This window comes from Miniopterus schreibersii (assembly GCF_964146895.1).
Source record: "Miniopterus schreibersii genome assembly, chromosome: 5".
Lineage (NCBI taxonomy): Eukaryota > Metazoa > Chordata > Mammalia > Chiroptera > Miniopteridae > Miniopterus > Miniopterus schreibersii.
Genome location: NC_138106.1, coordinates 8,420,577 through 8,559,273, shown reverse-complemented (window position 1 = coordinate 8,559,273; position 138,697 = coordinate 8,420,577). Strand labels below are relative to the sequence as shown.

General features: G+C 54.8%; 4 protein-coding genes across 18 annotated transcripts; 2 read left to right on the top strand and 2 right to left on the bottom strand.

The window, feature by feature from the left end:
• Positions 1–1,040: 1,040 nt before the first annotated feature.
• LOC308558046 (reduced folate transporter-like) lies at positions 1,041–17,140 on the top strand. Of its 7 annotated transcripts, none has more exons than XM_081139114.1 (7): positions 2,165–2,272; positions 5,513–5,773; positions 8,947–9,718; positions 9,805–9,997; positions 12,411–12,552; positions 15,065–15,163; positions 16,621–17,140. In XM_081139114.1, exons 2-7 carry the CDS (start codon positions 5,561–5,563, stop codon positions 16,849–16,851), a joined length of 1,650 nt encoding a protein of 549 aa, XP_080995240.1. In that variant the 5' UTR covers positions 2,165–2,272; positions 5,513–5,560; the 3' UTR covers positions 16,852–17,140. The 7 variants fall into 7 exon arrangements, with proteins under 7 accessions (XP_080995241.1, XP_080995240.1, XP_080995245.1 ...); XM_081139119.1 differs by lacking the exon at positions 15,065–15,163 and adding an exon at positions 14,542–14,603; XM_081139118.1 differs by lacking the exon at positions 16,621–17,140 and adding an exon at positions 14,542–14,603 and having other exon boundaries at positions 14,915–15,739.
• Positions 17,141–19,749: 2,609 nt separating this feature from the next.
• LOC308558043 (collagen alpha-1(XVIII) chain-like) lies at positions 19,750–44,286 on the bottom strand. Of its 6 annotated transcripts, XM_081139106.1 has the most exons (17): positions 43,942–44,087; positions 38,705–38,941; positions 30,588–30,653; positions 29,845–30,014; positions 29,422–29,510; positions 28,969–29,011; positions 28,662–28,724; positions 26,166–26,209; positions 25,769–25,891; positions 24,993–25,146; positions 24,835–24,908; positions 24,101–24,229; positions 23,573–23,608; positions 22,058–22,303; positions 21,348–21,545; positions 20,910–21,025; positions 19,750–20,162 (listed from the first exon to the last, which is right to left on the bottom strand). In XM_081139106.1, the coding sequence occupies exons 5-17, from the start codon at positions 29,479–29,481 to the stop codon at positions 19,952–19,954; spliced, it is 1,497 nt and encodes a 498-aa protein (XP_080995232.1). In that variant the 5' UTR covers positions 29,482–29,510; positions 29,845–30,014; positions 30,588–30,653; positions 38,705–38,941; positions 43,942–44,087; the 3' UTR covers positions 19,750–19,951. The 6 variants fall into 6 exon arrangements, with proteins under 6 accessions (XP_080995232.1, XP_080995233.1, XP_080995235.1 ...); XM_081139107.1 differs by lacking the exon at positions 29,845–30,014; XM_081139109.1 differs by lacking the exons at positions 29,422–29,510; positions 29,845–30,014.
• Positions 43,343–57,342, top strand: LOC308558045 (reduced folate transporter-like). 2 transcript variants are annotated; one of them, XM_081139112.1, is made up of 5 exons: positions 43,343–43,435; positions 49,140–49,911; positions 49,998–50,190; positions 52,604–52,745; positions 56,823–57,342. In XM_081139112.1, exons 2-5 carry the CDS (start codon positions 49,203–49,205, stop codon positions 57,051–57,053), a joined length of 1,275 nt encoding a protein of 424 aa, XP_080995238.1. In that variant the 5' UTR covers positions 43,343–43,435; positions 49,140–49,202; the 3' UTR covers positions 57,054–57,342. The 2 variants fall into 2 exon arrangements, with proteins under 2 accessions (XP_080995238.1, XP_080995239.1); XM_081139113.1 differs by lacking the exon at positions 56,823–57,342 and adding an exon at positions 55,267–55,905.
• Positions 57,343–59,944: 2,602 nt separating this feature from the next.
• On the bottom strand, positions 59,945–136,280 carry LOC308558042 (collagen alpha-1(XVIII) chain-like). 3 transcript variants are annotated; one of them, XM_081139103.1, is made up of 43 exons: positions 136,164–136,280; positions 135,961–136,055; positions 102,498–103,019; positions 93,955–94,499; positions 88,158–88,244; positions 87,227–87,286; positions 85,889–86,018; positions 83,704–83,780; positions 83,197–83,316; positions 82,814–82,840; positions 81,466–81,528; positions 81,272–81,358; positions 80,856–80,909; positions 80,554–80,712; positions 79,669–79,731; positions 78,709–78,735; positions 77,955–78,086; positions 77,344–77,406; positions 76,287–76,313; positions 75,361–75,396; positions 74,755–74,826; positions 74,393–74,428; positions 74,129–74,218; positions 73,515–73,544; positions 73,399–73,425; positions 73,042–73,104; positions 72,604–72,678; positions 71,584–71,610; positions 71,338–71,391; positions 70,878–70,952; positions 69,786–69,854; positions 69,168–69,210; positions 68,861–68,923; positions 66,365–66,408; positions 65,968–66,090; positions 65,192–65,345; positions 65,034–65,107; positions 64,300–64,428; positions 63,770–63,805; positions 62,255–62,500; positions 61,545–61,742; positions 61,107–61,222; positions 59,945–60,358 (listed from the first exon to the last, which is right to left on the bottom strand). In XM_081139103.1, the coding sequence occupies exons 1-43, from the start codon at positions 136,172–136,174 to the stop codon at positions 60,148–60,150; spliced, it is 4,440 nt and encodes a 1,479-aa protein (XP_080995229.1). In that variant the 5' UTR covers positions 136,175–136,280; the 3' UTR covers positions 59,945–60,147. The 3 variants fall into 3 exon arrangements, with proteins under 3 accessions (XP_080995229.1, XP_080995230.1, XP_080995228.1); XM_081139104.1 differs by lacking the exon at positions 102,498–103,019 and having other exon boundaries at positions 136,164–136,267; XM_081139102.1 differs by lacking the exons at positions 135,961–136,055; positions 136,164–136,280 and having other exon boundaries at positions 102,498–103,190.
• Between the last annotated feature and the right edge of the window lie 2,417 nt (positions 136,281–138,697).

Below are 138,697 nucleotides of genomic sequence, written 5' to 3'. Positions count from 1 at the left end.
TGAGGTCTGGGACCTGTGCCGATTGGCCAGATTATAGCAATCACATAACTGCGAGCTGTGCGTGACATTTGAGTTTTTCCTCCAGGGCCCCTCTAGAATAGCTGGTGGCCAGGCCAGCGGGCCCCTCTTCCCTCCGGCTGCCCTCCCTGCACCTGTCCTACAGCCGCGGGCTACCTACTGAGTAGTGCAGCCTGGGACCTGCAGCTGCTTCTCTCCCAAGTAACTTTCTTTGCTGAGAGATGGGGAGGGGTGTGGATAACCCTGGGCCACATCTGGGCACCCCACCCCCACCCCCTTCCCCTCTGGTCCCTCAGCTTCCTATTGCTCTGCACAGAGGCTGACTGGTTCATGCTCAGTCCTGAGGGGGCAGTGAGGGAATGCAGGGAAGCACCAGTTGGGCTGAGTGGGGGGCTTGCTGTTTGTGGCCCCAAGAGCAGGTGTCTGTGCCTGGCTGAAGTCCGGAGGCAGCCACCAAACCAAATGGGGGTCAGAGTGAACTGCACACGCTGCTGCTGCAAAGGGGGAGAACTCACCAAACCCCAATAATCCTGTCCTGTCTGGCACAATGACCAGTGTCTCTGGCTTAAGCTTGGGGGTAAGCCAGGAATGGAAAGTTTTAAAATGAGCCTAAAAGAAAAAAGCACATGAACTTCTTGCTCAGGATGGCAGGTGGGGCAGGGCCGCGGCAGGGGTCAGGGGGCCGGCATTCTCCAAGTGCTGGACACAGCTGGGGTGGACAAGGGGAGGGCCTCCCTCCAGATGGGTAGGAGATGGCTCCAGGACGTCCACAAGTTGTGACCAGGGCACCATGTGGGTAGGCGTGAGGGGGCTCAGGAGTGGACGTAGTGAGGGGTGGCCCAGTAAGGACTATGGCCAGAGGGATGGGGGGTGTGGGGGTGGTCCAGTGGAGGCTGAAGCCCAGGTGGGGGGCATTACCGGACAGGGTCTGCCTGGAGCAGGTCTGCCTCAAGCAGGCCTGTAGTGTGTGGGTCCTTGACTTCATATAGGAAAGATTTCGCAACACAAGTCCAGATGGGTTTGAGAATATATTTATTAATGCTGGGGACAAAGAAATAAATAAAGCAATTAGGGTAGAAGAAACAACAAAGAGCCTAGGCGGGGCTCCTGTTAGCTCACCGGGAAGTGAAGGTCACAGTGATAGAAGTGAGCCTAGGCGGAGCTGCTTTAGCTCACTGGGAATCAGAGAAAATGGGGTCTTGGAGACAGGATCAGGGGATAAGCCCAGGTCGAGCTGATGCTGCCCACCGCTCCCCGGGCTGCAAGTCTCATGGGGACTCTTAGAAATTAAGAAGAAATAAAGAGTTCACGCCCAGGAAGGGGCATGGACATGCTCTAGAGAGAGCCTGCATTGAGTCTTTGTCCTGAGGGCTTTTTATCCATTTTTTTTTCCTCTACAGGCAAGAATCTTAGGGGAGGGTTTCAGTAGAATATTCATCAGCTTTCCAGGTGCATTTTTAAATATGCTGATGCATTAAACTGAGTGTATAAGGGAGTCTTGAATAATTCTTTGGTCTGTTTTACTTTTATCTTAAGTCTGGCTGGCTTTAATGGGGTTTTTGTTATCTGTTCCCCAACTTCATCTGTCCTTGAGTTGAGCTGGCACAAATGGCATTAATTGGGTCTTTGTTCTCTATTTTCCCAGGCCAGGGTCATTTAAGCTATGTATTCTCTTGTTAGGGATGTTTTCAAGCATCCTTGGTTAGAGAAGATAAGGTCTTGCAGCCACAAGCTGCCCCAACTGTTTGGCCTTGTTTGATTTTCTTGTTTCAGTTTCCCCATTCCACTTGCCCACGGATTTTCCTAGCTTCTTTCTATCTTCTTGCAGGGGGATGAGGTGGGGGTGATCCAGCAGACTCCCAGAGGGGTCTAGGGAAGCGGAGTTCCAGTGGGGGCTGCAGCCCGTGGCAAGGCCGGGCCCCCCATTGGGAGCTCAGGCCTGCTCCAGGAGGGTACCATGTGGCCCGGGGAGGTGACAGGGGCAGGCCAGGTGGGAACTGGGACCGGAGACAAGCATGGCATGCTTGTGTGGCCCAGCTACTTAACTGCTCTAGGTCCTGGATCCCTAACTTGGGCAGGGGGGAGGGAGGGAGGGAGACGGCGAGGCCACGTGTGCAGTGTCTGCTTATTTCCCAGCAGCGCCACCGCCCGCCGCGGGGCATTTGGGCGCTGCAGACGCTCTCCCCCACTCCCTTCCCGCCTGAGCACCTTGTTGATCAGATCGGGATCCCCGGCCCTGCTGCCGAGGGCCCAGGTAATCGATCAGCGACCAGCGGGGCCCGAGATGTAGGGACGCGGGTCAGGGATTGGCCAGGGGCACGGTCCCCTGTCTCAGGGGTGAATGCAGGGGCCCGCGTTCTCGGTCTGAGGGATGAATGCACAGGATGCAGGCCTGCAGTGCAGGGTAAAAGTAGGTGGCACGCGATTCGGTTTCCGGGGTGAAAGCAGAGGGATGCAGGCCGGAGACGCGGGGATCCTAGTGAGGCGCGGGTCGGGGCTGCGGGTGCCTGGGGGTCCTTGAAGTTAATGCAGCTGGGGGCATGGGGGGTCTCAGAGGTGAATGCAGGGGGCGCAGGCCAGGGCCTGTGTGCAGGGCGCCCTGGGCGCACGGTGACCCGGACGCGTCCCCTCCAGCTGTGACTGTGGGCCCCACGCGCTGCACCCACCTCTGCCGCTGCCCGCGTGGGGGCCCTGTGTTAGCCCACGTGGGGCCCTGTGTTAGCCCGCCCCCCGCCTGCTGCCGCACGTCTGCCGGGTGCTCGCAGCGCAGACGCTCTGAACCCCTGTGGCGCGGTGGGCTTACCTCCGGTCACCTCCCCACCGGGTCCGGTGCTGTGAGCGCCGCTCGGAGCCTCCGCTGGCTCCCCGGGCTCAGGGTTCCTCCTTGCGACTGAGGACGAGCTGTGTTGGGTTACAGCTCGGCCTGTTGCGCGCGCCACTCTGACCTGGGGCGGAGCCTGTTCTAGCCATCTCCCGCCAGGGCCCTGCCCCTACCCCCTATTGTTCTTTTGCGCCTGGAGCTCTGAGGCTTGCCCTGGAGAAAAGCCAGCCTAGTAGCCCAGGTGCACACTGTGTGGTCATGCAGCAGGGTGCCGGCCCCAGCCTGCTGGTCTCAGGATTCAGGTTAGAATGTGAGCCGGTTCAGAAATCCAGCATGCATCTAAAGGAAGCTATTTTCCAGGCTGCCCAAAGTGCAGGAGGAATAAAGTTCATGAAGCTGCGTTTTGGGCACTGTGCCAAGAAGTGACCAGGTGCCCCTTGCCCCTAAGGAAACTGGAAGGCCCCCTGCAACCCAGATTGAATCTGCAGAACCAGGAACCTCTGGCCCAACAGAATTGCCTCTCTCTGTAGGTCTGTCTGGGAGCCTTGCACCCACGCCCCAAGGGTGCAGTCAGCCTACCGTCTCTGTTGCACTGCATCCCTCTGCCTTTTGCCCTCTCGCGTTGGCATTGCTAATTGCTCTTTCAGAGGGTGCCTTGGTGGATTTAATAGCCCCAAATACTACAGTTATCTGTGTTGGGCAAAGGTGACCAACACCTCCAGGGTGTTTTAAACTTGTGAGTTGGGTGTCTATAGCAGTGGTGGTCAGTGGATTTAATTTTACTCATTGGAGTACAGAATTCTGTCATGTGACCTGGGGGAGGGGGTTGAACTGAGAGGTGCCCTGGAGCTGGAATGGAGTCCCTGGTGGTATATATACCCCGAGGTGGGTCACTCTGCCTGTGGAACACCCTGTGACCTGGGGCTGCCTTCTCCATTGAAGGGGCCAAGACCCTCCCAGCTGTTCGTGCAAGCTCCAGCGGGACTGGAAAAGCATGGCCTGTGTGCTCTTTCCTGGGTGCTGGGGGAGGGGACTAAGTTCAAGCTCCCCTGCCTGGCTGATTGTTTCATTGGCCCCTTGAAATGGTTGGGAGGGGGCTCTCCCAGGACCCTGTAACTCCCAGGCCACTGTTGCCCCCATCGCCCCTTCCCTTTGAAATTCTCTGTAATTCTGGAAGCTGCCCCTTGCCTATGCCCTGCCTTTCCTTGTGGCCCCACAAACCCACCAGGCCCAGCTTCTTGAAGTGTCTCACTACCCTCCCCCCACCTCATTTTCCCTGAGTCAGGAAATAAGCACTGGGGCTTAGATGGCAAAGGAATCTCAGTCATCTGACCACAGTTGCCTTTGCTGAGGCTTTAGGCCTTCACAGAGTAATCAGAGATCTGGTGAGAGGTCTCTGTCTGCCCTTGGTGGCACCTAGGGGTCTCTGTGGTCACCTGGTTTTCCAGGGCCTCATCCAGGGAAGAGTGTGGAGACACTTCCTGCTTAGATGGTCTCTGAGCAGCATGCTGGCCGAGCCCACGGGGAACAAGTGCCCAGAACCTGGTGGCTTTTCCAGTGCACCAGGTCCTACATCTTGAGAACTTTTTGTGTCCACTGCTTGGGGATTGGAGGAGATTTCTCCCCAAATGCAGACCCTCTATAGTCACCTTCCCAGAACCGGTTGGGCAGTAAGGGGCACAGAGCTGTCCCAACTATCTCAGCTCAGCACCCCCCTACACCCCCAAGGCTTCCTCACGCCTCCGGAGCCACGGAACAGGTGGCCACTTACTCATTCTCACGGTGTCTGCTTGGCCTGGGCACCCTTCTTGGCCTGACAGTTTTCATGGTAGCTCTCTTTTTGACTCTCACTTCAAAGTGAAGTTTGTCTGAGTGCCTTAATGGAAAACTATCATGTAGCATATAGAGAAGTAGCAATAAAAATAAACAACAGATAACTCTGTATTCAGATAACTAGACATGACTATCTGCCTATCTAGCTATAAAGGGCACTTGGTGGACATAGGAATGGTGCCGTCACTCCTGACCAAATTGAGGTGCCACCCAAAGTGCCCCTGGGCGAGACCAGCCTCCCTCAGCTCATGTTGGTCTGGAGCTCTGTCTGTCCCCTGTGGCGCCTTCCCTTCAGATTGTACTCCTCTCTGGCTCCTGCTTCTCCCTTTGCCTCCCTACCTGCTCTGGGCTTTATCTCCAAACCCCATCTGCCCAGTCTTGTGCATGGAGTCCTCCCAGAGGCCAGTGGGACAGCGAGAGCAGGCTGTCCCTGAGACCTCTCCTGGGGATGGACTTGTGCCCAGCCCAGCAGCCACAGCCACCTGCTGTGAGCACTTGACATGAGTGGTGTGTTTGGGAAACTGGATTTTAAATTGCACTTACTTTTAGTTAACATTTAAGGATCCCCATAAGGCTAGTTGTTACCATATGGGACCAGGAAGCCCCGAAGGCTCCCTGGAAGGGGTGATAGCTCCGTCTGGGTGGATGTGGCATCCAGATGAGCCCCATCCAGATTGAGAGCATGGGGCTGGGGACTATGGGCTCCTCTCCCCAACTCCATGTGGATGTGGGACCCTGACTTAGTGAGAAGGGGAAGGCAGCCCTTCATCCAAGTTCTGGGGAGGATGGGAAGTGCCTGCGGGCTGCTGAGTTGCCCTGACTCTCTGTTCTTCCCTCCAGGGGCAGCATCACCTTCTGTCCCTCTAGGGCCGTGTGGGCCCAGGCAGCATGGCACACTCTGGCCAGTTGGTGAAGAAGCCGGTGTCCCTGGAACCCCAGCCAGAGCCCGGGCTGGAGTCTGGACCAGGCCACAAGCTTCAGTCCTGGCAATTGCTGGTGTGCTACCTCTGCTTCTATGGCTTCATGGCCCAGATACGGCCTGGGGAGAGCTTCATCACCCCCTACCTCCTGGGCCCTGACAAGGACTTCACGCGGAAACAGGCATGTGGGCTTGGTGCGGGCAGGACGGGCCTGTGGACACGGGGGATAGTGGGCAGGGGTGCCGCCTGGACGGGGAAGCAGCTGAGGCTGTTGAGGTTAGGCGGCCATGTGGTATCCTGGATCCTGTTCCCAGTCCCTTAGGGAGCACTAAGGAGCCTGACTCTCACTTATTAACCAGGCCAGTTAAAGAGTGACAGTGGCCGCAGAGGGGGTGCGAGGCTGCTGCGGATCTGAGGGAGGCGTGCAGGGGGCGAGAGTATGCCCACCTGCCTGGCACCTGCTTCCAGGAGACTCAGCAGCTCTTTGCCTAAAGAGATGACTGAAGGAATTTTCCTTTACGCAGCCAGGACAGAGGATCTTGCTGAAATCTGACTAGTAAGCTTACACCGGAGTTGAGTCGTGGTGGTAGGAGGATGAGGCAGGACGGGCTCCAGCCCTAGTGCTTTCCTTCTCCAGCCTTTGCTATTTCCTTCTCCATAAAATAAAACAAAGAAACTCAGAGGCTGTTGGTTGATGAAGCACATAGTCAAGGTGCCCTTCTGAGCTCTGCTCACCACCCCCTCGTCCACTTGAGGACCCCCGGAGCTGGTGCCGGTAAGAGCTGGTCCCAGGCTGCTCACCTCCGTTCCCCCAGCCTCCTCTGCCCTTTCCATGTGGCCACTGGCCTCTGCACCCATGTCACCGTAGCTGGACCCTCCTGGGTCCCACTGTGCCCTTGATTTTTTCAAAAAGCCCCTGCCTCTCCCTGGCCTGGAACTCTACCCTTACCCCTTTCACATTTTCATGTGAAAATGAGGCCTATCCCCTCTAAGTAGCCACCTTGGAAAGATGGAAATGGACACATGCTAGCTCACATGAAATCACAGCCCTGCCTATCTGTCACTGTGTCTAATCCCATGGCCAGTGCTGACTCCTGGAGCTGGTTACTTCCCAGGTGAGGCTGGGTAGTAGGGCTGGGGCCTATGGGGCTGTCTCCTGTACCCCCCAGACCCTCTGGGACTCCTCTGAGTAACCAGTCCCTCACTCACTGGTCATCCGGAGGGCCCGCCTTCCTTAGAACATTGATCAGATCTTAAAGAGGGAGCCATCGCCTGCTGTGATTACAGGGATCATGTATACAGAGCTCTACTAATAGAACAGGAAAAATCTCTATAGCAAAAAATTATATGTCCCATTCACCTGCCCTCTCAGTTTGCATATTAACCGATTATATAGTAGATTTCAGAAATTAAGCTATTCCACCAAGCTTGTATGTCATCAGAGGGGCGACAGGCTGTTGTCTGGGAAGTACATGTGAGCCAGGCCTGCTGGGCCTGGCTTGGGAGAGTTACCCACATGCGTCAGAGACTGTCTTACCAAAGGCGCACCCTAGGGGATTAAACCACAGAGCTGCCCAGTGCCTCTGCTCTCAGTTTGTCACCCTTGAGGCACAATGCTGCAGTTTCCTGGGCACTGATACCTGCTCCCTCTGCCCGTGGCTACAGCTTCCAGTTTCCCTCTTGCCCCTGTTGATGGCTGCTAGCTTTGATTCAATTGCTATGGAGTATTTCATGGCTGTCCCTGTGCCGTGCCTCCCTCCCTTTCCTATGGGCTGTCTGCTTCTGCCTTGGAGGATCCTCAGCCCTTTCTTGTAGGTCACATCTTTTTACCTGATGGCTGGTGCCTTTCCTGTGCTTATGGTGTCCTTTTATGCTTTAGCTTCCAGTGTTTGTGCAGCTAGGTTTTCTCTCGCTATGCTGTAAGCATTGCCTTACATGCCCTCCTCCCTGATGTACGCAGCCTTCAGTTCCTCAGTATCTGAGTTGTCAGGGTCAAGTCCTGTAGCCCGCTCTCAAGGGGACCCCCTGCAAAAACCATTCATAGGGCAGTTTTTCCTGACTCATGGCCAACACTCAGAGTCCTCAACTGGGTCCCTGCCCTGTCCCTGCCCTCTGGTCAGGGGGACTCAGCTCCTGTATCCAGGTGCTGACAGGTATCAGCTTTTGATGCCTCCCCTCTTGGATTTCAGTTTACCTGTGGCCTGGCCCTGCCCCCACCATCCCACTAGTCCTCAGAATCCACCATCCCCTATCCTGGTGCCCTGTCTCTCCTGCCAGCCACACAGCCCTGGCTTCCACCCCCAGCTTGTCCTGGCTGCCTTGGGGCTCCAGCCTAGCCCCCCTGTTTCAGAGAAGCCACTGCCCTCAAGCCCTCTGGATTCATATCTGGGCACAGTGCCTGAGCCCTGCCTGTCCCAGGTTGTCCAAACACTAATTTGCTGGGAATGCATCTGGGAGACACTGGGCTCAGGCCAGTAGGAGGCTGACTTCTTGCTGGTTCTGGGTCTCTTGACAGACACCATCTGCCCCAGGGACTTTGTGCTCTCCCAGGCCCATGGCCCCTTGGTGAACGATGTCCTCTGCAGGAGAGGGGGTGAGGGGAGAGAAGAGGGGAAAGACCAGCAGGTCCTCTTCTCTGACCCCACCCCACCCTTGGGTTCTGACAGCAAGCTGCTACCCCAGGCTGAGCAAGTCTTCTGCCAATAGGTCTCATCAGGAGGGACTGTTTGATGTTCCCAGAATTTTCCATAAACACATCTACATCCCTGTAGCTGGGCTGTGATGACTCTCAATGACCAAGCACAAGTTATTCAGCTTCCCCCAGGGTACTGACTTGCACCACTAATATCCAGGAATGTCCTAGGGGGCCTTCATTGCTCAAGTGTTTTGGGGACCACAGCCTTGGGGGTCAGCCTTGGCTTCCCATGGGCATGTGGGTTCAGGAGGCTGCCAGGCAGGGAGCTTTGATCAGAGTCTCCTGACAGCCTCCCTCTGAGCTCCTGGAGGCTTGTCAGTGTGTGTGTCCAGCGCAACGGACTTGGATGCGCTGCTCCAGCTGGCTTGTCAGCAGCACATTTGGGTGGGCAGATGCCAGGGCTGTGGGTAAACCAGCTGAAGTGAATGGGTCCAACCAGCCTCCCACCGGGCCCTGCGTGCTGACTGGGGCTCTACTCCAGCCCTTGGTTTCCATCTGTAAAGTGGGGCCTCGGAGCCTGTAGGCCTCTCGGGGCCGAGGGCCACCTGTGCTGGTGTTAGACAGTTATGCTTATGGTGTGGTTCTGGTGGGGGGCTACCAAAGGGCCTCAGTGGCTGTGTTGCCGAGCTGCGTGGAGTGACGAACCTGCTGTCGCACAGGTCACCAATGAGATCACGCCGGTGCTGTCCTACTCTTACCTGGCGGTGCTGATACCCATCTTCATGCTGACAGACTACCTGCGTTACAAGCCGGTGCTGCTCCTGCAGAGCCTGAGCTATATCTGTGTGTGGCTGCTGCTGCTGTTTGGCTGCTCCGTGCTGCACATGCAGTTCATGGAGTTCTTCTACAGCCTCACCATGGCCGCCCGCATAGCCTACTCCTCCTACATCTTCTCCCTCGTGCGCCCCACGCACTACCAGCGCATGGCCAGCTACTCGAGGGCCGCGGTGCTGCTGGGCGTCTTCACCAGCTCCGTGCTGGGCCAGCTGCTCGTCACCGTGGGCATGGTCTCCTTCACCACGCTCAACTACATCTCGCTGGCCTTCCTCACCTTCAGCCTGGTCCTCACGATGTTCCTGAAGCGCCCCAAGCGCAGCCTCTTTTTCAACCGCAGCGAGCCTGCACACGGCGGGGCCTCGCCCTCGGAGCTGGACCAGATGCACCCCGGCCCCGGCCGGCCCAAGGACAAGAAGCGCAGCCAGACGCTGCTGTCGGGCTGCTCGGACTGGATCCTTGTGCGCATGCTCCGGGAGGTAGGGGACAACCTGCGGCTGCCACAGCTGCGCCTCTGGTGTCTCTGGTGGATCTTTAACTCGGCAGGCTACTACCTGATCGTCTTCTACGTGCACATCCTGTGGAACGTGGTCGACTCCACCAAAGACACCACCAGGGTCTACAACGGTGGGGTAGATGCCGCCTCCACTCTGCTCGGTATGCCCAGCGGCCCCGCCTGCCCTGCCTGCCCTGCCTGTCCTGTCCACCCCAGGAGGATGGCAGTGACTGTCCTGTCTCCCCAGGTGCCTTCACCTCCTTTGCTGCGGGCTTTGTGAAGATCCACTGGGCCCTGTGGGCGAAGCTGGTCATCGGAGGCGTGACGGCGATGCAGGCTGGGCTGGTCTTCCTCATGTATAAGACGAGCAGCATCTGGCTGTGCTATGTGGCCTTCGTGCTCTTCCGCGGTTTACACCAGTTCCTGGTGCCCATTGCCACGTGAGTTGGACTGTGTGGGATAGATGAGAGACCGCTGGCCCAGGCAGCCACTAAAAGGCCAGGGCCCAGGCCCTGGTGGACAGGAGGCCACTGGAGGGCCATGCACCTTCCTCCTTCAGGGTGGGTACTGATGGGCCATCTGTGTTATTAAGAGGCCTCCCTTCTAGAATGTTCTGTGGGGAGTAGAAGGGGTATGTGCTGAGCAGTGTGAAACAGGTTTGGTGGTGGGAGGAGCCAGGGGCCCAGTTGTCCTCTTGTCCATAGCACGCCTGTCCTAGCTGCCTGCCATGACCCTGAGACTCAGCAAGGAGCCCTCCTGTGTGGCATATTCTCTGCTCCTCCCTCCAAGGCCACTTGGTGTCCACAGGGACTGGTCCTCGTGAAGCTTTTCCTCCCAGCCTCCCTACTCCATCTCCCAGGCCTCAAATGCTTCTTGGGTAGCCCCATGGCCTTTTTTACCCTCTTGTTCCCACGGTGAGGAACAGTGGTTCCTGGCCAAGGACTGACCAGGTGTTCCAGCTTACCTTCTGTCCAGGGCTCTCCTGATGCCCTCATGTTCCTCATAACCCGGGGGACCCTCCTGTACCTGCCCAGGAACATCCTGCCCACCAGCTCCCCTATACTTCCAGAACCTTCCCCTGCCCATGTTCTGCTTGCTTCTCTGACCCTCTGTGCTCCTTTGAACTAACCTTTCACAAAGCCGCTCGCTCACACCACACAGGCACACAGGAGACTGCCTCCCTGTGCCTCCTGCACCTAGTGGGTGTGTCTGTCACTGTAGTGCCCCTCTAGCCCCCAAAGTAGGGCACCTCCAGTCCTGTCCTCCTTCTAGTCACACCCATGTCAGAACATCTGTTCCCACGTTGTCTTGAACTCAGACAGTATCCTCAGTCTCCTGACCCACTGCAGTCCCCCCTCCATGGAGTGGGGGCGTGACTCCCCTGTGCCATCTCACAGAAGTGCCCAGCACCCACACTGCCCTATCCACTTTGGGCCTGCTCCTGCCCTGGGCTCTGAGAGCCTGAATCAGACCCAGTGTCCCTGTCCTGTTCCTGAGGGCCAAGTGCTGTCAGACACCCTGACCACACTCCTGGCAGAAGACACCCTTCTCATTTAGCTGTCCAAAATACAGGTGTAATTGGTCCTCTTGGTGACAAGTGACATGCTGCATAGCTAATCCCCAACTGATGGGAAGCCGTCTTCAGTATTTTTTCTGTGACAGGCAACACTGAAATCAATATCCTCTCAACCTGCATTTTTCTTTCCAAATTCTGATAGTGGTCTCAGATGTTCCTAGAAAGGTACTGGCCAGGTCAAAGGGCATGTACTTTAGTGAGGGGGTGTTGGTGGATACTGCAGATGCCTGCCTGGCAAGCCGCTCTCCTGTGACCTGAGGCCAGCTTGCATTTTCTTAGTGCGGCAGGGCTGGCTCCTCCCTGCTGTTAGCGGCCACTTCGTATCTGTGGACTCCTTCTGCTGGGACTTTTTTTTTCCTTATTTACCTGGAGTACACTTGCATCTACCATATGTGACAGGTATGCTATGCTTTGCATTTAATCCTACTTATGGAGCTCATGGTGTGCGGTGTGAAACGCATGCAAATGGCGCGGTGTGCGGATGGCATGGCATTCGCTGTGCCGGCGGGACCTGGCCCAGCTCCGGGTTCCCAGGAGTTCATCTGTCAGACCTTCGATTGACAAGGTCTTTTCTCAGTTTACCTGCAGCCTTTGTCACGTGATCGCTCATTCTGGCGCTTCATGTATTTCTTGCTCCTCAGACCCCTGTGCAGCAGAAGGCCCTTGGCCTCGGTCATTCTCTTTAAAGGCTTGCTGGGTATTTTTGTTTGTTAATTCTTCAGAAGTTTAGAATATTTCTTGTCTAGTCATTATTTTTAAAGGCACTTTGAGGATTTTAATTGGAAGGACGTTCAAATGTCAATTTCTTTCCAGAGGATTGGGAGCTCTGAGCATATTAATTCCTTCTCTCCTTATTTGTTTAACTATTCTTTCTCTAGTTTATTGAATCATTTAATGACTTTGAAATCATTAAAGACTTTAATATCATTAAAGACTTTTTAATTCCGGAATTTTCTTCATGACACTCTCCCATTCTCCTGAGGATGATTTTCTGAGAATGCTGTGGTGAATGAGTTACCCTGGGCCAGGATTACCAGGAAGCTTTTAAAATGTTTTCCCGAGGTTGCATTCGGCACTGATTTGCAATCATTTTATGAGTTATTGAGGGAGGATTCGGTGGGCAGCCTAGGTGCTGGTCTCTAGTGGTTTTAGCAGACAGTCATCAGACCACATGGCTATTTCTGGCAGCCAGTGGCGGCCCAGGTTTCCCGTTTGTACTTGTGGGCACTTCTTGTCCCTCCCAGCCAAGGCTGATCCTGGCCTGCTTTCCCTTTAAGTTTTCAGATCGCATCTTCTCTCTCTAAGGAGCTCTGTGCCCTGGTCTTCGGAATCAACACGTTCTTCTCCACTGTTCTCAAGACCATCATCACCCTCATTGTTTCTGACAAGCGGGGCCTGGGCCTCGCAGTCCAGTCACAGGTGAGCCCCTGTGTTGGGTTAACTTCCTTGGGGAGGGGAACTCTCAGGTATGTCTGGGCCAGGCCCTCCTGGTCCTCACCCAACCAGCAGCATCCTGCCCTCCATGGGACCCAGACCACAGATCTGCGGAGGGCAGGGGGCGTACACAGGGTGATTTGGGCATCTCCAGCTGGATACACTGGACTTACTGAGTCAGAGCAAGAGCATGAAGTGAGAGACCCTGAGCAGGGAGGGAAGGATCAGAGGACTGGTGCCAGGAAGCCATGATGTGGCAACTGCTGTGCTGGCCTGTACTCCTCCTTCCTAAGGCCCAGGTTGGAGCTGTAATGCTGCCCCAACTCCAGTTGGAACTGCGGGGCCTCTTAGTTGAGTTTGGATGCAGGTCATTTCTGGAGGTCTTCCTGACCCTGGGCATCCCCCATGATGGGCTGATGTCACAGGAAGGATGGAAGTGTGATGTGGGCCGTTTCTCTGCGCTGTCACAGCTTACCACTTTCATGTCAGGTCTCTGACTGTGATGTCAAGGCCGTTAGGCCAGGACCCTGGTTCACATGACAGCTATTTGTTTCTTTACAGAGAGCAGATGAAAGTAGAGCCAGTGGGGTTGACATGCATGCTGGCCTCTCTTTAGTACCCCTCCCTTTGTCCAGTCCTAGGCAGGTTCTCAGAAGAGCTTGAGAATGCCTGTCCTCTGTAAGGTGGGGGCACTCCCATCTGTGACTCTGTGTCTGCTGTGAGGTGGAAAACACTCACCTGTGACTCCTGGTGTCCTCAGCCAAGGCAGGACCTCTCTGAGCAAGCTGGAATTAACCAGAGGATGGGCTAGCAGGAGGGTTGTAACTGGGATTTTCAGTAACTGGCCTGCAGGGATGCAGCCTCCACCTGCTCGGAGCCAGAGCCTCACTGGATGGCAGGTGTGTTGGGCTCGGTGGGCTCCATGAGATGTCCTGACCCTCTGTCTGAGGGTGCTGGGTCAGCACTGCCTCCGTGACCCCATAGCTGGCCAGGAAGGAGATGCAGGCAGGACAGACCCTCCTGTTTGGAAATGGGCTTTTTGGAAATGCCGTTTAGGGGAAGAACATCAGAGCTTCTCACCCTTCATGTCTACACAGGCAGTTGGGTTTCGGCCCTGCTTCTGCCGGGCCCTCCAGGCACACTGCCCATCTCCCAGCCCCCTAGGCTGAACGCTGTGCACTGTCTACCCTGAAAAGGGTTGGCAAAGCCCCCCATGGTCGGGCTGGACCTAGGTCCACAGGTGCGTGTGCAGCTGTGAGTGGTGAGAGGGGCTGTATGCGTGGCATAGGCCCAGGGATGGGTAGGTCAAGGGTCTCCTTCGCTGATGCTGCTCCCTGCTGTCTAGGGGGGGCCTCCCTTCAGAAGGGGCACCTCTGCAGGGGCAGCACCCTTGGTTCCAGGCCTTTTCATGGAGCCTTGCCTGGCAGCTGTTCAGCTGGCCTGGGAGGGACTCTAGCACCTGGAGGATCCCCTCCCTCTCCTGGGAGCACCCAGCTGTCCCTTCTTAGCAGTGGGGCTTCTGAAGGGCCCATGGCTGGGTGGGAAGGGCCTGGAGAGTCTTCCCCAAAGGCTGGGCCTTTCTCAATTGTCCTTGTCCCAGCTTCTCCCACTTGGCAGCTCTATGTTGGGCCAGATCAAGAATAAGACATTGATTTAATTCATTCTGAGTTAAAAAGTAACTCTAGAAATGGGGCAGTTTGTTCATAATTAGAAATGCTGATGCAGTCCAGGAAGACAGTCCTTCCAACTGACCCTGTTCTCCTTTCCTACTCACTGCTCTTTGTGTCCCTTTCGCTTCATCCTGAGCGGTGAGAGTGGCAGTTGTTCAGGCTTAGGGGGCAGAGCACATGGGCCGATGGCCTGGAGCTGGCCTGGGTGTGCTTGTTTTTTAAAGTAAGCTTTTTAGTTTTGGATAACTGTTCACTCAGTTGCATTGTAAGAGGTAATACAGAGATCCATGTCCCTCATTTCCAGTTTCCCCACGAATCACATCCTGCGGTTCTCCAGTGCAATCTCACTACCAGAATATTGACCTTGTAAGTTCAAGAAAGAGAAGCTCCTTCCCCCCCCCCCTTCGGGATCCCGCATGCTCAGGCTGCTCTTTCATGGCCCCACCACCTGACTCCCACCCCCTCTCTTCCACAGCCCCTGGCAACCACAGTCTGCACCCATGATTTCGCTTGCTGCATTCTCTCTTCTTCCTATTGTATCAAGATTCTGTCTTTGTTCCCTTCCAGTCAAGAGAACCTCCTTTAGCCAATATTTTAGGGCAGGTCTGCTTATGACAAAGTTTTTTTCACTTAGTTTTTTTCATCTGAGAATTTTAATATATCTTTATTGATTTCAGAGAGAGGAAGGGGGAGAGAAAGAGATAGAAACATCGATGATGAGAGAGTCATTGATCGGCTGCCTCCTGCATCCCCTCCACTGGGGACCGAGCCCACAACCTGGGCCTGGGCCCTGACTGGGAATCCAACCGCGATCTCCGGGGTCCTAGGTGAATGCTCAACCACTGAGCCACGCCGGCCGGGCTCATCTTTTCATTCCTGAAGATACAAGCTTCTTGGCTGATGGCTTTTTCCAGGATGTGAAAAAGGTGACACTTCCTTGTGGTCTTGAGGGCTCGTGATGAAAAATTCCGTCATTCTAATTGTTTTGCCCCTAAGGTGTCATTTTTTAAAAATGGCTGCATTCAAGATTTTTTTCTCGGTCTTTAGCTTTCAGAAGGTTGAATATGGGGTGAGGTGTTCTTGCCACTGCTGGGTGGGGGTGAAAGTCCTGAGTCCACAGGGGCATGGTTGGGCGTTGTTACCATTAGTGGATGGGAGTGACAGTCCAGACTTTCCATGTTGTCTTTGTGGGGTGAACGTTGCAGCTCCCCACTGGACTTTGAGGAACACCACCCCATGGAGCAGGGGCCTCCTTACAGCCTAGATAACGAGGGTGGGTCTAGCCAGAGCAGGGCCATTCTGTCTGTTACTTCCTGCCCTACTGGGCTGTCCCTGTCTTGGTCCTCTGGTAGAGAGAGCAGCTTTGTGGGGGCTTTTTTCTATGTATGTTGCCATTTCTGGGTTGCTGGCTTCTTTGATTTTAAAATACCTGCAGCAAAAAGGAAATAAAGCCTGAGACCCATCACATACCACCGTGCTGTGCCTCGGGCTCTGGGGTCCCTAGCTGGGCTGACTTCCACTTTCAGTCACTTCCCTATGTGTACTCTGTGTGTTTCGGTCATACTGGGAAAGAATATGGGAAACATGTGACTCCGTCGTCCTGGGAGCAAAGTCCTCCATGGTTCCCTTCTTGGTTTACTTTTGAAATGAGCAGTTTTTCTATAAGGGCTAAGGGTGCCAATGTCACAAGGGGCTCAGGGAGGGACTTGAGCCTGGTCTAGCCCACAGATATTTTGAGAACACCCAGACCTCCTGTCCCCCTGGTGGTCATGAGAATCAGGAGGGACATTTCTGTGGGCTGGGTGTACATCTCTGTGTCACTACTGCAGTTTTGCCTGTCACCAGGGCCCCACTGGCTCACTGAGTAGGGGCTACCCAGGTCTCAGGCTACCTGTCCTTGACTGGGCTCCACCACATGCATGGATGTCCATGAGCCCTCAGCAGTGTGGGAACTCTGCCCTTGGAGCAAAGTGCACATGTGTGGTCACTCAAAATGAGCAAAGTGCCTGGGGGTAGATCACAGAGTCCACATGGAGATAGCAGAAGTGCCAGGGTTCTGTGAAAAGTGGTGGGAGCTCCCCCCAGGGCTGTGCCTGGTGCAGCGGGAGGAGTGCAGAGGGCAGGCCTTGCATACTGTGGGACCTGCTCCTAGGCTGGCCTCTGACCCCTGGGCACCACCCCACCCTTGCAGTGTTCCTGTGGCCTCTGAGCAAGAGGAGGGAGAGAGGGAAGAATATACATCCACATGAGCTGCCCTCCCGACTGCCCCTCCCTCCCCTGCTCCCCACCCCCTCCCCTCTGCCTCCCTACCACTCTTGAAAGCCCCCTCACCTCCCAGGCTGCCCCTCACCCCCCACCCCCACCTGACCTCTCTCTGTTCCAGTTCCTAGTCTACTTTGTGTACTTGCTGGTGCTGTCCATTGCCTACTTCTTGGGAGCTGTGCTGGGGAGCCTGTGGCACTTCCAGTGTGGCCACCACCAGCCCCTGCCCCTGGCCCAGGAGCTAACGAGCCTCCCGGAGGAGAAAGCCGCCCAGGTGCTGAGCCTGCAGGATGGAACCCTCAGCAACCTGCAGCCCATAGCCACCACCTTGGCCCCCAAGGACAGCACGTGAGCCGCAGGGCCAGTCTTGACAGAGCAGCCTGAGCCCAGGGCCTGACCTGCTCTCTGCCCAGCCCAGTGAGCGGCCAGATTCTTACACCAGAGGCAGTCTGCTCTGCATCCTCAACATCCTCACTGGCCCTGGGGCCTTGACATCTCAGAACTGCCCCTTCCCTGTCAGGTTGCTGGTCCTCTTGGAACCAGGAATCGGGGTTTCTGGCATTGTTTGAATTCCATTGCTCACATTTTAAACAATGCTGTATTGCCCCCCTTTTTTTTACTCACATAAAGGAAAAGCCTTATTGGGCCTCCGTTTCTGTGGGAGAAGCTGGTCATGGGGCAGGCAGGGGTTTCCCTGTTGGGTGGAAGAGGGGCACTGGGGTCTTTGGGCGCTGCCTCCTTTGCTCCCGGCCCTCGCTGGTCCTCCCGCTTCCTAAAGTGGGTTAACACCGGCCTGCCTCACCCTAATGGGGGCCACCTGGGCTGCTCACACACCAGCGAGGACAGGCCACCTGGGGCTCCAGGAGCCAGTCATGTTAAGATGTGAGACCTGAAACATTAAACCTGAGTGTGAGGGGCTCCTCATTCCAAGCCGGCCTGGGGATGGGCGGCGCTGGGGTCAATTGGGAGGCCAAGGAAGGGGCCCAGCCCCTGCCCTTAGGCACAGGAAGGGACCCAACTAGGGCCCACAGTGTCCTTGGTGCTGCTCCTCCCATGACCTTTTGCCCTCATACGGGTGGGGCAGCTGAGCAGCACCCTAACTGATGGGGTTCAGAGGAAAGGCCACTGCTTGGGGCCAGCTTGGCAAGGAGCGTCAGGAACACACTTGGCTGAGGAGAGGCTACTGGTGCTGGCTGAGCGGGGCATCTCTGGGTGCCATGAGAGTCAAGGAGGCGGGTGTGCACAGGCTGGCCCAAGTCACAGCCTACGGTGTGGGTCTGGTCAGACAGGTGGATTGGTCCCCCGGTGTGTCCACACAGGCCACCACTGCCCCTCTGACCCTGCTGGGAAGGGGCAGCACTGAGCCCAGGGCCCAGCACCATTTCTCCTTTATGCTTGGATATCGAGTGAGACTTCATGGATTGGTTGGGGGTGGGGGTGGGGGTGGGATCTCACTTCTGTGCCTCCGGTCACTGACCCCATGACTCAGGGCTCTGTGCCCTTCCATTGGGATGCCCCACCCCAGCAAGACCAATGTCAGCAGCTGGCCCAACTGCTCCCCCTGCAGCCTCTCCATATGCACTGCGTGGCCTGCTGCTCAGACCCTGCCTCCAGGCTCCCAGAATCGCCTTTCTCTGCTGCTCCCAAGCCCCTCGGTCATCAGGGCAGGGGTGGCATTTGTTCCCAGGGCACAAGTGAGGCCCTGCTCAGTGCAGTGTACATAGCCTCTCGGGGTCAGACACCTCCCGGAGCCTGGCTGGCTGCAGCACCTGTGGGGAGAGCATGGTGGTGCTGGGTGTGGGAGCCCACGGCAGACCCCCTACACAGACCTGGGAAGACCTAAGAGGTCTTCAGGGAGACCTAAGAGGTGCTCCAGGGAGACCTAAGAGGAGAAAGGTCATCCGCTCACCCGATACATCTGTGTACACCCGGGAATGTCCACGCATACCCATACCCATGTATGTACCCGCATACTGCACCCCCGGGCTCCCTCAGGGTCTGCGTGCTGAGTGTGGGAGACTTAGGCCCCTGAGAACTGGTCTTGGGACAGTGAAGGCCACCTTCAAACCAGTGTCCATGAACATGGTTCTTATTTGGAGCCTGTTTGGAACCACATCTCAAAGTCACCAAGACCAGCTCCTTTGGTTTATGGCTGCAGTGAGTGGACAGCAGACCTTGAGGGGGTTGGGCTCTGGCCTGCCACCCCTCCCAGCATGGCCACCAGCAGGGACACCCACCAGCTCCCCCAGAGTGACCCACATGCACCCCAAAATGGCCCCTGAAGTTCCCCCACAAGGACAATGACGGGGACTTTATGTGTTATGGACAGTGGTGACCAGGTAAAACACACAGCCTCATTCACTGCCTACACGCGGAGCTTGTTTGTGGACATGATCCAGTCCTGTCCTGCCCCAGCTGCAACTCCTCTGCATGGCCTCCCACAGGCTCAGCAGGAGGCAGTCCAGCCGGGACCTGAGGGGTCCTTAGCAGACGCTTCCAGGCAGAGCTGGGCCTGCATGGGCACTGGGAATTCTCACTCTGGAAAGGGGTGCTGGATGTGGGGTTGGGGCTGGGAACAGGATGCTACCATGCCCTGGTTTGTGGACCCCTCAAAACACACAGCACAGCTATCGCTGGGTCAAGCTCTGTACTGTTTTTGACCTCACAGGTCACTTGGGAAGCCAGCATGGGACAGAGACACCAAGGGGCAGAGCTGGCTCCAGGGAAAAAGGCCACCAGCACATACAGCATGGAGTGGGGCATTGCCCCTCAACCCCCACAGGAGCCAGAGTCAGCAGGGGGGCACTGAGCTTGGAAACTGCTCCAGTGGAAGGGGGGTATTGCTGCAAGAGGCCAAGGAGAGGTGGGCCCCCTTGCACCCAAGGCCCAAGTAGTCCTGACTGCTGGCCGCCTGTGGAGGGAGGGCCCTTCTGTACCCCTGGGCCAGGTACAGAAGGGTAGAGGGAGTGGCTGGTCTGCAAGCAGGTCTGGGTTTTGTGCACAAGGAGTTCCAGGCAGAAAATAGCACCTGCCTGGGGTGATTAAGGAACCCACTGGGGGCCTAGGGGCCTGGAGTGCACACACCTTCCCAGGGCAGTGAGTGCTAGAGGCGACGAGAACAGAGCCAGGTGTGCTCCCCGGTTTGATTTGAGGATTGTGTCCTGCATGGCCAGGCCAGGCCAGGCCAGGCCAGCTAGGGCTTGGGAGGGGGCAGGTCAGGAGAAAGACTTGGCACCAGGCCTTCTGTTTTAAACTTTTTAAAAAATACACTCTTTGGCTTTCTTTATTTCTGGAGGATTACATGAAATGTGAACCACACAGAAAAGTGTCCCAGCCCTGTCTGAGGTGCTGGCTGCTGCTCCCTACCCGGCACTGGGGGCTTCTCCACTCCCCCTGCCGCTTGGTCTCCTCTCTGGCCATCTGTCCACACTTCGTGCGAGCTGGCAAAGGTCCTACTTGGAGGAGGTCATGAAGCTGTTCTCAATGCAGAGGACGATGAAAGCATTGTGGCAGCTCGCAGCTTTCTGCTCCAACAGCCTGCCTGCCAGCAACGAGGAGGCCTGGCCCGTGGCTGTCACGGCCTCAGTCCGCCATGTCTCACAGTAGCTCTCAGTCAGCCGTCGTCCGCTGGGGTCTGAGCCGTGCCACACACTCTTCTGTGGCCTGCAGGACACATGGGCTGTCAGTCACACCTGGGCCTGCCCCTCCTGGATGGAGGCCCCCCCCAGGCAGAAAAGGGTGGGGGCTGTGGCTGGATGTGGAAGTGGCAGGGACTCAGGCCATCCCTAGTCACTGGGGATGCTACCCTTGGACAGCACCCCATGCTGCCACTGTTTTGGGGGGCACAGCATACAGAGCAGACTCTGCGACCCTGATGACTGGTCCCTTGGGTCTGGGTGCTTCTCAGTGAGGGTGGGGTACATACTGTCTGATAAATGAGCCACCTTTTAAGAGCATGAGCTGGGGGAACAGGTGCCCCAACACCACGCTGGCAGGACAATGGGTGTGAGGGCAATCTGACAACTTTCACCAGTATTTGAGGTGCGCACATCCTCCAACTGGGAATTCCACTTTGGGGAATTTACGGGAGAAATCACTCGCTGTGATGTCTATGTGACAGTGAGAGCTGGGTAATCTTGGGAGGCCCCTGAGGGGTCCACCATGGGCCAGTCTCCTGGACAGCAGCAGTGGGGTGCCCCCCCCAGGGAGCAGACTAGTGAGGGTGTTTCGTGCAACACACAAAGAATGCTTTGTATCATTAATGTTCTTCTTGATCTTGTGAGTTTTAAACAGTGAGCAAGTATTAGGCAGAGGGTCAGACTAGAGACAGGGAGGTGCAGAGACAGGGAGGTGCACTAGGCCTGGGTTCTCTGAGAATCAGCAATCCCCCGCCCCCAGTGTTGCACCTACCAGGCAGGGTGCTGCAACACGTCTCTGCCGTCGAAGGAGAAGATGCGAGCCCCAGGCTTTAGCTGGCCTTGGGAGCCTGAGAACAAGGCCTCCCAGCTGGGAAACAGCTCCTCGTCCTGCAGAGGGAAGTGGGGCCAGTTTACCCATCTCTGGTCACCACCTGACACGACCATCGGCCGGGGGCCTTAGCAGTCCAGGCACCTTCCCCAGCCTGGACCCCAGGTCTGGGTGAGTCCACCCCCCATGGCTCTGAAATGGTGCTCTGGAGCATCAGGAAAACACACAATGGTGGTGAAGAGCCACAGAATAAAGCCATGTGAAGGGCACTGTGGGCAGGGGCTTTGCTGGGTTCTCAGGGGTATGCCCAGCCCAGTGCACCCGACTGCCAGGCCCCTCACCCCAGCTCTGGGAGCCCCATGCACAGGGCAGGGCACCCACCCTGAGGTTGACGATGGGCACGATGGTGCGGTCAGCACGACGCACGATACTGTAGAGGTCCTGTAGGCGGGACGACAGGAAGGCACGGAAGGTGCCGGCCAGGCCTGCCGCACGTGCCTGCTGAAAGCACTGGAGGTCTGCGCCACGAATGCCACGCAGGCCACCAGGTTGTGGCCCGTTGAGTGCAACCAGGTGCAGCTGCAGGAGAGCCATGGTCAGCTGCAGTTAGCCTCCAGTGGCATCAGTCCCAGGCACCCCGTCCCCTGCCTGCCCTCCTTTCTGCCCCAGCCCTGCACAGACAGTAGGGGTGAGTGTGAGCACAGGCAGGGCCCGGGAGAGAGGAGTGCACCCACTAGGGCCCTAGAGAACCAGCCTGGGGCCCCTCAGCCCAGGGGAGCACAGATGTTTGGTGTGCTAGGGGCCCAGAAAGCAACACTCAGCCTGGGCACGGGCTGTGATCGGCTTATATCGGCCACCCTCCTTTATCTACCTCCTAAGCAAGTCACTGTCCTCAGGCCTCAACAGCCACCTCTGTGAAAAGAGGCGCTGCAGGGCCTGTGTCCCCAGCGCCGTCATATGCACCAGTCCAGCTTCTCCAGGACATAAGCAGGGACTGGTCTTGGAGGTGGGCACCAGAGGGCAGTCCCAGGCCTGGAGAACCTACCCTGGGAGCTCGGGCTGGTGGACATGTGCCCCCCAAGGTCACTCACTACTGGCTGGAAGTCGTGGTGGGTGTGGACAGGAGCACCAGTGGGGCGGGCTGGCTGGGGGTGCACATAAGAGCTGTGGTGTGGGACTCCAGGGTAGGGCTGGGAGTCCAGCAGGCGTGGAGGCCTGGCCAGGATGTCATCTGCCCGCCAGGGTCGTGCCGTGGAGGGGGGCAGTTCCCACCGAGGGTGTGGGCTACCATCATGCAGCTGCACCAAGGGAGGCTGCAAGGCGGCTACTTCATTGTCCTGCAGATTGAAGGGTGGACAATACATGGGAAGGGGTCCCACACCCATCAGCCCCACATGGGGTCTCTGTGGGGCCCCTCAGGCTCTGCTCTCCTGCCTGGGCCCAGGTTCCTGGCTCCGTCCCAGAACATCCCCGTTCATCTGCACCCCAGCTTGTGCTCTTGGTTAGGAGAGGGATAGACTGGAGTGATGAACTGGGGTGCCCAGAGTGTTGGGTGGAAGCGAGGCTCGGGGAGCCCAGCCATCCTGTTCATGCCTAAATCAAGCTGATGGCCCTCTGTTCACATACCCTCAGCTCCAGCACACTCAAGCCACCTCCTTGCTGTGGCCTGGAGAGCCCTCAGGTGACCACATCCCCTGACCTCAAGGCCTCCTCCTTGTTGTAGCTCAGACACTGGGCCATGACACCAGAAGGCGCCTGTTCTCAGATCCTCAAGCCTTTGCTCCATTCCCACCACAGAGACAACATAACTGACCTCCACTTTAAAATCCCAACCCTTGTGCCCCCACCCACTTCACGGAAAGCCTTAGGACACACCGTATAATTTATTACTGTTATCTATATACCTATTATTAGATACTTAGTACCTGTTCATAATAAGTATTTAGAGTTCATATAATTAATTTATACAGGTTTACATAAAATATTTGGATTTATATAATTATACATTATGCTTCGACAAACCTATTATCTTTACTGCCTATCTCCCCCATACAATGTCAGCTGCAGCGGGCACTGGTTTCGTCTGTTTCATGCCCAGCTGTACCTCATGCCTAGAACATTGCCCAGCGTATGCGAGGGACCCATGACTATGTGCTAAATGAGTAAATGAGAGGATGGGCCATTTGAGAAGTCACAATTTTTGAAAGGAGCCTACAGCTGTGGCACGTAAACTCAGGTACTTATTTCAGCCCATTCATCCACCCATCTCCTTCTCCCGTTCCCCCTCCATCCACCCTAGAAGGGTCTGTCCTGTGTCCCGCATTCTAAATGAGGGACAACGGAGACTCAAATGAACAGTGGATCTTGGCCCCAGTTGCCTGGGGAAGACAATAGGTGTGAACTGAAGAAAGGCCCTCTTACATAGTCTGAGTACTCCATCTCCCTAGCAGGGGTGGCCCTCAGATCCTAAAGCATCGTGTTGTTCCGAAAATGTGAGGCAGTGCATAGACCACCAATGCACACCCCACACATCCTGGCCATCCATCCTCCAGGCTCGAAGGCTTGCACCCCTAAACTGATGGCTGGGAGAGAACAGCGCTCCTTACCGTCGTCCCACGGGGGAGTGGTATCCGTGCCTCCAGCTGGAAGAAAACATAGGGGTTACTCCAGTGACCTGACTGACCAGCACCCACAGCTGGCAACCCTCCCGAATCCACTTGCCCAGCCCCGGCCTCTCCCCCCATCGAAGCCAGCATGGCTGCATCCGGGGCCTGCCCAGAACCTGGCACACTATACATTTAATACCTCCATGCACTTTAAGAAGGGTGAGGGCTACTTCTCTGTAAACCTGAAACTCGTCAAAAAATTCTACTAATTTAAAAGGTAGTGTGAGGAGTGCTGGCTGTCTCTTGTCCCCGCAGGCCGCCGCCAGGATGGTCCTGAGGGTCCTGACCCTGGCGGAGTGTGCGTGCTGTGGGTGCCAGCAGTGGCCTGGGTCCCTGTGCCCCCTGCCCAGGGCCTGGGGCCTTCCTCCTCCATGCAGCACTCTCCACCTTACATCTTCTTCCAAGTCCTACCCCCCCCCCCCCGAGTGAGGGCAGGAGGTACAGGGAAAGGCCATCCAGAGAACTCACCGGGACCTTCCGGAACCCATTTCGGACACGGACATAGAGCTCCTCCCTGTCCGCCACGAAGATGAGCCAGCCCTCCGGCACCTCGGGCACCTTGTCCAGCATGGTCTGGTATGTGGGCCAGATCCTCACCTGCGGGATGCCCGCCCAATGGGGTCCCACTGTGCACAGAGGCGGCAGCGGGCTCACAGGGCAAGGGGTGAGGGCAAGGGGTGAGGACAGGGATGGGCGACATGTTCCTGAAGGGGTGGGGTGTTCAGGGGACTGATTTGGACATTCAGGGTGCTGGGGTGGAGACAAGGACACCCTGGAAAAAGGACAGTTCTTAAGACTTAACTGGGCACCTTCTCGTCAGGCTGGCCCCTGAGAACACCCTGTGAAGGCTGGCTGGATGAGGCCACCCTCAGGAAGGAGGGAGGGGCAGGCCTGGCATGAAGCCCCCCGTTACCCATGAGCACGGTAAGTCCCTGGACCTCTGCACATGGGCCCGCCCACTAGGGCCTCCTCCATGGCTGTCCTCTTCACCCTGCCCATCTCAGTCATGGCCCCCGGGTGCCCCACTTCAGAAACCACATTTCAGGGTTCTTATGTTTGCCCCAGGAAAGCCAGCCTCAGCACCAGGGTTCCTGTGGGGTCTACCCAGGACCCCTCTGAAGCAGGCCCCCCACAGGCCTCCAAAGGGAAGGGTGGCTGGGCAGGCAACTGGGCAGTGAGGGTCAGGGCAGGAGGATGCTTACCCCTGAGGAGGTGCCCATGGTTCCAGGGGGTCCCGGGGGCCCAGGTGGGCCTGGGGGGCCAGGAATGCTGATAGCTACAAGAGAGAAACCAGAGGTAGGAACAAACCAGCCCCAGCGGTACAAGGCTGGAGCCCAGACCCACCTCCTGCCCAACTTACTCTGCCTGTAAGGTCCAGGAAAGGAAGGAGGCCCTGGGGGCCCTGGGGGGCCAGGGGGCCCAGGAGGCCCCTGACGCCCTTCGTAGCCAACGCCAGGGGGTCCCTGAGGTCCAGGTGGACCAGGCTGGCCCCTGATGCTCTCTCCTTTGGGACCCTAGGACAGACAACAAGACATGAAGTATTGCCAGCTAGGTCCCTAGGCCAAGGACACTTAAGTTTGAGGGGCTGGGCAGCATCTGCCAAGAACCTCGGCAGGAAACAGCCATGTCACCTCCCTGCCCATGCCCCAGGGCCTGGGAGAACCCCCACCCCTACCCCATGTCTCTATTGCTGGGGTTTGATCCCAGCATGTGGACCAGAGCAGTCAGGGGCTCCCAAGGGCCCTTAATCCATCTCCATGCCCCAGACAGCCGGGCCCACTGTTTCCTGGAATCTTTTAGGGCAGATGGTCTCCCTGAGGGGACTTGGGGTCCTGATCAGGAGGAACAGCGCCAGCAGGAGATCAGGTGAAGGCTCCACCCTGTCCTCCCCTCCCTGGCTGTGAACACTCCCAGGTCAGTGTGCCCTCCCTGGTGGGGGGAGGGAGAGGGACAGAACTAGGATGGGAGTGCTTGGGGACCAGTTTGCAGGGCACAGCCTGTGGGCTTCATTGGGTGTTCATGGCCAGGCTGGCTCTGCCCTTGGCTCCGGGCCCCAGGGGCCTCTGGGGACCCAGGCTCTGGCACAGTTCTGGGTGTGCGTGTAGGCACCTACATGGTGGCCTGAAGCCAACTTACCGGAATCCCAGGGTAGCCTGGAGGGCCCGGGGGTCCAGGCGCACTGGAGCCGAAGAATCCGCCACCCCCGGGCTCGCCCCTTTCTCCTTTCTGCCCGGTGTCCCCTCGGTCACCTTTCTCCCCCTGTGGATGGAAATACTTGTTTGAGACAGTCTAGCTCTCATTTCTGGTATGGGGAGGGGCGGGTGCTGACCCCCACAAGCCTGGAGGTGGGCAAGGTAAGGCAGCTGGAAGCATCTGGAGCCCAGGCCTGGCAGGTCTTTTGCTGCATCTGAGTGAGGCCCTGCAAAACCCAGCCGGGGACAGCCAGTGCGCCACGTGGGGTGGGCAGAGGGAAGTGTTTGGCAGGGTAGTGGTCTGAGGAGGGCTCAGCAAAGTGATAAGGGGTGTCACCCACCTTCATTTCAGCCTCTAGCTGGAGAAGGTCGAACGGGAACTGCCCTACAGGAAAGATTTTGGATGGGGCCTCAGTGAGACATCTGTACAGCATCTTTCATTTACATCCCCACCTGTCTGCATCTTCTTTCACTTCTTTCTGTAAAAGTTCTATGTAGAGAATCTCTGCCTATTTTGTTACACTTATTCTCAGTTACTTGATTTTTTTTGGATTTTTTTTTCCTTTCAGTTTTATTGATATAACTGACATACAGCACTGGATGAGTTTAAGGCATACAGTAGAATAACATGACTTATGTTTATTGTGAAATGATCACCACAGTAAGTTTACTTAACATCTATCGTCTCAGATGGATAAATGAAGAAAAAAGGTTTTCTTTCCTTCTGATGAGAATCTGTGGGATCTAGTCTCTCAGCAACTTTCAAACCTACGATAGAGCAGCGTTAACTGTAGTCACCATGCTGTACGTTACACCCCCAGGACTTACTTACCTTGTTACTAGAAGTTTGTAGCTTTTGACCCCCCCTTCATCCAATTCTCCCTCCCCCGACCCCTGCCTCTGACAATGACCAATCTGGTATCTTTCTAAATGTTACTTTTTAAAAATTTCATTTTGTTTATGACTGGTTATTGATTTTGTAAATTACCCTTGTGACCCTGATGAATTTACTTATAAATTCTAACAGTTTATCTGTAGCTCCTTTGGGGTGGCTGACGATCATAAACATGTTGTCTATGAAGATGGCAGGTTGATTTCTTCCTTTCCATAAATGTGCACCATGTATTCCCTCCCTGCCTCTCCCCTGGCCAGGCCCTGCACCCAGTGAGGATCACAGACGCCCACCTGGGCCCTGACTCCGGAGCCCCGCACCCCCACTGAGCACGGCGGGGGTCAGTTCCTGTGGACCCTCTACCAGATCGTAAGGTAGTCCCCTTTCCAGCATGTCGCCGCACCTCTCTCCTTGTCAGTGTGCGAGGGGCGCATTAGTATTATTAGTCTTTTCAAAGAACTAACGTGCTGTTTTGACTTTTTGATGTTTCCTACTATACACACGTTTTCATTCACTTCTGGTCTTTACTATTTCTTCCCACCTATTCGCTTCAAGTTAAGTTTGCTATTTGTTTCCTAACTTGCCCAAGGCGGCCCAGTTCACATGCTGTCACCACGGGACTTCCTGTCCTGCGTCCTTCTCACTGCGTGCGGGGCCTGCTGCTCCAGGGCCGTGGCAGGCAGAGTGAGAGCGCTGTTGTGCTTTCTCCATACCTGGGCACTTTTCCGGCTACACCTCCACTGTGGTCAGAGAGCAGACTCTGCATGATGTCCCCTCTGCCCAACTTGCAGACCTGCTTTTGCCTGGCACGGGCTCCTATGTTGAACACGCTGTGTCGTCCGTGTTGGTGTCAGGACCTGGGCTTCAGGTTGTCACCTGTTCAGATCCTCCATCTACTGACTGACCTGTCCTTTCTCTGCAGGTCCCATCACTTACCAAGAACCGGTTAAAATTTCCCGTGATCACTGGTTTCCTTGTTTTTCCTTTCAGTTCTGTTGATTTTTGCTTGTTACATTCTGAAGCCACGTTGTTAGGTGCAGACAGATTTGGACTTCCTGTATTTTCTTTTTATTTGGTGGGTTTTTTTCTATCATTATGGATGCTTTATTTCTGGCAATGTCTCTGCCTTTAGACACACGTGTCTGATTTCTCACACGGCACAAATGTGGGCACATACGTGTGCTTCCATGTCCTTACATTTAGGAGGTGTCTCTTGTGAGCAGCATGTAGTTCTGTTTCTATCCCACTAAGGATTTTGTGTTTTAATCTCAATATTTAGCTATTACGCTTACTGAGAGAGCTGGTTTAAATTAATTATTTTACTCCCTGTCTTCTATTTGTTCTGCCTGTTCTGTGCTTTTTCTCTCCTTTCTCACCATATTTTGGACCACGTTTTCTATGTTGCTCTTCCTTTCCATTGGTTATTAGCTACATGTTCCTTTTCCATTCTTGACTCAGCTCTGAGGGGTTGGTGCACCCCTGACACTTGGAGTCTCACGTGCATGAGGTCTTCAGTGCTTCCTGGGCAGGGCTGGGACCTCAGAGACTTGGACTCTGCTGTGCTGTCAAGTGGGGCCACATGGTTCCACTGTCCTTCATCCTGTGTCTCAGCAGCGTCACTTCCTTCTCCCTAAAAGGTTCCTCACCATCCCCATCAGAGGTGCCAGGTCTTTTCTGGGAGGCACACACTGAGGCCCAGGCCTGCTCCTCAGCAGGTGGGATGATGGGATATCCTGCCTGGCCATTGCCTTGGCCCTACTATCCTTGCCACCCCCTAGGCCCTATGGGGGCTATCAGGCCAACCAGGCATCCTAAAGTCCAGCCCCAGCCCCACAGGTCCTGTCAGGGCCCCACAAGTCTGGAAGGGGCTTTCTTCCTCCCAGAGAGCAGGACAGGTAACCACAAACACAGCCCCTCAGCCCAGGGCCACCCAGAGCACTCTCACCTGGTGGTCCAGGAGGGCCCACTTCTCCTTTGTCGCCCTTTGGTCCTGAAGGCCCCTGGTGCCCTGGAGGGACAGAGATCCCAGTGCCCATTATAGAATGTACGAGAGGGACACACCCTCCAGAGAACCTAAATTGTGGACATCAAGTGGGGTGGCCACTATGTCCACTCCCATCCATGGTTAGGTCCCGGGGAATACATATTGCCTCAGAGCTGGGTGAGCAGGGAGCGCTAAGTCCTGGAGCATTCAGCACCCCTGTAAAGGGCCACCCATCCCTAGCTCTCCCAGGGGCCCTAGGAGCCCTCACCTGGCAATCCGGGAGGGCCAGCAGGGCCAGGCTCCACAAATGCCTGCAAAGAATGGGCCAAAGGTGGCTGGTTGAGGGAGACACTCTGGAAACTGAGGCCACCACCCACCCAGGGGTCTCTGAGTCCAGAAGACCCAGCACCCTCTTCGAGGCCACAGAGGCACCCTTTACCCCTCAGCCATGCCCATCCCAAGATGGGTGCAGCTTGGGGAAAGGAGAGGACACGGGGTTGGAATCAGGAGCCCTGGTCATGACATGAGGAGTGCCTCATGAGTTGGCTTCATGTCTCTGAGCCTCGCGAAATGAGGATGTCCACCTTCCCAAGGACCACGGCGTTTGGTACTCAGGTGCCCAGATCCAGAGAGCTCTCCCTGCCCCCGACCTGTATTTTCCTGGGGGCTTATCTTCTAATCAATTGTGGCCCCTGAGGAACCCGCCCTCGGTTACCCATACCTGCCAGGCTTGCCCATGGAGACCTCCACAACAGCCCTGTGTTCCGGTGCAGCCCAACATGATGGTGTGGACCCTGTCAACTCTCCCTCCTACACGAGAACCAGACACCTTGCTTGGTCCCTTAGGTTCCAGGGAAATCCCTGTAGATCACTTTGTGCCACTTCCCAGCCCTTGAGTAGAACCCACCCTGAAATGCAGGTACATGGTCACCTGTGCCCAGCTCCCTGCACCCTGCCTGGTGTTGATGGGTATTCTCTAAACCTGCCTGCCATGGGGCCAGGCCTGGATGCATGCCCTGAGTGACCCCTGCCCGCATCCCGCCCAGGCCATAAGAACCTGCCAACCCCCCTCCTCCCATGGCCACACTCCTCCTTACCGTTCCCCTCCCATCCCCCACCCTGATCGCCCAGGCCATGCCCTTACCAGCCCCACACTGGCCAGATCGGGTGGTCAGGATGGGCCTGCCTGGCACCTGTATCCAGCCAGGCTCTTAGACTCCAAAATGCAGCTGTCGAGCCTTGTCACCCACAGAGCCTGAGCCCCGACCTGATGACGGAAGAAGCCACCTGCCATCTGGTAGACACATCCCCAACCTGGGCACATGTTAATAGCCCCACATTCAGAAAAAGGAGTAAAGGAAAAGAGTTCCAGAGCCACAGTGAAGCATGATGCCACTTAAAAATTTTTAACTGGTCAAATAGCAGAATAAATTTTGGAAACAAAACCATGGAACAGTCCTGTGACCCCAAATTCATGACATATCCTTCTGGGGAGAAGAGGAGGGTTGAGATCAGGGAGTACTGGCTCCCTTGGTTTTTTATTAAAGCATGGAAAGAAGGCATAATGTTAAGATTTGGACAGCAGAATGAACAGTGGACACCCACAGAAGGAGGGACGGACAGGACTCGCCAACCACATATGTGTGGTGCCCCCTCCCCACCCCCTTCTGTGGGAAACAGCACCCCATTGCCCTCCAGCCCCATGCCATTTTGGGGCCTGTTCCCAGTCCAGAGCTGGGTCCTGACTTCCCTGACCTAGGCCGGGTCATCAGCCAGGCAGACGCTGCCCAGCCCCACAGGCAGGTCAGTGTGTGTTCCCACTGTCGTGCTGACCCTTCCTCTGGGGCAAAGTGGGCAGTGGAAACTTCCCATGCCACCAACACGTACCTTTCAGTTTGGGAGAATCTGTCCACTTGGATTTTCTGGAGGAAAAGAGCTTTTACTGTCCTAGGTCTTGTGTTAAAAATGAACAAGCAGTTAGTTGTGTGTTTTGTGAGGCACCCTCCTACAACCCAGATACAGGAGCAGGGTGAGCAGATGGGCAGAACCCCATGGCTGGACATGCTCAGCCGTGGCCTGGCTGCAGACACAGCGTGGGACCCATGCAGGGCTCATCTGGGGGTCAGAGGAACAGTGCCCATGGCTCTGGCTCAAACAGGCTCTGCTTCCATGCTCCCTGCGCTGGGCAAGGCACATGCTACTGTCCTGGGAATAACAGATTTGATTGTCCATCCCCCAGGACCCTAAGGAGGTCCTGCACCCTGGGGCCAGGTCTCTGCACAGGAGCTGCCCAGCACCGATCTTGGGCCAAATTCTAAGTGGATGGCCTATCCTCCTCAGCTGTGTTCCCTGGGCGGCTGTGACCAGCCTGGTTCCTAGTGGTCCCCAAAGAGTCCCCAGGACCAATGGCAGAACCACACTGCCCCCAAGTGGTGGCCACTCAACACCATCCCACCATGAAGCCTTGCCAACTTGGATTCATTCTGGTTGCTCCATTATTGACTAGACTGACAAACAGCATAATGCACATAGCACAGGAACCAGATGCACTTGTCATGAGCAAGGGAGTGTCCCCGAAGAGAGTCACTCACACACGTTTGTTTCTTTCCACAAAACCAGGCTTAGTAGGGAATACGGCCCCAATAAGCCAGTAGAGTCGCACACAGGTTATACACAGAGGGAAAGCTCATGCAATAGAAGTGAGCAGAGCAAACATGCAATGCGAAGTCCCAGTCCCTCGCAACATCTACAAGTGGAGAGGTGGGCATCAGTGTCAAGCCAGGCAGCTGCAGTGGCCGCACGCATCCTGTGGAGAGGAAGTCCCACAAGGCTCCAAAAGTGACCCATGGTACAACCAAGCTTGAGTATTGGGTGGCCGGAGCTCTGAGTTCTTGTAGCTCACCAGGGGTGGAGGTCCCACTCATATCTGTGTCCAGATGGAGTCCTTATCCAAGTGTCCAGACTTGTGGTTTTGGGCTTTCCCATGACACCCCATTACCTCGGTCTTGACATAGCACTTGACATGGCTGACAGTGACTCCATTTGGATTGTCAAAGGGATCCAAAAAGTTCGCCCTGCCCTTGGTCTGTCCAGCACTCCACCTTAAGGCTTATCCTGGGGGCCAGCACCTGCCCAGTCATTTTGTATGTGCCCCCTTTCTGGGTGTCAGGACCTAGTGGGGGGCAACCCCTGTTCTTATGGGGTTGTAAGGGGACTGGTAGGGGCCAACGGGTGACACGTAGATCAACCAGTGAGAGAGCCAGACTTAACACCTGGGAGGAGGGAAGGAGGGGGAGAGGGAGGGAAGGAGGGAGGACTGCTGACCTGTGAGTCTATGGGCTGGACCTAGAGCCATCAAGCTCTCAATTTCTTTATACATTCATACACACACACACACACACACACACACAGACACACACGCGTGTGCAGGCCCTCCCCACCCCACCCCCCACTCACATATGCACACTGTGGGGAGGAAAAGTAACTTTCTACTCTTCTAAGTTCTTCTTGCTGGACTAATAAACACATTAATATTATGTAGATTAACAGGAGAAAAATGCCCAAATTTATTGTGTATATACACACGGGGATCCCAAAGAATGTAGGACCTCAGGACAGAGAGGGCAGATGAGGCTTACATGCCATCTGGAGGAGAAGGGGTGGTAAAGGCAATTCCCAGGCAGATGGAAAAGCCAATGTTTGGTAGGTAAATGTTTGCTGGGCCACCTTTAGCAATGGGACACAGAGGGGCTCTGATCAACTGTGCCTTGCTAGGTTCCTCCCTGTCTATCACACTAGTTCACCAGTGATGGTAGCTCCCTACCTGGAGTGGGTCTTTTATCTAAATCTTTTTAGGCAGTTAGGGAGAAGCTCAGAGTTTCTTTTTGAGACTTTTGTTTCTTAAAAATAACCAGCTTAAAATAATCCATATCCCAAAAGGCATGGGATATGTGTGGCACGGCAAACTCTGGTCCCCCTCAGCACAAGATCGCACACACAGAAAGGACACCATGGAAGGGTGTCCTGCAGTCATATTGTGTGTTATATACTCGATGTTCCTGCCTCTTCCAGACACAGGCACAGCAGTTCCTGCACATGTGTCCTGGACGTGGTTCCACAGTCTATGGCGTTTCCCTGTGCTGGATGCCATCATCCGAGTAGCTGGGTGCACACCTGTGAGCTACACCTGATGCCACCAACATTTCCTTTTAAATAGCACCGTGCTCCTGTCCCAACGGTAGATGCCTCTGTTCAACTCTGGGATGTGCTTTGCCCCAGTGGTAAAGTCTTTAATTTTATCACAAGCAGACAATGAGGTTCCTGCTTGTTCGCCCCCTCAACATTGAGAAGTGCCTCTCTTTCTACCCTGTTGCCTTGCTCCCCAAGCTCTGCAGAGGTGATGTTCAATTCTCACTCCCTGAAGTAGCCCTCTCTCTCCTGAGGGTTTGGATGCTTTAAAAATAGCAGAAAGTGGGGAGGGAAGCTGTCGGCACTGTGAGAAGCAGCAGAGCACCCCTGCTCCCAGCCACGGACTCAGTTTACTCCTAAAATACAACGTAACCAGCTTGGAAAAACCAGAGAAACATACCTGAGTGGACAGAGTGCGAGTAGGGAGCATTGAAGAAACATCAGAGGGTCTGGTAAGAGAGGGGGTGCGTAGAAAGGGGGAGTCCCCCCCCCCCCGCCCTCCCCCGAAACCTGTGCTGGGCTCCGAGCCCCGAGGCTTGGAGGCTGCAAAGCTTCCTCCCATTGGGAGTGCAGACCAGCATCCAAAGGAGGGCATCTCACTTTTGAGAGGGGAAGGAGCGCCCTGCACGAAGGGCAGAGGGACCCAGGGGAGTGGTGTGCTGGCGAGGAGGGGACGGTGCCTTCCTAGCAAAACAGCTTCTAATGGCGGTGCAGCCCGGCTTCTTCCACACCTGGTGCTGACCATAGGAAAGCTGTCCCAAAGTGTGCAGCACCCGAGTAGTAAGGGACCAGAGGTCGGGACTGAGCAGCTGCACACAGGGACCCTCTGCCTCCCTCTAAGGCAGTGTGTACATGAGCCCCAGAAAGCACTGAATCTGCGTGGTGTTGGGAAGGGGGGAGCGCCCTCCTGCCCTGAGCTCCCCGTGCCTGCCGAGAGTCTGGGATCTGTGACCAGCCCCGAGGAGCACCTGCCACGGTGGCGCTTGTGGAGCCGCCCCAGCTTTGCTGAGATCAGCGGTGTGGGAAGCTGCCTGGAGCTGACTTTGGGACCTTGCAGGGCAGACTTTCTGCCTGTGTGTTGCTTTGTGCATTTTTTATTCTGATTCCAGAACTGGCTCCCACCTTCCAGACCGGCACTGGGAGGACAGACAAGCAGAGGCTGGGATTGGTGTCCGCACAGTAGAGGACTGAGGGGCGGGCCTGGTGCGACCAGCCAACCAGAGCTGGGAAGGGAGGGACGGAGCCCCCCTCTCCTCCACCTCTCCTGCAGCCAGGAGCACTGCCCCCAACAGGAAAGGGGCTGGTTCAGCTCACTGACGCCCCAGATATCTCCAAAGGGCATAGTCCTGAGGGGAAAGGGAGAGCAGCTCACAGGAGGACTTTACAAGAATAAGACTCAGGGACTGGAGGAAATGTTGAGAACCTCTGCTGGGGGCTGGGCAGGCAAAGAGCTCACTGGAATGTTCTTTAATTGAACCCACTGAGCCCAGGCTGCTGAAACAGCCCATACAGAAAAGGCAACAGGCTGAAATCAATCTGAAGCTGCAGCAGGACTGAGCCTGGGGAACTAGAACCAGAGGACAGGGTAGGGACTGAGGAGCTGGCGGTGGAGCAGAGACTAACTCCCGTAGAGTGAGTGCCTGACAGCAAAACCTCTAAGTAAGGGGAGTGATACCCTGGGCTACACTAGCCATCCTGGACCCTAAAGACTCTACAGAAGACTCTGGAGTAAGACCAGGCAACTACAAGGTTGCAAAATAGCTGACAAGAGGAGGAGGTCCACGGAGAGCCTCAGATCAACCAACTTCCTAAGGACACCAGAGCCAAACCTAGATGGCTCCTCAAATTGGCTGATACACAAGTACTTCCCAGGAGAACGGAAATCAGCACACAAAACAGTGAGCCACAGATAACATAAGCTGCCCAGAAGAAACTCACCTAATTGACTTTTTTTTTTAGAAAGGGAAAAAAAATTTTTTTTCTTCTTTCTAAATTTTATAGTTTTTTTAAATTTTTAAAAATTTTTAGTTTTTTTATAAAAGAATTTTGTTTTGCTTAGCTTGTTTTCTGTTTTGTTTCACTGTTTTGTTTTGTGTATTTGCTTTGTTTTGTTTTACCCTTGCTTCTACTATCAAGACTTTCTTGATATTTCTGCTTAATTGCTGGGACTTTATCATTATACCCAACAAGTTTACTGCTTTCCTCTATAGTTTCCCCCAAATCTCTTATTGGACTCCCTCCCTGCCCTGGCTCTATCTCTCTCTCTCCCTCCTCTCAATTCACTGGCATAACGTTTTATTTTTAAATTTTTTTTTAAATTTTCTTCTTCTTTTCTTTCTTTCTTTTGTTTTCCTCCCTTCTGTCTTCCTGTCTTTTTGTTCAATTGTTAGGTTCTCTTATTCTCTTTATTGTATTTTTATTTTCTCATTTTCAACTATTATCCTATTCCTATTCTCTCCCTTAATTTTTTGCTGGCCCTTCTTTCAGAATCTTTTCTCTGCCTCTTTTATCTCCCAGTAGCTTCTCTATTTTTTACATTTTAGTTTATTTTATTATTATTATTTTAAAGGAAGAAATCAAACACTTCATGGAAAAAAACAAAAATGACCAGACAACAACCCCAAATCTATGGGACACAGCGAAAGCAGTCCTGAGGGGAAAATTCATAACATTACAGTCCTATCTCAAGAAACAAGAAAAAGCTCTAATGAACCATCTAACACAAGAACTAAAAGAACTAGAACGAGAACAGCAAGAAAAACCCTGAGAAAGTAGAAGGAAGGAAATAATAAAGATCAGAGCAGAAATTAATAACACAGAGACTAAAAAAAAAAATACAAAAATCAATGAAACCAAGAGCTGGTTCTTTGAAAAGATAAAATTGATGCATCTTTAGCCAGACTCACTAAGAAAAAAAGAGAGAGGACCCAAGTAAATAAAATCAGAAATGAAAGAGGCGATATAACAACCAACCCAACAGAAATACAAAGGATTGTAAGAAAATACTACAAGCAACTATATGCCAACAAACTGGACAACATGAGTGAAATGAACAAATTCCTAGAAGCATGCAATCTTCCAAAGCTGAATCAAGAGGAGGCAGAAAACCTGAATAGGCCAATAACAACTAATTAAATTGAAGCAGTAATCAAAAAACTCCCAGCAAACAAAAGTCCAGGACCAGATGGATTTACAGGCGGATTTTACCAAACATTCAAAGAATAATTAACACCTATTCTATTCAAACCATTCCGGAAAATTCAAGAGGAGGAAAAACTCCCAAACTCTTTTTATGAGGCCAGCATCATCCTAATCCCAAAACCAGATAAAGACACTACAAAGAAAGAGAATTACAGACCAATATCCCGATGAACATAGATGCTAAAATCCTCACTAAAATACCAGCAAACTGAGTCCAGCAATACATTAAAAAGATCATACACCGCGGCCAAGTGGGATTTATTCTGGGGACGCAAGGCTGGTATAACGTCTGCAAATCAATAAACATGATACATCACAAAAACAAAATGAAAGACAACAATCATATGATCATATCAATAGATCCAGAGAAAGCATTCGTCAAAATCCAGCACCCATTCATGATAAAAACTCTCAGCAAAGGGGGAATAGAGGGATCGTACCTCAACATAATAAAGGCCACATATGACAAACCTACAGCCAACATCATACTCAATGGGCAAAAACTAAAACCATTTCCCTTAAAAACAGAAAAAAGAGAGGGGTGTCTACTTTCACCACTCTTATTCAACATAATACTGGAAGTCCTTGCCACAGCCATCAGACAGGAAGAAAACATAAAAGGCATCCAAATTGGAAAGGAGGAAGTAAAACTGTCATTATTTGCAGATGATATGATATTGTACAGAGAAAACCCTAAAGACTCCATCAAAGGAACCCCACGGTCTGGGAAAACATATTTACCAAGGATGTATCTGATAAGGGGCTAACTTCCAAAGTGCACAAAGAACTCATACTACTCAGCAAGAGGAAGACAAACAATCCAATTAAGAAATGGGCAAAGGACCTGAATAGACACTTCTCCAAAGAGGACATACAAATGGCTAAGAGACATATGAGAAAATGCCCAGGGTGGCTAATCATCAGAGAGATGCCAATTAAAACCACAATAAGGTATCACGTCACACCTGTAAGACTGGCTCCATCAACAAATCAGCAATGACACATGCTAGCGAGGGTGTGGAGAAAGGGGGACCTTAGTACACTGCTGGTGGGAATGCAGACTGTGCAGCCACTATGGAAAACAGTATGGAGGTTCCTCAAAAAATTAGAAATGGAGCTGCCTTTTGACCTAGTGATCCCACTTCTAGGAATATATCCTAAGAATCCTGAAACACTAATCAGAAAGAATATATGCACCCCGATGTTCATAGCAGCACAGTTTACAATAGCTAAGATCTGGAAAGAGCCCAGTGCCCATCAGTAGATGAGTGGATAAAAAAGCTGTGGGACATTTACACCATGGAATACTACGCAGCTGTAAAGAAGGATCTCGTACCCTTTGGGACAGTATGGATGGACCTGGAGAAAATTATGCTAAGTGAAATAAGCCAGGCAGAGAAAGATAAACATCACGTGATCTCACTTATATGTGGAATCTAAAGAACTTAATAACTGATGAACAGAATAGATTCAATGACATGGAAGCATGGATCAGACTGACGAATGTCAGAGGGATGGAGGAGGGCGAGTGGGTGGAGGGGGAGAGAGTAACCTAAGAATTTATATGCATATATGCACAAGCCAAGGACATGGACAATGGTGTGGAGAGGACTGGGAAGGGGCGTAGGACAAGTTGGAATGGGTCAATGGGGAGAAAAAGGAACATCTGTAATATTTTAAACAAAAATAAAAATTAAAAAATAAATAAAAATAAAAATAGCAGAGAGCTGCCCTGCCCTTGGTCAGTGAGAAGGCCCTGCCCCCCCCCCCCCAGCTCCCCTGACATGTTCTGACAGGTGGGTGGGCAGCAGTGAGTCTCAAAGGTCTGGGTGAGGAGAAGGCTATGTGGGTTGTTGAGGAAAGAATGTCCAGCCTAAGAAAAAGTCTTATAAGAGTTCATTTGAGCTCTGGCCGGATAGCTCAGTTGGGTAGAGAGTCATCCCTGATATGCTAAAGTTTCGGGTTGGATCTCCAGTCAGGGCACATGCAAGAATCAACCAATGAATGCATAAATAAGTGGAACAACAAATCGATTAAGAAATAATACAAAAATCATTGTGCAGGGAATTCTCCTCCCGGGCCCTCTGGCCAGGTCCTGCAGATGTTTGTGATGTATGCTTATCCTGAGTCTGTAAAGTGAAACCATGTCAATTTTGATTTCCTCTTTGACCCAAGACTCATTTGGAAGAATAATTGAAAAATTTCAACTAGTTAGGTTTTATTACATCTTTTGTTTCATTAATATTTTGTTTTATAAAGTTAAGTTCAGGCCTAAGTGATTTTTCAGTTTTTGAAATTGTTTTAAGCTTTGATTTATAGCTGGTTTGGGATCCTTTAAACTTTTTCATGGGATTTTGGAAAAAACGTTTATTCTCTCTATGCACAGTGAATTTTATATGAAAAATAAAATAAAATCACCAATAGCAGTATTTGTCTTTTACACCCTCATTTTGCATTTTCTATGTGATCTATGGCATTTGTCCCAGAGTCCAGGTCCCCTGTGGCTAGATGTGGCCGTGCTCTCTTCTCATGCCCCAGACTTAATTCCCACATCCCCATGCATGTGCATGTCTCATCCATGTAAGGTGCACTCCCTTATCCATTTCACTCTTTACCTTGAATTCTGCTTTCTCTGGTATTAACACCATGTCGCACACATTTCTGGGCTGCGCTTTTCATCCCCTCACTCGCACAGTTCCTCGTCACGTTGTTGCTGGTGTGTCCCTCACCGGTTTTGCTTTTCTGCCCAAAAGCAGTCTCGACCTTGGTCCCAGTGAGCACTTGCCCAAGTCACTCCATGAGGCAGGCTGTGCTGGGTACCAGTGGCTTCCACAGAAGGAGCCTTGATGACCCTGGGGGATGGGGGAATGATGGATCAGAGGAGCCAGGCCCAAGATGACAGGTCTGATTGCTGTGCCAGCCCTGCACAGCACCCCCTGAGCACTGGCTAGAGCCAGCACCTGGCCTGTGGCTGCTGGCCAAGGCCCACCTTGGGGAGGCTGGTCCAGTGCTGGGGAGACCCAAGGGCCCTCCTGGGGGAAGGCTACCCAACCAGCTGACCTGCTATAGGCAGCAACAGGCCGTCAGAAGCCTGGTGGGCTGCACTGAGGGCTGACCCACACCCATTTCTTCAAGTTCAGAGAGGACATCTGCAGGCTCATTTTCTTCTTAGCGGGGTTTTTTCCCCTTTAAATTCAAGGCTGATAACGTTCTGGATGTGGTTTCACTCTGTAACTTTGCAAGATGTCACCAATTGGGAAAACAGGGTGAAGGGGACATGGGCTCTCTCTGTTATTTATTACAACTCCATATGGATCTATAATTACTTCAAAATAAATAAATTAAAAGATGTATAAGGCTGATCTATTATGTAATTAAAGAAATAGCTACCTAGATGTAAGCAAGTCTGACTATGCAGTGGAGAGTAGTTTATTCTGCTTTATTGCTGTATCCAGGTAAACTGTTTATATACAATCATTTAAATTCTCAAAAAGTGTATTGACTGGTCTTGACTCCTTCCCCACGTCACAGCCAGCTGTTATCACTACAGTGCTGTGTCACAGACAGTCCAAAGTCAGGAGCTGTCAGAAGAAAACATTCTTTCCCATCCACAGAGCAGTGGGTGGCCTGGAGATTGGTTTCCCTAGGTGGGCTCTGGACTCCAGGGGGTCCTACTCCTCTCTCGAGGCTCTGGTCCTCCTTGGACCAGTGGCCACCAGTTCATCTTTAGGGTGAGAAGCTGGAGTGGACAAGGCAAGTCCCACCTCAAGGCACATTTCACCCCTCTAACATCCACAGGCCAGAGCCAAGGGGGGAAGTGATTCTGCTATCCTGAGGTCCTGGTGGGGGGGTCAGGGAAACACTGCTCTATGGGCATCTGTGCACTCCTGTGCTTGCTGTGGGCACCCTTCCTGTTCCAAGCCAGCCCATCCAGCCCATCGCCCTGCTCCTATGGGCAGGCTCTTTCTCACTGACCCTTCATGAGGGTCAGTGGCTTACGCTGCCCCATTCCCTGTGCTGGTCGTCCTGCTTTCCACTCCCCTTTCTAGTAGCAGCCCCCCCCCCCCTCTATGGGCTGCAATGCTGGTCTGGGCCATCCCCCAGCTGGTCCCCAGGTCCATGGCCCAGATACCTCAGGTGGGATCCATACACAGGCAAGAAGAGGGAATTCAGTTTGCTGAGTGGGGCCTGTGGGTGATTGGGCTCCCACAAGCCTGCAGAGAAGTCCAGAGTAGAGGAGCCAGCACAGATAGAGGGGAACATGGAAGAGGGTTCAGCCAGGGAACGTGCTCCCTCTTCAGCTCTCCTTACCTCCCAAGAGCCACCCCAGGCCCCACTTAGAAGCCCTTTTGAAGGCCTCTCTACAGTCCAAGGCTGGAGCAGCAGGTGGCTACTCATGTGCAAGGTCCGTGGCCAGGTTCCTGGGGGGCTTGGACAGGCACCCACACACTAGACCCAGTAGTCCTCACACAGCCCTGATGGGTCTGCTGAGCAGACACTCCCACCATCCTCTGGAGAGAAAGTGACCCAGACCTCAATTCCCTGCTGTGGTTGGACTGTGGGCAAAAATGACCCCCTGGCACTGGGCACCTGGTGGCCAAATTCCTTTGTAGCTGTGTTTTGGGCAGCACGCAGGCATAGTGGACGCTTCTGAGGTTGTGAGGCCAGGCTCGTGATTCTTCCCCTCACAGCAGAGAAAAGGGGAGACTAGTGGGGACATCTGAGGGCTCCTCACGATTCCTCAAGCCTGAGGGTCACAGCCTGGGCACCCCCAACCTCCCTGGTCATGCCCCAACCTGCAGGCAGCCTGGAGGGTGGAGCTCATTGCCCAGTGACCTGGAGGCCAGTGTCCCTCATGTGTTACAGGCCTCACTGCACTACATACAGGCCCAGTCCAGAGGGGTGAGCTGACTGTGGGGAGTAGGGAGGGGCACTGGCAGAGAGACTTCGGGTGTCCTCACGTGGGACCTGCTGTCCCCTTTCAGGGGAATTCAACAGGGTGGCCACCTGGGTCACAAGGCCCCCTTTGTCTTTGTACCCCACCCCCCGTCTGTTTTTGTCCCTCCCAATGGGTGAGGTCTGGGACCTGTGCCGATTGGCCAGATTATAGCAACCACATAACTGCGAGCTGTGCGTGACATTTGAGTTTTTCCTCCAGGGCCCCTCTAGAATAGCTGGTGGCCAGGCCAGCGGGCCCCTCTTCCCTCCGGCTGCCCTCCCTGCACCTGTCCTACAGCCGCGGGCTACCTACTGAGTAGTGCAGCCTGGGACCTGCAGCTGCTTCTCTCCCAAGTAACTTTCTTTGCTGAGAGATGGGGAGGGGTGTGGATAACCCTGGGCCACATCTGGGCACCCCACCCCCACCCCCTTCCCCTCTGGTCCCTCAGCTTCCTATTGCTCTGCACAGAGGCTGACTGGTTCATGCTCAGTCCTGAGGGGGCAGTGAGGGAATGCAGGGAAGCACCAGTTGGGCTGAGTGGGGGGCTTGCTGTTTGTGGCCCCAAGAGCAGGTGTCTGTGCCTGGCTGAAGTCCGGAGGCAGCCACCAAACCAAATGGGGGTCAGAGTGAACTGCACACGCTGCTGCTGCAAAGGGGGAGAACTCATCAAACCCCAATAATCCTGTCCTGTCTGGCACAATGACCAGTGTCTCTGGCTTAAGCTTGGGGGTAAGCCAGGAATGGAAAGTTTTAAAATGAGCCTAAAAGAAAAAAGCACATGAACTTCTTGCTCAGGATGGCAGGTGGGGCAGGGCCGCGGCAGGGGTCAGGGGGCCGGCATTCTCCAAGTGCTGGACACAGCTGGGGTGGACAAGGGGAGGGCCTCCCTCCAGATGGGTAGGAGATGGCTCCAGGACGTCCACAAGTTGTGACCAGGGCACCATGTGGGTAGGCGTGAGGGGGCTCAGGAGTGGACGTAGTGAGGGGTGGCCCAGTAAGGACTATGGCCAGAGGGATGGGGGGTGTGGGGGTGGTCCAGTGGAGGCTGAAGCCCAGGTGGGGGGCATTACCGGACAGGGTCTGCCTGGAGCAGGTCTGCCTCAAGCAGGCCTGTAGTGTGTGGGTCCTTGACTTCATATAGGAAAGATTTCGCAACGCAAGTCCAGATGGGTTTGAGAATATATTTATTAATGCTGGGGACAAAGAAATAAATAAAGCAAATTAGGGTAGAAGAAACAACAAAGAGCCTAGGCGGGGCTCCTGTTAGCTCACCGGGAAGTGAAGGTCACAGTGATAGAAGTGAGCCTAGGCGGAGCTGCTTTAGCTCACTGGGAATCAGAGAAAATGGGGTCTTGGAGACAGGATCAGGGGATAAGCCCAGGTCGAGCTGATGCTGCCCACCGCTCCCCGGGCTGCAAGTCTCATGGGGACCCTTAGAAATTAAGAAGAAATAAAGAGTTCATGCCCAGGAAGGGGCATGGACATGCTCTAGAGAGAGCCTGCATTGAGTCTTTGTCCTGAGGGCTTTTTATCCATTTTTTTTTCCTCTACAGGCAAGAATCTTAGGGGAGGGTTTCAGTAGAATATTCATCAGCTTTCCAGGTGCATTTTTAAATATGCTGATGCATTAAACTGAGTGTATAAGGGAGTCTTGAATAATTCTTTGGTCTGTTTTACTTTTATCTTAAGTCTGGCTGGCTTTAATGGGGTTTTTGTTATCTGTTCCCCAACTTCATCTGTCCTTGAGTTGAGCTGGCACAAATGGCATTAATTGGGTCTTTGTTCTCTATTTTCCCAGGCCAGGGTCATTTAAGCTATGTATTCTCTTGTTAGGGATGTTTTCAAGCATCCTTGGTTAGAGAAGATAAGGTCTTGCAGCCACAAGCTGCCCCAACTGTTTGGTCTTGTTTGATTTTCTTGTTTCAGTTTCCCCATTCCACTTGCCCACGGATTTTCCTAGCTTCTTACTATCTTCTTGCAGGGGGATGAGGTGGGGGTGATCCAGCAGACTCCCAGAGGGGTCTAGGGAAGCGGAGTTCCAGTGGGGGCTGCAGCCCGTGGCAAGGCCGGGCCCCCCATTGGGAGCTCAGGCCTGCTCCAGGAGGGTACCATGTGGCCCGGGGAGGTGACAGGGGCAGGCCAGGTGGGAACTGGGACCGGAGACAAGCATGGCATGCTTGTGTGGCCCAGCTACTTAACTGCTCTAGGTCCTGGATCCCTAACTTGGGCAGGGGGGAGGGAGGGAGGGAGAGGGCGAGGCCAAGTGTGCAGGGCCGGCTTATTTCCCAGCAGCGCCACCGCCCGCCGCGGGGCATTTGGGCGCTGCAGACGCTCTCCCCCACTCCCTTCCCGCCTGAGCACCTTGTTGATCAGATCGGGATCCCCGGCCCTGCTGCCGAGGGCCCAGGTAATCGATCAGCGACCAGCGGGGCCCGAGATGTAGGGACGCGGGTCAGGGATTGGCCAGGGGCACGGTCCCCTGTCTCAGGGGTGAATGCAGGGATGAATGCACAGGATGCAGGCCTGCAGTGCAGGGTAAAAGTAGGTGGCACGCGATGCGGTTTTCCCGGGTGAAAGCAGAGGGATGCAGGCCGGAGACGCGGGGATCCTAGTGAGGCGCGGGTCGGGGCTGCGGGTGCCTGGGGGTCCTTGAAGTTAATGCAGCTGGGGGCGTGGGGGGTCTCAGAGGTGAATGCAGGGGGCGCAGGCCAGGGCCTGTGTGCAGGGCGCCCTGGGCGCACGGTGACCCGGACGCGTCCCCTCCAGCTGTGACTGTGGGCCCCACGCGCTGCACCCACCTCTGCCGCTGCCCGCGTGGGGGCCCTGTGTTAGCCCGCCCCCCGCCTGCTGCCGCACGTCTGCCGGGTGCTCGCAGCGCAGACGCTCTGAACCCCTGTGGCGCGGTGGGCTTACCTCCGGTCACCTCCCCACCGGGTCCGGTTGGTTGGTGCTGTGAGCGCCGCCCGAGCCTCCGCTGGCTCCCCGGGCTCAGGGTTCCTCCTTGCGACTGAGGACGAGCTGTGTTGGGTTACAGCTCGGCCTGTTGCGCGCACCACTCTGACCTGGGGCGGAGCCTGTTCTAGCCATCTCCCGCCAGGGCCCTGCCCCCACCCTCGATTGTTCTTTTGCGCCTGGAGCTCTGAGGCTTGCCCTGGAGAAAAGCCAGCCTAGTAGCCCAGGTGCACACTGTGTGGTCATGCAGCAGGGTGCCGGCCCCAGCCTGCTGGTCTCAGGATTCAGGTTAGAATGTGAGCCGGTTCAGAAATCCAGCATGCATCTAAAGGAAGCTATTTTCCAGGCTGCCCAAAGTGCAGGAGGAATAAAGTTCATGAAGCTGCGTTTTGGGCACTGTGCCAAGAAGTGACCAGGTGCCCCTTGCCCCTAAGGAAACTGGAAGGCCCCCTGCAACCCAGATTGAATCTGCAGAACCAGGAACCTCTGGCCCAGCAGAATTGCCTCTCTCTGTAGGTCTGTCTGGGAGCCTTGCACCCACGCCCCAAGGGTGCAGTCAGCCTACCGTCTCTGTTGCACTGCATCCCTCTGCCTTTTGCCCTCTCGCGTTGGCATTGCTAATTGCTCTTTCAGAGGGTGCCTTGGTGGATTTAATAGCCCCAAATACTACAGTTATCTGTGTTGGGCAAAGGTGACCAACACCTCCAGGGTGTTTTAAACTTGTGAGTTGGGTGTCTATAGCAGTGGTGGTCAGTGGATTTAATTTTACTCATTGGAGTACAGAATTCTGTCATGTGACCTGGGGGAGGGGGTTGAACTGAGAGGTGCCCTGGAGCTGGAATGGAGTCCCTGGTGATATATATACCCCGAGGTGGGTCACTCTGCCTGTGGAACACCCTGTGACCTGGGGCTGCCTTCTCCATTGAAGGGGCCAAGACCCTCCCAGCTGTTCGTGCAAGCTCCAGCGGGACTGGAAAAGCATGGCCTGTGTGCTCTTTCCTGGGTGCTGGGGGAGGGGACTAAGTTCAAGCTCCCCTGCCTGGCTGATTGTTTCATTGGCCCCTTGAAATGGTTGGGAGGGGGCTCTCCCAGGACCCTGTAACTCCCAGGCCACTGTTGCCCCCATCGCCCCTTCCCTTTGAAATTGTCTGTAATTCTGGAAGCTGCCCCTTGCCTATGCCCTGCCTTTCCTTGTGGCCCCACAAACCCACCAGGCCCAGCTTCTTGAAGTGTTTCACTACCCTCCCCCCACCTCATTTTCCCTGAGTCAGGAAATAAGCACTGGGGCTTAGATGGCAAAGGAATCTCAGTCATCTGACCACAGTTGCCTTTGCTGAGGCTTTAGGCCTTCACAGAGTAATCAGAGATCTGGTGAGAGGTCTCTGTCTGCCCTTGGTGGCACCTAGGGGTCTCTGTGGTCACCTGGTTTTCCGGGGCCTCATCCAGGGAAGAGTGTGGAGACACTTCCTGCTTAGATGGTCTCTGAGCAGCATGCTGGCCGAGCCCACGGGGAACAAGTGCCCAGAACCTGGTGGCTTTTCCAGTGCACCAGGTCCTACATCTTGAGAACTTTTTGTGTCCACTGCTTGGGGATTGGAGGAGATTTCTCCCCAAATGCAGACCCTCTATAGTCACCTTCCCAGAACCGGTTGGGCAGTAAGGGGCACAGAGCTGTCCCAACTATCTCAGCTCAGCACCCCCCTACACCCCCAAGGCTTCCTCACGCCTCCGGAGCCACGGAACAGGTGGCCACTTACTCATTCTCACGGTGTCTGCTTGGCCTGGGCACCCTTCTTGGCCTGACAGTTTTCATGGTAGCTCTCTTTTTGACTCTCACTTCAAAGTGAAGTTTGTCTGAGTGCCTTAATGGAAAACTATCATGTAGCATATAGAGAAGTAGCAATAAAAATAAACAGCAGATAACTCTGTATTCAGATAACTAGACATGACTATCTGCCTATCTAGCTATAAAGGGCACTTGGTGGACATAGGAATGGTGCCGTCACTCCTGACCAAATTGAGGTGCCACCCAAAGTGCCCCTGGGCGAGACCAGCCTCCCTCAGCTCATGTTGGTCTGGAGCTCTGTCTGTCCCCTGTGGCGCCTTCCCTTCAGATTGTACTCCTCTCTGGCTCCTGCTTCTCCCTTTGCCTCCCTACCTGCTCTGGGCTTTATCTCCAAACCCCATCTGCCCAGTCTTGTGCATGGAGTCCTCCCAGAGGCCAGTGGGACAGCGAGAGCAGGCTGTCCCTGAGACCTCTCCTGGGGATGGACTTGTGCCCAGCCCAGCAGCCACAGCCACCTGCTGTGAGCACTTGACATGAGTGGTGTGTTTGGGAAACTGGATTTTAAATTGCACTTACTTTTAGTTAACATTTAAGGATCCCCATAAGGCTAGTTGTTACCATATGGGACCAGCTTTCCTTCTCCAGCCTTTGCTATTTCCTTCTCCATAAAATAAAACAAAGAAACTCAGAGGCTGTTGGTTGATGAAGCACATAGTCAAGGTGCCCTTCTGAGCTCTGCTCACCACCCCCTCGTCCACTTGAGGACCCCCGGAGCTGGTGCCGGTAAGAGCTGGTCCCAGGCTGCTCACCTCCGTTCCCTCAGCCTCCTCTGCCCTTTCCATGTGGCCACTGGCCTCTGCACCCATGTCACCGTAGCTGGACCCTCCTGGGTCCCACTGTGCCCTTGATTTTTTCAAAAAACCCCTTCCTCTCCCTGGCCTGGAACTCTACCCTTACCCCTTTCACATTTTCATGTGAAAATGAGGCCTATCCCCTCTAAGTAGCCACCTTGGAAAGATGGAAATGGACACATGCTAGCTCACATGAACTCAGAGCCCTGCCTGTCTGTCACTGTGTCTAATCCCATGGCCAGTGCTGACTCCTGGAGCTGGTTACTTCCCAGGTGAGGCTGGGTAGTAGGGCTGGGGCCTGTGGGGCTGTCTCCTGTACCCCCCAGACCCTCTGGGACTCCTCTGAGTAACCAGTCCCTCACTCACTGGTCATCCGGAGGGCCCGCCTTCCTTAGAACATTGATCAGATCTTAAAGAGGGAGCCATCGCCTGCTGTGATTACAGGGATCATGTATACAAAGCTCTATTAATAGAACAGGAAAAATCTCTGTAGCAAAAAATTATATGTCCCATTCACCTGCCCTCTCAGTTTGCATATTAACCGATTATATAGTAGATTTCAGAAATTAAGCTATTCCACCAAGCTTGTATGTCATCAGAGGGGCGACAGGCTCTTGTCTGGGAAGTACATGTGAGCCAGGCCTGCTGGGCCTGGCTTGGGAGAGTTACCCACATGCGTCAGAGACTGTCTCACCAAAGGCGCACCCTGGGGATTAAACCACAGAGCTGCCCAGTGCCTCTGCTCTCAGTTTGTCACCCTTGAGGCACAATGCTGCAGTTTCCTGGGCACTGATACCTGCTCCCTCTGCCCGTGGCTACAGCTTCCAGTTTCCCCCTTGCCCCTGTTGATGGCTGCTAGCTTTGATTCAATTGCTATGGAGTATTTCATGGCTGTCCCTGTGCCGTGCCTCCCTCCCTTTCCTATGGGCTGTCTGCTTCTGCCTTGGAGGATCCTCAGCCCTTTCTTGTAGGTCACATCTTTTTACCTGATGGCTGGTGCCTTTCCTGTGCTTATGGTGTCCTTTTATGCTTTAGCTTCCAGTGTTTGTGCAGCTAGGTTTTCTCTCGCTATGCTGTAAGCATTGCCTTACATGCCCTCCCCTCCCTGATGTACGCAGCCTTCAGTTCCTCAGTATCTGAGCTGTCAGGGTCAAGTCCTATAGCCCCGCTCTCAAGGGGACCCCCTGCAAAAACCATTCATAGGGCAGTTTTTCCTGACTCATGGCCAATACTCCCATCACTCAGAGTCCTCAACTGGGTCCCTGCCCTGTCCCTGCCCTCTGGTCAGGGGGACTCAGCTCCTGTATCCAGGTGCTGACAGGTATCGGCTTTTGATGCCTCCCCTCTTGGATTTCAGTTTACCTGTGGCCTGGCCCTGCCCCCACCATCCCACTAGTCCTCAGAATCCACCATCCCCTATCCTGGTGCCCTGTCTCTCCTGCCAGCCACACAGCCCTGGCTTCCACCCCCAGCTTGTCCTGGCTGCCTTGGGGCTCCAGCCTAGCCCCCCTGTTTCAGAGAAGCCACTGCCCTCAAGCCCTCTGGATTCATATCTGGGCACAGTGCCTGAGCCCTGCCTGTCCCAGGTTGTCCAAACACTAATTTGCTGGGAATGCATCTGGGAGACACTGGGCTCAGGCCAGTAGGAGGCTGACTTCTTGCTGGTTCTGGGTCTCTTGACAGACACCATCTGCCCCAGGGACTTTGTGCTCTCCCAGGCCCATGGCCCCTTGGTGAACGATGTCCTCTGCAGGAGAGGGGGTGAGGGGAGAGAAGAGGGGAAAGACCAGCAGGTCCTCTTCTCTGACCCCACCCCACCCTTGGGTTCTGACAGCAAGCTGCTACCCCAGGCTGAGCAAGTCTTCTGCCAATAGGTCTCATCAGGAGGGACTGTTTGATGTTCCCAGAATTTTCCATAAACACATCTACATCCCTGTAGCTGGGCTGTGATGACTCTCAATGACCAAGCACAAGTTATTCAGCTTCCCCCAGGGTACTGACTTGCACCACTAATATCCAGGAATGTCCTAGGGGGCCTTCATTGCTCAAGTGTTTTGGGGACCACAGCCTTGGGGGTCAGCCTTGGCTTCCCATGGGCATGTGGGTTCAGGAGGCTGCCAGGCAGGGAGCTTTGATCAGAGTCTCCTGACAGCCTCCCTCTGAGCTCCTGGAGGCTTGTCAGTGTGTGTGTCCAGCGCAACGGACTTGGATGCGCTGCTCCAGCTGGCTTGTCAGCAGCACATTTGGGTGGGCAGATGCCAGGGCTGTGGGTAAACCAGCTGAAGTGAATGGGTCCAACCAGCCTCCCACCGGGCCCTGCGTGCTGACTGGGGCTCTACTCCAGCCCTTGGTTTCCATCTGTAAAGTGGGGCCTCGGAGCCTGTAGGCCTCTCGGGGCCGAGGGCCACCTGTGCTGGTGTTAGACAGTTATGCTTATGGTGTGGTTCTGGTGGGGGGCTACCAAAGGGCCTCAGTGGCTGTGTTGCCGAGCTGCGTGGAGTGACGAACCTGCTGTCGCACAGGTCACCAATGAGATCACGCCGGTGCTGTCCTACTCTTACCTGGCGGTGCTGATACCCATCTTCATGCTGACAGACTACCTGCGTTACAAGCCGGTGCTGCTCCTGCAGAGCCTGAGCTATATCTGTGTGTGGCTGCTGCTGCTGTTTGGCTGCTCCGTGCTGCACATGCAGTTCATGGAGTTCTTCTACAGCCTCACCATGGCCGCCCGCATAGCCTACTCCTCCTACATCTTCTCCCTCGTGCGCCCCACGCACTACCAGCGCATGGCCAGCTACTCGAGGGCCGCGGTGCTGCTGGGCGTCTTCACCAGCTCCGTGCTGGGCCAGCTGCTCGTCACCGTGGGCATGGTCTCCTTCACCACGCTCAACTACATCTCGCTGGCCTTCCTCACCTTCAGCCTGGTCCTCACGATGTTCCTGAAGCGCCCCAAGCGCAGCCTCTTTTTCAACCGCAGCGAGCCTGCACACGGCGGGGCCTCGCCCTCGGAGCTGGACCAGATGCACCCCGGCCCCGGCCGGCCCAAGGACAAGAAGCGCAGCCAGACGCTGCTGTCGGGCTGCTCGGACTGGATCCTTGTGCGCATGCTCCGGGAGGTAGGGGACAACCTGCGGCTGCCACAGCTGCGCCTCTGGTGTCTCTGGTGGATCTTTAACTCGGCAGGCTACTACCTGATCGTCTTCTACGTGCACATCCTGTGGAACGTGGTCGACTCCACCAAAGACACCACCAGGGTCTACAACGGTGGGGTAGATGCCGCCTCCACTCTGCTCGGTATGCCCAGCGGCCCCGCCTGCCCTGCCTGCCCTGCCTGTCCTGTCCACCCCAGGAGGATGGCAGTGACTGTCCTGTCTCCCCAGGTGCCTTCACCTCCTTTGCTGCGGGCTTTGTGAAGATCCACTGGGCCCTGTGGGCGAAGCTGGTCATCGGAGGCGTGACGGCGATGCAGGCTGGGCTGGTCTTCCTCATGTATAAGACGAGCAGCATCTGGCTGTGCTATGTGGCCTTCGTGCTCTTCCGCGGTTTACACCAGTTCCTGGTGCCCATTGCCACGTGAGTTGGACTGTGTGGGATAGATGAGAGACCGCTGGCCCAGGCAGCCACTAAAAGGCCAGGGCCCAGGCCCTGGTGGACAGGAGGCCACTGGAGGGCCATGCACCTTCCTCCTTCAGGGTGGGTACTGATGGGCCATCTGTGTTATTAAGAGGCCTCCCTTCTAGAATGTTCTGTGGGGAGTAGAAGGGGTATGTGCTGAGCAGTGTGAAACAGGTTTGGTGGTGGGAGGAGCCAGGGGCCCAGTTGTCCTCTTGTCCATAGCACGCCTGTCCTAGCTGCCTGCCATGACCCTGAGACTCAGCAAGGAGCCCTCCTGTGTGGCATATTCTCTGCTCCTCCCTCCAAGGCCACTTGGTGTCCACAGGGACTGGTCCTCGTGAAGCTTTTCCTCCCAGCCTCCCTACTCCATCTCCCAGGCCTCAAATGCTTCTTGGGTAGCCCCATGGCCTTTTTTACCCTCTTGTTCCCACGGTGAGGAACAGTGGTTCCTGGCCAAGGACTGACCAGGTGTTCCAGCTTACCTTCTGTCCAGGGCTCTCCTGATGCCCTCATGTTCCTCATAACCCGGGGGACCCTCCTGTACCTGCCCAGGAACATCCTGCCCACCAGCTCCCCTATACTTCCAGAACCTTCCCCTGCCCATGTTCTGCTTGCTTCTCTGACCCTCTGTGCTCCTTTGAACTAACCTTTCACAAAGCCGCTCGCTTACACCACACAGGCACACAGGAGACTGCCTCCCTGTGCCTCCTGCACCTAGTGGGTGTGTCTGTCACTGTAGTGCCCCTCTAGCCCCCAAAGTAGGGCACCTCCAGTCCTGTCCTCCTTCTAGTCACACCCATGTCAGAACATCTGTTCCCACGTTGTCTTGAACTCAGACAGTATCCTCAGTCTCCTGACCCACTGCAGTCCCCCCTCCATGGAGTGGGGGCGTGACTCCCCTGTGCCATCTCACAGAAGTGCCCAGCACCCACACTGCCCTATCCACTTTGGGCCTGCTCCTGCCCTGGGCTCTGAGAGCCTGAATCAGACCCAGTGTCCCTGTCCTGTTCCTGAGGGCCAAGTGCTGTCAGACACCCTGACCACACTCCTGGCAGAAGACACCCTTCTCATTTAGCTGTCCAAAATACAGGTGTAATTGGTCCTCTTGGTGACAAGTGACATGCTGCATAGCTAATCCCCAACTGATGGGAAGCCGTCTTCAGTATTTTTTCTGTGACAGGCAACACTGAAATCAATATCCTCTCAACCTGCATTTTTCTTTCCAAATTCTGATAGTGGTCTCAGATGTTCCTAGAAAGGTACTGGCCAGGTCAAAGGGCATGTACTTTAGTGAGGGGGTGTTGGTGGATACTGCAGATGTCTGCCCGGCAAGCCGCTCTCCTGTGACCTGAGGCCAGCTTGCATTTTCTTAGTGCGGCAGGGCTGGCTCCTCCCTGCTGTTAGCTGCCACTTCGTATCTGTGGACTCCTTCTGCTGGGACTTTTTTTTTCCTTATTTACCTGGAGTACACTTGCATCTACCATATGTGACAGGTATGCTATGCTTTGCCTTTAATCCTACTTATGGAGCTCATGGTGTGCGGTGTGAAACGCATGCAAATGGCGCGGTGTGCGGATGGCATGGCATTCGCTGTGCCGGCGGGACCTGGCCCAGCTCCCGGTTCCCAGGAGTTCATCTGTCAGACCTTCGATTGACAAGGTCTTTTCTCAGTTTACCTGCAGCCTTTGTCACGTGATCGCTCATTCTGGCGCTTCATGTATTTCTTGCTCCTCAGACCCCTGTGCAGCAGAAGGCCCTTGGCCTCGGTCATTCTCTTTAAAGGCTTGCTGGGTATTTTTGTTTGTTAATTCTTCAGAAGTTTAGAATATTTCTTGTCTAGTCATTATTTTTAAAGGCACTTTGAGGATTTTAATTGGAAGGACGTTCAAATGTCAATTTCTTTCCAGAGGATTGGGAGCTCTGAGCATATTAATTCCTTCTCTCCTTATTTGTTTAACTATTCTTTCTCTAGTTTATTGAATCATTTAATGACTTTGAAATCATTAAAGACTTTAATATCATTAAAGACTTTTTAATTCCGGAATTTTCTTCATGACACTCTCCCATTCTCCTGAGGATGATTTTCTGAGAATGCTGTGGTGAATGAGTTACCCTGGGCCAGGATTACCAGGAAGCTTTTAAAATGTTTTCCCGAGGTTGCATTCGGCACTGATTTGCAATCATTTTATGAGTTATTGAGGGAGGATTCGGTGGGCAGCCTAGGTGCTGGTCTCTAGTGGTTTTAGCAGACAGTCATCAGACCACATGGCTATTTCTGGCAGCCAGTGGCGGCCCAGGTTTCCCGTTTGTACTTGTGGGCACTTCTTGTCCCTCCCAGCCAAGGCTGATCCTGGCCTGCTTTCCCTTTAAGTTTTCAGATCGCATCTTCTCTCTCTAAGGAGCTCTGTGCCCTGGTCTTCGGAATCAACACGTTCTTCTCCACTGTTCTCAAGACCATCATCACCCTCATTGTTTCTGACAAGCGGGGCCTGGGCCTCGCAGTCCAGTCACAGGTGAGCCCCTGTGTTGGGTTAACTTCCTTGGGGAGGGGAACTCTCAGGTATGTCTGGGCCAGGCCCTCCTGGTCCTCACCCAACCAGCAGCATCCTGCCCTCCATGGGACCCAGACCACAGATCTACGGAGGGCAGGGGGCGTACACAGGGTGATTTGGGCATCTCCAGCTGGATACACTGGACTTACTGAGTCAGAGCAAGAGCATGAAGTGAGAGACCCTGAGCAGGGAGGGAAGGATCAGAGGACTGGTGCCAGGAAGCCATGATGTGGCAACTGCTGTGCTGGCCTGTACTCCTCCTTCCTAAGGCCCAGGTTGGAGCTGTAATGCTGCCCCAACTCCAGTTGGAACTGCGGGGCCTCTTAGTTGAGTTTGGATGCAGGTCATTTCTGGAGGTCTTCCTGACCCTGGGCATCCCCCATGATGGGCTGATGTCACAGGAAGGATGGAAGTGTGATGTGGGCCGTTTCTCTGCGCTGTCACAGCTTACCACTTTCATGTCAGGTCTCTGACTGTGATGTCAAGGCCGTTAGGCCAGGACCCTGGTTCACATGACAGCTATTTGTTTCTTTACAGAGAGCAGATGAAAGTAGAGCCAGTGGGGTTGACATGCATGCTGGCCTCTCTTTAGTACCCCTCCCTTTGTCCAGTCCTAGGCAGGTTCTCAGAAGAGCTTGAGAATGCCTGTCCTCTGTAAGGTGGGGGCACTCCCATCTGTGACTCTGTGTCTGCTGTGAGGTGGAAAACACTCACCTGTGACTCCTGGTGTCCTCAGCCAAGGCAGGACCTCTCTGAGCAAGCTGGAATTAACCAGAGGACGGGCTAGCAGGAGGGTTGTAACTGGGATTTTCAGTAACTGGCCTGCAGGGATGCAGCCTCCACCTGCTCGGAGCCAGAGCCTCACTGGATGGCAGGTGTGTTGGGCTCGGTGGGCTCCATGAGATGTCCTGACCCTCTGTCTGAGGGTGCTGGGTCAGCACTGCCTCCGTGACCCCATAGCTGGCCAGGAAGGAGATGCAGGCAGGACAGACCCTCCTGTTTGGAAATGGGCTTTTTGGAAATGCCGTTTAGGGGAAGAACATCAGAGCTTCTCACCCTTCATGTCTACACAGGCAGTTGGGTTTCGGCCCTGCTTCTGCCGGGCCCTCCAGGCACACTGCCCATCTCCCAGCCCCCTAGGCTGAACGCTGTGCACTGTCTACCCTGAAAAGGGTTGGCAAAGCCCCCCATGGTCGGGCTGGACCTAGGTCCACAGGTGCGTGTGCAGCTGTGAGTGGTGAGAGGGGCTGTATGCGTGGCATAGGCCCAGGGATGGGTAGGTCAAGGGTCTCCTTCGCTGATGCTGCTCCCTGCTGTCTAGGGGGGGCCTCCCTTCAGAAGGGGCACCTCTGCAGGGGCAGCACCCTTGGTTCCAGGCCTTTTCATGGAGCCTTGCCTGGCAGCTGTTCAGCTGGCCTGGGAGGGACTCTAGCACCTGGAGGATCCCCTCCCTCTCCTGGGAGCACCCAGCTGTCCCTTCTTAGCAGTGGGGCTTCTGAAGGGCCCATGGCTGGGTGGGAAGGGCCTGGAGAGTCTTCCCCAAAGGCTGGGCCTTTCTCAATTGTCCTTGTCCCAGCTTCTCCCACTTGGCAGCTCTATGTTGGGCCAGATCAAGAATAAGACATTGATTTAATTCATTCTGAGTTAAAAAGTAACTCTAGAAATGGGGCAGTTTGTTCATAATTAGAAATGCTGATGCAGTCCAGGAAGACAGTCCTTCCAACTGACCCTGTTCTCCTTTCCTACTCACTGCTCTTTGTGTCCCTTTCGCTTCATCCTGAGCGGTGAGAGTGGCAGTTGTTCAGGCTTAGGGGGCAGAGCACATGGGCCGATGGCCTGGAGCTGGCCTGGGTGTGCTTGTTTTTTAAAGTAAGCTTTTTAGTTTTGGATAACTGTTCACTCAGTTGCATTGTAAGAGGTAATACAGAGATCCATGTCCCTCATCTCCAGTTTCCCCACGAATCACATCCTGCGGTTCTCCAGTGCAATCTCACTACCAGAATACTGACCTTGTAAGTTCAAGAAACAGAAGCTTCCCCCCCCCTTCCCCCCCCCCCCTTCGGGATCCCGCATGCTCAGGCTGCTCTTTCATGGCCCCACCACCTGACTCCCACCCCCTCTCTTCCACAGCCCCTGGCAACCACAGTCTGCACCCATGATTTCGCTTGCTGCATTCTCTCTTCTTCCTATTGTATCAAGATTCTGTCTTTGTTCCCTTCCAGTCAAGAGAACCTCCTTTAGCCAATATTTTAGGGCAGGTCTGCTTGTGACAAAGTTTTTTTCACTTAGTTTTTTTCATCTGAGAATTTTAATATATCTTTATTGATTTCAGAGAGAGGAAGGGGGAGAGAAAGAGATAGAAACATCGATGATGAGAGAGTCATTGATCGGCTGCCTCCTGCATCCCCTCCACTGGGGACCGAGCCCACAACCTGGGCCTGGGCCCTGACTGGGAATCCAACCGCGATCTCCGGGGTCCTAGGTGAATGCTCAACCACTGAGCCACGCCGGCCGGGCTCATCTTTTCATTCCTGAAGATACAAGCTTCTTGGCTGATGGTTTTTTCCAGGATGTGAAAAAGGTGACACTTCCTTGTGGTCTTGAGGGCTCGTGATGAAAAATTCCATCATTCTAATTGTTTTGCCCCTAAGGTGTCATTTTTTAAAAATGGCTGCATTCAAGATTTTTTTCTCGGTCTTTAGCTTTCAGAAGGTTGAATATGGGGTGAGGTGTTCTTGCCACTGCTGGGTGGGGGTGAAAGTCCTGAGTCCACAGGGGCATGGTTGGGCGTTGTTACCATTAGTGGATGGGAGTGACAGTCCAGACTTTCCATGTTGTCTTTGTGGGGTGAACGTTGCAGCTCCCCACTGGACTTTGAGGAACACCACCCCATGGAGCAGGGGCCTCCTTACAGCCTAGATAACGAGGGTGGGTCTAGCCAGAGCAGGGCCATTCTGTCTGTCACTTCCTGCCCTACTGGGCTGTCCCTGTCTTGGTCCTCTGGTAGAGAGAGCAGCTTTGTGGGGGCTTTTTTCTATGTATGTTGCCATTTCTGGGTTGCTGGCTTCTTTGATTTTAAAATACCTGCAGCAAAAAGGAAATAAAGCCTGAGACCCATCACATACCACCGTGCTGTGCCTCGGGCTCTGGGGTCCCTAGCTGGGCTGACTTCCACTTTCAGTCACTTCCCTATGTGTACTCTGTGTGTTTCGGTCATACTGGGAAAGAATATGGGAAACATGTGACTCCGTCGTCCTGGGAGCAAAGTCCTCCATGGTTCCCTTCTTGGTTTACTTTTGAAATGAGCAGTTTTTCTATAAGGGCTAAGGGTGCCAATGTCACAAGGGGCTCAGGGAGGGACTTGAGCCTGGTCTAGCCCACAGATATTTTGAGAACACCCAGACCTCCTGTCCCCCTGGTGGTCATGAGAATCAGGAGGGACATTTCTGTGGGCTGGGTGTACATCTCTGTGTCACTACTGCAGTTTTGCCTGTCACCAGGGCCCCACTGGCTCACTGAGTAGGGGCTACCCAGGTCTCAGGCTACCTGTCCTTGACTGGGCTCCACCACATGCATGGATGTCCATGAGCCCTCAGCAGTGTGGGAACTCTGCCCTTGGAGCAAAGTGCACATGTGTGGTCACTCAAAATGAGCAAAGTGCCTGGGGGTAGATCACAGAGTCCACATGGAGATAGCAGAAGTGCCAGGGTTCTGTGAAAAGTGGTGGGAGCTCCCCCCAGGGCTGTGCCTGGTGCAGCGGGAGGAGTGCAGAGGGCAGGCCTTGCATACTGTGGGACCTGCTCCTAGGCTGGCCTCTGACCCCTGGGCACCACCCCACCCTTGCAGTGTTCCTGTGGCCTCTGAGCAAGAGGAGGGAGAGAGGGAAGAATATACATCCACATGAGCTGCCCTCCCGACTGCCCCTCCCTCCCCTGCTCCCCACCCCCTCCCCTCTGCCTCCCTACCACTCTTGAAAGCCCCCTCACCTCCCAGGCTGCCCCTCACCCCCCACCCCCACCTGACCTCTCTCTGTTCCAGTTCCTAGTCTACTTTGTGTACTTGCTGGTGCTGTCCATTGCCTACTTCTTGGGAGCTGTGCTGGGGAGCCTGTGGCACTTCCAGTGTGGCCACCACCAGCCCCTGCCCCTGGCCCAGGAGCTAACGAGCCTCCCGGAGGAGAAAGCCGCCCAGGTGCTGAGCCTGCAGGATGGAACCCTCAGCAACCTGCAGCCCATAGCCACCACCTTGGCCCCCAAGGACAGCACGTGAGCCGCAGGGCCAGTCTTGACAGAGCAGCTTGAGCCCAGGGCCTGACCTGCTCTCTGCCCAGCCCAGTGAGCGGCCAGATTCTTACACCAGAGGCAATCTGCTCTGCATCCTCAACATCCTCACTGGCCCTGGGGCCTTGACATCTCAGAACTGCCCCTTCCCTGTCAGGTTGCTGGTCCTCTTGGAACCAGGAATCGGGGTTTCTGGCATTGTTTGAATTCCATTGCTCACATTTTAAACAATGCTGTATTGCCCCCCTTTTTTTTACTCACATAAAGGAAAAGCCTTATTGGGCCTCCGTTTCTGTGGGAGAAGCTGGTCATGGGGCAGGCAGGGGTTTCCCTGTTGGGTGGAAGAGGGGCACTGGGGTCTTTGGGCGCTGCCTCCTTTGCTCCCGGCCCTCGCTGGTCCTCCCGCTTCCTAAAGTGGGTTAACACCGGCCTGCCTCACCCTAATGGGGGCCACCTGGGCTGCTCACACACCAGCGAGGACAGGCCACCTGGGGCTCCAGGAGCCAGTCATGTTAAGATGTGAGACCTGAAACATTAAACCTGAGTGTGAGGGGCTCCTCATTCCAAGCCGGCCTGGGGATGGGCGGCGCTGGGGTCAATTGGGAGGCCAAGGAAGGGGCCCAGCCCCTGCCCTTAGGCACAGGAAGGGACCCAACTAGGGCCCACAGTGTCCTTGGTGCTGCTCCTCCCATGACCTTTTGCCCTCATACGGGTGGGGCAGCTGAGCAGCACCCTAACTGATGGGGTTCAGAGGAAAGGCCACTGCTTGGGGCCAGCTTGGCAAGGAGCGTCAGGAACACACTTGGCTGAGGAGAGGCTACTGGTGCTGGCTGAGCGGGGCATCTCTGGGTGCCATGAGAGTCAAGGAGGCGGGTGTGCACAGGCTGGCCCAAGTCACAGCCTACGGTGTGGGTCTGGTCAGACAGGTGGATTGGTCCCCCGGTGTGTCCACACAGGCCACCACTGCCCCTCTGACCCTGCTGGGAAGGGGCAGCACTGAGCCCAGGGCCCAGCACCATTTCTCCTTTATGCTTGGATATCGAGTGAGACTTCATGGATTGGTTGGGGGTGGGGGTGGGATCTCACTTCTGTGCCTCCGGTCACTGACCCCATGACTCAGGGCTCTGTGCCCTTCCATTGGGATGCCCCACCCCAGCAAGACCAATGTCAGCAGCTGGCCCAACTGCTCCCCCTGCAGCCTCTCCATATGCACTGCGTGGCCTGCTGCTCAGACCCTGCCTCCAGGCTCCCAGAATCGCCTTTCTCTGCTGCTCCCAAGCCCCTCGGTCATCAGGGCAGGGGTGGCATTTGTTCCCAGGGCACAAGTGAGGCCCTGCTCAGTGCAGTGTACATAGCCTCTCGGGGTCAGACACCTCCCGGAGCCTGGCTGGCTGCAGCACCTGTGGGGAGAGCATGGTGGTGCTGGGTGTGGGAGCCCACGGCAGACCCCCTACACAGACCTGGGAAGACCTAAGAGGTCTTCAGGGAGACCTAAGAGGTGCTCCAGGGAGACCTAAGAGGAGAAAGGTCATCCGCTCACCCGATACATCTGTGTACACCCGGGAATGTCCACGCATACCCATACCCATGTATGTACCCGCATACTGCACCCCCGGGCTCCCTCAGGGTCTGCGTGCTGAGTGTGGGAGACTTAGGCCCCTGAGAACTGGTCTTGGGACAGTGAAGGCCACCTTCAAACCAGTGTCCATGAACATGGTTCTTATTTGGAGCCTGTTTGGAACCACATCTCAAAGTCACCAAGACCAGCTCCTTTGGTTTATGGCTGCAGTGAGTGGACAGCAGACCTTGAGGGGGTTGGGCTCTGGCCTGCCACCCCTCCCAGCATGGCCACCAGCAGGGACACCCACCAGCTCCCCCAGAGTGACCCACATGCACCCCAAAATGGCCCCTGAAGTTCCCCCACAAGGACAATGACGGGGACTTTATGTGTTATGGACAGTGGTGACCAGGTAAAACACACAGCCTCATTCACTGCCTACACGCGGAGCTTGTTTGTGGACATGATCCAGTCCTGTCCTGCCCCAGCTGCAACTCCTCTGCATGGCCTCCCACAGGCTCAGCAGGAGGCAGTCCAGCCGGGACCTGAGGGGTCCTTAGCAGACGCTTCCAGGCAGAGCTGGGCCTGCATGGGCACTGGGAATTCTCACTCTGGAAAGGGGTGCTGGATGTGGGGTTGGGGCTGGGAACAGGATGCTACCATGCCCTGGTTTGTGGACCCCTCAAAACACACAGCACAGCTATCGCTGGGTCAAGCTCTGTACTGTTTTTGACCTCACAGGTCACTTGGGAAGCCAGCATGGGACAGAGACACCAAGGGGCAGAGCTGGCTCCAGGGAAAAAGGCCACCAGCACATACAGCATGGAGTGGGGCATTGCCCCTCAACCCCCACAGGAGCCAGAGTCAGCAGGGGGGCACTGAGCTTGGAAACTGCTCCAGTGGAAGGGGGGTATTGCTGCAAGAGGCCAAGGAGAGGTGGGCCCCCTTGCACCCAAGGCCCAAGTAGTCCTGACTGCTGGCCGCCTGTGGAGGGAGGGCCCTTCTGTACCCCTGGGCCAGGTACAGAAGGGTAGAGGGAGTGGCTGGTCTGCAAGCAGGTCTGGGTTTTGTGCACAAGGAGTTCCAGGCAGAAAATAGCACCTGCCTGGGGTGATTAAGGAACCCACTGGGGGCCTAGGGGCCTGGAGTGCACACACCTTCCCAGGGCAGTGAGTGCTAGAGGCGACGAGAACAGAGCCAGGTGTGCTCCCCGGTTTGATTTGAGGATTGTGTCCTGCATGGCCAGGCCAGGCCAGGCCAGGCCAGCTAGGGCTTGGGAGGGGGCAGGTCAGGAGAAAGACTTGGCACCAGGCCTTCTGTTTTAAACTTTTTAAAAAATACACTCTTTGGCTTTCTTTATTTCTGGAGGATTACATGAAATGTGAACCACACAGAAAAGTGTCCCAGCCCTGTCTGAGGTGCTGGCTGCTGCTCCCTACCCGGCACTGGGGGCTTCTCCACTCCCCCTGCCGCTTGGTCTCCTCTCTGGCCATCTGTCCACACTTCGTGCGAGCTGGCAAAGGTCCTACTTGGAGGAGGTCATGAAGCTGTTCTCAATGCAGAGGACGATGAAAGCATTGTGGCAGCTCGCAGCTTTCTGCTCCAACAGCCTGCCTGCCAGCAACGAGGAGGCCTGGCCCGTGGCTGTCACGGCCTCAGTCCGCCATGTCTCACAGTAGCTCTCAGTCAGCCGTCGTCCGCTGGGGTCTGAGCCGTGCCACACACTCTTCTGTGGCCTGCAGGACACATGGGCTGTCAGTCACACCTGGGCCTGCCCCTCCTGGATGGAGGCCCCCCCCAGGCAGAAAAGGGTGGGGGCTGTGGCTGGATGTGGAAGTGGCAGGGACTCAGGCCATCCCTAGTCACTGGGGATGCTACCCTTGGACAGCACCCCATGCTGCCACTGTTTTGGGGGGCACAGCATACAGAGCAGACTCTGCGACCCTGATGACTGGTCCCTTGGGTCTGGGTGCTTCTCAGTGAGGGTGGGGTACATACTGTCTGATAAATGAGCCACCTTTTAAGAGCATGAGCTGGGGGAACAGGTGCCCCAACACCACGCTGGCAGGACAATGGGTGTGAGGGCAATCTGACAACTTTCACCAGTATTTGAGGTGCGCACATCCTCCAACTGGGAATTCCACTTTGGGGAATTTACGGGAGAAATCACTCGCTGTGATGTCTATGTGACAGTGAGAGCTGGGTAATCTTGGGAGGCCCCTGAGGGGTCCACCATGGGCCAGTCTCCTGGACAGCAGCAGTGGGGTGCCCCCCCCCGGGGAGCAGACTAGTGAGGGTGTTTCGTGCAACACACAAAGAATGCTTTGTATCATTAATGTTCTTCTTGATCTTGTGAGTTTTAAACAGTGAGCAAGTATTAGGCAGAGGGTCAGACTAGAGACAGGGAGGTGCAGAGACAGGGAGGTGCACTAGGCCTGGGTTCTCTGAGAATCAGCAATCCCCCGCCCCCAGTGTTGCACCTACCAGGCAGGGTGCTGCAACACGTCTCTGCCGTCGAAGGAGAAGATGCGAGCCCCAGGCTTTAGCTGGCCTTGGGAGCCTGAGAACAAGGCCTCCCAGCTGGGAAACAGCTCCTCGTCCTGCAGAGGGAAGTGGGGCCAGTTTACCCATCTCTGGTCACCACCTGACAGGACCATCGGCCGGGGGCCTTAGCAGTCCAGGCACCTTCCCCAGCCTGGACCCCAGGTCTGGGTGAGTCCACCCCCCATGGCTCTGAAATGGTGCTCTGGAGCATCAGGAAAACACACAATGGTGGTGAAGAGCCACAGAATAAAGCCATGTGAAGGGCACTGTGGGCAGGGGCTTTGCTGGGTTCTCAGGGGTATGCCCAGCCCAGTGCACCCGACTGCCAGGCCCCTCACCCCAGCTCTGGGAGCCCCATGCACAGGGCAGGGCACCCACCCTGAGGTTGACGATGGGCACGATGGTGCGGTCAGCACGACGCACGATACTGTAGAGGTCCTGTAGGCGGGACGACAGGAAGGCACGGAAGGTGCCGGCCAGGCCTGCCGCACGTGCCTGCTGAAAGCACTGGAGGTCTGCGCCACGAATGCCACGCAGGCCACCAGGTTGCGGCCCGTTGAGTGCAACCAGGTGCAGCTGCAGGAGAGCCATGGTCAGCTGCAGTTAGCCTCCAGTGGCATCAGTCCCAGGCACCCCGTCCCCTGCCTGCCCTCCTTTCTGCCCCAGCCCTGCACAGACAGTAGGGGTGAGTGTGAGCACAGGCAGGGCCCGGGAGAGAGGAGTGCACCCACTAGGGCCCTAGAGAACCAGCCTGGGGCCCCTCAGCCCAGGGGAGCACAGATGTTTGGTGTGCTAGGGGCCCAGAAAGCAACACTCAGCCTGGGCACGGGCTGTGATCGGCTTATATCGGCCACCCTCCTTTATCTACCTCCTAAGCAAGTCACTGTCCTCAGGCCTCAACAGCCACCTCTGTGAAAAGAGGCGCTGCAGGGCCTGTGTCCCCAGCGCCGTCATATGCACCAGTCCAGCTTCTCCAGGACATAAGCAGGGACTGGTCTTGGAGGTGGGCACCAGAGGGCAGTCCCAGGCCTGGAGAACCTACCCTGGGAGCTCGGGCTGGTGGACATGTGCCCCCCAAGGTCACTCACTACTGGCTGGAAGTCGTGGTGGGTGTGGACAGGAGCACCAGTGGGGCGGGCTGGCCGGGGGTGCACATAAGAGCTGTGGTGTGGGACTCCAGGGTAGGGCTGGGAGTCCAGCAGGCGTGGAGGCCTGGCCAGGATGTCATCTGCCCGCCAGGGTCGTGCCGTGGAGGGGGGCAGTTCCCACCGAGGGTGTGGGTTACCATCATGCAGCTGCACCAAGGGAGGCTGCAAGGCGGCTACTTCATTGTCCTGCAGATTGAAGGGTGGACAATACATGGGAAGGGGTCCCACACCCATCAGCCCCACATGGGGTCTCTGTGGGGCCCCTCAGGCTCTGCTCTCCTGCCTGGGCCCAGGTTCCTGGCTCCGTCCCAGAACATCCCCGTTCATCTGCACCCCAGCTTGTGCTCTTGGTTAGGAGAGGGATAGACTGGAGTGATGAACTGGGGTGCCCAGAGTGTTGGGTGGAAGCGAGGCTCGGGGAGCCCAGCCATCCTGTTCATGCCTAAATCAAGCTGATGGCCCTCTGTTCACATACCCTCAGCTCCAGCACACTCAAGCCACCTCCTTGCTGTGGCCTGGAGAGCCCTCAGGTGACCACATCCCCTGACCTCAAGGCCTCCTCCTTGTTGTAGCTCAGACACTGGGCCATGACACCAGAAGGCGCCTGTTCTCAGATCCTCAAGCCTTTGCTCCATTCCCACCACAGAGACAACATAACTGACCTCCACTTTAAAATCCCAACCCTTGTGCCCCCACCCACTTCACGGAAAGCCTTAGGACACACCGTATAATTTATTACTGTTATCTATATACCTATTATTAGATACTTAGTACCTGTTCATAATAAGTATTTAGAGTTCATATAATTAATTTATACAGGTTTACATAAAATATTTGGATTTATATAATTATACATTATGCTTCGACAAACCTATTATCTTTACTGCCTATCTCCCCCATACAATGTCAGCTGCAGCGGGCACTGGTTTCGTCTGTTTCATGCCCAGCTGTACCTCATGCCTAGAACATTGCCCAGCGTATGGGAGGGACCCATGACTATGTGCTAAATGAGTAAATGAGAGGATGGGCCATTTGAGAAGTCACAATTTTTGAAAGGAGCCTACAGCTGTGGCACGTAAACTCAGGTACTTATTTCAGCCCATTCATCCACCCATCTCCTTCTCCCGTTCCCCCTCCATCCACCCTAGAAGGGTCTGTCCTGTGTCCCGCATTCTAAATGAGGGACAACGGAGACTCAAATGAACAGTGGATCTTGGCCCCAGTTGCCTGGGGAAGACAATAGGTGTGAACTGAAGAAAGGCCCTCTTACATAGTCTGAGTACTCCATCTCCCTAGCAGGGGTGGCCCTCAGATCCTAAAGCATCGTGTTGTTCCGAAAATGTGAGGCAGTGCATAGACCACCAATGCACACCCCACACATCCTGGCCATCCATCCTCCAGGCTCGAAGGCTTGCACCCCTAAACTGATGGCTGGGAGAGAACAGCGCTCCTTACCGTCGTCCCACGGGGGAGTGGTATCCGTGCCTCCAGCTGGAAGAAAACATAGGGGTTACTCCAGTGACCTGACTGACCAGCACCCACAGCTGGCAACCCTCCCGAATCCACTTGCCCAGCCCCGGCCTCTCCCCCCATCGAAGCCAGCATGGCTGCATCCGGGGCCTGCCCAGAACCTGGCACACTATACATTTAATACCTCCATGCACTTTAAGAAGGGTGAGGGCTACTTCTCTGTAAACCTGAAACTCGTCAAAAAATTCTACTAATTTAAAAGGTAGTGTGAGGAGTGCTGGCTGTCTCTTGTCCCCGCAGGCCGCCGCCAGGATGGTCCTGAGGGTCCTGACCCTGGCGGAGTGTGCGTGCTGTGGGTGCCAGCAGTGGCCTGGGTCCCTGTGCCCCCTGCCCAGGGCCTGGGGCCTTCCTCCTCCATGCAGCACTCTCCACCTTACATCTTCTTCCAAGTCCTACCCCCCCCCCCCCCCGAGTGAGGGCAGGAGGTACAGGGAAAGGCCATCCAGAGAACTCACCGGGACCTTCCGGAACCCATTTCGGACACGGACATAGAGCTCCTCCCTGTCCGCCACGAAGATGAGCCAGCCCTCCGGCACCTCGGGCACCTTGTCCAGCATGGTCTGGTATGTGGGCCAGATCCTCACCTGCGGGATGCCCGCCCAATGGGGTCCCACTGTGCACAGAGGCGGCAGCGGGCTCACAGGGCAAGGGGTGAGGGCAAGGGGTGAGGACAGGGATGGGCGACATGTTCCTGAAGGGGTGGGGTGTTCAGGGGACTGATTTGGACATTCAGGGTGCTGGGGTGGAGACAAGGACACCCTGGAAAAAGGACAGTTCTTAAGACTTAACTGGGCACCTTCTCGTCAGGCTGGCCCCTGAGAACACCCTGTGAAGGCTGGCTGGATGAGGCCACCCTCAGGAAGGAGGGAGGGGCAGGCCTGGCATGAAGCCCCCCGTTACCCATGAGCACGGTAAGTCCCTGGACCTCTGCACATGGGCCCGCCCACTAGGGCCTCCTCCATGGCTGTCCTCTTCACCCTGCCCATCTCAGTCATGGCCCCCGGGTGCCCCACTTCAGAAACCACATTTCAGGGTTCTTATGTTTGCCCCAGGAAAGCCAGCCTCAGCACCAGGGTTCCTGTGGGGTCTACCCAGGACCCCTCTGAAGCAGGCCCCCCACAGGCCTCCAAAGGGAAGGGTGGCTGGGCAGGCAACTGGGCAGTGAGGGTCAGGGCAGGAGGATGCTTACCCCTGAGGAGGTGCCCATGGTTCCAGGGGGTCCCGGGGGCCCAGGTGGGCCTGGGGGGCCAGGAATGCTGATAGCTACAAGAGAGAAACCAGAGGTAGGAACAAACCAGCCCCAGCGGTACAAGGCTGGAGCCCAGACCCACCTCCTGCCCAACTTACTCTGCCTGTAAGGTCCAGGAAAGGAAGGAGGCCCTGGGGGCCCTGGGGGGCCAGGGGGCCCAGGAGGCCCCTGACGCCCTTCGTAGCCAACGCCAGGGGGTCCCTGAGGTCCAGGTGGACCAGGCTGGCCCCTGATGCTCTCTCCTTTGGGACCCTAGGACAGACAACAAGACATGAAGTATTGCCAGCTAGGTCCCTAGGCCAAGGACACTTAAGTTTGAGGGGCTGGGCAGCATCTGCCAAGAACCTCGGCAGGAAACAGCCATGTCACCTCCCTGCCCATGCCCCAGGGCCTGGGAGAACCCCCACCCCTACCCCATGTCTCTATTGCTGGGGTTTGATCCCAGCATGTGGACCAGAGCAGTCAGGGGCTCCCAAGGGCCCTTAATCCATCTCCATGCCCCAGACAGCCGGGCCCACTGTTTCCTGGAATCTTTTAGGGCAGATGGTCTCCCTGAGGGGACTTGGGGTCCTGATCAGGAGGAACAGCGCCAGCAGGAGATCAGGTGAAGGCTCCACCCTGTCCTCCCCTCCCTGGCTGTGAACACTCCCAGGTCAGTGTGCCCTCCCTGGTGGGGGGAGGGAGAGGGACAGAACTAGGATGGGAGTGCTTGGGGACCAGTTTGCAGGGCACAGCCTGTGGGCTTCATTGGGTGTTCATGGCCAGGCTGGCTCTGCCCTTGGCTCCGGGCCCCAGGGGCCTCTGGGGACCCAGGCTCTGGCACAGTTCTGGGTGTGCGTGTAGGCACCTACATGGTGGCCTGAAGCCAACTTACCGGAATCCCAGGGTAGCCTGGAGGGCCCGGGGGTCCAGGCACACTGGAGCCGAAGAATCCGCCACCCCCGGGCTCGCCCCTTTCTCCTTTCTGCCCGGTGTCCCCTCGGTCACCTTTCTCCCCCTGTGGATGGAAATACTTGTTTGAGACAGTCTAGCTCTCATTTCTGGTATGGGGAGGGGCGGGTGCTGACCCCCACAAGCCTGGAGGTGGGCAAGGTAAGGCAGCTGGAAGCATCTGGAGCCCAGGCCTGGCAGGTCTTTTGCTGCATCTGAGTGAGGCCCTGCAAAACCCAGCCGGGGACAGCCAGTGCGCCACGTGGGGTGGGCAGAGGGAAGTGTTTGGCAGGGTAGTGGTCTGAGGAGGGCTCAGCAAAGTGATAAGGGGTGTCACCCACCTTCATTTCAGCCTCTAGCTGGAGAAGGTCGAACGGGAACTGCCCTACAGGAAAGATTTTGGATGGGGCCTCAGTGAGACATCTGTACAGCATCTTTCATTTACATCCCCACCTGTCTGCATCTTCTTTCACTTCTTTCTGTAAAAGTTCTATGTAGAGAATCTCTGCCTATTTTGTTACACTTATTCTCAGTTACTTGATTTTTTTTGGATTTTTTTTTCCTTTCAGTTTTATTGATATAACTGACATACAGCACTGGATGAGTTTAAGGCATACAGTAGAATAACATGACTTATGTTTATTGTGAAATGATCACCACAGTAAGTTTACTTAACATCTATCGTCTCAGATGGATAAATGAAGAAAAAAGGTTTTCTTTCCTTCTGATGAGAATCTGTGGGATCTAGTCTCTCAGCAACTTTCAAACCTACGATAGAGCAGCGTTAACTGTAGTCACCATGCTGTACGTTACACCCCCAGGACTTACTTACCTTGTTACTAGAAGTTTGTAGCTTTTGACCCCCCCTTCATCCAATTCTCCCTCCCCCGACCCCTGCCTCTGACAATGACCAATCTGGTATCTTTCTAAATGTTACTTTTTAAAAATTTCATTTTGTTTATGACTGGTTATTGATTTTGTAAATTACCCTTGTGACCCTGATGAATTTACTTATAAATTCTAACAGTTTATCTGTAGCTCCTTTGGGGTGGCTGACGATCATAAACATGTTGTCTATGAAGATGGCAGGTTGATTTCTTCCTTTCCATAAATGTGCACCATGTATTCCCTCCCTGCCTCTCCCCTGGCCAGGCCCTGCACCCAGTGAGGATCACAGACGCCCACCTGGGCCCTGACTCCGGAGCCCCGCACCCCCACTGAGCACGGCGGGGGTCAGTTCCTGTGGACCCTCTACCAGATCGTAAGGTAGTCCCCTTTCCAGCATGTCGCCGCACCTCTCTCCTTGTCAGTGTGCGAGGGGCGCATTAGTATTATTAGTCTTTTCAAAGAACTAACGTGCTGTTTTGACTTTTTGATGTTTCCTACTATACACACGTTTTCATTCACTTCTGGTCTTTACTATTTCTTCCCACCTATTCGCTTCAAGTTAAGTTTGCTATTTGTTTCCTAACTTGCCCAAGGCGGCCCAGCTCACATGCTGTCACCACGGGACTTCCTGTCCTGCGTCCTTCTCACTGCGTGCGGGGCCTGCTGCTCCAGGGCCGTGGCAGGCAGAGTGAGAGCGCTGTTGTGCTTTCTCCATACCTGGGCACTTTTCCGGCTACACCTCCACTGTGGTCAGAGAGCAGACTCTGCATGATGTCCCCTCTGCCCAACTTGCAGACCTGCTTTTGCCTGGCACGGGCTCCTATGTTGAACACGCTGTGTCGTCCGTGTTGGTGTCAGGACCTGGGCTTCAGGTTGTCACCTGTTCAGATCCTCCATCTACTGACTGACCTGTCCTTTCTCTGCAGGTCCCATCACTTACCAAGAACCGGTTAAAATTTCCCGTGATCACTGGTTTCCTTGTTTTTCCTTTCAGTTCTATTGATTTTTGCTTGTTACATTCTGAAGCCACGTTGTTAGGTGCAGACAGATTTGGACTTCCTGTATTTTCTTTTTATTTGGTGGGTTTTTTTCTGTCATTATGGATGCTTTATTTCTGGCAATGTCTCTGCCTTTAGACACACGTGTCTGATTTCTCACACGGCACAAATGTGGGCACATACGTGTGCTTCCATGTCCTTACATTTAGGAGGTGTCTCTTGTGAGCAGCATGTAGTTCTGTTTCTATCCCACTAAGGATTTTGTGTTTTAATCTCAATATTTAGCTATTACGCTTACTGAGAGAGCTGGTTTAAATTAATTATTTTACTCCCTGTCTTCTATTTGTTCTGCCTGTTCTGTGCTTTTTCTCTCCTTTCTCACCATATTTTGGACCACGTTTTCTATGTTGCTCTTCCTTTCCATTGGTTATTAGCTACATGTTCCTTTTCCATTCTTGACTCAGCTCTGAGGGGTTGGTGCACCCCTGACACTTGGAGTCTCACGTGCATGAGGTCTTCAGTGCTTCCTGGGCAGGGCTGGGACCTCAGAGACTTGGACTCTGCTGTGCTGTCAAGTGGGGCCACATGGTTCCACTGTCCTTCATCCTGTGTCTCAGCAGCGTCACTTCCTTCTCCCTAAAAGGTTCCTCACCATCCCCATCAGAGGTGCCAGGTCTTTTCTGGGAGGCACACACTGAGGCCCAGGCCTGCTCCTCAGCAGGTGGGATGATGGGATATCCTGCCTGGCCATTGCCTTGGCCCTACTATCCTTGCCACCCCCTAGGCCCTATGGGGGCTATCAGGCCAACCAGGCATCCTAAAGTCCAGCCCCAGCCCCACAGGTCCTGTCAGGGCCCCACAAGTCTGGAAGGGGCTTTCTTCCTCCCAGAGAGCAGGACAGGTAACCACAAACACAGCCCCTCAGCCCAGGGCCACCCAGAGCACTCTCACCTGGTGGTCCAGGAGGGCCCACTTCTCCTTTGTCGCCCTTTGGTCCTGAAGGCCCCTGGTGCCCTGGAGGGACAGAGATCCCAGTGCCCATTATAGAATGTACGAGAGGGACACACCCTCCAGAGAACCTAAATTGTGGACATCAAGTGGGGTGGCCACTATGTCCACTCCCATCCATGGTTAGGTCCCAGGGAATACATATTGCCTCAGAGCTGGGTGAGCAGGGAGCGCTAAGTCCTGGAGCATTCAGCACCCCTGTAAAGGGCCACCCATCCCTAGCTCTCCCAGGGGCCCTAGGAGCCCTCACCTGGCAATCCGGGAGGGCCAGCAGGGCCAGGCTCCACAAATGCCTGCAAAGAATGGGCCAAAGGTGGCTGGTTGAGGGAGACACTCTGGAAACTGAGGCCACCACCCACCCAGGGGTCTCTGAGTCCAGAAGACCCATCACCCTCTTCGAGGCCACAGAGGCACCCTTTACCCCTCAGCCATGCCCATCCCAAGATGGGTGCAGCTTGGGGAAAGGAGAGGACACGGGGTTGGAATCAGGAGCCCTGGTCATGACATGAGGAGTGCCTCATGAGTTGGCTTCATGTCTCTGAGCCTCGCGAAATGAGGATGTCCACCTTCCCAAGGACCACGGCGTTTGGTACTCAGGTGCCCAGATCCAGAGAGCTCTCCCTGCCCCCGACCTGTATTTTCCTGGGGGCTTATCTTCTAATCAATTGTGGCCCCTGAGGAAGGCAGCCGGGCGCCCACTACCCAGCTCCCTCCCAGAAGCACCTCATCTCCCCTACTCAGAGGCCCAGGGGCTATGGCTTCGGCTGCCCCTCCCTGAGGTTGGTGGGGGTTGGTGTTGGGAAGGTGGCAGCAACCAAGGACTCTGTCTAAGGACTGGGGAGGGGAGAGCAGGTACTGGGTGACTTACGTTGCTGTCATAGACAGGGGTCCCGGGAAGGCCTGGGGGCCCTGGAGGCCCTGGGGGGCCAGGCAGACCCTATATGAGGGAAACAGAAAGCCCTGGTCAGTCAGGTCCCCAGCAAGGGCACAGACACTGGCCAAGGCGGCAAATGTGGGTAGCAGCATTTCTGAAAGTCACAGTGGTCACTTCCTAAGCCACTTTCTGAGTATGGCCAAGGAGGGAGAGACTAGAAGCAGAGCCGGAGGTGGGATGCACCTGACCAGGAGCACATGCACAGCCATTTCATACCTGTTTTTAAAACTCAGCAGTGTGAAAAGAACCCCAGAGCCTCTCCCTTATTCACAAATGTGACCTACTCTTCCATCACTGCGTCAGAACTCTGCAAAATGTTGCCTTCTAGCCCCAATTTTTCCTAATGGCCCAGTTTTAGTCAACAAGGGGGAAGGAAGCCTCTACAAAGAACCACAGTGAAGAGAAAATTGGAAGAGCAGATTTCCTGGGACACTGAGCTCAGGACCTGTCCTCCTCAGGCTGGGCTCACAGGAACCCGGGACAGGGACCAGGGAGGGGCGGGAGGGGCCCTGGGCTGATATTTGGGCTGGGGCTGGGCTTCCAGAAGAGGATGTGTGAGTGTGGCAGGAGGGGCACTGGGTGCCCGGCGTGTCAGGAGCAAGCCCTGAGTCTCAGGAGGAATGGCTACAAATGCCTTACCCTGCTGATGTTACTAAAATAAAAACCTTGGCTCGAAAAATGGCAGAGTTACTGCCAGTGATAACGTGGTGTTGAGTGAAGAGAACCCCGTAGCACGGAACCCATGCCAACCTGGACGTCCTTCCAAGAAAGGGAGTCTGTTCCAGGTGGGCCGGGGCTGTGTGTGAGCACGTGTGTGCATTTGGACGTGTATGTTGTCCACCTGTGTGTGGGGGGAGGGGAGTATTGGAGGGGAGTCAGAAAACCAGCACAGAGTGGTCACACCACAAGGCCCCTCAGAAGCAGCCTCCTGAAGACGAGCCTGGGAACCCGAGGCTGTTCCAGCCAGGCTATTCTGGGCGCTGGGTGTCCCAGCCGTGCCCTGTCCACTTCTTGAAGGATACTCACCCTTGCACCAAATCCAATGCTGACATCTCCTGGCTCCCCTTTCTCTCCTTTGAATCCATTCATCCCAGGACGACCCTGGGGAGAGTGTTGGGGGAGCTGCTGGGTGCTGGCCAAGATCGTGGCCTCAGCTGCCATCTCAGTCCCTGCCAGCGCAAACCCAGCCCAGCCTAGCCTCATACCACCCCAGCCCTCAGGCCCTGGGGGGCTGGGACCCAGGAGCTCCTGTCCCCACCCAGGGCCTCCTGGGGGCATCAGCCCTTTCCAGGTCCAAGCTGCCCATTAGCAGGGCCAGGACTCCTCGCCCATGTCCCAAAGAGAGCTGTGTTCAGGCACGGGCCATCCTAGGTGCAGGACAGTGGGAAGGATGGCAGTCTACTCTCTTCAGAACCCATGTCCCTGTGGGCCTGGGCTGCTCTCTGCCTATTCCTCCCCAACACAGCAAGAGACCCTCGATCCATACCGGTCGTCCAGGAAAGCCAATCTCTCCCTTGTGCCCAGGCCGTCCATACGGACCCTGCAGAGAGGAGGAGCCACGTTTCAGGTAAGCAAGACATAACCCGCTGTGGTCTCCCACCAACAGCTGTCCTGAGCTTTAAATGCGAAGCTGGGATGTAAACTCTGGTCACTCGTGTTTCTCAGTAGCCAGGCAGTGACAGGTGCTTTTCAGCACACGCATGTGCGTGGGGGGGAAGTATGGGCTACTCACCGGAGGTCCTCGAAAGCCGGGTTCTCCCTGAACAGAACCAGAAGCACTGTTAGGTGACAGCAAGTCATTCCCCCCACGCCCCCCGCGCTGGGCACTCCCCAGGGGTCCTTGTGCCCATCTAGATACCCCCAGGGCTCCCTGTGCCCATTTGGATGCCCTCTAGGCAGCACTGAAGCACTGACCACCAGAGGAGGGAAGGAAACAACAGCAGAGAGAAGGGGCTGGAGTGGAGTTTCTGTCCCAGGGAGCATGGATGGGGTGTACCCTGAGAGCCCTGAGGCTTGGGAGGCTGCCCTGCGGTGTCCTGGTTAGAGTCACCATGGCCCTGACCTCAGGTATGAAGCCAGCTGGGGCTGGCAGTTTTCTCTGGGCCTGGGACCCAAGGTCCTGTGGCCCATCCCCAACAATTCTTGGGGCTTTGGGGCCCCCTGCAAGCCTGCACCCATAGCCACCCAATCAGGGTCCAGTTACTCCCCAGGACCCACCCAAGTGCCTGTCTGGAGGGTCATGTGCTGGGAGCAGGGAACCACACCTGACCCCAGCCATGCTCTGCTCCCTCCTGAGGAAGGAGGGCCAGGACCCTAGCCACAGTCCGAGGCTGAGGGGCAGCCAGACACAGAAGGATGGGGTAGCTCCCACTGGGCAAAGTTGGGGACTCTATCTCCTGCAGGTGAAGCCAGGCCAAGGAATGAGCCCAGAGCCGTGGCCCTGAGTGCCTCCAGCCCCTGTGCAAGGCTGGCTCAGCCGACGGGAAGGGTATGACCAAGGACCAGCAGGTTGCGGCCCATCTGAGCGTGCAGGACCCTCCCAGTGTGGTTGTGAAAGAGGAACAGACAGGGAAGGGCAAGGGGGCCCAGGCTGTGGAAGATTCCAGAACCATGCTCAGGAGGCTCTCCTGCGTGGCTAGGAGCTGGTCCCTCTCAGGAAGACAACCCACTTCCATGCTCACTCCATGGTCCCTGGAAACCCTGCTCCCCTGGCCTGTACAAGGAGCGAAAAGCATGGCCCAGGTTGTCTCACCTTGGCTCCTTTCTGGGCGGGGGCCAGCACTCTGCCATCGGGACTGAAGACTGTGCCGGGCTCACCCTTCTCGCCCTAGAACACCGAGCAGCACAGTCAGGGAAGACAGCTCCAGGGGAGAGGGCCCTCACACTCACCACAGCAAAGCCCCAACTCAGGCGTCCACGCAAACACCCCAAAACAGGCACACATGAGCAGGCCTCCCCTTCTGGGGGCGCTGTGGTTGGGAGTCTTGGTGGGTTCCCCATGGGTCACATTGAAGTGACAGAGAGGAGAACCTATGTCAGAATCTGTCACAGGCTTCAGGTGGGCCGTGACAGCTCCCAGCTCCCAGGGCCGTGACAGCCCCCCCTGAGAATAATCAACTGGGTGGACCAGTACTGTCCCCCAGGGTCACAGACAGGGCCATCCCTGAGCAGATGGTGTAAAACCCCTCACCTTGGGTCCTGGGGGGCCCTGCTGGCCTCTGGAGCCCACATCTCCCTTCGACCCGGCTGGTCCCTGCAAGGAGACAGGAAGGAATGAGGGGCCCCACGAGCAACCCAGTCCCCGCGATGGCCACTCATGCCCTCTCCCAACATGGCTACCTCAGATGCGCCTGTCTTGTGGTCTTGACCAGTTGTAGGCAGAGAAAGGCCTGCTCCACCCTACCCAAGACCCCTGTGCTAGACCCCAGGGGCTCCTACTAAGGGGTCAGAAGGTTTCTCAACCTAGCAGGCGCCCACCCAGCACTGGGCTCCTTCAGTGTGGAAGCCCTACTTCCTGCCAGGCCGGGGTGGGGCTGAGGCTACTTACCGGGAGGCCCGCGTACCCTGGCTGGCCCTGTGGGATAGAGCAACAGTGTCTGTCACTGGGGGGATGGTGACAGGCACTGTGCAGCCAGACTGCATTCCAGATCGGGCAGCACATACCTTGACTCCACGGGCCATGGCCACTGCTCTCTGTCACCAAGGAGGCAGAAACACAAAATTGCAAAAAGAAAACCACATTCACAATTAAAATTCCACTCTCATTTTATCAGTCTCACAAGACCAACAGAACATCACCAGAAATTAAACACGGGACAGAATTTTGTTTTCAACAGTCCTGGCTTGTGCCTCTAGGTCCCCTCAGGTAAGAAGTGAAGCTGCTCCTGGGAGCCCACCTCCTGAACTGTAGAATTGTCCATGGCCCTGGGACCAGGAGTCCAGTGCCCCTACCTCCTGTGCTGTGCACTGGGGGCCAGAGGGGAGAGCTCAGCACACGGAGCGGGTGGCACTCGGACAAATGGGACATGCTGCCAACTGGGCAGCTCTGAAAGGCCTTGCTTTGACAGTGAGAAACCTCACAGAACCAACAGACTGGAAATCGTGATGTCTTTGGGGGTGACCCTATGGGGGGAGGCCTGGTGGCTCTGACAGACGTCATCCCAGCCCTCACTGGAATCAGAGTGTGGACCCTGGAAGTTGGGAGTCAACACTGCATTGGCTGTAACCAGCACTGGGGATCCAGACAGAACATATGCCCACCCATGCAGCGTCCTTACGTCCTGCTCCGACACATAGATGACAGGCCCTGGGATGCCGGGGGGGCCGGGGGGGCCTGGCTGCCCCACTCCATCCTTCCCTGGGTCGCCCTGGAAGAAGAAGCCTGTGTCCAGTGCTTGGGTTGCTTGTAAGGGTAGAATTGTTACAGTGACTCTGGCTGGGACTCCAGAGCCCACAGGGTGTAAGGAGGTGGCCTGAGAGCCCCCCAAGGCCACAGTGTACCCTCAACCCCACCTGTGCACCCAAGGCCCCCCCCCACTCACTTTCTCTCCCTGGGTCCCCTTTTCTCCTTTTGGTCCCTGCAGAGACAGAAAGGACATGTTTCATCATAAACAGAGCACAAGCCACCCTCCCCACCCCCCTGGGACACCCCGGACTGCTAGAGCCCACTTTGAATGAGGTATGGGGAGTTCTTTCACTGACCAAATGGGAAGGGGATAGATGAGCTAAGCAACCACAGGAAACTCCCTCGGGCAGCCTGGACTCCCGACTCATCTCATGGAGTGGAGTCTCCGGACCCCTTGGCATACAGAGAACTAAGTTGGGGAACCACCTGAGAGACACACTAGAGTATCGGCTCCCAACTTGGGGTGTCACCCCCCAGCATCCCTGGGAGGTCACCTACCTGGGCTCCAGCTACGCCCTCTCTGCCAGGAAGGCCAGGAAACCCAGGGGGCCCATCTGCACCGACTTCTCCCTGCAAAGGACACAAGGAGAGGACCATACGTCAGACACGACCCAGCCAGCCGGTGCTGGGGAGGTGTCAGGCTGGAGCTCACACCCAAGATTGATTCGGTCTCTCAGAAGCACTGAGGAGTCAAAGAGGACAGGACAGGGCTGGGAGCTGGGGGTCGGAGGAGGGTCAAAGGACTCATGTGGTTCCATGATTTCTGTAGAGAGCCAGGAGGAAGCAGGAAAACATGGGGTGTGACCTGGGGGTGAGCGCCTTGGGACAAGTAGGTGTTAATTCTAAGGAACAGAGTAAGGGCCAAGATGACAAGGATGAGCCAGGGGAGAGCGGGAGAATAAAGCTGGGCCTGGCCTGGAGGGTGGCCCTGTGCAGGCTCACTCCTGTTACTGAGGCTCCGGGAGGATTGGACTGATGAGGCCAATGGAGCCAATGGGCACAGCACAGCCGAGGCTTCTAGCCTCAGCCTGAGGACCCCTCCCGGCTCCCAGACTAGGGCTAAGAAAGATTGCCGATTTCCTAGACCTGAGAATCGGTTCTTACCTTGGTCCCTGGTGGCCCAGCTACTCCAGGATCCCCCTAAAGTGGGTGAAGGGGCTCTGTTAGTGCAGTGTTGGGCTGGCCCAACCCCGTGACAGTGTTCACCCGTCCCCGGAGAAAGGCAAGAAAAGGTTAGTTATTCAGGTGGCCTCCCACGCCGCTCTCTTCCCCCAGCTCAGAGCTGAGTGTCCGGGGGACATTGAGCAACATATGCAGGGACTTTGTGGCCTGCATGGCTGGGGGTTGGCCACATGGCTAGGGCTGTCCTGGAGGCCATGCTATCATGTCATTGACGTCATCTATGAGATGACTTCGTTTTTTACAGCTTATGATAATAGGTAAGGACTTCTAAAAACTCAACTTTTGAAATGTCCCAAAGTTTTGCAAATCAAAGCAAAACATTCTTAGGAAGAGTGGAATAGCAGGGGCAGATCTCGCAGTGGGCCTATTGAACCCTAGAACCCATGGGAGGGGGGCACAGAGCAGCCCAAGGGGGAACCCCTACTGGGGGCCACTCCTGCCCTCATCACCCTGAGAGGGGGAGGTACCCTCCAGGGACAGGTGGGGGAGCAGAGAGCAAGCAGGGAGGAGAAAAGATGAAGGACAAGGTAGGGGGATGGCCCAAGAGAAGCCCCCAGGGTCTCAGGGGCACCATCTGCTCTCCCAGAGGCTGTGGGGGTTCCTTCTGAAGCCTTTTTTTCTGCCCAAGTCAGCACACACTTCAGATGCGTGAGGCCGGGGATCTCAGGTCACATGGCTTTAGAAAGATGGGTCAGACCCCCTACCCCACCCCAACATGCAGTTACTGGGCTGCAGTGCGTGACTGTGGCCCCTACACTTCCCATGATGCACTGGGGATATGAAGCAGTAACTAACTCCTGGCCGGGGGGAGTGCGGCAGGGGCGCCCGCTAACTAATCTCCGACTTACCTTGACCCCAGGCCTGCCAGGCGGTCCCTGTGGGTGCAGAAAGGGAAGAAGCCCTTAGAGCCTGGTCCTGCTGGGAGAGCTTCTCCCTCTCACAAGCCCTTCCCAGAGCTGCTGGCTCCCAGTGAAATGGGAAAAGTCAACAGGAGCCAGCACCCCACCCCTGAAATCCCACCAAGAGGGTGGTTTGTCCTCGGCACCATCTAGAGCCCCATAGACATGACATAAACTAGCTGCAGCAGGTGTGCCAGTCCCCACGCCAGCCCTGAGCCAGCCCACCTGGGCCATCAGCTCAGACGACCCTAACACAAATTTGCAACTTATTTAACTAAAAGTAAGTGCATTTGAACAGATGGAATACTGACGTTTGGCTGGTTTAGCCTCGCTGTGACCCCCGAGGGTCTCCATCACCTCCCCCTGAGGCCTGAAACAGTCCCACTAACCCCTCCAGAGGTCAAGGAGCATTGGAGCTGTGTACTTGGGCCTGGAACCCTGAAATAGGGGTCCTGTGCCCCCAAATCTTGCTGCCTTTGCCCACAGGATTCTTTCCACTTGTGTCACAGCAATTAGTCTCACCTCTTGGCTCACACCTCACTTGATGCCAGGGCAGCTAACTGCTATTGACAAGAACTGAGATGTTCTAATACATAAAAGGAAAGGTACTGAGCTGAGATGTTATAGCCATCCTAGCTGACTATGTATGGACTTAGTTTCTGTCCAAGTGAAAATTCTTATTGATGTTGCTCAGAATGGAAAACTCATCTGGCTGCTCCCTCTAGCCAGCTGAGACATCCAAGGCATCAAGCAGAACTCAGAGACTGAGATTTCCCAGAAAGATTCATCTTTCAGGGCTCATTCCACCCCACATTCATTCATCTTGACCAGCAGGGGCATTTTCCCACATGAGGGAGCCTCTAGGGTGGAAGGTGCCTTGGGCTCAGGTGGCTCCTCTGGGCCTACAGCATTGCTCTTGGTCCCCATTCGGCCTGTCCCAGGGATGGGTCCTGCCCCAGGTGACCCCACACCCCCAGAGCTGATCAAGCATGTTCATAGGCAGTACCTGCAGACCATCAGCACCTCGGGCTGTCAACCAGAAGGGTCCCCCGGAGCCTTCCATGTCATCCTGGAGAACACATCACTCTGGTCTGTGTCTCTTCTTACAGAAAGAGACCCTCCCCGAGATCTGGTCCGGTCGCCTGGTAGGGGCCATCCTCATTCTCAAATAAGAAGCATGTGCCTGGGGCAGGGCCTGCTGGATGGGTGCCCCTTCAGCCTCTCAAGTTTAGGTCATTCACTCTTGCTCCAAGGGTGTGCTGGGGACCTGGCTGTGTGATGGTGCTCAGTTTCTGCTTTTGTCTCCCTGGAGCAGCCCTTCAGCATCACTCATGGGACATGGTCTCTGAGCAGTGGCTGTTTGTGGAAATGGGTGCCTGTTCCCTCCCACTGCCCATGGCTCTACCGTGAGGCACTGTCTAGGCAGTGATGTGACTCAGAAGACACACCCACACTCACTATGCCCTAAAGCCAATCAGTCCTTCCTGCTGAGGATGCCGAGCCACTTACAGCTCACGGGTGGGGACTCCACTATGGGGTAGTCAGTGTGGGATGATGGGAGGGAGCCGTGAGGCACACACCCAGGCTTTCTGGGGGTCAGGAGCAGCTGGTACTCACAAACCCTGCGGGAAGTCCTGGTCCTGGAGGCCCAGGGGGCCCTGGGGGCCCTGGTGGTCCTGCTGGTCCAGGGAGTCCTGTCAAGCCGTTCTCCCCAGGAGGACCAAGGGGGCCAGGGTCTCCCTTGCTTCCCTGCACAGGTGGAGAGAGAATGTCATCACTCTCGGCCATCAGAGTGGGTGTCAGCTGAACCCTGAGGCAGTCACTGTGTCCCAACACCTACATTTCCTTACAAAGCTTTTTACAAATCTGCAAAGCCATAGAGATAAATAACATTCCACGAAGCAAGCAAACCCTTCTGCACCTCTTCAGAATTTATGAGAGGATCTCATCCACTTAAAAATTAAAAAACTGAGAGAGAACCACACATACATGCCTGAGACATTCATTTCAGAGGAGGGAGACACTCATGGTTTAGGGTGCACTGTGCACAGAGCATGCTGCCCACATGGGGCAGGTGGGGCTGAGGACTGAGAGCCAGGAGGCGCTGTGGCAGGTCACACCAAACCCACTGACACAGCAAGGGCACAAGTGTGACCACTGCCCTATGCTGGCAGCACAGCCTGCCTAATGGCAGGAAGGCCACCTTTCCACAGCCCCGGGGGTGCTGACCAAGGACCAAGGACAGCTCCTATATCAGCACCAAGGACAGCTTGCTTCCTGTGGGGGCCTGCCTGCCCACTCCTGTGCCCTAATAGGGGACGGGGGCAACTTCCACCCAGCAGCCAATCCAGCCCGGGAAGTATGTCTGTACCTTAGGTCCTGGCGTGCCCACTTTACCCTGCAGGAAAGAGAATAATTACTATCAAAAGAGACCAATGAGCAGCCAGCAAAAGAAACGCACACAGGGTTTCATTCATTTATCCTGGCCCACAAAGTCACTATTTTCCCACTTATGCTGACTTATTAGTATCTGATTTTCCTCTCTTTTGGACCTGAGAGCTGGGATGCCTAAATGCCGCTCCCAGAAGACGTGCATCTAAAACTCCAACTACCCCTCTTGGTCCTGGCGTACTTCTCTGGCTGTTCCAACCATTTCCCATTTCAGATGGGGACAGAGGCTCCAGGGAAGGCTCAGCCGTGGGGGTCAGTAATGAACCACTGCTGAGAGCACATCCCCACCACTGTATGCCAAGCAGCGAATGCCCCAAGAGAGTCCTTCTAGCTCAGGTAGCCAAAGTGAGGAACTCTGAGCTGACCCCAAGGAGCCAGGTGCTCACAAAAGGTGCTCCATGGAAGTATCTCCAAATGACTGCAGGCTGGCAACCCTGCCCCTCTCTCCATTCATTCACTGAAAACCAGAAGGAGGTTTGTGCAGACCTGAAAATTTCTCCATTATCAATGCAACCAAAACTGAAACGAAATAGTGTCCAAATCAAATGAAGTGTCAATATTCTTCAAAGCACATTAGTTCAATTGTCATAAGGAAACAGTGATAACAAGGTCCTGGATTTTGACATGAGCCCCAGCTAGCTGTCACTCTAAGCAAACTTCGGGAAGCCTGAGGCCTGCCTGGATGTTGCACTGCGATGAAGTGGTGATGGTGGCTGCCTGTTGGAGTAAAGCCACCCACAACCTCAGGTGTTGCCACCCTGTGGCATTTCTTCTCCATGAGGTCACCAGGGCCAAACCCCACATCCAGGGTTTGGTAACCCTCTGGCCACACTGCAGCTGTAGGTGACGTCCACCCTGGACACCTGGAGAAGTGACTTACAAGGCTGCCTTTCTGGCCGGCCTCTCCTGGTCGCCCATCTTTTCCCGGAGCACCTGGAGGTCCCTGAAGGAGAGAAAGCAGAGTTAGGGGCCAGAGCGAATTCAGCAGCTGAGAAAGTGCTGAGCTAGTAGATGATCTGGGTATCCACAGATTTCCTGAGAATCAAGGACACGCCTGAATCCTGTGGCTCACAGTAACCCCCATGGTAACACAGGTCAGAAAGCTCAAGCTGCTGTGCTCAGTTTTTAAATTTCTTTCCTTCCCTTTTTTTCAGCTGCTGATCAAATTGAGGAGCAGCCAAACCTGTGGTGAGGGGGCTGTCTCACCCACAATCTTGGGGCAGACCCTCACTAAAGTAGGCCAACGTGCCGTCAATAGGATGAATTCTGGTAAATTATGCACCTAGAGTACATCATCAAGTGAAAACCAGGCTATGTGCACCTGGTTCCCATGACCCGATCACAGTGGCGACATCTGTAGGAACCACCAGGCCACTGTGTTCCCAGTGCCAGGAGCAGGGGAGCCGGGCTCTAAGACCCCTGTGAATGGTGAGTTGGCCAAACATGGGCTCCTCACAGCCCCTGGTTCTCGGGTAGTGGGGCCCACCCTGATCCCATGAGAATCACTCCTGGAGATGACCTCTGTGACGTCAGCTGCCCACTGAAGGACAGAGAGGTCAATGGCACTGCATGTGGTCACCCAGGGGGTCAGCGCCCAGAGTTATCAGGCTCCTCCCATCTCGAGGACTAAGTGGTGAGGAGAGAGTACAGAGGTGGTGAGGGGGACTTCTGCCCAGGCAGGAAGAGGCCCCCACACTTGGTGTTCACCCCCATACCTAGCCTACCCCGATGTGGACAAGGGCAGCTGAGGGGAGGCAGGTCTTACTGGGAGGCCGGGGAGTCCAGGCGGTCCATCCCGTCCAGGCACACCAGGGAGGCCTGCGGGTCCTGGGATGACTGAGCTGTTCATGCCGAAGCGGCCTGGCTCTCCGGGCAGACCTGGGACGCCGGGGGGCCCAGGGGGGCCAGGGAAACCTCTTGGGCCCTGGACACAGAAAAACACAACAGTCATGCACATGGCATCTGCCAAAGGACAGCTGCCCCCGCCAAACTGGCCCCCCATCCCCTACGTTCCACTTGTGCATGGAGACAGTGGGGCAGCAGCCACCTGGGCCAAGGGACACTCACTCGAAGGCTCTCCAGGTCACCGCCGAACCCGGACCCCTCCATGTCAATGAAGGTCTGAGAAAAAAAGACCAGACACCCGTCACCCAGAGCCCAGACCTTCGTCCACCCGTCTCTGGCCCTGCACAATGCTGTCCCCTAGGCACTGCCCCATGTCACCACCAGGTCAAGACAGGAAGCAAAGAGAGAGTGAAGATAGGATCCCCTCCAAGTGAAAGAGCCTGAAGGAGACCCTTCTGAACCCCAGAACTACCCGGAGGGCTTTCTGCTCTACCCTCAGCCCCACAGGCAGAAGCTGACTCCCTTGGGCCCAGGCACCGCTCAGGAAGGCCGATTCCAGATTTGAGGGCAAGTAGGTAATGGGAGGGTCCCTCCTCTGGGACCTTCCCATGGTGGAAGAGGCTGCAGGCGGGACTCACCAGCTTGTCGTGTCTGAAGGAGGGTCCTGGTGGCCCTGGAGGCCCTTGGGGTCCTGGGGGTCCTCTTGGACCAACCCCAGGATCCCCCTGGGAAGAAAAGATGCCTGGTCATACCAAGTAGCACGGCACCGCTGTAGATTGGGGATCCAGATTGTAACGCGGCCCGCCCACAGCCCCAGCCAGGTTAGACTCACCTTCTCACCTTTGGGGCCCACGTCTCCTTGCGTTCCCGGGAAGCCCTGAGGCCCAATGTCACCCTGGAAGACACAGGCAGGCAGCTCAGTCAGAGGGAAAGCACCTCTGTCTCATCACCGTCTGAGCCACCAGACCTGCAGCTTTGTGGCTTTGAGCCCTGAATGTCTGCTCCCTTGTGAGCATTGAGGAGAGGCAGACAAGAGCTGAACCTGAGCTGGGACCAGAGGTGGATACTTCTGACTTTGGGGACTCCCGAGGCTCTGCACATGACCCTCCTACAGACAGCTCCCTGGAGAACCTGCACAGAACTGACTAGAGCATCCTGCAGACATCTACCCATTATGTGTGTGGGTGCATGCCATGTTGCATGCCACCTGGGTAGTGGGCTAGAGGCCCTTGTGGCCTAAATGACCATCAAGGTATTTTAATGTCCACATGTGCTTGGAATACTGCAGGGTCTGTCAGACTAAAAACTGCAAAGCTAATGCACTCTATTAGAGCAAGCTTGTTAATGGAGTCATTTGAATCCTAAATCAATCAATCTCTCTCTCTCTCTCTCTCTCTCTCTCTCTCTCTCTCACACACACACACACACACACACACACACACGCGTGTCCCTGCTCTGTGGAAGCCCCCATTACCACTGAGTGCTGGTTACTTTCCTCACACACCTTATCAGTCTTGTTGCAAAGCTTTGTCGTCAATTGTGAATGAAAAGATTAATTAGGGATCATTCAGGTGTCAACATGAAATATCCCTTCTTGTCTGGCACGTTTTTAACTAGTCTTTTGTGTCCAGGGTTGGTCAGCGACACTCCCTTCTGCCTGCTGTTTGCTGGTCTGTTGCTTCCCAAATCTTTATTTATGACCTTCTTGTGTCATTTTATCCTGTTTCTTGGAACTAGTATTTGTTGATTTTTCAAAATCCAAATTCAGAGTTTTAAGACAAAAACTCTTACTTCTACTGAGACCACAGACTAGTCTGCAACTAACACCTACAAATAAACAAACGTGTCTTCTGCTCCACGCATGCGCTGCCTCCAACCACAGGCGGCCTTCTCTTTCTCCGCTATGCATTTTTTCCTCTAAGAATTTGGAAGTTATACCTTTTTTCCATCCCCTCCGATAATTAGCCTAAACATCCCAATACATATGCATAACTTTATATTTTTCTACAAAGAGTTAAACTTGTATTTTCTTAACAAAATTAAGTTGCATTTTCCAAATGGCTTCATTTTGAAATCTCTTCACTGTGCTGAACTTGAAAAGTGTCACAGGATAAAACGTCTTGAGGGGTTTACACAAATGTCATAGATAATACCTGGCTCTGAGAGAAAAGCAAACTTACGGGTTTTCCATCTTCCCCAGGGTCGCCCTGGAACATGCAAGAGAAATGGTTAGTGATGGACTCATGGGCTCTTGTGCCCACAGCATCTGACATGGAATTGGACCCTGGGCTCCATGCCTTCCACAGACCTGACTCCCATGGGAGGACCTCCACCCAAGGTCTGGCCACCTTTGTTCGTGGTGGGCTGGCCTCAGCTGGCTCTGCCCGCAGCCTCCCAGCACCCTCCAGCTCTCCCACAGGGAGGGGAGCAGCCAACACAGTGCATACTGTCCTGGGGTCTCCAGGGTCCCTAGGGTCCAGCTGCTCTGCCACATCAGCTGCACCCTCTCCCCTTCCTGCCTGAGCCCCCACCCCAGCTGGACCGAGGAGAAATGTGTACTTACTGGCTCACCATCTCTTCCAGGGGCGCCATCCTTCCCTGGTGGCCCTGGGGGTCCAGGGGGTCCCTGTGGCCCAGGGACAGCCCGTGCATCAGGACTCTGCACCACTGGGCCTGAGAGACGCTGGAAGGAGGAAAGGGCACAGGCTGGGGGGCCACATACACACTTACCTGCCCACCCACCACCACACTCTCCTGTGTTCTGGGCTGAGCTCAGTACCACACAGGGGGACACACAAAGTAGACACACACAGGGGATACAAGAGTGGACCCACACAAGGTTCAGCCTGGTGGCACTGACATTAACAGGGGTCTGCCCAGTTGTCCCCTATCCCTACCCACATGTTCCTCATGCTCTGGCCAGAGCCTCCCAGCCATGCCCACCATGTGCCAGGCATAGGGACACAGAAGAAGAGTGTGGGCCCAGAACTTGGTTGGGTCACCAATGAGCAGACCAGAGGCATAGACTGCTCTGGGGCCCCCATGGTTCTGGGTCAGGGATGTGCCTCACCTCTTCCAGGACATCCTCAGAGGTCTGGATGCTGCTGTCCAAGGTGGCGACTATATTTGAGCCAGGAAGGGTCTGAGCTGGGGAGTGGGGGCACAGAGGTCATACCCCTGAACGGAGGCAACAGTCTCTGCTCTTGGCTCATGCTCCCCTCCATGGCTGCCTATTGCCGCCTAAACACATACTCCAGTTGTCTCTCACATTCAGTGTCACACACACACACTCCACTTCCCGCTGAGCCACTTGCATTATCATGCAAGAGTCCCCTGCATTATCATGACCCTTTCCCCCTGAATGCCACATCTCCCAAGAACAATTGTGTTTTCTAATGACCTGGTGGTCACATATTCGAAACTCAGCATTGTCACATACAGTGACCTAACACACAGCCTTTCCCCACTGCTCAGTGGCGTCCTGTGTAGCTTCTTTTGGGGAAATAGTGACAGTGGGGAAACCAGCCCCACTAAGTACCCTGCCCATAGACCAACTCTGGCCAAACCAGCCCCCTGCCTGAGCTGCACATCTCCCCAAAGCTGCAGACACCAGCAAGAGCAGGGCCCATGCCACTGCAATGCTTGTGTGTGGCCCCGTTACCCACTGCCCCTGTTCTCTGCTTCTCCCATTTGTCAATTTCCTCACTGGGTGAAGGATGGGCACACGTAATTTGCTTGAACATAATTTGTGGGTAAACTTGAGGCTGTTCCCCAAACCTTTCACTTGAACATTCTAGCATCACTGAGTCAATTGGAAAACACAGGACTCATGCTGCATTGAAATTTCACATGCACCTGGTGACTTGCAGAGGCCCTGTCTTCTGAGGGAAGTTCAGAGGCATGTCTGACCCTGGCTGGGGTTTGATTGACACGCTGGGCGCTTCACCCACCTTGCCCATCCTGGCTGTGCCTGTGGGAAGCACATCCCTGACAAATGCCACAGGCATCACGCCCTTAGCCCACCGAGGGGAAAATGAGAACAGCGGGAACCTGTAGGACTGACCGTCAGTTCTCACTCATTTGTTCTTTTCTGTTTCTAATTTGGCTGCATTGAAAATGTATTATTTCAGTAACTTAAAAATCAATCTGTGCTTTTTCCTAAGTAAAAAAGTCTATGTAATTTTCTAAAACCTTGAAATTAATGTGCAGACAGAACCCTACAGATGCCCCTGGAGTCCTGTCTCCTGGCCATTCAGTCAGACACTAATCTAGGTGCCACTGGGAAGGGACCTGCAGATGTAACTGATAGGTTACTAGCCCGCCCACTAACATAAGGAGATCACTCTGGAAGTTCAGGGTATGACCCAATCATCACCGAAAGCCCCAAAATAGAAGACGAAGGCAAGAGGGGGGGTCGTGAGGAGGAGCTGAGGAATGTGGGTGACCTCTAGAGCCCGAGGGCAGTCCCTGGCTGACAGCAATAAAGAACCTGGACCCTCAGTCCTACTGCTGCAGGGAAAGACGCTCCCCTGGGCCTCCTGCAGGGAAGCAGCCCTGCCCACCAGCCTTCAGCCCTCGGTTCCAAGGAGGACTCCTGCCTGCAGATCTGTGAGGCAAGACATGGTGCAGCTGCAGACAGCTAAATTTGTGGCAGTTTGTTGCAACACAGCAATGAACTAAGACACACTTCATTTTCAATGCATCCCGGGCACCCTGGCCCTGCCTCCAGCAGTTCTGTGCTTGTGTACTCTCTGGGCCAGCGCACCTCCAAGGTCACCAAGGGGAGTCCCTGACCCCATACTGCTGACCCCAGGGTGGTTCCACTTCATAGAGGTTCTGGGCAGAGAAGTCTCTGCCCTCACAACCTACTCTCATGTCCTCCTAGTGACCCACTGGCCCCCAGGCTGAGCAGTGGCATGTCACTCCAGCAGCACACTCAAGACAGTCCCACAAATACCCCAGAAAGAAGAAAACAATAAACAAACCCTGGGAAAGAGAAGCACGTGTTCCACAGCCACTCTGCCCTGACTTCTCCTGGGGACAGCTTGTTCCCACAGATGACCCCATATGTGCCAGGGTGGCGAGGGGGCAGGGCAGGTGCCAACCACTCCCCAGTCTGGGGCTTGTGTCTGTGATGGACAGGAGCCCCTCACTCAGCCACACATACACATGTGCATGTGCACATAGCACTAACACGCGCATATACCACTAACACGCACACCACTAACATGCACACACACCCACAAGAGCTTTACCTCCTAATAAAGACACAGTAGTTTGCTCCTCGATTTCTTCTGTTCTGGAATCTTCTGAGTTGCTGCTTTCAGCCAAGGGAGGAAAAGTGACTGGGGGAGCCTCAGGGAGGCTGGGCTTTAGAGACGCTCCCTGGCAAGGTAAATGGGAAAACACCTTCGTTATTCGGCAAACTTGGACGTCCTGTGAATGCGTATGCTGTCAAATGTTAGATTTATATGGTTTGTAAAATAAGATCTTTCTACACTTTAGGAAAGATGAGGAAGAAGCCTCAGGCCTTCACCTCAGGCAGGAAGAAGTTCAGGGCCCTCCAGAGCTGTTCTCTTCTAAACAGCCAGAGAGGTGGGGTCCCCTCCCCTAGCAGCCCCACCTGGAGAGCCCAGCAAGTCCTCGAACTCCACAAGCCCACCAACTTCCCCCATGCAAGGGAGGAGTCAGCACCCACTCCCCCAGCTCACAGCCCAGGGTGGTCCCTCAATGACACTCCAGAGCCCTGTCTCCTTCCCGTAGTCCCAACAGAGAAGGGCAAGTGGTCAACACTGTCACAGATGCCCTCAGGTGGAGGGAGCTCTGGTGGTTCACTGCATGTTGGGTGTGGCTATGATGTGTCCTTGGCGAGGGCCCTGACCCTGCACTCCATGGTCGGGTGGCTGCCACCCACCCCCACCCCCACCCGCAGGGGATGAGGCATATCTGCCCTGAAAACCGGTCTTCCCTGTTCCCAGAGGCGCCATGGAGCCTGGGGATATAGGTATAAGTGCATGTTCAAACAGCAGGCCAGACGCTGCCTGCAGCTGGCCACCCCACACTGGGCATGCGCTCCCTGGAGACACTGTGTGTGGGCGACAGTCATCCTGTGAGTCTTGTCTGAGAGCTCCCCCCACTGTCTGGAGGGCAAGCAGCAGCCAGAGAGGGACACTAGGAGCTCCCCCCACTGTCTGGAGGGCAAGCAGCAGCCAGAGAGGGACACTGGGCCTTCTCCCGTGGCTGGGGACCCGCCCCCCACCAGGCCCGCGCACCCCACAGGGGATCTGCCCAATGCCTCTGACAGTCACAGATGCACTCCCTCCTGCGTGTTCTTTCAGGCAGTGTAAGCTGGGGGACTCACCGAGCTGGCCTGTGCTGTCCTGCACAGCTTTCCCCTTCTCTGACTTACAGACCCTCTAGCCCCTTAGGCCCTAACAGCTAATGAGGACGCTCGATCAGAATGTTAAGGCCACCTGAGGGACTCAAGGAATGTGAAGAATTAGAAAAAAAAATTTTAAGCATTCCCGAGAGAGGAGAGGGAGCATAGCATGGGCTGGGACGGGGCCCTGGGTGGAGACCCTGCTAGTACTCACAGCTTCCTTCTTGAGAAGCTCCCGGTTCTCCTCCTGCCCACTTCCGAAGTCTCCTGATGCCTAAAGGGTTTACAGGAAACAAGGAAGAAGCTGGTGACCGAAGCCCCAGTCCCAGCAGGGCCTAGAGAGCAAATCAGGGCAGGTCCCACCTGTCCCAGGCCCATCCCAGGCCAGGCAGGAGGGAGAGGACAGAAAGAAAGGGAGGTGCTTTTCATGGTCGCCAGGAGAAAACTGGCTCTCCCCTGAGTGGTGTCAATTGGTCATCAATGAGGCATGCCCAGTCAGACCAATTAGAACTGTCCACTGGAAATCAATTTGGCTCCTGAACAGACATACAGAGAACCATAAAGAAACATGTTCCTTTCCTTCCACTTGTCATCCTGTTCCTGGGTCGCTATCCAGGGAAACAGCCCAGAGGACAGAAGCCCCGTAGAGATCTGGAGCCTCCCCCCAGGACATGGCTTTCCTCCTGTCTGTCCATACCCCAGAACAGGTGGACCTGCCTCCTCAGGTCCCACGTGATTGTGTGCATACACACTCACAACATTCACACTTTTTTTTATAATCGTTTTCTTTTCACTCACACTTTTTTTTTAATACAGTCATCTTTTCCTTTTTCACTTACTCACATTTTTGCCGTGCTGACTGCTATAAACTGTATCACCTACTGGCTGTCCTGGGGACCGTTTCCATCCAGCATTCACTTTATAGTCCATGTGTGTTTTGAATGGAGAGTCCCAGGAAAGGGGGGGGGCGCTTTTTTATGCTCTAGGGCAACTGAAAATGTTACCAGGTTCCTGGTATCCAAAATGGCATCTTTCAGAGAGACCTTTCCAGTCCCATCACGTTGGGGTTCCTGGGGAAGGCCAGCCCTTATGGCTTGGGCTCTCCTCCCAAGGGGTAGGGATGGGGGTGGAGGAGGGAGACTCACCCCATCATTGTCGTCGTCATCGTCCTCCAGGCAGTGCAGGGGGCTCACCTGGGGGTCACCGCGCACCCTCAGTTCCGCGATCATTCCCTAAACATAGAGGGAAAGAGAGGTCATCGGCGGTCCCAAGACAGGTGGCGGGGCACAGAGAGACCCTGACTCATGGAGCCTGGCACCCTCTGAGGTCAAGATTTCAGGTGATATAAACCTGAATGAGAGGGGTCCCTGCCCTGGGTCAGGCCAGTGTTGCTCCTGGTCAAACCTCCGATGCAGCAGGGAACAGTCAGATTAAGCGGAGAGAATCCAGGTCTTACTTTCTTTGCAATGTCACTTTTTTTCTTTTTTAATTTTTTTTTCCCCTTCACCCGAGGATATTTTTTCTGTTGCTTTTTAGAGAAAATAAAAGCAGGAGAGAGAGAGAGAGAGAGAAACATCGATTGGTTCCTTCCCGCATGTGCCCCGACCAGCTAGGGATTGAGCCTGCAACTGAGGTACATGCCCATGGCCGGAATCGAACCCAGGACCTTCCAGTCTGCAGGCTGACGCTCTAACCACTGAGCAAAACCAGCTAGGGCTGCAACGTCACCTTTTCATAAAACAAGTGAGAGGTCAAGGACAAAACAGCCCACAGTGCTTGAAGAGAGCTCTTGGCTCTCCGTGCACATGGGCTGCTCAACCCAGAGCCAATTTCATCCGTTCACTCACTCACTCATTCATTCACTCACTCCCTCTCCCTCTCCATCCCTCACCAACGCTTGTTCCCTCACACGTTCTCTGCCCCGCACTGGGCACCAGGGCACAGCAGTAAACAGGGCCCTGACATCTCAAGTATTAGTGTGGATCTTAGAGGAAATCATGTCAGGTAAGATGGTAAGACAAAGATGAGGTGTGTCACTGAAAGTGGTGTCCCTGGGGACACAAAGCGGATGGAACTGGATGGGGGGAGGTCGGGAGGGCAGCAGACACAGGCGGGGCAATGTCCTGAGCTGTGAGTGCAGAGGGTCCACTGCATGGAGAAGACACAGGACACCTACCTCAACAGGAGGCCCTAAGCCTGAGTCAGGGAGTGGGGGACAGTTGCCAGTTGGGGACAGCACAGGTGACAAGGACCTCATCCTGGCTGCACTGGGGCCTTCTCTGCAAGGCCCCAAGATCCCCAAAGGGTAGGGGTGCAGGGTGGCACCAACTGCAGGATCTGAATCTCCGCCAACTACTCGAAGCCAAGTAGGTGAAGCTGGCGATCCAGGGCCTCCCAACACCAGCAGGGCTCCCACAAACCCAGGCGGATCCTGTGCCTTTGGCGTGTGATGTCCTGGCAAGTACCTGTCTTCGATGGCACTTTCCCTACCGGGAAGTTATGAGTGTTCTCATAACTTTTTCTAGTATTTTTTGTTTCTACTTAACATCTTGACCCACTGGGATTTACTTCAGTGCATTTTTCCCTAAACAGAACCATGTCCCATCAGTTCTAAACTTAAACCACTCTTCAACAGAAAGCCCTAGGTCAGAGGTCGGTAAACATTCTTTAGAAATGGTCAGCTGGTCCATATGTCCAGGCCTTTGTCACACGGACTGTGTTGTACCAGGAAATTGACCGGGACAATATGTAAAAGACGGGACACAGCTGTCTAACCAAACCTTAGGGACGCTGACATTTTTATTTCGTAAGATTTTCACACATCACAAAATGTTCTTTTCTTCTAACCATTTACGCATGGAAAGCTCTCTAGCTTGCGGGCTGTATGAAAACGGGTGGCAGGCTGGATGTGTCTGAGGGCCGTGTGCACACTGCAGCCTAGGTCATTCAGTTTATTTTTCCAACTGCACTTCAGACTCCCTTTATCGACTGACCCTTGATCTCACGACCTTCCAGTTCTGTGCCAATAAGGAGCATGTAGCCACAAACACCCAGCTGAGCCCTTGCCTGGCTCCACTCATCTTTTGAGGCTCAGCTTAGGAAACACCTCCTTCTCCAGGAAACACCCCTGGACTCCCTCCTCAGGATGGTCAGCCTCTCCAGGGGCCAGTTCTGCCTGACTCCATGTTTCCCCTTCAACCCCTAGTGCTCACAGTGAGGCCTGTGGGACAGTGTCCCATCTTCCTGTGTGTGTGTGTGCATGGATGTGTGTACATGTGTATGCATATGTGTGTTGTGTGGATATGTACATGGTTTTGTGTGTGTGCATGTGCATGCATGTGGGCATGGATGTAGGGGAGGCACCATCCAGGTTCCAGGGTGCCACTGCCCAGAGGAAGCACAGGCCATTCCAGACTTAAAAATGCAGGGGTCAGGCTCTGGGGTGACTAGGACAAAAGCCGGAGACCCACTGCAAATATTGAACAGACTTAGAGCCAAATGTTAGGACATCCAGAGATTTCATTAATAAAGACCATTTAAAATATGTCCTGCCACTGCTTTGCCAAGGGCTACATGCCTTAAAGCTGCATACAGATGATCAGAACCCTACACTGTGAAAGCATGTCACTGAGGTCACTTGTGTTGGGGCTGCCTCCCTGGGACCCCAACCCCCCGGGCCCCCAGTATTCTCTGGGGGTGGCCTCTGACCTACCCCTTCTGCCCCTGCCCAGAAGGGTATATACTGGCCAGGCAGTGGGGCTAGAGAAGCCTATCTGGGGGGACGCAGCACTCCCAGGTCTGCCTCATCCTCACCTCCCTCCCTCCCTCCTCTGCTGGCTGACCCCCCCCAAGTAGGCCTGGTCCCTTGTCACCCACCCCAGCCACAGCTATGACTGGGCCACGCCCCCAATGTCCCATTTCCTTGTACTTCAGACCATTTCACTGACATCCCACCAGACTCCTGACTATCTGCGTGAGAGCAGCTGGCTGCTTCAAGGTTTCTTCCCGTGGGGTCACGGGTGGACATGTACCTCCATTACAAACACCTTTCCTCTCCATCTCCACCCCAGGGAATCAGTATATTGCATGGTGGCTGTGGCGCTGTGTCTAGGTTATATTTGTGTGTGTCACTTCCCATGAATGACAGGGTTCCAAGCATTTGTCGTAAAGAGGGGTGTCAAGTGGAGCAGAGTCAGCATGACCTCTGGGGCCCCCGCACCCCCTCGGTCAGGAGTAGCAGGTCTGATGCTGCTAGGCTTGGGGGCCATAGCGGGAGGAGGGCTATGGGGTTGGGGACACTCACACTTTCCCTGCCCGCTCCGTGCCATCCTCAGTATCGAGCCTGTCCCTATAGCCCAAGCCTAGGTGGCCAGTGGGCAAGCTCTTGGCTTCAGTGGGCCAAGCACTGATTTATGTAATACAGCCAAGAGAGCCACATGTAAGGAATGGTGACAATGTCCACACTCCTCGCTGAACACAAGGAGTGAACGTGGGATGAGCCAGTAACAGGACAGGCCCGGCCCTGCCTGCCTGGAGACTACAAACAAGGGTCCAAGTGATTCACAGGCAGTTTGTCTGATAAACAGACACCTGAGGCCAAGAGAGAACCATAAAAGAAACCCCAGACTAAGAAGAAGGTGGCTTCACAAAGCAGCAAACGGGGAGTGAGGAAATGGGGACAATGGGGACACTTCCCACAAAGAGAAAGGGTGCCAAGAAAATGTGAGCACAGAGCACCTGAACCAGTAAAGAAAGGAGAGGTACATAAACATTGAACAAGAATCGGAAGTGGATGTTAATAAGCAAAACACTGTAATAACTGCGTGGAATAAATGATTTCCCAGGGATATTTATAACCGCATCTGACAAGAAGAATAAATCTGAAAAGACCAATGAGGTTCCAGGATTTTCTGACAGGAGAAAACAATAAAGGTTCAGTAAGGAATCACAGGGACCAGTCTGGGGGAATGCCCAGCTTCCTCCCAGCACCCTGAGCTTTTGTTTCTGCCAAGTCGTTTAAATCACACAACTCGAGTGACTCTTCCTAAGAATCTCAGTTCAGAAAGTCTGAAAAACCTTGTACTAAATTGATCTGCATCAGACAACAGGATGCTCTCTCACCTAGCTGGAATCTGACCCGAAACCCACACAGAAAACTCCTGAAACTTCTAGTCTGCACAGGCATAGGAGCCAGTCCTTGCTTAACTTAGCTGAATGTGACACAGTGGTCGACAGGAGGCAGGGTGACAGCCCACAGTCAAACAGCAGCCTTACGCTGCCCATTTCAGTCTTTCTAACCGTCAGAGACTTTGCTGGGATGGTCAGCGCCATGGGAGTCTTCTCCAGGCCAGATTTAACCATATAAACACTTTAAATATCCCAATGGTTTTGTTTAAAAAAAGTAAGGTAAAAAGGCAAATTATAAACTGGGAAATAATATTTGCAGCACACAAAACCAAGTGTCAGTTTCTTTTGTATGTAAAGAGTTTGTAAAAATCAACAGGAAATGGTTTGAATCCATCAAAACAAAATGCAAAGAACATAAGTGGGCCAGTCACAAAAGAAGGACTACAAATAGCCAGGAAGCACATAAAAAAAATAAAGTCTGTCTTCACTAACCACCAAGAAATGCAAATTAAAATACCCAGAGGAAGTTTGCCAATGTATCTAACTGGCAGTCGTGTTTTCACAAATGACTTGTTGCCCTGGTGAGGTCTAGGGAGGAAGCCTCTGGTGCCTTCCCTGCACGATGGTGTGACCACTGGCTCCTCCCTTAGCACCCTGAGCTCTGGGCAGCCCTTGTCTCCATCAGCACATGGTCAGTTTTCTGTGAAACTGTCAAGGATATGGAACAATGGCATACTTTTCCATCTAGAAATGCCAGGGAGGTCACACAACAAACTGCCAGTAAACACAGCCCCTCCCTGGATGAGTCGACTCTCTGTGACTCCTTCTAGTTAATCATGTTTGAGAGTCAAAATGAAAACACAAAGAGGCCCAGTTTGCTATCAAAGTCCTGCTGGCTCCCAGACCCCATGGGTGAAATTTCTGCCAAAGGTGAAAGGCCATCTTTCAGAACCCGAATCTCCAGGACTTAGAACAACTTTAATCAAGCAGCTTTTGTCTGGGTAATAATTAACCTTCTGTCCTTTGAAGACACATCCCCCGTTAGCATACACAGGGACCCCTGTCTGGGGCGTGCCAGCAGCAGACTGGCTGTAATGTTAGAATTGAGTCAGCTCAGGTCAAGGGTGCCCACATGGTGTTTCCCGGAGGCGGGGGTTCCAGCTAGAGGTTCCAAATGTAGGGGCTGAGTGCCCAGGAGAAAGATCCCACCCAGGCTGTGGGGTTGGCCTCTCCCCAAATGAAGGCCCAGGGGGTAGGGGCTTCCCTGGGGACACAGTGAGACAGTTACCTGCCCAACACTGCTGGAGAAGTCCCACCCACACTGCTCTGGGTAGGCCACTGAGCAGCTCGGTAAAATAATAACAATAGCATAAATGATGCTGGCCCGAGGCAGGAAGCCCTGGCCCAGCCCAGAGGATGTGCAGCTTTCATGGGGTGCAGCCTATCCCCAGAAGGGCCGATGCTCGCTTCTACCCTCTGCTGTTGCCCTCTTAAAACTCCTAATTATGGATCAAGGGGCCCATTGCTTGCACTGTGCAGAGGTGGTGGCATGGACTGGCATCCTGTTAGAAAGGTGGCCCCAAGGGGGCCTCAGAGGAACCACTACAGCCCAGGGAGACCCTTGTTGGGGTGGCCAACGGGCCAGAGCACCAGGGAATAAAAGACACGCTGGGTCCAGGCAGGTCAAGGACCCCTGGAGCCTGAGTCAGGTGGGGACCATTACCCCTTGTCCAAGTGGCCAGGCCCACACCTCCACACCTCCACACCCCACACCCCCAGAGCTGGTCAGTCCTCAAGCAGCAGCCATAGAGTTACCTGGAACTTGTCGGGGTCTGCTCCTCCGGCCTGAGCCACAAAGAGGCCTGAACCGGGCTCCAGCTCCAGGCCTCGTGGAGATCGTGCAAAGGACACCCACTGGACCTTCTCACAGTCCACAAAGAGTGTCACGGTGTCACCATCCACACTAAGTGCAAAGCGTGTCCACTGGCCAGTGAAGGCAGGCAGGGGAAAGCTGGCGGCCACATGTGTCTGGGCAGCACCGGGCTCGGTATATAGGAGCTGGATGTGCTGTTGGCCACCACTCACGCCCGACAGCTTCACACCCACTGAGACAACTGCTTGGGCCGCATCTGTGATGGCAAACAGCACTCCCGCACCCTCAGTGGCCGGCCGCACGTGGAAGAACAGCGAGAAGTCACGGAAGAACGGGATGGGGAAGTGGTACCGGGCCACCTGGCCGCTGTTGGCATCTGGGCCAAAGATGTAGGCTGGTCCCACGTCGGGGTCATCGATCTGGGTGACCTGCTGGGGCGGGGGCTCCCCGAGCAACTGGAGGAGCCCCACCTCTGTGACCACTTTTTCTGCGAAGAGGAAAAAGACACCTCGTGAGGCTGTGTGCAGAGCACAAAGGGGAAACCAAGTCATACACCTGGCACCTGTCCTGCTCCCCTGGGCTCTGCTGGCCAGGGATGTGGATGGGTACCCCATCTTACCCAGGCACATGTTGAGCCAGGACATAGTGGCCATAAGCCACTAAACCATCCCCTCAACAAGCTTGCAGGCGCAAGAGGGGACAGGACACAGCAGGGACCATCCCAAACCAGTGTGGCAGAAAGCGGGAAAGGAGCCTGCTATGAAAGGCTGGGGGTTCTGAGCTCACCTGCAACCTTGCCCCACATCCTGTCCCCACCCCCGACCCCCACTCTCAGACCCCTCCCACCCCCACGCGACCCCACCCCATGCTGAGATGCACAGAAACAATGTAGGGCACTGCAGAGCAGTAACATCACTCACTCCCTTACAAACAAGGGAAAGAAAGCTGTGCACGAGGGTGTACCCTGCAGCTTCATTCTCATCAGGAACCTGCCTGGAAACAAACCCCTAGGAAGGCAGAAAATGAGAGGGGGCTGTGTCTCCTAGAGGAACTGGCTTAGCTTGATCGGGTCCTGTGATTTCCGCTACTAGCTGACACTCAATACAACTCATACCCCAGCAGTACGTTCCATGGCAACCCTGGGGACTCCAGAGATGTATGAGCAGTTCCACTTTCTTTCCGTGAAATGCCTCAGGTTCCTGTTGGAAGCCTCCAAATGCCAAGGCCCTAAGATCACTGACCAGCTCTTCAGTTCCAGGCACCAAATGTGTGAGTGGAGGGTGTGGCCACCTCCCTGCAGAGCTTTTGGCAGGCTCAAGGCACTGGCCCTGCTGTCTTGGGTGGGAAACCATCATCTTTCCAAAAAGCCCTCTCTGAGAGCTCGAAGAATGCCTTTCCAGAATGCAGTGCCCCCATAGTGTCGAGGAACATGGAGCATGACACCTTTGGCAAGCTGGGGCCCATCTTGTGGCCCGTACTCTCCTCAGATCAAGAAATCAGGGGACTAGCCTCGTTGAAGACAGTTTTCCTTTCAGCAAACAGGCCAGCCACAACCAAGTGGGATTTATCCCAGGTATACAAGGCTGGTTTTTGAAATTAACATAATCCATCACATCAAGGCTTAATGGGGGGGAAAAAAAAATCACACAATCATATCAAAATTGCAGAAAAAGCACTTGACAAAAACCCAATACCCATTCATGATAAAAACTGTCAGTGAACTAGGAATAGAGCATAATTTCTTCCACTTGATAAAGACTATCTACAAATACCTTACAGCTAACATCATACTTAATGGTGAGAAACCTGAACCCCTCCCACTAAGGTCAGGTACAAGGCAGGAATGTCCCTCTCTCCACTTCTTTTCAACATCATACTGGAAGTCCTAGCTAATAAAATAAGACTAAAAAAAGGAAATAAAAGTACACAGATAGGGAAGAAAGAAATAAAACCGTCTGTTTGCAGATGATATAATCATCTATGTAGAAGAATTAACCAAAACAACAACAACAATAAAAAAAACCTCCCAAAACCCCACCTCCTGGAGCTAATAAGTGATTACAGCAAGGTTGTAGGATACAAGATTAATATACAAAAGTTAATCACTTTCCTATATACCAGCAACGAACATGTGGAATTGGAAATTACAAACACTCTGGCCAGTGTGGCTCAGTTGATCGGGCGTCATCCCATGCACCAAAAGGTTGTGGGCTTGATCCCTGGTGGGGGGCAGGCAGGGGGTGGCTGACTGATCGATGTTTCACTCTCGCATCAGTGTCTCTCTCTCTCTCTCCCCCTTCCTCTCTAAAAAATCAATAAAAATATATTTTTTAAAAATACAAAACACCAAAATTAAGTACTTAAATATAAATGAAACAAAATATGTACACGATCTATATGAGGAAAACGACAAAACTCTGAGGAAAGAAATCAAAGAAGAGTTAAATAAATGTAGAGATAGTCCATGTTCATGGATAAGAAGACTCAGTATTGTCCAGCTGTCTTCCCAACTTGATCTAGAGAGTCAAGGCAACCCCAATCCAAATCCAGCTAGTTATTTTGTGGCCATTGACAAACAGCTTCTAAAGTATATAGAGAGACAAAGACCCGGAATAGGCAACACAGTGCTGAAGGAGAAGGAAGAAGTTTGGGGAATTACTTTAAATCTACAGCAATCAAGACAGTGTGGTGTTCTTGAAACAATGAAGTGATCGATGGAAAAGATGGAAAAGGGTAAAGGCAATACAATGGAGTAGAGATGATCTTTTCAACAAATGGTGCTGGAACCGCTGAACACCAATGTGCAAAAAATTAAATCTAGACACAGGCCTCTTACAGAAATTAACTCAAAGTGGATCACAAACCTAAACTTCACAAAACTCCTAGAAGAAAACACAGGAAACACTGCTGATGACCTTGGGTATGGTAATGACTTTTTAGATACAACACCCATCAAAAGCACAATTCATGAAAAAATATCATGGATAAGCTGGACTTCATTTAATTTCTTTAAGATTAGAAACTTCTGGTATGCAAAAGGCATACTAAGAGAATGAGAAAACAAGCCACAGGCTGAAAGAAAGTATTTTCAAAACATGTATCTGATAAAAGGAGATATATCTAAAATATACAAGAACACTCAAAACTCAACAAGAAGAAAACCAACAACTCGATTAAAAAATGGGCCAAAGATCTTAACAGATGCCTTACCAAAGAAGATGTAAATATGGCAAATAAGCATATGAAGAGATGCTCCACATCACACTCATCAGGAAAATGCAAATAAAAACAACCTGAGATACCACTTCACACCTATTAGAAGGGCTACCATCTGGAACACTGACAACCACATCTGGCCAGAATGTAGAACGACAGGAACTCTCAGTCACTGCTGATGGGAACACAACACGGTGCAGCCACACTGGAAGACAGTTGGGTGGTTTCTTACAAAACTAAACAGGCTCTTACCCTACAGTCTAGCAATCACACTTCTTGGTATTTACCCAAAGGACCTGAAAACATACTTCCACACAAAAACCTGCACACAGATAATTACAGAAGCTTTATTCATAATTGCCCAAACTTGGAAGCAACCAAGATGTCTTTCAACAGGTGAATGACTAAATGTGGAACATTTAGACTACGGAATATTATTCAGTGATAAAAAGAAATGAGCTATGAAGCCATAAAACAATATGGAGGAAATGTTAATGCATACTAAGTGAAAAAAGCCAGTCTTAAAAAGCTACGAAATGTATTATTCCAACTCTATAACATTCTGGAAAAGGCAAAACTGCGGAAACAGTAAAAAGTTCAGCGGTTGTTAGGGGCTGGGTGAGGGAAGGATGAGCGGGCAGAGAACGGGATTTTTAGGGCAGTGAAACTACTCTGTATAATACTGTAATGATGAGCACATGTCATTTTATACATTTGTCCAAACCCACGGAACATACAACAGGAAGGGTAAATCCTAATGAAGACTATGGACCTGGGTGATAGATGATAAGTGTGTGTCAGTGTATGTTCATCGATTGCAGCAAATGTACCATCTAGTGGGAATGTTGAGAGCGGAGGAAACTAAGGATGTTGCGCAGTGAGGGGGGGCATATGGAAAATCCCTGGACCTTCCCCTCAATTTGCTATGAACCTAAAACTGCTCTAAAAAAAAAAGTCTTTTAAAAAAAATCAGGCAAATGACAACAGAAAGTAAGCAAATATTGCAACACTGCTATCAGATAAAACAGAATTCAGGTTGAAAGCCATTAAGTGGGACAAGGGGATGATACTTTTGATGTGCTGACATGCGTGATGGGCCTGGCACCACCCACATTCGCCCAATGGTGGTGCCCCCAGTGCACTGGGCCAAAGGCGAGGGAGGGGTGGGAAGTTCTCTGCAAATGACTCTGCCAGTGTGATCACAGTGATGGCCCTTGAGACGGGGAGATTATCCAAATCAAACCACATACACCCTTAAAAGCAGAGAAGCCCTCCAGCAGGGACAGAGAAGGAGTTGTGATGAGGGAAGAAGGGAAGCAGAGATGGCAGCACCAGATGGGCCTGGCTGGCTCTGAAAATGGATGAGGGGCCAAGGGGCAAGGGATGTGGGCAGCCTCCAGAAGCTGGGAAAGGGTGGGAACAGGATCTGCTTGCAGCCGTGGGAGAACCCGCCCTGAGACACCTTCATTTGAGCCCAGCGGGAGGATCCCTGACTTCTAATCTCCAGGAGTTAAGGTAACACAACTGTGTGGTTGTTGGCCACCAAGTTTGTGGTCATTTGTCACAGCAGCCCCAGGACACTCCTGCACACGCATCTATGCCAATACACAGAGGGGCTGTGAGGGGCTTGGGCTGTGTTCAGCCCTCTCTTGTGCGATTTGAATCCTGCTAACCGTGTGTTCACAGCTAGTCCTGGGACAAAAACCTGACACAAGAGAGAAGCAGCGAAGGCAACGTGAGGGGAGAGCAGTCCTGGGGGTGAGAGCAGAGGATGAAAGAAGTCCCCCAAGGCCAGCATCTGCACACTCCCTCCTCCTCAGGACCAAGGATGCAGGTCTACAGAAACTGCCCCTTCGGGGGGGCTGCCCACAGACCCTGCCCTCATGCCCCCAACCCTGTCCCTCTCACCTGAGCTCCCTCCTTGCTCAAGGGGGCAATCCCCCTGCTGGCCCACCCAGTGTGGACACAGTGAGGACCTGGGACCTGCTCCTGCTCTCCCAGGGTGAGGGCCTCACTCGCTTTTCTCTGTGGCTTGAGGGACAAGCTCACAGACCGCAGGCAAGACCCTGCACCAGGTCCTCAACAGTGGGCTGACTGACGGCCAGCTCCAGCTCCAGCTCCAGCTCCAGCTCCAGCTCCAGCTCCAGCTCCAGCTCCAGCACAGGGCTCCCAAGGTGGCCTTCTCTGTCCTGACTACCTCCCTAAACACAAGCCACTGGCTGGATTGTCTCTAGCCCCTCCCTGACCCTGCTCTCCTTGAGGGGGCAGAGAGGAACAGATACAGGGGAGGCCTTTCCAGCAGCTGGGCAAAGCTGTGACCTCATGCTGGTGTGCTTGGGACCAGGTGACCCATCCATGCCCCACTAGCCCACCACAAGGGGAGTGGGAGCCATCTCCATCCTGGGCCACCCTGCAGGGCACACGCAAGAGGAGGGGTGGAAAAGGTGGTGCGGCAGTTCTGGACAGGTCCCGGGAAGGAAGCAGCACCCAGGCTCAGGTCTCCATCTCCCCCTCCCCCCCAGAGATACACCCCACCACACACACAGCCCAAGGACCTCACTAGGCCAGTGATGATTGTTGCATCCCAGCACCCCTACTCACCAGGATCCCCACTACTGGCAGGGGGAACATTCACCAATATAGGAGAGGGGCTGGGGCCTTCCTGGTCCCTCCATTTCCTACCAGGCCTTCCTCCGCCGCCGCCTCCCCCAGCATGAAGGAGTGGGGAGGCCAGGTGATGGGTGGTTCCCACTAAAAAGCCAGAGGATGGGGAAAGGCATGTGGGACGCTCCCCAGCCAGGCCACACCCAGGAAGGTCCCTGGTGGGATAAACAACTGAAGCCCACCACCAGCAGGAGGGGGTGCACAAGCGAGCAGTGAGAGCTGACGGCAAAATCCCCCAGGATCCTGCTAGGAACGCAGCCTCCCTCACAGGCCGGGGACCCTGCCAATTGTGCAGATGTCCAGTGAGAAATCCCCTTTAGGCCACTCAGCTGACCAGACCACCTGCAGTTAGAGATTCTACATCCCACACCCTCAAAAGAGATCGGAGGCCTGCCTGAGGCCTAGCAGCAGGTCTGGTGTGTGCAGGCCCTGCCCCAGCTCCATGGAGCGCGAGGAGGGGGTAGGCTGTGAGCTGCCAGGGGAGCTGCCACGTTCATTCACATGGAACCTGGGGCCTCCTGGCAGGACACTCCCTGTGAGGCGGCCCTGCCACACACACTTGGTGGGGTCAGGGTAAGGAGAAGACCCTGGCAAGCCCAATATTTGGGTGTTCCAGGCACCAAGTGTGTATGGGACATGGGGACATGCAGTTCACCATGGCCTCCAAATCAGAGCCCACTGTGCTGACAGCTCAGGACTCGGCCCCTGACCACTCCCCCAGCCCCACCAGCTCACAGGGGCAGCCACAGGGCCCCCAACCCTGCACATACCAAGCCTCTCAGAGCAGGCCTAGAGTGGGCTGTCCCCCTGCTGGACACCCTCCTGGCCACTCCTGCTCGAGAGCAAGGCTCAGCCTCCCTGCCCCTCTGTCTGTAGCAGCTGTCATCCTCCCTCCAGTCCAGCCTCTGGTGTGCCTCTTCCTTGGGGCACCACTGGCACTTGTTTCTGCCCTGGCCCAGGCCTAGGCGCTAGCAGCACCCCCTCACTTCACCCCAGGCCTGGCACAGGGTGCCAGGGAGTCACCCACACATCCCTCAGGGTTCCAGCAGGGGGATACACCCTCGAAGTCCAGTGCAGCCACCCCACCCCCACCAGCCCGGTTCCAAAGCAGGGACGGATGAGTGGTCAAGGCTGCTCCCCATAGGGAGGGAAGGGAAAGGGACACGCATAGCCCAACATGCATGGGGCCAAGGCTTCTAAGAATAGCCAGGGAGCAGGCTCTTCTCAGGGGCTGGGCCCCACTGTGGGCACAAAGGGAACTGGGGGCCTGAATGGCTGGACTGCCCTCCCCCCTCCCCCACTAGAGGAGCAGAGACTGCATTGGAGCTCATGGCCCCAGGCTGGGGTGGTTTCACATGAGCTCCACAGACTCCTGCCTGCTGGCATGGTTTTGACCTTTCAACCTTCAGAGAAGCAAGCGCCCCCTCCCTGTAGTGTCCACCCTTGCAGCCCCCTCCACTCGATCAGTCTGGGGCTACAGAAAGGAAGTCACTGCGGCGTAGTGGCTGGAGCAGAAGCCAGAAGCAGGTGGGAATCCTGGCTCCCTCGGCATATCGTGTCATGCTCTATTTCCCTTCCATGACTGGGGGTGTCTCTGAGGACTAAATGAACTAAAATGCTTGGGATGGGGCTGCTTCCCACACATCTGCCGTTGTCATGGACAGGGTGCAGGCCTCTCCAGACCTCAGCCTCCCCGGAGCAAAGGAGGTATTGCATTCCTGCCTCTTGAGAGTTTGATGGGCACCTGACCATAAAGGACAGCACGGGGGGTAAGGGGGCCTATGCCAGGTTTACACCAGCCCTGCCTGGCTCGCAGGAAAGGGCAGAAAGGAAAGGGTGGGGCGGGTGGGCTGGCCATTACCTGCAGCCGGCCCAATGAAAACACAGTACCCGTCCTCCTGGGCCGGGAGCGAGGCACAGGTGACTGGCAGCCTGCCCCCGTCCAAGTGGCTCCAGCATGCATCCTCCAGGGCCTCGCAGTACTGGCGGCAGGGTGGTGGGGCAGGCAGGGGGCCAGTGCCACAGGGTGGGGCCAGCAGCAGGCAGAAGAACCAGGCAAGGAAGCGGTGGCAGTGCGTCCGGAGGAGGCCACCCCAGGCCCGAGCGGCGGCCCATACTTCCTCTCCACTTGAGTGGTGGAGGTGGTTGGGCAGCCAGGAGCGCCCAATGCCCAGGCTGCCACAGACCGGTAGGAAGGGCGGCAGGGGCAGGCAGTGGCCGGTGGCATAGCGGACAGGCTGCACTGTGGGGGTCAGCCGGTGAGACCCCAGCAGCACAAAGTTATTAGCAAGATCAGGCCCCACAGAATTAGCCACGTGAGGAACCCAAGCACCGCTGTCCCCAATTAAAGCTGAGAGTGAGATTTGAGACAGATTGGTGCGGGGGTCAGAGGGGAGAGCCGAGGGGGCAATGTGCGCTCTCAGGGAACCCATCACCAGGGGAAGCAGAAGTGGCTTGCGCTTGAGGATGTCAGGGTGTTGGTGCTGTGGGCCAGAACGGGCTGCCACGGACAAGAGTCCTTTGCCATCCAGATCCAGGGGCCAACCTGGGGACTGCTGGCTCCCCCAGGAAAGGGTCCCACCCAGCATGGAGGAGAGAGCTCTACCTGGGGACTTTGGTGGCACCGAGGGCTCCCTGAGCAGTGCCCAGGGCCTGTCCGGGGAGGATGGTGGCTGGGTGGGCACTGGAAGGCTGCCGGCCTCAGTCCTCTTGGTGTCTGGAGAGCTCAGGGCCCCACTGGGCAGCCAGGACACAGAACCATTCTCCTGAGGGGCACTGGTTGGTCCAGAGAGGGTGAGAAGGCCTGTGGGGATTGCAGGTGCTGGCATCTCCATCCTGGTAGTATTCTCGGTGGGGGTGGTATTATCCCATAGCTGGACGAAGCTCCGGATGCCCATAGCCACGTTCAGGATCTTGGCTCCGACGCCAGCAATATTCTCTTCCTTCGTGTCCGGGCTCGCAGTGGAGGCGGTGGAAGCAGGACGGGAAGTGGAGGCCTCGCCCTGGCCAGCCTCCAGCCTCTCCAGGGACAGCTCAGGGCTGGCAGGGGCAGTCCCCTGCTCAGTGGGGACATCCTGAGGGGCTACCTGCGTGGTGATATCCTCTGTGGGCTGTACAGGTGGGCTGCCTGGAGGCAGGGAGACCCGTGAGGCTATGGGCCTATCTATCTGAGTGGGCAACCACAGCCAGTCCAGCAGATCAGCCCGGGTGGCAGCGAGGCAGCAGGTGAGCAGCAGCAGCAGCAGACCTAGGCAGCGGCCGCTGGGGTCGGGAGCCATCGGGGCTGTGTGCACACGGAGAGGAGGGCGGGCAGGCTTCTGCCCTCCGGGAGGTGGGGCCAGCCCGGCTCCCGCCCTTCCAGCCCTTCCAGCCCTCCCCGCCCACGGCCTGCAGTCAGCAACCCCATTCATGTCTCCAGGCGGCTCTTCTACCTTTTCACTCCCATGTAAGAAAAAAAGACGGAAACTTCTAAATCAAGGTGACAGGCACCCTTGAGAACTTCTCACGCCTTCTTAAAGCAGCCACAGACTTCAATAGGTCAAGGGGACATTTAAGCACATTCAATGAAATTCCTAACTCCCTGAGCTGTGAGCTGGAGGAGGCCTCGCTTCCCCTTGCCAGACTGCGGTGGATCCCTGTGCTGGTGTGTGTGAGAACAGGGCTCCAGGCCAGCACCCTGATCCCCAGGGCAGCTTCTGGAAGGACCCTCTTCCTGTGTTTCTCAGAATCCTGCAAGAGTTTCTATGTTAAACCTTGAGAACTACTTGAAAGGGACGGAACACAGCAGCAGTTGGGTATGGCACCAAGGGAAAGAGAGATTATGGAATTTATTGAGACTGACGCTGCCATTGACAGCAGGTTCCACACTGACAGATGTCCTCTCCCATCGCCTCCATCCCCCAGATCTCAGGCTCTGTGTGTACAGAGGGGACTGCCAGGTCACCCCAAGGCCATGAGATGGAGCTGGTGAAGGAGCCCTGCCCACAGCCCAAGTGCCAGCCCACCATGGGGCCCAGTCCTGCCTCCTCTCTGCTGTCGTCACCAGGCACCTCTTCTGGGCTGTGTCTCAGGAAGGGATAGGATCTGAGTATTGCCACTGCTCCAGAGGACATGAGCCAGGCTAGCCAGGTTAGCCGGATAGTTCCCACTGTGTCCAGACTCCTTCCCTTTACAAAACCTCAGATAACACTTCCTTCGTCCAGGACATTAAAAGGATGCTGCCATGTGGTCGGAAGTTCTGCCTGTGCTTGCTCTGGGGCTGCTTCGTACTTACTACGCATGCTGGCGTCTGACTTTGATTACGTTGTCACCCTCCCGATGCAGCCAGGCCAACCCCACGGAGCAGCACCCACCCTCTGTGCTGCCCAGCCAGAGTGGGGGTCCCCAGCTCTGGGCAGTGGCAGGAGGAGTGCAGGTGGGGGATTAGCTATCCATCAACACAAGGACCCCTGGTTGGACAGAAACAGCCCCATGCTCTGTCCCATCCAGCACCTCCCAACAGAGCTGATGTAAAAGCAGAGATGCCACAGCCCACCAGGCACGGTGTCAAGTGCCCTGCCTTCATTCTGTGAGTTTGTGCCCATCAGCCAGCCTATGAATGAAGAAACTAAGGCATGGAAACCAGAGGTCTGGCTCCAGATTATAAAGCCCAAAGGAGGAGAGCCAGAATGAGACTGCACACACACACTCACACACTCACATAGCCACACATGCATATTCACACACACTGTTTTCACCGCCACGTTCCACACTAGATCCCGTGTGTGCTCTGTACACCGGCTGTCCATCCCTTCTGCCTGAATCAGCTCATCACCCTGTCTTCTCCAGGCTGTGCCAGGGGGTCTCAGCCACCCTCCCCCAGGCTGCATTCAGCAGCAAGAGCAGCTTGGTTCAAACAGCCCTGAAGTCCCATCCCCAGCTCCCATCCCCAGCTCAGAACACGGAGGATGCGACCGATGGAGTGCCATCTAAACGGCAGGGCTCAGCTGTTTGGAATCAGTGCTCATGTTCTGGGACAGCTAAACACCATGTCCCCTCTCGAAAGGTGGGGGCATCCCATATGCAAACATCGTGCACCAGTGAGGCCTTTTACCAGCATTAATCCTCACGATGCTCAGAATTCTTAGAAATGCCCAGAAAATAGTCTCCTTGAAAATTCACTGCCACTAATGTGATTTTATGCCCAAAGTGTCTCTGGAAAATCTCAGGACAGAAATTCCAAAGCCCCCCCCCTCCTTTCTCCCTTCCAGGTGGGAGAGAGAACTCTGGGTTCATGTGTGGCAGAGCCCAACTCCCCATTGGGGGGCTGCCCCCTTGTCAGTCCAATGGCCCTGGGCACTCAGTTACTCTCTGGGGCCACTCGCTCAATGTGCTGTTTCCAGGCAGAGCCAGGAGTGAGAAACAGAGGAGCTGTGGCTGCAGCAGAGAGACAGCAGCGGCTGCTGGGGTGAGGGGCAGGCTACACAGGAGGGCAGCAGGGGCCCCAACCAGGGTGAGCCACCCCTGCGATCCAGCAGGGCATCTCTCCACACTAACACTCTAGACCGCGCCCTTCCTGCCCATGTCTGGGGCCACTGCCACCTCCAAGCCCTTGCAGAGAACCACATGCCTGCAAAGCTGTCTGGTGACTGTCACATGCAGCTAGAGGAACACACGGGTCATCTGCCTGAAGGCCCTGGGATATTATCCAATAGTGAGGGTACTTTAAATTTTAAAGGAGAGTTCTGAGCCTGAGTGGAGACAGGTAATTGGCACTGTGAGTTGCCGGTGGCTGCCGCTTTCAAAGGGTTCTGAGAACATCCTTGGGACAAACCAATCAAACACTCACTGTGTCTAGTGGGGGCCACTGACCCTCATCAAAGCGCCTTTGTCTGCCTTCACTTCCCCTCGCACAGGGACCTCCTGCCCTGCCTGAAATGCCCTCTTCTCCTCTGTCCATGACACACACAGCTCTTGACCCCAGTCTGACACCTCCACACATTAATCCACCCCAGGACTCTCCACGTGTATGCATGTATGTGCGTCTATGTGTTTGTGTTTGTGTGCACGTGCATTTGTCTCTGTATGTGTTGTGCTTGTTGCTACATAGTGTGTGCATGCACGTGTGTACACATGTGTTTGTGTGTGCACATGCATGTGTTGTCTGCTCCTGCACACTTCCACTCACTCCCATGCAGAGAGTTTTCTTGGCATTTCCGGATGCCTGGAAGGCTCTAGGACCAAAAGTCCTGCCAGACCCGGCTTGATGGGTCATCCCTGGCCCTTCACACCTGCACAGTACATGCCCTGGGGAGGGACATTAGGACTTTATACATGGAAGGTGAGCACACACCTCCAATCTGCATGGCTCTCACTTTGAATGACCCCCAAATCCACAACCTTCTAAGTGCTGCCAAGCCTTCTCAGCTCCCTCTGGCCAGGTATACTGACCCTGGTCTTTCACACACCTATCTCTGTCCTATGTCCAGGGCCCAGGGGCTGGCCATCCCCTCCTTGATCTTGTATCCTGCAACTTTACTTGAATTTATTAATTAGTTTTAAATTGTTTTAATGGATTCCTTAGGGCTTTGTATACTTAAGACATATCATCTGTGAACAGAGCACAATGCTGAACAGAAATGGTGAGAGGGGCAACACTGTCTGGTTCCCAATCTTGGAGGAGGCACCAGCCTTCCACCAGTAAGTGTGGGCCTTTATCAGGTTGAGAAAGTTCCCTTCTATTCCTATTTTACTGTTTTTTTGGTGTTTGTGTGTGTGTGTGTGTGTGTGTGTGTGTGTTTTAAATTATGAAAGGGTGTTGAATTTTGTCAATTGCCTTTTCTGTGCCTAAGATGATCGTGTGATTTTTATTTTTTATTCTATTGATATGATGTATTACATCAATTTTTGGATGTTAAACCAGCCTGCATTCCTGGGATAAAGCCACTTGATCATAATGTGTAACTGTTCTATGTTGCTGAATTTGGTTTGCTAGTATTTAAGGATTTTTGTTTCCACATTCACAAGAGATACTGGTCTATAGTTTTCTTTTTTGTGTGTCATGTCTTTGTCTGGTTTTCATATACAGGTAATACTGGCCTCATAAAATGAGCTGGGAAGTGTTTTGCCCTCTTTTACTTTTTTGAAAATTTAAGAACTGGTTTTCACTCTTCTTTAAATGTTTGGTAGAATTCATCTGTGAAGCTGAGCTTTTCTTTAAGGTTAGTTTTTGTATTATTAAATCAGCCTCTTCACTTGTTAAGATCAATTCAAACTGTCTATTTCTTATTGAGCTTCACTGTATCTTTCCAGAATTTGCCAACTCCAATCAAGTTATCTAATTTGTTGACATACAGTTGCTCATAGGGTTAGAACGTTGTTTGGGGTTAGAACAAAGCTGGATGACTCACACTTCCCAATTTCTAAACCTACTATAAAGCTAAATAACCAAGACAGTGTGGTACTGGCACAAGGAGAGACATACAGATCAATGGAAGAGAACTGAGAGTTCTGAAATAAACTCATACATCTATGGTAAATGGATTTTCAACAAAAGTGCTAAAACCATTTAGTGGGGAAAGAACAGTATTTCAACATCAGTGCTGGAACAATAAGATTGCCACAGGCAAAATAATAAAGTTAGACCCTTATCTCATATCATACACAAAAATTAAAGTAAAATGGATCAAAGACCTACATGTAAGAGCTAAAACTATAACTCTTAGACAAAAACGTAGGAATAAATCTTCATCACCTTGGATTTGGCAATGGATTCTTACATTTGACACCAAATGCCAAAGCAACAAAAGAAAAAATAGATAAATTAGATTTCATCAAATTTTAACTGTTTTGTGCTTCAACAGACAACATCAAGAAAGTGAAAAGACAACCCACCGTTGGAGAATATATTTGCAAATCATATATCTGATAAAGGACTTGTATCTAGTTAAAAATTCCTACAACTGAACAATAAAAAAAACACCACAATGATGCAATTAAAAAGCTGGCAAAGAATATGAATGGACATTTCTCCAAGGAAGACATAAAAATGGCCAGCGAGCACAGGAAAAGACACTCAACATCACTAGTCATCAGGGAAACGCAAATGAAAACCACATGAGATACACCTCACACCCCCTAGGATGCGGTAGAATCAAAAAGCCACCTAATCACAAGTGTTGGTGAGGATGTGAAATAGGAGCCCTCACACCCTGCTGGTGAGAATGTAAAACGGGCAGCCACTTAGGGAAAGAGTCTGGCCATTCCTCAAACTGGTCAACACAGAGTTACCCTATGTCTCAGAAATTCCACTGTAGGTATGTACCCAAGAGAAATGAAAACATGTCTACACACACACACACAAAAATTGTACATGAATTTTCACAGCAGCATTACTCACATTAGCCAGAAGGTGGAAACAATGCCAGTGTCCATCAGCTGCCGAGTGGATAAATAAAATGTGGCCCACCCATACAATGGAGTATTACTCAGCCATAAAAAGGAGTGAAAAGCACTGACACATAACATGGATGAACCTTGAAAATGTTATGCTCAGTGTAAGAAGCCAGACACAAAAGGCCACATATTGCATGGTTCCATTTACATGAAATGTGCAGAACAGAGAAATCCATAGGAAGCAGGTCAGGGCTGAGGGTGACAACTAAAGGGTTTCTTCTGAAGTGACGAAAACGGTTTGTGACGACGGTTACACATATCTTTGAACATATAAAAACCACTGAACTGTAGACTGTGAGTTAGTGGGTTGTATGATCTGTGAATTATATTTCAACGGAGCTGTTTAAAAAAAGAACCAAGGGAGAGTAGGTCAGATTTCAAACTACACACTCCTAAATGCTGCTTAGTTTGCATTTATGGGATTGACTGATTTTTTAAATATATTTGACGCAAGCATTTCTTTCCTTTTTAAATTCCTGTTCACCTTTATTCATTTTCTACGGGAGCACTTGCCACTTTTTAAAGAACAGGGATTTGGACCCTGGTCACCTTTGCTGCTCTGGAGCTTTTCAGGCTCCTCGCTGGCTTCGTTCAGGGAACGCAGGGCCTCCTTCCCCGCTCAGAGCTGCTGCGCTCGCTCCTGCGCACTGACGCTGAATGTGCTGCGCACTGACTGGGTACAGAGCCCACGGGCACCACTCCTGGCCTCGGGAACATAACCCTCAGCCTGCCATCAGTCCGTCGGAAGACGGGAATGCAGGGTGCAGGTGGCTGCCCCGCAGTGGCGATGGGGCAATGAGAGCCCCCGGCTCCCGACCCCACACTAAACCCTGTCCCTGTGCGTCAATTCGTCACCTTGCACGGACATACGTCGTTCATTCAGCAAATATGTACTGAGCTCCTACTGTGTGCCCAGCCCTGCTCTGGGCACTGAACCTCATCAGCTACAGTGCAGGAAAAGCTTCCACAAAGTAGACATGAAGGAGATAAACCAGGCGGGAAAGAGCAGAGGACACACGGGGTGACCCCAAACCGGGATGTGGGACAGAGGGGATGAGCCTCTCGCAAGATGATGGAAAGTTCTGTAGCAGCAATGGGTCCTACCATCCCCCCAGGAAGCAGGTTCCCCACGGAGGGACGCCAGATTCCTGCGTGGTGATGTGGCCTTTCCCTTGGAAGGGCCAGACACCTGCTTTACCCCCCCAGGGGGCAGGCAGCCCCGCAGGCCAGCAGAAAAGAGTTCCCTTTCTAGGACGGGTCATTCCAGTGTCCCCATGAGATCTGCATAGCGGATTCTTTACCAGGTGCAGAGTCCAGGTGTCCTGTCCATGAACAAGGCCACACAACAGGGCACATGGGACAGCGTTTCTTTCAAATAAAGGTTCTTGACCCAGGCAGTTAATATTCGACCAGTGCTTTCACCGGCGACTCCTGGACACCTGGCACCACAGAGCATCATATCATTGCTTCATCTCCCAGAGAAAAAGTGGACTCTAAGTGTGGATTCATCCCCAAGACCCCCATACGGGCACAGCACAGCCCCGCCCCATGACCCACGAGAGCACATTGGGAGGATGGCAGGCCTTGGCCAGGGAGGGCAGGAGGGTCCCAGCAGCACACAGGACCCCACCCCCCCCCAAAAAACTCGGCTCCACTGCTGAGCTGGGCTTCTAAGGGCTGGGGCTAAGAGGCAGCAAGCAGAGAAGAAGGGGACTGGCCAAGACATTAAGCGTGAACAGACCGGTTAGGTTTAAGAGGCTGGCGGGTTGCTCATTAACTGTGTTTACTGGAGGCTGGAGGGCTGGCTCACGTACCAGATTCCCAAGGGGAGGGTGTTTGGAGCAGCTGACCTGCTCAGCTCCCACTAGTGACAACTGCACTCCAGTCTGGTTAGGGTCATGGGTCGAGCACCTCCCATGTGCCAACACCCCAAATCCCCAACACCCCTAAGCTGAAAAGGGCAGGCTGGACCAGGATATAGTTGGGGGACCCCAGGCCCCACTCTGATCATGGACCACCACATGGACGGCGCCCAGTCCTGCTCCTCCCTCACTTCCAGCCACACAGCAGGTATCTAGAAATTGCTGTTACCACTGAGAACACAAGGGGCATGGAGGTCACCCAGCACATATGGGTGTTTACCTATGGACACAGAGGGAGGGGACCCACAGTGCTACATCAGTAAAGCCCCCTGACATCTACTGGCACCTGGCCCGGGCAGACAGAGGCCCTGCTGCCTTCACGAATTCCAGGCTGGCGCAACTTGCAGGTGCCACACTCCGGGGCCTGAGCCACGGCCAGTCAAGGCAGGAAACCGATGCCCGGAGGCTGCAGCTGCCCTCCTTAATCTCATGTCCACCCAAATCCTCAAATGCCCCAAAGGGTACTTCTTCAACAGCAGGACCCTCACTCACTTCACAGGGCCATGCCCTGGGGAGGGGGAGGGATGCAGAGTCTGCCCAACCGACAGAGGGCAGGGGTGAGCATGCCACTCTAGGTTTAGACACAACAGAAACTAGCCTTGGGCTTGGCCCTCCCCAGGCCTGAGTGCCAGCCCTACAGGGTTCTGTGGGGTAGGGGGTGGATGAGGGGGGTGCCCAGGCCAGGCACTGTGGAACCCGGAGCTCCCCTGCACTGCTGGGTCCACATCATGCCACAGGGATCTGGGAGGGCCTCAGAAAGTGCTGGAAACTGCAGCAGGTTGAATGGTGGCCCTAAAAAGAGTTGCCTAAACCCATGGGTCGTGTAAACATGACCCTCTCAGGAAAAAAGGTCTTTGTGGGTACAACTAGTTAAGGATCTTGAGGTGAGATCATCCTGAGTGAGCTCTGAATCCAATGACAAGCGTCCTTAGAACAAAAAGGAGAAGTCACATGATGATGAAAGCAGAGACTGGACTGACGAGGCCCAAACCAGGGATGCCTGAAGCCACAGAAGCTGGAAGAGGCAGGAAGGACCCTCCCCTAGAGCCCCTGGAGGAAGCCTGGCACTGCGACACTTTGATTGCAGCTTCTGGCCTCTAGAACTGAGAGAATAAATTTTTGCCGTTTTGGGAATCCCGTGTGGGGTAACTGCAACGGCAGCCCAGGGAACTTACAGGGATGCTAAGGACAGGTGGGAGCAGAACAGGGGCTGAGTTGGATGGGCAAGGGAGAGAGCAGCAGAGCCCACCCAGCATGTAAGGCTTTCCCAAACAGACGGGGCCACCGACCCCAAGACCTGACCACTGGCAGGGCTGGCTGCCTCATCTGCAGTGGAAACAGCCCTTGTCTGGGCCCCAGGTGTACTGGGTACATGATCATTTGTAAGAGGTGAGGCTGAGGGAGGAGAGCAAAGGCCCAGTGGCCACCAACGCCAACCTGGCCCTCCTGAGGATGACCCATGGAACACAGCACTGGAGACAGCCACCTGTGGCAATGTCCGGCAAGAGAATCGGACTCAGTGTCTTCACAGCTGCCCCTCGTAATCCACCTAGGCCCCCTGATGGAGTTCCAATGCCACAGCGGCCTCTATTGGGAAGTGGCCTCCATCACTGCTGACTCGCTTCACGAGACGGTGACCTCATATACATGGACCCTTGATGCCCGCTTGGGGTCAGTGCAACGTGCCCATGTGGGGACCATCTCCATGAGCCAAAAAGTCAGGTGCACTTCACAGCCTCTGGTCTTTCCATAACCTCCCCCAGCCCCAAGGAGTGGCACCGGCTTGGAGGAGGGAATCAACTAACTCCTCCCAGTGTCCCAGGAATTTGGTCAGGATGGTAAGCTGGTGCCAGAACAGTCAGGAACAGACATCTGCAGCCCAAGCTCTGCCTCTCCTTCTCCACCTCCCAGGCATCCAGGAACAGCTGCCCACCAGCACCAGCCCTGCACGTCCCTGCTCCCTGCCCTGTCACACAGCTGGTGACATGGACGGGGCAGAGGGAACAGGGAAGCAGGGCTACCAGCTAGCCAGGGACTCAGCTTGCTTTCACAGGAAGCCACCCAGACACACTTCAGTCTACCCTTCTCCAGTTTTCACTTCTGGCTGAAGAGACAACTGGAGGCCATGATTCCCTTCGCAGGCTCACACCCAGCACAGCACGCGGGGTGCTCAGTTTACACGTAGGGAGGGTCCTTCAAATGCCAGGCTCTGTGCTGTCCCTTCAAATCCTGAGCCACACTCGTTTCAGGTGTCCAAACATGTCAGAAACCAGAGGAAGGTCATGTTGAATGTGACCAGGTTTGCAAACGCTGATGCTATCCATATTGCGGGTGGAAGACACCCTAGGTCCCGCAAGGTGAGACAGGCTGTCATGTTGGCATCTCACCACCAGGGGGAGTCACACACCCGTGATTTCTAACCCAGGCTCGGTGTTCCCCTGGGAAAAATGTACTTCCAAAGTTCACTTTTGTTCTTCACTTGGTCAGATTTCTTTAAATTATAAAAGCAATGCACATGTTGTAACACATAAAGTCCTAGGAAGTAAGGTTAATAACCCCCAGGTCCCACGGCCCAGGGACCTCTGCCTACTCGAAGCCTCCGTCACTCAGGACTGCCCAGGCCACCGAGGGCTGCGCCATACGGGTGAGCGGAACTCAGCTCTGTCCCTATGCCAGTGGTCCTGTCAGAGCAGGTGTGTTTCCTCCCCTGGGCTTTGTCCAGCTGGGTCACTCTAAGTGATGCTGAGTTGCTGTACTAACAGGTGGGTGCTTGGATTCCAAGAGCACAGCTTCCCAAAATGCAGTCACCAGTTCAACAGGATGAAATCTCAGAAAGTGAGTAATAGAGAGGGTGCAGTCACCTCCAACAAGGAGGCCTGATCACAAGTCCCAGTGCACAAAAGCAGCCCCTCCTCACTGCCCACTGGTAGGAAGTGGTGCTTCCGTGTTTTTCATTTCCTCTGTGTGGACATTGGCATGGGCTGGGTTGTTGCATGTGAAAGGAACCAGAGGGCAGAATAGTGCCCCGGCCCAGAAGTCCACATCCTACTCCATAAGGTTATGTTACCTGGCAAAGGAGAATTAAGGTTGCAGGTGGATGAAGGTTGCTGCTAACCAGCTGACCTTAAATAAAGAGATTTTTCTGGATTATCTGGATGCGCCCATTGTACTCACAAAGGTCCCAGGAAGGGGAAGAGGGAGGTGGAAGAGCCAGAACCAAGACTCAGCTGGTCACTGCTGGCTGTGAAGCTGGACGAGGGGCCACAAGCCAAGGAAAGTGGGGGTTTCCCCCCAAAGCTGGACAAGGCCAGGAAACAGACTCCCCCAGAGCCTCCCGGGGAACCAGCCCTGCCGACATCTAGATTTCAGCCCAAGGAGGCCACCTCAGTCTTCTGACCTCCAGACTCTAAGAGGATAAATCTGTGCTGTTTTAAGGCACTAATTTTGTGGTCACTTGTTACAGGGGCCCCAGGACACACACACACCCTGCACCTCCTGCCTTTCCTCAGGTGGGGCCTTCACTTCTGATTGCCGGCACCTTCATCTTCTCATCCAAGGGCCCCCTTCTCCATCCTCACCCCGATATTTCAGGGGCTCCGTTGGCGGCTCTTGTCAAGACACCCTGTTTTCAGAGCACACGCTTCCTCCTGGTTTGTCTTCATTTTTCTGCCACACTGAACATTTTCATTCTGCAGTCAATCCCTCCGACCAATCCCAAGTTCTGAGGGCCCTGTTGTGTCCCCCCAAAGCCACTGGATGATCCCCTAAACAGCAGCTTAACGTGTTCAGTTTCTTTTCAACAGTTGGACCTTCAAGGCCACTGTCTCTCAAACTGTGGGCATGGACCAATTTCCCCTCATCGCTGTGGCAAACACTTTCGGAAAACACAATAAAAATGTCACTATGATGCTGGATGGCTATAAACAGCTTAAAACAGGAATTGTGACTCTCTGTGCCCACCTCAGCACAGACGGGAACAACGCTGTGTGGACACTCTGGCCCCCAACTGCTCTCAGGAGCAGTGGGTCAGCGTCTGGAATTCACTTTTATGTCCTGTCACAGCGGGTGTCTAATCTGTGTTCTTCCAGCTGCTCGGACAACCCTGTGAGTGCCAATGAACAAGGAAACTGCTTTCCACGAGAACGATGGCATCTCAGGTAATGCACGCGACTGTGCAGCTGGGGTGGGCCAGGCGCCCGCCATCCTGAGTGGCCAGTAACCGAGGGGCCACTGGAGGGCCCATCGTAAACAGGGCCTCGGGTAGGCTCAAACCCTGAGGCCCCCCTCCCTTTCGTGGGGAAAAGCTGCCGTGAAAACCAGCCCCACCTGCCCCACAGACAGGCCCAAGACCTGGACAAGGCAGAGAGAGGGCTGCCTGGCAAGGCCGGCAGAAAGGAAGGAGACGTTGGCAAGAGTGCCTGGAAAACGTGTGCCCGCCCCTACTCAGTCAGTGGCAGCTCTGGGAGCCCCACCTGGGAATGTGTGTGTTAGACGTGTGTGTGAGACTGGATGGGACTGTGACTGCGAGTTACAGAGTGTGAGAGGGAGGGAGTGTGAGAGTAGGTGACACACCCCATCTCCAGAGCTCAGGCACGTGAACCAGCCCAAACCTCGGAGGGACAGTGACACCCGCTGGTGGGAGCCATGGGGGTTGGACACTCGGGGGGCAGTCCATGAGTCCTCACTGCCCCTTCCTGTCTGCAGCCTGGGTAGCTCCGTCCTTGGCCTCAGCCCAGCCAGCATCCAACATCCAACAAAGCCGACCTTTTCACCTAATTAAAAGCCCATCTTGTTCCAGATAAAAGCTGGAAATGGATATTCCATTAAGCTTTAAAATCACAAGAAATGTGGTCTGCAGGAAGTTATAAATATGAGCACTGATTCCTCTGAAGACAGGCTGGTTTTACAGGGGCGCCAGGCACAGCCCCTCTTCATACCGGCCCAGTTCAAGGGGGAAGCTCCCCCTCAGCGCAGCTGGACGGCGGCCCGGACAGAGGCGGCGGCTTCCCAGCCCCGTCCCACAGGAGGAAGGCGCGGGCACGGTCCCCCCTCCCAGAGGGCCGGGGTCACTTCTAAATGAGGTCCCACCTCATGGGCTAAAGACATGACTGTTGAAAGTGTCACCCAGGAGGACGTTTCACTGAAGAGACAGAAGAGGTGAGAGCACCCAAGGCAGGATTTTAGATGGGTTCCCCTCGAAACTTTTTTCTGAGAGGACACTGTCTACAAGGACCCCGAATCACCCCAGCCCCAGGCCAGACCTGACACCTTCACCCCGTAGGAACCTCTTCGGTGGCCTTAGCCCCGCTCCATCGGCTCCACTGCGCCAGCTCACACCCACCGGGACCCCTGGGCAGCATGAGGCAGCGCCCCGTCTCTCCCCAGCTGCCAGCCGACGCCCTCGCGCTCACCCAAACCCACTGGGCGACAGTCACATGGTGAGGAAGAGGGCGCTGGCAGAAGGCTGGAGTTGCAAATCCAGTCTCTCATTCCCTCTGGGGTTCTTCTCCGAGCTGACTGTAAATGTAGTGGACCCGCCCTGCTTACAGATGCCACAGAGTCTAGAACCGCTGCCAGTCACCAGCAGACCGAGGAAAGTCCCATCTGCAGCTGAGAAGGAGCAAACTCTCTGCTGGGCAGCGTCCGCCACAGCCAGGCTTCTGGGCTGAGAGCAGAGGTTTCAGAGCCCCCACCTCTGTCCCTGTGGAAGTCACCTTGCCGCCCTGCTTCGGTGTCAAAGTACAGAGATGCTGTTGTACCCCCCAGTCCTCCTGCAAAGGTGCCATGTTACCTTTTGGTTTCCAGAGAGCTTGCCCATGGGCCTGAGGGTCCCTGAGAGGCTCGCCAACATTACCTGGCACCTGTCCCCCAGCTAAACGCTCCTCAGCACCACCACGACATCTTCACAGTACCTCCTGTAGCCGGAGCTCTTGTGAGCCCATTTGCAAGAAAGAAAAACTGAGATGCAGAGAAGACACAGGACCCAATAGAATGGCACAGCCGGCCAGAGGCGCAGGTTGTCGGGGTAAAGGAAGCAGCCACTGAGGCACACAGGGAGCCAGGACTCAGGAATGCATCCTGCTATGGCCCCTCACAGGGTCCCCAACCTGTTCTTGCAGGAGGCACTTTGGTCGAAAGGGTGTGCGAGGGGCCTGCCTGAGCAGTTCCCGCCCCTTCTCAGCCCCCAGCACCACCCAGGGCAGCGCCCAGCCCAGCCGTGTACCTTCATCTCCAGAATGGGACCAGGACAGTCCCATCCACGTGTGCTGGGTATCAAGAACCTAGTATTTGGAAGTCTTTTAAGAATGTACCTATAAAAATAAAGATTTTTTTTCCTTTAATCTTAAGATTGAATGAAATATTCCTTCCCATCATCCAAACTTCCTCCTGATATCTGAGCAAACAACAGTTTCTTTCTCCTTACTCTTCTCTAATACTTAGGGGTCAAAAGAAATTAAACATTAAAGAGAGTCTGTGACCCCTTTCAAAACGAAACTGTTGTGATTATTTTCTTAGGCTAAACTATTATGTTGTCTCAAAGAGGATTAACATCTGTGCGATCACTGTTTTTCTCTGGTACCTATTTGGAGTTTTCTCAGGCATTACAGGAAAAGGGGACCATGAGGGTGCCCTGGAGGAGGCATTTCTCGGGGTCACCGTGACAGCACACTTGGCATAACTCCGGAAGTCCGGTGGGCAGATGAGGGGGGTGTTCTGACAAGTGAAGCAATGAGCAAGCTCCAGGCAGGAGGGGACTGAGCAGGTCCCAAGTCCCAAGTCCTGTCTTCACAGTGAGGAGACCTCAGGGGCATGGGCATGGGAGAGATGTCAACCAAGTGACCTATTCCAGAGTCTTGAGGATGACAGGCAGGAGCAGAGACGTCCCAAATGCAGCAGGACCTCAGAGGGCTGCCGGGGAGCCCAGCCTGTGGGGAGCCCATTGCTCTGCCCATGGGATGGGCTGATCCTCCGCCAAGCCCAAAAGAGGCCTTTGGGGGTGCTCCTCTCCAGGGTCCCAGGTGGAGGTGACCCATCTACCCCAAGATGTCCTCCCAGCCAGAGGCTGCGTCCCTCAGCCCAGGGCAGGTCCAGATGCTGAGGAGGCACCTGGCCCTTGGTAAGTCTTTACACCATTCACACCTGACTGCAACTTGACTGGACCAAGTTGCCAGAAGACATGAAGGCTGGGGTCCCCTAGGCCATCTGTAAATACCTCCCTGTGGACCACAGAGCCAGCTGGGCATGGCTCAGGATGCTCGCACACCTCCCCTTCCTCCACGGCCCACGTCTGCCCCAGCCGGCCCAGTCCTCACCTACCCCCACTAGTCCTGGGTCTGGGTCTGAAATGGTCTCAAGTACAAATATTGAGAGCCACAGAGAGCAGCTGGGGGTCCTCCTGGGGCCTTGGGGAGAAATTTATAGGGTCTGGAAATGTACCTAGGACAGCAACTGGGGCCTTGAGGATGTCATCATCTAGGGGCATCAAAACCCCCCTCTCCCATGTCATCAGGGTCTGGCCTCCTCTGCACCCAGTGGCTGCTGTGTTGGGGGGGTCCTGCCCACCTAACTCCCCCTGGTTGTGAGCAATGGCAGGTGGGTGGACCCAGGACTCCAGCACTGTCCCCGCACACAATAGGTGCTTAAGGGAGGTCTCTGCAAACACCTCCCTGTGGAGGGAAGGGGGAGAGACCAGCTAGAGCTCTGTTCTGTCTCAGGCCCCCTCCCAGGCCAATCTGACAGCCCAGATAAGCTGTTATGATTGGAATGTGACCTCCCCGGATGTCAGACCCCAACCCTGCAAATAAATCACCTGCAAGACAAATGACCAGGCGCCTGCTGGACAGCAGACTGCGAGGGCATGCCTGTTACCCACACGTTCCTGTTCGTTCCTTTAGATACCCCCACCCCCACCCGAAACCCTGAGTCACCCACAGACCTGCCATGTGCGTGAGGTGACCATGGAACGACTGGTGGGCCTCATGACTCCAGCTCCCTGGGCTGGCCTGTCCCTGATAAGGGCTTGCTGATGAAAGGGCTGGGGCTGGGGCTGGGGGCTTCTGCCGGAAATCTGCCCAGCCAGATAAAAGGCCTCTCGGGGTGGTCTTTGCCTAAAAATGAAAGCAAACTCACCAGAGGAACCAGAAGACCAGAGGCCAGGACCAGCCCTCTCCACATTCCTGAGTTTTCATGAGCTTAGGCAGCCACTCACATTCTCTACCCGCCTTTGTAACTGGACCCAGGGTCACCAAGAGTGACCCTGAGCCTATCCTGGGTGGGCCCAGCCATTCTGGGCAGTGGTCAAGGGGGCCCACCTAAAACCTCCTCCCTGGCAACCAGGCAGGTGGCTGAGGGCCTCAGGGTGTCGGGAGGGCCCCCCTTCCTGCCATGTTAATCCTTTCAAGCAGCCTGCCCTGCCAGAGGGCAAAGGGACCCACCATAGGGAGTCACAGCACATGCATGGATACCACCAAGACCCCCAGGTCCCAACCCCCACTTCACGACATACACTCCCCGCCCCTGCACCAGTGTAGGACGAGCCAGGAGCAGATGGCCCAGGGACCCGCAGCTGAGGGTCACATAGCAGCCGTGACCAACTCACAAAGGACGCTGAAGCAGCAGCTGAGGCGGGTAAACGGACACAGAGGGAATGTGTCTATACATAACCACCAATTAGACAGCCATTGACGGTAACCGCACAGAAGGACCTGCAGCCCGAGGGGCACCTACCTCTTTCTCTACCTGCCCGGTGTCCTGGGTCACCTGCTCAAAAGCCACAGCGCCAGTCTAGAGATGTTTCCTTTACATAAGAATTGTTTTAAAAGTTAAGAAATTTACAGTGGAGTATTACTCAGCCAGGAAAAGGAGTGAAGCACTGACACAGGCTACGACATGGATGGACCTGGGACACATGATGCTCAGGGACAGATGCCAGACCCTGACATCCCATTTATGTGAAATGCCCAGAGCAGACAAATCCCCAGAGACAGAAGCAGGTCAGTGGCTGCCAGGTGCTGGGGGAGGGGAGGGAGGGGCTGACTGATAACCGGCAGTGCTTCAGAGTTGAGAAAGTTCTGGAACTAGAGGTAGGATGGTTGGATAACGTTAATATTCTAAAGGTACCTGTATTGTTTGCCTTAAAATGGTTAATGTTTTGCTGTGTGAATTTTACCCCAATGAAAAGGAATCCGATTGTTCCCTGCTCAAGGAGAGGGAGCACAGAATGCACACGGAAACCACCCCCTCATGTCCTGGAGTCTCCTGACCTCCAGTCCCCCACCCCTGGCCAGCTTGTCACCACCTGTACCCAGTGGGCTGAGGGTGGTCACCCACTGTGCAGCACATCCAAGGTAAACAGCCTCCCTCACCCACTAACTTCTCAAGCCCTGAGGGCACCTGGGCCCTAACCCCTTGCAGCAGGACAAAGGGTGCCTATGGAGGGATAGGAAGGGGGCAGTCAGTAGTTAGAAGGGCTGCATGGAGGAGGTGGCATGAGCACGTCCACCCACCTTGGCTCCAACCAGGATACCTGGTGTCCCAGTTCCCTGGAGGATTTGGAGAAGCTGCCAGGAAGCAGCTGGGAAGCAGCCTTCGCTGTAGAGGAGCAGGAGCCACTGGAGGCCCCAAGGCTGTGAGTCATAGCTCCTGGGCTCCTCCTTAGTCAGAGCTGTTAGTCAGACCTGAGCTCATGGCCCAGGTGCCAGCCCAAATTCCTGAGTCCAATCCCTGAGGCCTCACCTTGTTCTGTCAGCCCCAAAGCAGCAGCAGCAGCAGTAGCAGGCTCAGCGTTCCCCAAGCTGACTGCCAGGAAGTCAGAGCCAACAGTCTACTGAGCACAGAAATCAGAACCCAGAGGCTGAAGGGTTTCAGGATGGTAACCCTGAAGCGCTGGGTGCTCAGGGCCGGTGGGACCCCACTGTCCAGCAGAGGAGCTGATGCGCCAAACCCCAGGTCCGGAGAACAAGAGCCAATATCATCCACATGCTAATAACTGAGCCCAACCTCAGCACAAAGGCCCTGCAGCCCGGGCGGCCTCCCAGAGCCTCCTACCAGGCTAAGGATGGTGGTGTCCTGACACGCAGCGGTGAGGTCAGGGCTGATGGGCGAGGGGCAGGAGGGGGCCTGCCCAGCAGGCGGAGTCCGACCCACAGGCTCAGCACCCTCGCCAAGCAGCATCCCAGCCAGAGCCTGGGGTGGAGGGGATGGGATACCTCTTGGGACTGCCAGTGAGTGGAAGGGGGCCCTGCATCTGCCTCCTGGGGTCTGCACCCAAAAGTGACTGGGGTGACAGCAGGGAGGGGAACCAGGTCATGAGTCCTCTCTGGGAACATTGTGCTCACATAGGAAACAAGGGGCAGTGGGCAGTGAAGACACAAGTGATGCACAAGCTCTGAGGATATGAGACAGGGAGGAAACATCCAAACATAAGCACAACTTGGCTGTTCCCAGCTCAGGCCACCCGGTAGTCACACTAGTCCAGGTGCTGCAGTTGACCCGGCCCTGTATAAATGCTCCAAAGGAGGCCCAGTTTAACACACACAGAAGCACACACATGCACACCACACCACACACATGTACACACACATGCACAAACATGCCCACACACACAGTCTTTGCAAGGAGGGAAGTTCTGTTCTCTCAGAACCCTCGGTAGCAGGGCTGAGCTACCCATGTGCTCAGAGGACATCTGGTTTAGAGTGGTCACCCCCCAAACCTCTGCTCAGCGCTGTGCTGCTCACAGCCACTTGAAGCTCCTTCCACCACTGGGACCCTGAGTGAGTCTCAGTAACTCCTGAGGTCTGGGGTCCTCCCATGCCCCCGGCAGCCAGCAGCCCTGGGACCACCTGACACTGCAGGGAGGAAGGACACAGGTGGCTGTGGACAATCATCGGGGTGAAAATGAAGTCATTCTTCCAGAAAACGGGGGGCGGGGGGCTGATCCGGCCGGTTAATGTTTGGCCAAACCTGAGCTAACTAACTCAGCATCAGCCTGGGTGACTTACGGCCAGGGCCCCACAGCAGGGACAGGGAGAAAGTGCCAACCTGGGCTGACCCTACAGAGACAGGGGCTCGAAGAATGAGGCTGACTCACTGTCTTGAGTGAAGGCAAATGGCCACACTCCCCCAACAGAGGCAGTCACCCACGCTGGTCTGTGCACTCGGACTTGACTGCCTATGGTCCTGTCCCCACTTGGGAAACTCCCGGGGGCGGCAGCTCCCACATCTTTCTCTCTTCAAGTCACCTGACCACATTCTGGGAGGGAAAAAGGAAGGGACCGAAACTCTCAAAGGCACCCAGGCTAGCAAGCGTTAACTAGATGGCACCAGGACCCAGATGACACCCAAACATAAGCCACCATGCTCAGTCCCGAGCCCCAACTTGAGCTCCCCTCAGATAAGGAGAAGGCAGCAGTGACAGCTGGTCACACCATAAGGACACCTAAAGCCTCTTGGTTCTTCAAAGAACTACTCCCAGGCTAGAGGAGGCTCCCTCACAGAACAGCGGTCTCCCAGGGACAATGCCGGCTCTCACTTGGCCAGTGAGCATTCACTGTGCCCCGGAAAGTGTGGGCCCTTCCTGCTCCCACCTGGCCTCGGGCCTCATGACCATTATGAACGGCTGATGACCAGCATCCACCTGGCAGCTGGCAGGGGGGCAGGCCAAATTGTAAAGGAGGTCTCTCTGCCTGGCTTCCCACATCCCTTTTGTATTCCTGCAATTCCATACCGACCACCTTCAAAACCCACCCAGGGAGACCCTCATGACCTAGAGGTGCGGGAATGCCTCTGCATCCCTACTACCTGCCACTAAAGCCGGTGGCCTGTGCCCCTTGGACAGTCATTTGAAGCAGGGGACTGACGACACCTCTGGCCTAAATCATAAGTCTTTCATAAACCCTCATTCAAAAGTCCCTCCATCCATCCATTGGGAAGCATTTATTGAGCCCCTGCTGTAAGCCTGGCCCCCTAGGTACCAGGAGGCTGCAGTCCCTGCCAGGGAAGATGACTCCGCTAACCCAGGGCACCAGGCAGGCAGAGGAAAGACCAGAACCTGGAGCAGAGGGTGCAGGTGCCAGGTCCAAGGGGTGGAGGGGTTTGCCAGGCAGGGTAGAGGTTCATGAAGCAAATGCAATCTCAAATCAGAGTTTGAAACAGGAGGGAGTCCCTCTAGGGATGGGCCTGCCCAGCACCCCTTGGAATACCACCCACAGTCTCTCTCCCAGGCCACAGAGACGCAGATAGGGAATTTGGGGTGGCAGGTGGGAAGGGTCTGCAGACTCTTCCCTCTAGGTTGGACAAGTGACCAGCGAAGAAACCTCTGGCTGGGCTCCCTAGAGGGGCCTAGGGCCTGCGACCCCAACAGCACCTCCAAGGACAGGCAGGTGAGGTCAGGAGCAGAGGAAGAAGAGGTCACCCCGATAGGGGGGAGGTGATGGGGGCCAAAGAGCATGGGAGGAAGCTGAGTTCAGGAGGAAGGGGAGCGTGCAGGGGGGTAGGGGGGCTACACAGTAGCCTCTGAGCCAATTCTTGGGGTGCGGGTCCTACTCCAGTTAAACCTCAAGGTGGGCTTGGGTGATTGTGTCTGTGTGTTAGGGCATGTGTACGTCAGCGTGTGTGAGCATGGCTGTGTGAGTGTGTGTAAGCATGTTGGGATGGGGGTGGTGGGAACCACCACCAAACTGCGAATAAAGGGAGCAGTGGCCCCAAGTTGAATGTCAGGGGCTCCGCAGTACCTGCCTGCACACATAGTAGGTTGCAAGTGCTCAGAGATCCCAAAGGTGCAGTTATCCCCGAGAAGACCCTGCAGAAAATGTTTACTTATGTGGTACACTTGCTGTCTCCTGTGGAGCTGGTCCCTGGGCCTTGGTGTCAGGATCTAAAAGGCCCTGCTCCCCTACATCCTTAATTCCTGGGAGTTTGCAAGACAGAGTCTCCCTATAAGGAAGGCACCAAGAGTACATGGCCGACCTTAAAATAATCTAAGCTTGGTTTACCTGCTGCGCCTCTATGTCTCCGGTGCAGGTGGGAAGCAGAGAAGGAAGGGCCTGTGGGAGCGGCCACATGATTTGCAGAGGTTTCCCGATCAGATGAAGAGCAGGACAAGCAAGAAAAGGAGAACCTAGCTTCTCATATTCAGTGGTTTTTCATGACGCTAACTGCCAATGATTCCTCTAAGGGCAGAGGGGTCTGGCAGGTGGGCAGAGGGGCACCACCCCCTTACTTTCAGGAGGGAGGGGAGGCTGTGTGCTCAGCTATGTTCTGCACCCATTTCAGACCTCCCGTGGGCAGAATGAGGGCAGCAAATGACAGAGCCAGGACACAAGGGAGTGTGAGAGGAACTTGACTGATGCCTCCCCAAAACAGCTGTCAGTCGGAGGAGGCGCTGGGGAACTCCTGAAGCTGTCTGCCAGGCTAGTAAGAAGGGGGGAGCACTTGTTACTAATCAACCCCCAGCTTCCACTCACTGGGGCCTCCTTCCCCCCTTCCAATTGCTACAACCCGTGACCATCACTCCTACTGCTCCACCCAGCTGGATGGCAGCTCTGCCTCCGGGGTCCCTTTGCAGGAGACACTAAGCGCAGGATTAAAATTTTGGCAAAGCTTGCAAACGCTTCAGGGACACAGTCTGATCTGGCCCAGAACCCATCAGTCTGCCAGTCTGTCCAGCGGGAGACCACAGGGTGCTGAGCGGGATACCCACAGGCAGCAACTAACCTAACACAGTAGGAACCAGTGTAGATGCCACTGCAGAACCCGTGGGGAGCCCGTCTGGAGCTGCAGGGACACACGTCTTCCAGCTTGGGGGGGCACATGGGTAAGGAGCTCAGATGGGGCATTAGCCAAGTGCCCTTCTTGCCCTTTCCAGTAAAAGGCAGGAATGTGTGGCAGGGCTGATGGAACTGGGCTGGGGAGCAGGGCCTGCACTCAGCCACACAGAGCTTCCAGCAGACTCTGAGGCTCCCCTCATGCATGGCCTTGGCCACCCAATCCCCCGCCCAGGGTCCCAGGAGCTGTGGCTCCTTCTCTGCTCGAATCCTGCACCACTGTCTCTTGGTGACCATGCTGCCTTCCCTGCCCACACCCCACTGCTGGCCCCAGAAGGTTCCAGAGAGCAGGAGGAGTGGGGCCCCCACTCTCAGAGGGCCTCGGGAATGCCAGCCCCCCACCAGCCATAATCCTGTTGCCAGGATACAGGCCCAGGAAGAAACGGAATCCTGCTGGATTAGTGTCTAGACAGCACGACCTTTCCTCTCCTTCTCTAGAAATAATTGGGACCCAAATCGTCAGGCATCATGAACTGATAGCATGAATAAAGGAGGAGGTTGTTTGCAGTGCCTCGTGGGGACATTCCTGCAGCGAGAGGGCCATCCACTACCTGCTCTGGGGTGCCGTGTGAACGGAGCCCAAGACTTCAAGCTGTGCTCAGGCAGGGCACAAAGGGGCTTTCATCCCAGGGGACCTCCCGTCTTCAATTGGCGATGAAAGAACTCACAGATACTGGCTCCCCAGTGCCCCTCACACCCACAGGGAGGTGCCCATTAACTCTGTGCTGCCCATGCTCCCTGCAGGCTGGGGTGCAGGGACGTATGCTACAGGAGAGGGGCCTGCCAGGTGCTGCTCCGTGACAACCAGTGGCTCCCTCCATCACCTCCTGCCCCCCAGGGGCCGGTGTATGGCTCAAGTGGGCCCTGGGGGTCTGTGGGTGCCCTGAGCACATAAGAACCTGTCCCCATAAGTGTCTTGGCCCGAGACTGTGCTATTTGTCCAATTTCATTTTTCTCCAGAAGCTACCTTTTATTTTTCTTTCCACCCATAAAAGCATCCAAACAATTTCTCAGAACCACCTAGGCCCCGCCTCCTAGCCGAGTAACAGACTAATAACCAGTATTTGAAAACTAGAGCTGTGAGCTAGGTTTGGAGGGTGGCCTTTGGGAAGGGAGAGAGGCCATGTGTCCTGCATTGTTTGGGGTTCAAATACTAAGTGTGCTTTCCTGTTTGACTTCATAATTTCACAAAATAAAATTATCTGAAAAGTCATGAAAATTGCACAATACAACCAGGTGGACCCAGATCCCTTCTCTCAATGCAGTGCCCAGCAAAGGCTCTGGGGGGTCGGCCCACCTGTCCTTAGGACCAGCCTCTCTGACACCCACCCACCTTGGTCTCTCCCACATGCTGTGGGCTCCACCAGCATGGTGATGGGGTTTTGAGGGTGTCCACCCACATTCACCTTCTTCCTAGTTAAAGTTCTGCACCATGTCAAGTTCTGGTGATGATGGTGGTGGCAGTGGCACAATGGTGCGAATGTACTTAGTGGGCAGGTGTGTGCTGCAGCTTCCAGTCCAACTACTGCTCACTAACTAGAGATGTAACAACCCAATTCATTTAGTATTTAAATCTGCTGGCTGGGACATAAACGGTAGCTAGGGTGACCAGACTACAAAGGAGGGGCTTTTGTAGCCCAGAATCACCAAGCCTCCCCTGATTTCTGAATCTGAGCAGAGAAATGCCACCCTGCCCCTCTCCCCACCCAAGACCCTGAGGTGCAGCTTTATACCCACCCTCCCAAAGTCCCCTCAGGCTCAAAAGGCCTATTTCACAAAGGACCCCGAGGTTCCCTGTGGCCGTCCTCTGGCCAGGAAGTGACCTGTCCTGCTGGGCCAGCCCTGGTGCTGTTGACCCAAGACGGGCCTAGGGAGTTGGGGGTGAGAATGAGAGCTCACTGTACCCAGAAAGCCCCTAGGAAGCCTCCAGCTCCCAAGCCCTCCCCCCGCAGCCCTCTGCACGGTGCTGCTTTCCCTGATGCCCACAGAACCAGGCTGAGCTCTTGGCCACTCGCCTGGATGTCCTCTGCTTTTGCTAAATGCGTGAGCTCTCTAAAAAGATCCCTGCATCAAAAACAGGTTAAAAATGTCCAATCTATGGAGGCAAATGACAGATGGAACTTAAAAGTCTTGAGAGCACAGCCTCCTGCATGTGACCAGCTTAACCATTTTCATAAGTAAGCCCAGTCTGGTACCAATTCCCAAGCGCCATCCCAGATAAGAGAAGGCCCATTGCAGCATCTGGATGACTGAGGGCTCACAAACACTCATCCTGGCTTATTGGCCTGTGTCACCCTTGGCAAGCACTGTGTGCTCTGTGCACCTGGTCAGCTTTACTTTATAAACTCTTTCTACAACACACTTGGGCCGTGGGCCATTTGGAACTTTCTGGGAACCTGTTTGTAGCATTTGTCTCATTCTCCAAAAATAGAAGGGTGGGTCCCTGTCTGACCTTATGGAGGGTAACACTCACCTGCCACCGTATGAAGTCCCAGGACAGCCCCCCACACCAGGGCCTGATCAATAGTCAGCACTGCAGCCGCAGGACCCTGTCCAGGCATTCTCATACCCAGGCATTCTCTCCAGTACCATCTTCAGGGACCGGGTCCTCACTCATCTGTTCTTAGTCTAACCACCTCCCTCCCTGGTTCAAGCCTCCCACCCCTCCAAGCTCACTGTGGCCCCAGGTGGCCCCTTGATGTACTGTTCCCAAAGTCATCCTGGGGCCTGAGAACAGGAGGTCCCACTGAGCTCTGAAAGGTTCTGAAGCCAGCGCCCCATCTTTAACTTATCTTAGCCCACAGCCTGGGGTGCTTGTGTGCAGGACAGGCCTCAGAGGTCAGGAAGGACATTCCAGGGTTCTTACACAGGAGGGGAGGGGGTCCCAAGGCCTTAGGACCTATCAGAGGTTCACATGGACCTGAAGCAGCACTTTACACATGAAAGGCTTTGCAGTTACCGTCATTCCACCCCTTCCAGTGACCTAATGGCACGCTGTGCAGTACTAGAGGCTTCAAAAAACACAAGTTTGCTCTCGTACAGCTCTGGAGCGAGAAGTCTAAAATCAAGGTGTCGGCAAGGCTGCTTTTCTTCCAGAGGCTCCAGGTTCTAGAATACGCCTGCACCCTCGGCTCTCAGCCCCTTCCTGCATCTTCCAGTCTCTCCCTCTGACCTCTGCCACCAACCTCTGCCATCATCAAGTCTCCTTTTCCTGACTCTAACCTTCCTGCCCCACACCAACTTATTAGAACCCTGGGATGACAGGTAGGGCCCTCCTGGGTAATTTCAGGATCCTCTCACCAGCTCAAGAGCCTGAATCACATTTGCATAGCTCTTTTGATCACCTAAGGCTCTGTGAATTAGGACACAGACAACTTTGGGGGTTGTCATTCGGCTGACCACATGTGCTATGGAAGTAGAAGTATAAACAAGGGATTTCTGTCTTGATTATTAAATGTGGGGTCATTAGGTGTCAGAATGCCAGCCCAGGGTCTGCCCTCTCACTGGTGGGTGGGGCTGTTTTCATACCCTATGCCCTTCGCTCTCCTCAAGGCCCTCAGGCTTCTGTACCCAGAGAAGGATCTGTCACGGGGCCAGGCTGGGGGTCAGGAACCACAGGGACAGTGGGCCAGGTCTGTCTAAAATGTCAGGTTTCCCCCACAATGACAGGAAAGATTGTGTTAAAATGGGTACTTTTTCCTTTCTGCTGTCTGAACCTCCCATGGCCATCTTAATTATTTTCACATTATAAGGTTATGAATTATAACATAATGATAAAGAATTCTGGCTAGATCCGAGTCCCCTAGGGATGGAGGCTCATTTTAGCCAAAAACGAAGGTCCTGGCTGCCCAAGGGGACTGCCAACCCTGGATGAAGATGGGTTCCCTTCAGTGACCTGCAGCACTATGAGGGTCAGTCTGGAGACTCGGAGAAGTGAGCAGAGTGTCAGCCTCTGAAGCAGGGCAGGAGGGCCAGGGGCCTTGGACAGACATCTGGGCTCAGAAAGGGCCTTCCTCCTCCCCCACAGGGACCAAGAGGCTCTTGAGAGACATGGGTAGGGACATGCTTGGGGTGACAGAAAGCTGTTTAGCTGAAATAATTATTTATTTTAGAAAAACTTCTCCCAGCTCCACTGATGGGCTGGCTCCACTGGGTACCCGCCTGCCTGGGACCAGAGCCCCTTCAGTCCTATCCTAGGGGATTTCCGAGGGAACCTGCCTTTTTAAAACCCTCAGACTGCATGTGAGGGAAGGAGATGTCTGAGCTAGGGGGGCATGGGGCAGAAGCAGCAGTTTGGACAGCTGGGGGGGGGGGGTGCTTCTCCTTCCTCAGGACCCAGGGATAGGTGGAGAGGACCCCAAAGGTAGGGATTAATGGCACCTTTCCTTCTTTCTGATTGGAAGTCTGATGGGACAGGTGACAGAAAGGAAGCTGAATGCTGTCCTCCAAGCTCTCCCTGACAGCACCACATCAGGCTATGTCCAGATTTACAAAGCACAGACCAGGGACAGACCTGTTTGCCGGACAGCTCCCCACCCAATCAGAGAGAACAAGAGGCCTCCTGACAGCCTTCTCGGGTGTCTCCTGACAGCCTCGTGGAATCTCAACAGGAAATTTTTTAAAAAAAACCACAGCAGCCCAGTAACCAGATCCAACAAGCAGAGGCAGGTGTGTGCTCCCTGGATCCCTGCAGCAGATGTGTGGGATGGGCATGGCCATGACGCTGCCTGGCCCAGAACACCTGGAGGACTTGGTGATGGGAGCTAGTGGGCTCCGTCCAACATATGATGTTCTCAATGGGCACAGCCCACAGCCACGTGCCAGTCATGTGAACCCATTTCCAGCTCATAGTGCACACCAGGCCCTGCCCTGATGGCTGGGTTAGAGCCTTCCCCATCGTGGTTCCCTCAGAGCCCAGTGAGGGGTGGTCAGGATGCATCCCAGGAAGCCACACCCCAGGAAGCCAACATTGGATGTGGGCTCCCTACAGTTACACCCAGGAGGAACCACCATCCTCCTCACTTCACAGATCTGAGACAGAGGCACAGGCAGGGTGAGGAACCTGCCCAAGGTCAGGGGCAGAGCTGGAATTAACTCACATTCCATCCCAAAACACAAAGTGACCAGCAAGGTGCATGCCAGCTGTAATTGTCCGCAATTTGGCGACTCCACTGTTGTTTCCTGCAAGGACCAGTTCCACTCCACACCCACAAAGACAGAGTAAAGATCATGGCTGACGTGTAGTGCGTGCCCCCCACACACACTGCTCACCAGCCTTGCACACTTTCACTCACGGAATCCTCACTACCCCTCATCATCCCTGCAATACGAGGAGCCCAGCCGAGGGTCCCCGAGCTGGGCTTATCACTCGTGTCCCACCTCTTAGGAAGAGGCCATAAAAATGAAAGAAAAACAACAACTCCATGCTTTAAGGAACAACACACCCCCTATTGAAGGCCGACCACAAACCAGAAAACTATGCAAAACCTGCCATTGCAGAGATGACGCCATGAGCAGACGGAAGTCCTCGAGGAATGACAGCACGCCCAGAGCAGACGTCAGGACCAGGGAGAACCTCAATGGCCAGTTAACACATTAGAACATCGCTTCATTAATGAGTGAAAATGCATAAAATACTTTAAGTGGTGTTTTTCATCTGTCAAATTAGCAAGATGTTCAAAGTGATAGTGCCCAGATCACCAGGGAAAGCAGAGTGTACATTAACCATGCCCAATCGGAGGGATGTCCCCCAAGGTCCCCAGCCACAGCCCCTACACTCAGCCCCAACACTGGCTAAGGGGGCTCCCAAGGTTAGGAGAGTGAGGACCCAAAGTGCTCGGTGAAATCCAGACCCCACAGTGGATGCACTTGGCCCACCCAGGAGGTAACGACCTACACTGTCTCCCTCATCCTTCCCTCACTGCAGGGCCCCGATGGGAGAAACTCTGGTGGTCCCCTGCCTGTCCTTTGGGGCAGGCAGGGCACCTTGCACCTAGAAGGTGCTCAATCACGCGCACAGGCAACATGAAGTCAATGGCCAGATGGACAAAGAGGTCACATGATGGGACTCACCCTGCCAGACCCAGCAGGGAAACCAGCCAGGCCTCACCCACCATGTCCCAGCCCTAGACCAGCCAGGAGGCGAAAGTAAGGCCTTCAATAATGCTGGCCCTGACATCTGGCCTCTTCAGCCCTGGCTGACCTCCATGGGCCAACAGGGCAAAGGGACCTCAGAGGAAGACAGGGCCAGCTCAGATGGTGTCCTTCCTCTCCCAAGTCCACTGGGTGAGCTGGGTCTCTGCTGGCTGGCTGGCTGGCTGGTCTGCTGAGAGTCCTGGGGCATCACCTCTTCTCCTCTCATATCCCTGCCCTCCCCAACAGCACAGGGAAGGACCACTCTTGCCCTTACATTGTCAAAGCAGCAGCATCCACGTGAACCACCTGATTTCTCCAAACATGCAGTCCCCTGGAGTCTAAATGTTAGCGTGGAGAAAAACTCTCCCTTCACCCGGGAGGCCAAGGGGCACCTGGATTCGGGTCTTTACCAAGGCCATTGGGCCTCCAGCAGCTGAATCGGCTGCTCTTCTAGAGCCCTCACACTCCCAGAAGCTTGCTTTGGATGGTGGGTGCCACAACGAGATTAATGGATACGGAGATGTGCCCTCCCGGCACTGCTTCCTCACCAGCTCCAGTCACCACAAAATAGAGGGGCGCCTCTCGCATTCACGGAGAACAGCCCACGCCAGCAGGTTCTCTACATACAGGAGGCTCAGCTGCCAATGCCTATCTGTCTCAAAGATTTCTGAACTTGGATTCAAAACAGAGGCCAAACTGTGGCTAATTGTGAATCTACTCAAAGGAACCACGCAAAACATAAAAATGAGTACTTCAGACCAAAATTAATGAAAGACTGAATGAATAAAAAATTAACTAGCACATGATATCTGCAGACTTTCAGTCCAGGCTCCACCAAAAGCAGTCAATCAATCCATCAATAGGACATGGTGTCTGGAGTCTAGTCACCAGCCCTGCCTCTACAACCCATCGCTGAGCTTGTTCGTCACACAGTCCCCACCCCATTACCTTTCCAACCCCATCCCCAGCCTTTGGCTCTGGTCAGATGTCTCTTCCCCGGAAATATCCTATAAAGGTCAACCCTGACCCACAGCCAGTGCCTGGGCCAACTGGACCCAGCACTGGCTCATGCCCACCACAAAATCTCCTGGTCTTCCAGAAACCAGGGGTGGTCAAAGCCCCACCAGTCACCCCAGCCCAGTGCTGGGTGCCCTTGCCCTATCCTGCCTCATCATAGATCAGCCCAGGAGTGACCCCTCCTGCCAGCGTGGAATTCCAGAAAGATGAACGGGCCTGCAAACAGGTTCTCCTTTCTGGGGCTTTCACTGAGGATAGCCAGAAAGGCCATGCTCGGGCCTGCCTGTGCCAGAGGAGCTGGGCAGGCAGGACACGCTCCTGCAGGCGCAGCGGGTGGAGCAGACACTCTGCCCTGCAGCCTCCAAATTGAATCTGACTCAGCGCATCCATGATCAAAAGCTCCTTCTGACAGCCATTCTGCATCGGCCCAGACCGCCAATCTAAAGCATCATGTGCACTATCGGCCAGCCGGCATCCCTCTTCCACCCTTTCCCAGCCCTGGGTAGTGCTAGGGAGAACAGAAAAGCACCCTGCCCACTGGGGGCTTCTTATCTCTATGAGATACACCAGATGGTGTGTGGAGACACAATGTGTGGTATACAAAGATACCTCATGTGATGTAAAGATATGATGTGTGGTATAAAACACAATGTACGTTATTACATACACTGTGTAGCTTTACAAAGTGACCACCTGCTGCTCATGCAGGGAGGAGGTGGGGGGGTGAGGAGGAGCCCCAGGTTAGGGGAGGGAACCCAGGCAGCCTGGGAGCAGGGTCAGGCACAGGTGCCCCAGGCTGTCTCAGGAGGACCCAGACCTGCGCTGAGATCCTGGCTCCTTCCCGAATTGAAGGATGGCAGGAAGGGGCTCTGGGGCCCCATGGTGCCTGGCAGAGGACTGGTCCCAGACCTAAACCATCAGGGATGACAGGCCTAGGGTCCAGAGAAGCCATGTGACCTGGCCAGGCAGGCAGTTTCCACAGGCCAGAGCCCACGGTATCTCCCCCATCTGCTCTCATTATCTTTCTGGGCCACTGTTGTCAAAATGTATCAAATTGAGTAATGTTATTATAAGCACGTCAAACCACACGTATGTTTTAATTTTCCCAATTTTCATCCCTCCCTACCAACTGCATCAAATTTCAAGGAGCTTTTACGTGTCAGGTCCTGTGATGCCCACTTTCAACCAGGCTGGTGCCTGAGGCGTTGAACAGCTGCTGCTTAGCCAGCTGTGTCCTAGTAGGAGGGGCTGCCGTCTGGGGCAGCATCGGGTTCTCACAGAAGAGAGTGTGACATCTGCAGGTGGGCCTTGGGGGAGGGGTCACTGCAGACAGAACCTGGCCCTGGGGCTGCTCATCAGTCAGGGCTGCAGCAAGGCGAGCTTGCTCAAGCCACACTCTCATGTGATCCCTGAGCCCCCATTCCAGAGGCCACCCTTCAGCTGACTGGCCCATCCCATCAGCCCTCATGCCATGAGGGATGAGGGAGAGGCTTGCTGCATGCTGAATCAGAAGACTGGGCTTTGCCCCACTTCTGTCACTGCCTCACAGAGGAAGTATCAGGATGGAGTAGGGTCTCTGACACATGCTCCAACTCCAGGCCCTGCCGGGGCTCAGTGTGCCCTGACCTCGGCAGCATGCAGGGCCTGACAGAGCCACCTTTGAGGCTGTGTGGGCAGCACCGTCCTGAGAAGCAACTGGGCCACCCCAATCCTGGACAGACAGCTGAGTAGTGGGGCATCACGGGGACTCCTCCCCCTGGGCTGCACATGGGCTGCAGCCCTGGAGCTGTTCTGGGGCAGTGCCACTGCCCACACCAGAGGGGGGCTGACATCCCACACAGGGCCCCTCCAGCTCTCCCAGGGGCCCAGAGAACTAAGCCTTTCAACAGTTTGGATGAAGAATCAGGTACTTTAGTGGACAAAGAGCACGCATGTGTGTGTGCATACCTGTGTGTACATTTATGTATGTGCATTTATGTATGTGCATGTGTATGCACATGTGTGCATGCACATTTATATGTGCGTGCACATGTGTATTTTTTAAGGTGAATCCAGGGCGGGCGGGGCAGGGCTCTCCCGGAGCCCCATGTGCACTCTATTTGGAGTCAGTTTCTGGATGCAGTCGGTTTTGCTCCTTCTAGGTTTCCTTGCCCAGGGCTTTCCCCCCTCTCCTTCTTTTAAAGGAAAACAGGAGTACCCTGAAAAACAAGTTTTGCTGAAATTCAAAACTATCATAGAGGTCCCACTCCTGAACCCTGAAGACTCCCCAGCCGGTGAGCTCTGGTGACAGCTTTACCTAGAAGCAGGCCAGCCTGGGATAAGACCTTTTTCCCATCAGCTTAGGTCCACGATGACAGACACACCAGCAACACGGGGCAGTAGGGTCTTGGCTGTGTCTTACAAGCCCAATCTGGAAGCTCCCCCAAGAAGTGGGCGGGTGCAGGGAGCTGACAGAGCCTGATGCCGAGGACACATGTGGGAGAGGCCTGAGACAAGATGCCTCAGAGACAAGGCTGGACACTTTCCTGTGCCTCAGCCTGGACTCTGACTCACAAACACCTCCCAGGGTCAAAGGCCATTTTACAACCAGTGAGTCCACACACTTCCACCAGCAACTGGGATGCAGGCAGCACTGAACCTCCAGAGTCATCAACACTGTTCAGCCTCCCCCCTTCTGCCAGGCTTCCGGTCAGGGGGGAAATGCATGAAATGCCACTCAAGAACATCAGAATCACAAAGACCAATCCTTGCACAAAACAGCAAGAATTTTCTGTGTCTGTGTGTCAAGCGCAGGATAGAGACTTGGGAAAATGCATCATTTCTGGTCAGAAAAAAAAGTACAAATCAGCAAACTGGGCCTAGAATGATTTTTAAGGGTTTCTCAAACAAATTGAGCCCCTGCTAAATCAGGATTTCACACAGGTTAGTTCTTCTTTGGTACCACCTACAGGGGGCAATTATCATCCCAATTCAAGGGGACTTGGTCTCAGCAGGGTATGAAACCTGTGTCTTCCCAGCGGGGGGGGGGGGGGGGGGGGGGGCAGCACACAGACCCCACTGAGCCTACTTCCTGCATTAACCTCCAGGTTCAGAAAGAGCTGCATCCCGCTAGCCAGGGTGGAAGAGGCCTTCCTTCCTTCCTTCCTTCCTTCCTTCCTTCCTTCCTTCCTCCCTCCCTCCCTCCCTCCCTCCCTCCCTTCCTTCCGAGGAAACACTATTCTTCCAACCTCCAGTGTCTTCACTTTTCTCCCTGTTACTGATTATAAATGAGGGCTTAGGCTTCCAAATTCCTGCTCCAGCAAGGAGTTTGGTCCTGTGGGTGTCCATGTTCCTTGGTAAGCTGAGGGAACAGCCCCTGAAGCCCTGACTAGCCACCCCAAGTGGCCCCGAGCCTTCCCTAAGAACTCAGGGCCCTGATCATGTAAGGACAAACTTCCCCCAAGTGCCCCCTGGAGTGAATGCGTTATCAGCTATCCACAAGCAGGTGCTTTTGGAAGATGTTTACGAGGTGCTATTAAAAAGGTCTGCACTGCTATTTAACCTAAGCCGGTTGGAAACAATGAAACAAATTATTACTTCTCTCTCCCGCAGAATGACTTCCCTCCAATCAGGGCCCTCCTCCCTCAACAGCTGTGACGAGCGTGTGTGGTGCTTCGGTGGTGACCAGCTACTGTCTCCTGCTTCCACTGGAACCAGGAGGAGCCGGCTGACAAATGTCTCCGCACAGCATCCTAGTTTTACCGGTGACCAAACTGGGGTCCAGCATCCCCCCCACCTGCGACACCGCCTCCTCCCGGGCCATTGTTGGGCCTGTCGGGAAGAGGGCCTGGCAGCCGCGTGGTCAGGAACGGGGTCCCAGGAGCTGGTGGCTGAGGGAGTTTGAACGCGGCTGAACGGCGCCCTCGGCACAGTTGGCGGCGCACGCGGGAAAAGCGGCGGGTGCAGCCAAACGACGGACTTCTGCGCATTGTTCGCCGAAGGCTCAGCAGCATCAAAGGGGACCGCGCGCAACCCGACACCGCAGCGACCGCAGGGACAGAGGCCTGGCGGCCCCGGCGGCGCACAAAGGCTGGCCCTGGGGAACCAGGACAGTTTTGCCTCAACAGGTTGGAAACTAAGTGGTTTCGCTCCGAACTGCACTGTCTTCCCCGGAGACCGGCCAGCCCCCGCGGACGGTCACTCCCGGGGCCCAGGGGCGAAACCCACTGAGGCCGCTCAGGAGCTGAGAGGGACGAGGCCAGTGACCGCGACACGGGAGGGCGGGCAGTGGATGCCCGGGCGTCTCCAGAGCCACCGCGCGTGTAACAACTGCCACCACGACCACAGCCCTGGCCCCTCGGTGGCCCTCGGTGGCCCTCGTCCAGCAGAGCGGACCCCCGAGCGCACCAACCTCCCCGCGGAGTCGCCGAAGTTTGATCACGACTCGAGGGACTCGCGGCGCTATGGGCCCACACCGCTCCAGCCCACTCCCTGGATCCTGCGGTGCGCGGGGGTGGCGCGAACCCCTTTAGCCGAAGAATGAATGACCAGCGCGGGACACTCGGAACACCGACCCCACCCTGTTCCTCCACCTGCCTCCCGCGGTCCACCAGTGCGCGTGGGCAGAGCCGGGGCCGCCTCCTGGGACCGAAGCCGAGATGGGTTGGAGGTGCGGAGGTCGGCACCGCCGGAGACCCGCACAAAGCGCCGGGGCGCGGGAGGCCTGAAGCGCGTACTTTCGAGTCCCCGCTGTTCTTACCTGGCTCGGTCGAGGCCGCGCGAACCCCGAAGAGCAGGACCAAAAGTACGAGCATGTCCAGGAGGCGCCGCGGTAGCGGCCGCAGCGAGGGCCACCTGCAGACGACATACCACAGGTCAGCTCCCCGTGCGCGTCCCCTGCCCGCTCGCCCGCCCAGGCGACCCCGCCGCCCCTGCCCGCCCCTCGGCCCCAGAGGTCCACACCTCGGCGCCATGCTCTGCCGGCCCGACGGTCTGCGCGACGGTCTGCGCCGCGGATCCTGCGCCCTCCCCGGCGGTGCGCCCGCTCGGCCCCCGCGCTCCGGCCGCTGCCCGGACGCGCAGGGGGCGGGGCGGGGGCGGGGCGGGGCCAGTAGGGGGCGGGGCGCGGGGTTACTGACCGAGGGGGTGGGGGGCGGGGCGTTGGGGCTGGAAAGCAGCGCCTGGGCGTCGGGCTGAACCCCAGGGTGGGCTGGGCTGGGGCTGCGGCCCGGGCCCAGGGACGAACCCGCTCACAGAGAGGTGACCGGCCGCTTCCTCCTGTCCAAGCATCCTCGCGCGGGAGCGTGGGGTGTTTCCTCCCCACCTCCCAGCCCCAGGGTGCATGGTCCACCCACGCCCCCGTCCCGGGAGACAGCTACTCCTGCAAATGCCCGAGGCGGCACTTGGGGTCCGGGCTCCCAGCCCCGGGCAAGGTCCGGGCAGACGCAACCAGCCCGGATTTTATTCGGGAATGTGTCTTCCCCGGCCCCCGGAGGAGTCATCCTCAGGCCCTGAATCCGGTGGGAGCAGCGGGAAGACGAGATTGAACAAAGACGTTTATCACTGGGGACAATGGATAAAGGGAGAGGAAGCTGGGCTCCTCCTGCCCAGCCTCGTGGACGCATTAGCTGCTTGGTGGTGGCGCACTCAGCCTCGCCGCCTGGGCAGGCTCGGGCCCAGGACAATAGCTCTCCCCAGGCTCCGCTCCCCACGCTGCGCCCACCGCCACCTCCTGCAACCCCTCGAGAAGGACGTCCTTGTGCCCCACGAAGCCTCAGGTGGCCGTCCCCACGAGCGCAGCCCGCGCCCCCTGCGGGGTCCTGCCCCCACTTTACAATGGGGCTCCAGGAGGGTCGCTGAGGCCAGCCCGCTCCTTCTGGCGCTCCCCTGCCCCTAGGATCTGGCCCAGGAGGCTCCTTCCTGGATGTCCAGCTACCCCTCACCAGAGCCTTCCCAGCTTTCCACCCACAGTTATGTCCACTTTGTTTCTATTGCCTCAGGCTGGTGCTCCTGACCCTGCCGGGTCTCAGCTCCTACCTCCTCGCAGCTGTGAATGGGTCCTGTCCTCAAACCCACCCAACATTCTTCTCTGTGCAGAGAGCCCCTTCATACCCGACCTCTTACAGTAACTCGAATTTGCCTGTATCTGGTCCCCACACCCTTGGAGAAAACAGAGTCCCCAGCGCCATCACCCTTGGCTTCTAACTTTCTGGGAAACCCACTGGATTACTACTGAACACCCTCCTCAGTCCCCACTCCCCTTCCTGGCCCAGTCATCTCCTGCCTGGGCCCTGAGCGGGGTCTGCACCTAGGCACCTGTCTATCCCCCCCCCAGGCTCTCTACACCTCTCCCACCCCCCACCCCCAGGACATCCTGCTGGACACTCCCAGACTTCATTCTTCTACCAGCCCAGAGATCTTATCCCTGGCCAGGCCCCAGCCACATGCCCTCCACGCTGGAGGCAGCCTTACCCATGTGCCCTTCCACCACCACCTCCCTGGGCCCACCCTCAGCACCTCCCTCCTGTCCCTGCTCTCCACACTGCAGCAGAGGGGCCCGCCTGGCTTCTAATCTAGCCCCTCATTACCCCCACCACCACCCGAACCCTGCCCTGGACTCCAGGCCCTGCCAGTCCACCTGCCCCATACCTCCATCATCATCTGCCCTGGAACTTGGAGTCTTACTCTAGTTTATGTGACAGGGCACTTGTGGTACATAGTGGGGAGAAAAATCAACTTAGAGGTGTCGCCCATGTTTTTTAAAAACGAAGAGAATATCATAGAGCAGAGGATTAGCATACTCTTTTGCAAAACTTGTTTCCTGTGTGGATGGAGGGGTAGGGTGGGGGTCCCTGTGAGTGTGTGTGTCTGTTTCTGATGGGGTGGGTGAATCTGTGGGTGCTGTTTATGCCTGTGTTTGGTGTTTCTGTAACTTCGCATGGTGTGTGCACATGCACGAGTGTGTGGCGTGTTCCCATGTGTGGTTGACACCCCTTCATGTGGTTCCAGTCCATCTGCCTGTCCATCAATCCATCTGTCCACGGCAGAAGCCCTGCTCCAGGGGAGGAATCTGAAGGGCAGGAGCTCCTTTGTCTCTCCTTTCTCACCTGCCCTCAGGCACATCCGGCTTCCACCCAACCCCACCCATTCTTAAATCTGCAGTCCTCCCTCTGACTTGCCTCCGCAGGTGTAACTGATCTGCAGCTCCTGGAGGGAGCGGCGGGGAGGGGGAGGGCAGTGCGCTTGGGGTTTGGGGCTTGCCCCCTCCCTCTTCCCCTCCTGTCCCCCCACCCCTCACCTCCTGGGGCTCATCACATCCCAGCAGTTCTCCCCTGGTCACCACCTTTGCTGTCTCCGGTTGGAGGCCCTGGGACGGGTGAGCCCCCCTTTGTGGGCTGTGGGGGGAGGGCTGGCTTCAAAGGGCCTGTGTCATACAAAGTGCTATCAACAACAGAAAGCACAGTGGTACCTCGGCTATCGAATGTGATCCGTCCGGG

Coding starts and splice junctions, on each gene's coding strand:
- LOC308558042 (XM_081139102.1), bottom strand. CDS start 103,170: ATGGCTCCCGACCCCAGCGGCCGCTGCCTAGGTCTGCTGCTGCTGCTG. Junction 83,317..83,703: donor CTGAGGATGTCCTGGAAGAG/GTGAGGCACATC, acceptor TCCTCCTTCCAG/CGTCTCTCAGGCCCAGTGGT. Junction 69,211..69,785: donor CCCCTGTCTATGACAGCAAC/GTAAGTCACCCA, acceptor CATTCTTTGCAG/GCATTTGTGGAGCCTGGCCC.
- LOC308558045 (XM_081139112.1), top strand. CDS start 49,203: ATGCTGACAGACTACCTGCGTTACAAGCCGGTGCTGCTCCTGCAGAGC. Junction 49,912..49,997: donor TGCCGCCTCCACTCTGCTCG/GTATGCCCAGCG, acceptor CTGTCTCCCCAG/GTGCCTTCACCTCCTTTGCT. Junction 52,746..56,822: donor GCCTCGCAGTCCAGTCACAG/GTGAGCCCCTGT, acceptor TCTCTGTTCCAG/TTCCTAGTCTACTTTGTGTA.
- LOC308558043 (XM_081139105.1), bottom strand. CDS start 38,768: ATGAAAAGCGCAGCCCAGAAATGTGTGCGACATGGTGTTAATACCAGA. Junction 29,012..29,421: donor TCCATGGGCAAGCCTGGCAG/GTATGGGTAACC, acceptor CATTCTTTGCAG/GCATTTGTGGAGCCTGGCCC. Junction 22,304..23,572: donor CACTCCCCCGTGGGACGACG/GTAAGGAGCGCT, acceptor TTCAATCTGCAG/GACAATGAAGTAGCCGCCTT.
- LOC308558046 (XM_081139114.1), top strand. CDS start 5,561: ATGGCACACTCTGGCCAGTTGGTGAAGAAGCCGGTGTCCCTGGAACCC. Junction 9,719..9,804: donor TGCCGCCTCCACTCTGCTCG/GTATGCCCAGCG, acceptor CTGTCTCCCCAG/GTGCCTTCACCTCCTTTGCT. Junction 15,164..16,620: donor TTTTCCAGGATGTGAAAAAG/GTGACACTTCCT, acceptor TCTCTGTTCCAG/TTCCTAGTCTACTTTGTGTA.